This window comes from Tiliqua scincoides, chromosome 5 (genome assembly GCF_035046505.1).
Source record: "Tiliqua scincoides isolate rTilSci1 chromosome 5, rTilSci1.hap2, whole genome shotgun sequence".
In the NCBI taxonomy this organism is placed as follows: domain Eukaryota; kingdom Metazoa; phylum Chordata; class Lepidosauria; order Squamata; family Scincidae; genus Tiliqua; species Tiliqua scincoides.
The window spans coordinates 143,289,626-143,433,804 of record NC_089825.1 but is presented as its reverse complement, the minus strand read 5'-3'; the positions used below and the strand labels follow the sequence as shown (position 1 = coordinate 143,433,804).

The window sequence follows — 144,179 nt, the reverse complement described above, 5'->3', positions numbered from 1 at the left end:
AGGAGTTCTTTTGAGATCACTGGAATCTGCCACCTTGGCCTTCTGGCAATGCAGAGACTGTGATTATATAAGCAGATGCATGGCTAGGTCATTGGACACCCGGGGCCCATACATTTTTCACACACACACACACACACACACACACAGACGTATACAACAAAATTATTTTCAGTTGGAGTCATGACTTGAAATAAATAATATTCATGGTCAGAAAATAAAGGCATTGAACATTTCCCCACAAGCAAGGGGTCAAAGTCTCTGCACCTAGTACTCTGTGATATCCTGCTCCTGCACCTGGAGGTTCAATGTAGCCAGAATGGTTAATAACCACGGATAGACCTGTAGTCCACCATTAATGTTTGGAACCCACTTTTAAAGTCATCTAAGGCAGTCAACAACAACACACAAAGTCCCCAATGCCCCACATTAACTAGCAACCCCTTCCTCCTAGTCAACAAGCTGCAGGAATTCCGTGTGACCTTGCATGCCAGCAAAACCCATGAGAACATTTCTTTATCTGTGATTATTATAAACTTTGCATAGTAAAACTTTCTCAGAGCTATTCTCACCCCCTCCTCCTATTCCCAGTCCCCATTTGCACCAGAATTCACAATTCATTTAATAAGCCCCAATAGGAATCCTTCAGTCTATTGCTCCTCTACTCATCTCCGTCCTTCCAAGATAAGAAACTTTCCATCCCCAATGTTATCCCCTCCCCCACATGTCCCCCTCTTTGTCATCCTGTCCCCACAAGATTCTGCCGTCCACTAACTTAAAAGTGACAATCTAACTTCAACTCAGTCAGTGACTAACACCACCCAAAAGTCCCACTAGTGTCATGACTAGGGTTAGTGTCACCCCCATTAACTTTATTTATTTATTTTACTATACAAAATTCCAGGTCAACCAACAAATCAGTAACCAACAAAGAAAAAGTGGCAAACGTGATGACACACACAAAAGAATAGGAGTGCTAGTGTGAGTTCTCATCCATGGAAATTAGAGCTGACTCAGACTAACACTTATTGGTTCCATGATGTTTTATTACACCTCACTTGTTCTTGGAACAATTCGGGCACAATCCTAACCAACTTTCCAGCACTGACCTAACTGCAATGCAGCCCCAAGGTAAGGTAACAAACATGCCCATATGTTGAAGAGGCCCCTTTGACTGCCTCCCCACTGCAGGATGCAGTGCGCGCCACATTGGCGCAGCTAAGTCAGTGCTGGAAAGTTGGTTAGGATTGCACCCCAAGTCTCATTGGTTAGTTTTGAGTTAAAGAAATCCACTTTTTGTTTTACACAAAACAGTTGTGTTTTCCTTTTCTGGTTATTTGGCTAGAATGTTTGACAGAAAACAGACAACACGGTTTGTTTCAGTACATTTTACATTAAGTTACCTATCAAAGGATATATATCATGATGGCATGATTCAAAAACGCAAAAATATCCACAGTTTAGGCCACTCATATTATCACCGTCCCTGAGTGTGTCACATGGTACTACCTGCCTCCCTTGAGCTAAACCACTGTAGACATACTAATATTGTGACATTCAGTTCAGAGGTAATCAGCATAGTAGCAGAACTGAGGGACAGCCTGTCTCAACTGGGTTTCTCACTGTTAATAATGAGCTTAAAAACAGTTAATACATGGTTGACGTTGCGGGCAATTAACAACCCAATCCTAGCCACACTTTCCTGGAAGTAAGCCCCATTGACTCTAATGGGACTTACTGCTGAGTAAACATGCATTGGATTGGGCTGCCAGTCCTTTTCCAAATAGAAAAGACTTGGGCTTAGACAAACTAAAGTGAAAACATTGGCTCACTTCTCGCTCAGTCCAGTTGCATTGCAAGAGTGGATCCAAGTCCATCCGTGACCATACATAGTAGAGGCTTCCAGGAAACTCCTACCTGCCATGGCTGAACAGCCCAAATATCCCCTGTGCCTCCAGTTCCCTTCCATTTATGCTTGGATATTGAAGAGTACATGGAATGGAGAGCATGTGCTACGGCATGAGCGGCATTGTAGATATTGTAGCTCTCACCAGACATTTTCATTTCAAATATAGAACTAGGGAGACTGCTCAGCTTCTCCTTCCCAGTGCATTTACTTGCATTTGGTGGATATAAGTTAAATGTGGGGAATGAACACAGGAACGCAGCTGACCAGAAATCATACAAGTAAGAAAACACAGACCGATACGGATTTATGGCCTTAAGGAAGTTTTCATATCTTGGCACATCCTTTGTGTGCAGTTCGAACGACAAGGTACCATTGAAGGATTTGGGTGTGAAAAAAAGTGGGTTTAATACAGTTGCAAAATCCCACTGAGATGTCATGATCCATACTTTTTCTGTTGGGTCTTGCTGACCAATTTCATAAAATATTAGAATCATTCGCAAACTTTCCATACATCGTGAATCTCCATGAACAACAGTCACGTTGCTTTTGGATGCAGAGAGAGTAGATCCTATACCAAATAGATGATCTTTAAAGGGTTTGTTATCATTCAAGTACACCTTTGCTTCCAAAATAGCCTTCGTAAAAGCCACACAAATGTTGTTCTGGAGGAACCTGGGAATGAGAGTCCTCAGAAATGTTTCTCCAGTGTCATTGTCTGAAACGAGGACACCAATCCAGTTCCATTTGAAATATCTAATCAGTCGAACAATCCCAGTGCACTGAGATCTTGCATTTGGGACCATCTGGTAGAGAGAAGGGAACTGAGTTCTGTCACTCAGTGCAGAGTCAAAGAAGTCATAATTGAGCTAAGGGGAAAGACAAGGAGCTTTTTAGGGCAGACAAACATCTGATTTTTCCTAAATAAAAAGGTCCTCTCTCAAATGCCTGGCAGGTGATATAGTAGAGTTTTTGTACTTGATCCTGTAAGAAAAATTTGGAAGTCTCTGTTTTCTGGGGTGTAGTGTTTTGGGCAGGATGACCAAGAGGCTTAGGATAATTCATTCAGGCTCCAATTCTGTCCACACTTTCCTGGGAGTAAGCTCCATTTACTATCCTGGGACTTACTTCTGAGTAGACAGGCATAGGCTTGGGCTCTCAGGACCCAATCCTGTCCAACTTTCTAGCTTTAATTCAGCTGTCAATGTGTTATGCACTGCATCCTGCAGTGTGGGGCATTCATGAAGGCCTCCTCAAGGGACGGTATTGGAGAAAATATTTTACCCACATAGATTTGCTACTAATTCAGTACAAATTATTCCCTCCTTAAAGTGGTTTTTGAAGAACTTAATCAGGTTTTGACAATTTCACACAAAACTTGATTAACATTTGATTCCAACTATGTGCTAAATGGACAGAGAAGAGTCTTCTGTCTTCACTTGTTGTAGCCCAGATTGTCTGCTCTCCTAGCAATCCTAGTGGCTGTACCTCTCTCTAGATTAGGGAACACACATACCTGTGGGATCCTGTAGATATTTAAGATGTGAGGCATCAGCTTCCAGTTTTGAGGAATGAGCCCCCCAATGATGACAATGAACTCCTTTTTCTTGCTACAGATGTAATTAAGGGGATGTCCCTGATGTGTGAAAAGGAGACGCATAGTTCCTAAACAGGATCCCCTGGCATTGTTATCATTTTCAATTGATAATATAATCAATGTCTTATTTGTCAAGAGGTTGACATCTTTCTCGATTTCGAACCTGGCAAACATCATGGCAAAGAGACGCTGAAAGTACTTTGGAATTATTCTGAAATGAGACAATCATGTAGTCTTAAGCTCTGGTTCATATTCCATATGGTGAATGGGAATGCTCCATGCTCTTTGCATGTGCTCTTTGCATGTGCTTACTTGTGCTTAAAATCAAGTTGATTGGCCCTCATGCCCCTCTGCTTTTATGAACTTTCCAGCTCCTGCTATGCCCAGTTACAGGCAAAGAATTCCCAGTAACATCTTTCAATAACCCAACAAGAAAGCGAGGTGGGAAATAATATAGCCCTATCACACTAGTTCCTTCTGAACAAAAGTCTGAAGGGATCTGGTCACCTGGCCTGCTGGATGTGTCCACTCATATTCCCATAGTTTATGGGTGGTTGAACAGGATGACAAGTTTCTTCTCCTGGAACAAGCCAATGAGGAAAGTGGAGCCTCAGTTCCCCAACTCCTGAGAAGGGAAGGCTGGCTTGAGAGGTAACGTGTTTTGTTTCTGTCACGGAACAGCCCTTTGCTCGTACCTTGATGACCTTCAAGGGTAGAAAGAGACAAACAAATCCCCTTATATTGCAGGGATTGTTTCATTCAAAACTGGTTTTGTTTTATTTTGGGGTGCTCTAAGAGAATTTCCTGCTTACAGGCAGGGGTTTGGACTAGATGATCTATTAGGTCCTTTCCAACTCTAAGATTGTATTATTCTTTACTTTGCCACCATATGCATGTCTCCTCATTGTGTTCAATGCGGCTTAATTCCAGGTCAATGTGAATAGCCACGCAGCCCTAAGGCCTAATCCTATGGCACCTTCTGTTGATGGAGCAGGTGTTCCATCACTGGAATCCCTCTCCACTACAGAAGCAGTGACAGTGCATTCAATGGAGCCACCAGCATGAATGGCTGGCAACCATGTGTGTGCACCACCAGAAACCTCAAGCTCTTCCTAGAGCATGCAGTGTGCACCTCCACCTTTTAGAGTGGCAGGAGATGGGATTGGACAGTCTGTGTCTCTAATCAAGTATCCATTTTGCCTCTATTGATTTATTTCCTTCTACATTTTAAACTCCTCCGGCTTTTAAGAAACCAGCTTTGTTGCTGACATAGATCTGAGTAGCTCCAAGCGACTGCATTCGACCCAGTCTGGGGGCTTAGCCTACTGGCACCACCACTGTCACTGAGGCTCACCCTCAACATGCCTCCCAGCCTGATCCTTCCTCAGAGCACCTACTCTGCTGACCCACCTGCTCTGGAATGGGATCTGCACTCCTTCCACGTTCAGGGGCCTCCAGCCATTTGTGCAGTCAGCACAAGGCGCGGATCACACTGGGCCAGTAGTCTTGGCAAATTAGCCTCATGATTCCTGCAACTCTTCAAACTCCTGTAGCAGATATAGATAGAGCACCTTCGGCAAGCCTGGCCAGTGACTCACTAAGCCTCTCTAGCTTCTTCGCACATTTGCAGCCAAGTTGATGACACAATTAGCACCTCCATCATGTTCTCCTTGACATGTCTGAGTCCAGGACTCTTGTCTAGGTTGGAATCATTTAAGGGGGAGGCCTGAGATCAGCCCCAAGCATTCAACAAATGATATGAACACGTGGTCAGTGTTTATGGGATTGCAGCCCTAGCAACTGTTTATGATTTTGCCGAGTTGCATGAGTGAGTAGTGAATACACTGCAGTGATTTTCAACCCCTGTGAGTGGCACATTGGTGTGCCATGCACGGTCTGCATGTGTGCCGTGGATGTTTGGGAGGGTCATTTATTAGGCCATTGGGTGATGTGAGCACTCTGACTGGCAGCTGGGTGTGCCTTGTTCAGGAACCCATGGTGAGTCTTTACAATTTTACACCCCTGTCAGTATGCCATGAGCTGAAAAAGATTGAAAATATCCGATACACTCTATTGCTTTGTATTTTGACTCCACATTTCTGCTACTGCATTATTATCCCCACAATAAATGCGATGCATTGTTACATAGTCAGCATTGTGTCCCATAGTTTTTGTGTGTCAGTCCACAAACTTGTGCCATTGACCACCATAATCAAACCTGCAGGCCTATTAGCTTTCCTCCATGTGTGGTCATGTTCCACATGTCTTTAAAAGCACACCCACTAGCAAAACCACTTTAGAGCACCGGCTGCAGCTCACATAACCAAAAGTTCTGTTCCTTCTTACAAACAAGCTTCTCTGCACAAGGATAATGATCAGGGCACATCGAAAGAGTTCTAGCCTAGTGTTAATAATAACAATAACAATAATAACAATAGCAATATTTATTTTGTGTTCATCTTGACCTTCCAGTTCTCTAGTTGCTGGGGTCTTTTTGCATATGTGAACTTGAACTTCATGCCACCACTACTGCTCCTATTGCCACCAGTCCCAAAGTATGTAATCCCGAGTAATTTTTCTACGTATATTTCCAACACTGAGTTTAAATCCAAACCACAACCCAACTTACTTTCCTTCCAGGGAAGACACATCTGGAGCTTCTTTAAAAGAGAGATCTTTCTTGTCAACAAGTATGAAAGAGGAAAAGACACCAATAGTTACATCTGGAGACCGATAGCTGATCTTCTGTGAACCCACCCCCCTGTAGTGGCAGTTGTTGCTGACAATGTAAGGCAGCTGCAGCAGTAGCAGCAGCACTGTTGACCGTCTGAACAGCAGCATATCTGAACCTCAGCCCCACAGCATTCAACCAATTTCCAGTGACTTCCACACACGGGGCAGTATGAACACAATCATCAGTCACGAGCAGAAATGACCGTGGAGGGGCTGAGCGAATCCCCACTGCCAAGTCCCTCCCTTGAAATCTTCATAGTCAAGCAGTAGATAACACAGCTGTCTACACAGAATATCCCAGAGCTACATGGCGTAGCCGGCTTTTCCAAAGCTGAAGTGCATATTTTATCCTCAGCTCCCCAGGTGGAGTCAGCTGTTGTTGTTATGAGTTTTGAAGGTGGCTTCAGATTATCCCTGGGACTTCTCTAATGGAAGGCAATGATTTAGATAATTGCCAGGCAGATGATCGCATTAAGAAACTTTTTCAGATGCCTGTAAGGCTGAAGGAGCTGTGCACATGTGTGTGTGAGTTTGTGTCAACAGCCCAACACATGTAGGACCCAGTGTTTGCTGATGGGTGCATGGATGGTGATCAACAGGTGGAGGAGTTTAACCGTCCAATCCAGAGTCCAGCACCCTGAGGAGCAGCAGCACTAAAATGGTGACCGCTGCATCGTGAGTGCACCAGGCACCTGCTGGTAGCTCCTTGAGGGAAGGGGATACTCATTCCCTTCCCCCAGGTAGGAGAGCAGGTCCCAGAATGGGGCTACTCAAGTCTGCACCGGAGAAACGGCCAGCACAGAGTTGAAATGCCCCAGGAGGCCTGACGCAGAGTTCTGGACCCAGTGGAGCAGAACTCTGCCTGTCCCATCCCACTCCCTGCTACACTTTCAGGGATTCATGAGCACCATGAGTGGCTGCCATCTGCCCCCTGCCCATTTTGTTTGTCTGTCCCTCCCACCCCATTGCCTTTTGCACTCCGCTTCTTTTCTGGCTGTTCACTGGTAATTCAGCAATGGGCTTGGGACTAGCTGGTTGCTCTGCGAGGGCCTGGTCATAATTCTTAATCACCATCTAAATTGGCTTGTGATGGTGGTTATTTTGCCTACCCCAGACTGACTGTGGAGTGGGTTTTGGGTCTTGATATAGGTATTTAACGTCCTGGTCACTGGTGTTAGAAGTGCAGGGTGGGCAGGCAGAAGACATTCTGGGTGTCCAGTCTAAGTCAGCAAGGATGAGGGGTGAACCAGAACTGCTCCCATGATGCCTGACTGGCTCGAGGAGGCCGGCTGGCAAGCCCCTTGCCCAAACTGGTGGGCCTTGCAGGGGTGACCTGCAAGGCATAGCAGTTCTGCTGACTTACCCTCTTCGGGCAACATTGAGAGGCGGGCTTCATAACATTTGAGTTACGCCTGGAGTTGGGTGGATGCACTATGAGACCAGGGAACCAAGACGGCTAGGGCCATTTCCCCCGTTTAGGGACGGGTTTTTTGCCCTGTTGCAATATTTTGTATTCAATAAAGTGGCCCATTTTAATTCCATACCTGATTTCGGCTGTCTTTATTTGGGGAATGCGTGGTAATGTGAAATTAGATTCAGCCTGAAATGTCACATAGCACAATCCACCATTTAGCACAGCCAGGCCACTGCCACAAGTAGTAAGTGACCACAGCTACATGGTAGTGGCCTCCTGAACAGCCCTGGCACCAATACATTGGTACTGGGAGTGGGCTGGGGTGGGCAGAACAGAGTGTGGGAGGAACAAGGTGGAGACAGAGTCCGGGGGGTTTGTTTTTTGAGACCAGGAAAGGGGCAGTGTTGATTACAATAGCACCACTGATATCCTATCCCCCTTTCTGGCCTCAATCCACTTTTCCAGGTCCACTCAGGCTTGAGCAAGCAAAATTGATGGAACAGGTCAGAGGAGACCCATAATGTTAGCAGAGGCTTACCAGGCAAGGGAACAAATGGTCCCTTACGTAGAGGAGATCTCCAGGATTATCCCTCCCCTCCACCAGATGCAATAGGTGCTTTGGTGGTGCAGCTGGAGTAGTGGGGTGGGAATGTAGATAGGATTGGACTGTAAGTTATTTCACAATGAAATGAGACACAAAAGCTTCACCTTTCTTCAAATCAATCCAACATAGTCAAATTTCCTGACAAATTCAAACTCAGCAGTTTCTCAATTTTTTCTTTGTAATTCCTTTGTTGGAAAATAGTAGCTCTCAGGTCCACGGCTGAGGTCAGTGGAAGTGATGACACTGGACCTGTGCTGAATTATTTTCAACTTACCACAGTAGAGTAGAAATGAGCAAGTTCAATTGGATATTTTTTAATGAAAGTCATTTTGATTGTGCAGTTATTCACCTTTTTGATGCAGTCTGGCACTACATACCCACTGGCTGCTGCTTTTTTCTGCCGAGTGAATTAGGGATACAACACACCTAGTGCAGTCCGTGTAAACTGCCCTAGCAGCCTTGGCCAAAACCAGACAACACAACCAACAAAGCCATTTATTTTTTTTCACACTCAAACTCCTTAAGTGGTATTTATTCCAATTTTGCCATTATCCAGGCCCCTGCTGAACTCCAAGTTCCTTGCATGAGGTCTCTCTATATTTCACATTGGCTTTCATGGAGTGGTAGAAAATGCTACAGAAAACATGACTGTGTCTGTCAGCCTCTGGCCCTGTTAGCAAACGCTGTACTGCTTATTATCCTGATAGCTCCAGGAAAGAGGATAGTGAGCTACGATATTTTATTGTCTCTTGCAGACAGCTGTATTGTCTTGGAACTTAGTTTCCTTCATGGGCGTTTAAATGTGCAGCTTTTTAGGTTGAGAAGATGCTGATGAACTCCCATGATGATACCAGCACTGGCAACGCTTCAAGCCCAAATGTGTTTTTTGAGAACAGGAAAGGCAGTACTGATGACAGTAGCCCCATTTTATCCTATCCCCCTTTCTGGCCTCAATCCACTTTTTCAGGTCCACTTACACTTGAGTGAGCAAACTTGATAGGTCAGAGTAGACCCATAATGTTTGCAAAGACTTACCCCCATGCAAGAAAACGAATGTTCCCTTTCCTAGAGGAGTCCTCCAGGATTATTGACCTCCAGGATTATTTACCCCCCCCCCCACAGGATGTAGTAGGTACTTTGATGGTGCAGCTGCATCAGTGGAATGGGAACATAGATAGAATGGGACTGTAAGTTATTTCACAATGAAATGAGACAGAAAAGCTTCACCTTTCTTCAAACCAAATCCACTGTGGTCAAAATTCCTGACAAATTCTAATTCAGCAGTTTCTCAATTTTTTCTTTTTAATTCCTTAGTTGGAAAACAGTGACTCTCAGGGCCACAGTCGAGGTCTGGGGAAGGGATGACACTGGACCTGTGCTGAATTATTTTCAACTTACCACTGTAGAGTAGAAATTAGCAATTCCAATAAGTGGTGTTGCTAGGGGGTGCAGGTGGTGCGGGTCGCACCGGGTGATGTGCATGGGGGGGTGATACACTAAAATTGCGGTGGTTAGGAGTAACCCCAACATATTATATACCATTGGATGTGGAATTTTGAGCAGAATGCAATGCAATAAACCAGAGTGAAATATCTCCTTTCTATCAAAAGTTATGACCAATAAACCAGATAACAAAAAATGCATGGATCTCTATGGAAAGTGAGTTGCATCGCATGTTTACTCGTGAGTATGCAAACCTGTCTTAGTCCGTTGGAAAGGGCAGGCTGAGAGGAATCCAAGGACACCAGAACAGTCCTGATTCAATGAATGCAGCCCCCAAAAATACCTGAAAAGGACGTCCTTCCCTCCAAGCAGATGAATGTATTGAGCCCTATGGAAAGCAAAACTAAGCCTCACTGTCGCGTTTACTCACAAGTAAGCAAACATGCCTTGGCTGGTATGGAAGATCGGGTGAAGGAGAGTGCAAGGCTACCAGAATGGTCCTGAGCCTATGCACCAGGAGCTAAACAAGTGCTCCAGAAGGCAGCTTCCCCTCTCCACTGAAAAGGATCCAAAAAACCAGAGGCTTCAGCTGATGAGGCTGGCTCTTGCTTATTTAATCATTTGTTTTACTTTAATTATTTGTAGTTATTTATTTTAATTTGCCTGATGATGTCACTTCCACCATGACATCACTTCTGCTGGGTCTTGGGACAGATTGTCATTCTAACAAGTGGGTCCCTGTGCTAAACATTTGAGAACTGCTGTAATAAGGTATTAGTAAATTGACACCCGGGGGTGTGGGGGTGTGACACCACTAGTGACTAAAATCGCAGTTTGGAGGAATAATACCATCATAGTATATCAATCAATGTGTAATTTCTTGCAGAATGCGTTCTATCTTTGTTCTATCTAAAGGTACAGCCAAAAAACCAGAAGTGATGGTACATCACCACGCCCACCACTGGGGATGTTGCCCCGCCCACTGCATGGGGGGATGACACACTGCCATCCCGCACCAGGTAACACAAACCTTAGTGATGCCACTGATTCCAATTGGATTTTTTTTAGAATGAAAGCCATTTTGATTGTGTAGATATTCATCTTTTTGATGCTGTCTGGCACTACAGTACCCATTGGCTGCTGCTTTTTTCTGCTGAGTGAATTAGGGATACAAAGCACCCAGTGCAGCCCATGTAAACTGCCCTGGCAGCCTTGGCCAAAACCAGACAACACAACCAACACATTCATTTAATTTTTTCCACACTCAAACTCCTTAAGTGGCATTTAATCCAATTTTGCCATTATCCAGGCCCCTGCTGAATCCCACATTCCTTGCCTAAGGTCTCTCCATATTCCACATTGACTTTCATGGAGTGGTAGAAAATAGAGAAAACATGACTATCTGTCAGCCTCTGGCCCTGTTAGCAAATACTGTGCTGCTTATTATCGACTCCTGGTAGATCCAGGATATAGTGAACTATGATACATGATTGCCTCGTACAGGCAGCTGTATCATCTTGAAACTCAGTTTTCTCCTGGGCAGTTTCCTTCACAGGTGTTTAAATGTTTTTTAGCTTTTTAGGTTGTGAAGATGTTGATGGGTTCCCATGAAGACACCAGCATTGGTAACCCTTCATGCCCAAATGGCAATGATGGCCATGACAGAGAAACCAAGGCCAATGAAGAAGCGAGAGACCCATGGAACTTGACTTGCCAGAGTGTTTTGGATTGGAGAGACCCATGGAACTTGACTTGCCAGACAGTCAGTGTTTTGGGACGACAATCAATTTTTAAAACCAGGAACCAGAGGACATGGAGCAAAGTTCAACAGCACCAGAATGGGTGACATGTTGGAATTGTGCTTTAGAACTGAAAGATGAGACAATTGTTGATCCCCTTAGTGTGGCTCCCCAAGAATTAGAGACGGGTGCAGGACCCTTTTGGCCAAAACCAATGGTAAATATACACGCTTTACAATAAGTGCTTATGACATAGAAGGGTGGTGGGAAGTGTGCTTATAACCGGGGGGGGGGGGGTCTGTGAATATTTGTGCTTATGGTTTAACTATACATTTTTATAACCAGAGGTTGGAGGAAATGGAGCACAGGATGACAGCGCCAGAATGGGTGACATACTGGAGTCGTACTTTAGAACTGGAAGGAGAAGAAGAAGCAAGCATCCTCCCACTTGTTGGGGACCACACAGCGGCTGGAAGCCGAGAATTAGAGGGGGATGCAGGGCCCGGTCGCCTCATTTCACCAGTAAATATATGGAGGTGGAAGTTTGGGGCAATGTATTGGGGCCTGCTATTCCATCGTGTATACTGTGTGTTGAGAACATTTTTCTTTGTCTAGACAGATGAGCTGGTTAGAAGTGTTCAAAATCTGTCTATTGGGGAGCTTCTAGGACAACCCTGCAAAGGCCTGTTCCTTGAATGACTTGTTGTGGCAAAAGGAGAAGAATCACCTGTAAATAAAATTGTTTTACAACAGACACTTGTGTCCATATGTGTGCTAGTCAACAACATGGCAGATCAAATTTTAAAGAACATATATTATTCACCAGGGTCAGTCAGGAGCTACGGAGGGGTGAACCTACTCTACCAGGAGGATAAAAAGCAAAGTAAATCACTGACCAGAAAACAAGTTAGCACATGGCTTTCAGAACACGATGCTTACACACTGCACAAATAGGCATGAGTCCATTTTAAAAGAAACAAAACTATTGTCTCGGGAGTGGATGCTCAATGGCAGGCAGATTTAGTGGACATGCAGCAGTTTTCTAAGTACAACAATGGTCACAAGTATATCTTAACGGTGGTGGACATACTGTCTAAATATGCATGGGCTAGGAGCCTAGAAGATAAAACAGGATGGCAGGTTTCTGGGGCTTTTCAACATATCTTCAAACAGGGAAGAATACCTCGCAAGTTACAGACTGATTCTGGTAAAGAGTTCCTGAACAAGCCTGTAAGGGAGTTACTAAAAAAGCACAACATTCACCACTTTGTTACCAACAATGAAGTCAAAGCCGCAGTTGTGGAGCGTTTTAACAGGACTCTGAAAACAAGAATGTGGAGATTTTTTACAGCTAAGAACACATTCAGGTATATTGAAGTGCTGCCACAGCTTATAAGGAGCTATAACCATTCTTTCCACAGAACAATCAAGACACGACCCGTGGATGTTAACAAATCCAACACACTATCTGTCTGGAGAACAGTTTATGGAGACAGGTTACACAGAAAAAAAGCTGCTCCCTTGTTCAGAAAAGGAGATCACGTACGAGTCTCCAAGCTCAAGGGGGTTTTCGAAAAAGGTTATGAACAGAGTTTTACCACAAAGGTTTTCACAAAGGTTGACCAAGCCCACCACAAAGCAAAAAGGCCTGTATTCAGGTTAAAAGATTATGCAGGGGACCCAATTGTTGGGACATTCTACCCTGAAGAATTACAAAAGGTGAAGAACAAGGACCAGGTTTACAGGATTGAAAAAGTTCTAGCTACGAAGGGGCGGGGTAACAAAAAGCAACACTTGGTGAAATGGTTAGGCTGGCCTGTCAAATTCAACAATTCGGTTGCGGGTGCAGATCTGCGTGAACCTGCATAGGTGAGAAAATGGGGGGAAATGGATTTTATATCACTCTACCTAGCAATGCATGCTCTAAGGTATTTCCTCAGAACACCAGTGCATCTTTCACCACACAGCTGGCACAACCCCTGGAACTGCCGGGGGACTGGGAAGTTGGATTAGCAGAGATACAGTACCCGCACAGCTGGAATACAAACACAGGATGCAACATTTGAAATTTCTAATGGGGTGAGGAAGTGGGTGTTTTTTCTACCAAGGGGCTATTACGCATCCATACCTAAGCTGCTGGATCACATGAACAACACCATGTGGGCCCACGAGGCCCCCCAGGAATGGTTCCGCACTATGACACCATGGCTAGGAAGGTCAGGAAGGTCAGTAAACCCCCTTTACTTACACATTTCTAGAAAATGGTGAGCTGGCCTATATATTAGGGCTGTTCCCTGGCAACCCCGTCAAGAGAGTACATTTCACTGCAGATATAACAGCAGGGTTTACCACTTTGTACATCTACTCAGATATTGTAGCACATCAGATCGTGGGAAACTATTATATTTGGCCCATAGTTGCCTGGCAATAGCTGGCAAGCATTTGGCACCCTATATAGGAGTTCCTTTGTAGGTTCAATATTACTTTATTGGCCCATGATTTCACTGCAGTAGCCAGCAAGCACTCAGCAAAGTATAAGGGACTACATTAACAAGTGAAATAAGCTTTTACTGGCCCATATTTGCCTGGCAGGGGCCAGCGAGCATTCAGAACCCTCTCTGGGGCTACATTTGCAGGTGCATTTATTTGCCCGTGTTTGTCTGGCAGTAGCTGCTGGGCATTCAGCACCCTGTACGGGTCTACATTTGTAAATGAAGAAGGCCTTTATTGGTCCATGGTTGCATGGCAGTAGCCAGCAAGCTTTCAGCACCCTATTTGCAAGTGAAGTAGGCTTTACTGCCCATAGTTGCCTGGCAATAGCCAGCAAGTATTCAGCACCCTATATGGGACTACATTTGTTAGTGAAGTAGGCATTTACTAGCATATAGTTGCCCAGCGGTAGCTGGCGAGCATTCAGCACCCTATATGGGGCTATGTTTGCAAGTGAAAATGGTATTTATTGGCCAATGTTTGCCAGGCAGTGGCTGGTGGGCATTCAGTACCCTATATGTAGCAAAATTTGCAAGTAAAATAGGTCTTCATTGGTCCGTGTTTGCCTGGCAGTAACCAGAGAGTTTCATTCCCCTATATGGGGCTACACTTACAAGTGATGTCCTTCAGTTGCCAATGGTTGCCAGGAAGTAGCTGGCGGGCATTTAGCACTCTTTATAGGAGTAGGTTTTTGTGAGTGAAAGAGGACTTCATTGGCCCCTGGTTACCTGGCAGTGGCTGGCAAGCATTCAGCACACTGTATGGGCTACATTTGCAAGTGAAGTAGGCCCTCATTGCCCAGTGTTTGCCTTGCAGTGACTGGTTGGTATTCAGCACCCTACATGGGTGGGCTGCATTCATTCAGAATTGGGGCAGCATCTGTTGCAGCAGTATTAGCCTTTTACCAGTGCATCGGCCAGTGGAGGTTGGTCGCTTATAAGTTCTACCCAAGTAAGTACTAGGCCAATAGGCTATGTGCCGGCCTGGCCTGCAGATGAACAGTACCTGGTGTGATAGGTACCACTAAGTGAGTGTTTGGGTGCCCGGTGTGATGGGCGTCCCATGTGGGGGCCGTGGCTGCGGCCTGATCAGGGACGGGTGTGATAGTTCCTAGTTCTTTTGCCCAGTGTGATGGACACTTAAGGTGTACTGTTACAGGTCTTAGGTTACAGATTCAGGTTACTTACACTCCTTTCTGTATTTTCAAGTCATTGCTGAGTGTTCCCCACCTGTATCCGCATCATTCTTATGTTCTTCTGTTCTTCTGTTCTTATTGGACACTCCATTGTGCTTTGGGTGAGGAAGAGGGCATTGGCCTTGGAATTTGGCACCCAGCTCGACTTGGGCGACATGGCGGAGATGTAGTGGGCTTCCAAGAGATGTATGCTCTGGGGCCAGCTATTCCCTTTGCTGTGTGAACTTTCTGGATTCCAGGACACCTGCTCAGGTACTGTTAATACACTTTAGTGAGAATGACCTGCACCAGAGGACCTCGTTGTCCTTCAGGCTACTGGTCTGTAGGGATCTTGCTCTGACTCATAGCTGGCTATCAGGAATTGTCATAATTTGGTCAGACATGTTCCCCAGAAGGGTCTGGCTTGGGGCTATCTTGTACCCTCTTGTAGTTGACATCTCCAGGCACAAGATCTATGCATACCTAAGGTGGATAATGTCTAGACAGGGTGGAACCTCGTCTTCCACCCTGAGATCATGTTCTCACAGAGTACATCTATCTATGACTGGGGCCGATATTTTTCTGTTTCATCTGCAGCAGGGTCTGCGGAACCTGTAGGGTTTTTACTTGGGGTGGTGGGGCTTAAGCGCTAGGTTACCCCCCCCCCCCGTGTGGCAGGTGGCGTGCTGGCTGGGTAGCCAGGAGCGGGGACTGGCATACATGCTGAGGTTAGTAACGCCAAGGGGTAAGCCAGAACTGCTCTGACAACATTTGCCTGGGTTGATGAGGCTGGCTGGTGAGCCCCTTGGCTGGTTCGAGCAAAAGCTTACACAAGGTTTTCCAGTGTGGGTTTGTGCTGGCCGGCTGCCTTGACCCTTTGGGGTTGGCTGCGATAGGATAACTCAGTCCTAGATTGAGTGACACCTTGGGCCAGGATGTGACGCCCTACTGGGGTCAGGGGGAGGTAGATGGCCAGTGCCATTTTCCCCAAGCTATTAGATGCCAGCATGCTGGGGGACTTCAAATAAATTTCTCCCTGCTGCAGGTTTGTTGTTTATTAATAAAAATTTACATCATTCCAAGCCTGTGTCTCATGTGCTTCTTTCAGGTGTGCCAGTGTAAAACACTGATCAGACTGGTGACTGCTTAAGACATACTAGATTATTTTCCAACTGTGATGAAGACACAACTTGTCCGTAGGATTACATAGAGACGGAGAGGGGGGAGGTGTGTGATGAACTGGGAACATTAGTTAGTGCTGTAGATGTTTGTGTCTTACTAGCTGCTCTCTGGTATTTAGGTTAGGTCTCACAACATTAATATAACACTTGGGGAGAAAAATGCATCCTAGTAGCCCAGCACTGGAAGCCAAGATGGAGAAGATCTCCACTGCCGCCATATATTTCCCCCTGGTGCTCAGATATGCTGGGCCAAAGGACACCCAAACACTGCAAAAGACCAACATGCTGAAGGTGATCAACTTGGCCAGATTTCACTGGCATAGATCAGAATAGCCCCGTAAAGGGTGGCTGGTGTGTGACATGGGGTAAGGGGATAGATATTTGTTTTCTCCAAGTTGCACCACAGCCACCTCCTCACCCGCACTGGATACAGCCCATGCCAGTTGGCCTGCCTGCTCCAGCACAGGTGAGGACTGGGCTGCCTGGGCTTTGTGATATGGTTCTCAGGAAAGGATTACCAATGATCTAATTCAGTTATCTGCAAATGCAAGTCTCAGAACCTCAATTATTCCCCCCCCCCCAAAAAAAAAAGCAGTTTATACAGGTGAGATTTAGGAGCAGAGCAACAAGAAGGGGTTGGGGGTGTTTGCTAAAACCTTTTCTGTGCACATTGCTGCCAGTGGTTTTTCTGTTTTTCATGGCTCATTTATAACAGAGATGGAGATATGCAAGAGGAAAACACCTGCTTTGCAAGAGCCTTCCAACCCCAGTGGAATCCTCCCTTTAAACTGACGGCCCAATCCTAAGCGTGCAGAGCACCAGTGCAGCAGCTGGTGCTGGGTGTTGCAAACCTAGTGCCACAAACGTTCTCTTACACTGAGGAGACCTCCAGCCTGCTCAAACCCAGCACTGGGTACAGTGTGGGCTGCGTGTCCTGAAGCTATGGATGATCGCACGTACCTGTGGAATCTTGTAGATACTTAAGATGTGAGGTCTCTTCCCACTAAATTGATGGCCCAATCCTAAGTGTGCAGAGCACCAGTGCAGCAGCAAATATTTTTCTGGAGGAGCCTCGGTCTCAGTGTTCGGTGAAAATGTTCTCCATTGTCGTCATCTGGTATGAAAAGGCCAATCCAATTCCATCCAAAATGATTAAGCAATTGAACAATTCCAGCATACTGAAGGCTTTTGTTTGGAATCTTCCAGGTGAAAAGGGGGAACTGAATTTTATCATTCAACATGGGGTCAAAAGCGCCATAGCTCAGCTCAGGAAGACAAATTTTTTTAAAGTAAGAAATGTATTCCTTCATTATTAAACAGTGTTTTTCTTCTTACATTCAGAGAAAACACTACTCCAACAGATGTACCCTTCAAAAACTTGCTATTGGAGCAGAGAGCACTGATACACACATAAAATTATACCATGGAGTGAATGCTAAGCAACTATGAGAGGAATTGCGTTGACTCTTGTCTGACTCATGGCTTAAAGTACAGTAATGAGGTGAAGCAAACCCTACTAGAATTATAAGGCCATGGCCCTGTCATTCCAAGAAGCCCAAGGAATTAATGACAGCAGCTTCTGCTGAGTAGTCCTGTCAACTTCCACACTTGGAGGGGGTACAGGTAGGGTACTGGAAGCAGATCTCCACTTCTCTCATTGAAGGTGCACACCTGTGAAGAAACATGCCTATGAAGACACATACCTGTGGGATGTTGTAGGCATTCAAGATGTTGGCCATCTGCATGGAGTTTTGAGAAGTGAGCCCACCAATCGCAGCCATTAAGTTCTTCCCCCTGACACAGTTGTAATTGGAAAGTTTCACTTTGCTGAAGAGGAGTTCCAGAGTGTTCCAAGTGGTTCTTCTTGAATTAAAAGAATCGTTCAACATCTGGTGTCCTAGCGTGGCATTAGGCATCGGCTTGGCATTCTTGTTGATCTCATTGATGGCAAAGAGAAATGCAAGGGCATGCTGGTAGTATTTAGGTATGAACCTGCAATGTGGGGTTTCTCAAATGTAGTCTTACTCCATGTATTAGATGAACAAGTTCACTTTCTCTACATACCCTGATCTCATTGAGGTGCTCTTTGCCGGAGATTGCTGGCTATTTCAGAATCCCATGTTCTGAAATTCTGCTGTCCAGCTTGCTACCCACACAGAGTGCTGGAGTGTGTTCCGGGACATTAACACTCTCCACAAAACACTGAGAGTCTCAAGACTTGTTTTCAAAAGATGGGGAAAGGTTTCATTTTTCCACCAAGTTGTGGTTTACTTTATGAATTGCCTGCACAACCTCCAATAAATCACAGAAGACAAGGCACTTATAGGATGGTAGAGCCAGAGTTTATTAAATAATGCATATATCAGTTTCAAGCATGGCCTGCAGTGGACATTACTTCCTATCACATATAAATTCCCACTTAGTCCTCCAGTGCTATGCTGGAGGAGAGAGCCAGCTGCTGTCTTTTCTCCCCTTTTAAGCTATCCCGTCCTGACTCCATGCTTAACTTCATCAAATGCCAATAATGCTTTCTCAATAACATCAGAAAAGGGGGTTGAGGAAGCTCAGAGGTAAGTCCCATTATAGTCAACAAGGCTTTCTCTTGGGTAAGTGTCAACAGGATTGCAGCCTCTATCTCATAACACACACACACACACACACACACACACACACACACACACACACACCACTTGAAGACCAACAAATCTGTTGAAGTGCAAACATTTCTGTGTCGCTGTATTTTGAAGCTACCAGCTGCCTGTCTTTATTTCAGGAGACCCTTTGCAACCTCCCCACCCTGGAGCATCTGCTGCCCGGCTAGGCCCATGAAAGTCCCCCTGCCATTACCACCCAAAGGCACTCTCCGGGATCAGCAGTGGGCTTTTTCGAGGCACCCAGGCCTTTAGTACCTACCCAGCTATACTGATTCAAGACACACATGCCAGGCTCATTGCAATTTACTTACACTGAAATTGTCTTTTAATGGAAATTCTCTTCTAAATCACATTTAATGGAAAGAAAGATGAACTTTATATCAGGATCATGATTCTTCCAGTGTCATTTTAGCAGTGTGAAAGAGCTGCCTGTGCATCACAAAAACCCTGCGTGAAACCGAATGAAAGGAGATGCCACTGAAGGCAATGGGAGCTGTTTGGCCCTGTCACACCCAGAAGGCTCACTTCCATTGGCTGAAATGGCTGTCCATTGACCTGGCTGAAGAGCACTGTAGCAAAGCAGGGCTAAAGGCTCTCTCTCTCTCTCTCTCTCTCTCTCTCTCTCTCTCTCTCTCTCTCTCTCTCTCTCTCTCTCTCTCTGTGTGTGTGTGTGTGTGTGTGTGTGTGTGTGTGTGTGTGTGTGTGTTTGCTTGTGTGTGCATACACATTCTTTTTCATCAAGTTAAGAGCAGGGCTCTGCTGGAACAATAATTGGGCAAAAAAATGACATATGAGGAACCTTTTCTAATGTACTAAATGCATGCATGTTCCAAAGTGTTTTACGAACATCAAAGTAGTTGGACTTCACAATTTTTTTAAAAGACAAACCATAAAAGTGAGGGGGGAAATAATGAGACAAGAAAGAAGAAAGAGAAGTTCAGTCAGGTAGCAAAATCCTTTTTCCTTACTAGCTGTTGCCTGCTATTCAGTTCAGGCCTCAGTACAATAATGTAGACTTTAGGGATGAAGATGCAACCCAGCAATCCAGCACTGGAGGCCAAGATGGAGAAGATCTCCACGGCCACCATATATTTCCCCTTGGTGCTCAAGGAGGCCGGGATAAATGATACCCAGACACTGCAGAACACCAGCATGCTGAAGGTGATCAACTTGGCTTCATTGAAAGTATCTGGCAGTTTTCTGGCAAAGAAAGCCACGGCAAAGCTGATGATGGCCAGAAAGCCCATGTAGCCAAGCACAGTGTAGAACATGGTGGGTGAACCTTCGTTGCATTGCACTATGATCTGAGTGGATTGAGAATGCATGTCTGATTCTGGGAAGGGGGGAGACGTGGTCAGCCACACTGCACAGATGGCACTCTGAGTCAGAGAAGAGAGTATGATGACCGACACTGCCAGCCTTTTCCCGACCCATTTCCTCATCCTGTTTCCAGGCTTGGTGGCCATGAAGGCCACCACCACAGTGAGGGTTTTGGCCAACACACAGGAAACAGCAGTGGAGAAGATGATGCCAAACACGGTTTGGCGGAGAAGGCAGTTCACCCTCCCAGGCTGGCCAATGAACAGAAAGGAGCAGAGAAAGCAAAGCAGCAGAGAGCAGAGGAGGGCACAGGTGATGCTCCAGTTGTTGGCCTTGACTATGGGAGTATCGTGGTGTTGAATGAAGACCCACATCACTATTCCAGTGATTGCAGAAAAGAAGAGAGCCAAGGAAATCAGTGTAATTCCCAAGGGCTCTTGACACGACAAGTAAGTTATTCTTTTAGGGATGCACTGATCCTGCTTCCTGTTTGGGTGGTGATCTTCTGGGCACTTGTGGCATTCTTCTGCATCTGGAAATAACAAGCAAATTCATACAAATATAGTACAGGAGAACGTGCACACAGTTTGTGATTTTGTTTAGTTATAGTTCCACATACCGTTATTTAAATATTGTCATATTCTGCTCTATGGATTATGGCAGGCCTTTCATTGCCAGGATTGGGCTGTCACGTGGAGCCTCTTACGACGGTGGAAGGCACATCCACTTTTGGAAAATGGCGGCCAACAGAGCAGGCAGCACTCCATTGGTGGCCATTTTTATGAGCGCTGCGTCATGAGGCAGCAGTGCTGCAGCTCAGCCAAACAGACCCTGCAGAACCTGCAGAAGGTAGCAGTGGGGGGAGGTGATGGATAGGAGGGTGGGTGGGGAGAGGTGGTTAGTGGCAAAACTGGGTGAAGAGGGGGAGGAACAGGGGCGTGGAGGCAGCAGCAATTAATGTCCCTTTGTACTCTTTTACTTACCTGTCTGGATCGAGATGCTATCTTCAGAGCACTGAGCGCAGTCATAGCAACACACCTGGGCACCCTGACGAACAATCCTGCTGTGTCCAGGAGGACAACTGTCAACACATGTGGACTGTGGAAGCATCTATCAACAAGTAGAAAAGCATCACATTGAGAACCTGAAACCAGCCATTTCTTTCTGTGTTCTGTCATGTTGAGTTCAACCTATTTACCCACTGAGGTTCTAGGAGGGATTGAAAGAGTCTCTGTGACACTCAAAATACCATGGTGCAACAGGGCCTGAGACAACAACAGCACCGAGAATGAAGGGTTCTGGGTCAGAGCACACCCTTCCTCTGATCTTTCTCTGCTGTGGATTCTACTATTCAGGAAGATAATAGAAATCCTCACTTGGCTGTACTTGTGATTCCACACTATGGCACTTCTGTTGATGGTGAACTCTTTTCCTGCAGGAGCCCAGGGGTCCATCCGTCCAACACGGATTCTATGAAAGGACTTATTGGGATATGTGACTGTGTTCATGATGTCATATGGAGCTGCCAAATCCATGTTTTCATCAAAGAATATTTCTTCCCCGACACTATTGTTGAAGTGAACATTTTTCAGAAAGGAGTGAAGCTAGTTTGGAAGTGAGAAAAATGTGAATGAGCTGCTTTCAGTGGTCAAAATATAGTGCAATTTTCCAGAAACTCTTTGATTTGTTACATTCACACATAAGGTAATGGCCCAATCCCCCAGGGCCACAGTATCAGTCTCAGGTGTGCGGCCCTGGCAGCAGCCATCACAAAAGTACCAAAAGTGATTGAATGTTTATTGTTATTAGACTGCAATCTGAGGCACATTTGCCTGGAAGTAACCCCATCTGAACGCAGTCTAACTTTCCTGTAAGTGTAGACATGCCTAAGAATGCCCTGAAAATCAGTGATTGAACTGTGGGGGAAATGCACCACATCCTGGATGACATTCATAAGCACACTCCCTAACTCCGACCAAATTTGTCCAAATTATGGCCCACCCTGTAGTCTTCTTAGAAATGACTCATTAGAGAAGACTAATTAAGGCCCAAATCCTAACCAACTGTCCAGCACTGACATGGCTGTGCCAGTGGAGCATATGCTGCAGTTGGGGGCAGTCATGGAGGCGTCCTCAAGGTAAGGGAATGTTTGTTCCCTTATCTCGGAGCTGCATCGCCCTTATCTCGGTCCTGGAAAGTTGGTTAGGTCTGCGCCCGAAAGGGGACTGCACAAAACCCAAGATGATTTTGCCAGTCCTGGTTAAATGACTGAGAAAACACTTCCATTTTTGCCATATGTGAAACCAGCAGGAAAGAGAGAGGGTGCCGGTAATATCTGCAGTAGGGCAAGGTACTCTTGCCAATTACAGGTTGAGCCTCATTATTTGCGTGGGTTCTGTTCCAAGCACTCACATAGAAGGTAAAAAACGCACTATAGCAAATCAATACAAAAAACCAAGTTTCTTTGCTCTGGCGATTTAAAAACAACCTTGCTGACCTTTGTGATGTAAGATAAGAATCATTAAGAAGACAATCCATCAATCAGTCGTCCTGCAAGGGCTTCCAAAGGTGCTTCACTCAGTCGCTCCCTTCACCAATGCAAAGTGATTACCTTTCTTTCACATGCTCAGGGGGAAGGGATGGGTCCCCTGGAGAGAGAAGGATTGATGGATTGTCAGCCAGCTGCCCTCTCTCTCTCTCTCTCTCTCTCTCATTAAGGAGGCTATTGTTAAAGGACTTGTCAGTTTTTTAAACTGAATTTAAAGGGATGCGTTTTTCCCCTTCTTCAGGGATCAGCACATTCCTTCTCATCTGCAGTGGCCATTTGTGCTGAGTCAAATCCGTGTATAAAAAGTCCATGAATAACAAGGCTGGACCTGTATGACGTTTTTTATTAAACTGAATTAATAGGAGAATCCACTCTACCTGCCACGGCTGAACATCCCTGAAGTCCCATGAACCTCCATCTCCCATCAATTTCTGTTTTGACCTCAATGAATCTATGGCATGGAGTGCATGTACCAGAGCATAAACAGAATTGTAGATGCCATAACTATGACCAGGCATTCCTGTTTCAAATATGGATTTGGGGAGGCTGCTCATCTTTTCCCTCCCCGTGCAGGGTTTTCCTGCTGGTTTATATTGAGCAACTAAAGGCAATGAACAGTAAAACATATCGGACCAGAAAAGCTGGAACACAAATTGATGAAATTCTTTAAGATATAATGTCTCAAGAAAATCTGCATATCCTGCCATTTCATTTGTGTGGAGTGCAAAGGACAAAGTGCCATTGAAAGATTGTGGTGTGAATAGATCCAGATGGAATACAGAAGAGAAATCCCAGTGAGCTGTTACGATCCAAACCCTCTCTATTGGTTTCATTTCATCACGTTCACTTTTGGACAGAATCTTGCGTAAACCCTCCATGGAACGAAACCCCCCATGAACGAGAATCACGTTGCTTTTGGCTGAGGAGATGGTAGAACGTGTTCGTTCCAGTTGATCATGAATCTGCTTTTCCATTTCTCCCCAGAAGGACTTGAGTGTTGGAACAACTTCCCTAAAAGCAATGCAAATGTGGCTCTGGAGGAGCCTGGGCTTGAGGATCCGCCCAAAGGTCTCTCCGTTGTCGTCATCTGAGACAATGAGGCCAACCCAGGTCCATCCGAAATGCTGAAGCAGCTGCACAATCCCATCGTACTGAGCCTTTTCATTTGGGATCATCCGGTATAAGGAGGGGAACTGGGTTTTGTCACTTAATGCGGGATCAAAGGAGCCGTAGCTGAGCTAAAGGGAATGCCAGGGATATTTTCAGAGCTAAGAACCATTCATAATCTGCAAATGTCAATCGATGCCCCAAAATGTGTGACACAATAGAAGTTTGATTTCAATTTGTGTTTCATTCCCCAGCAAATATTGTGGAGACTTCTGATGCTGCAGTCTGGGCAGGATTACTGGAGTACTAATTATACCTTATGCACAATGCCACATGTCAGAGTCCAATTAAAATTTTTAAAGGGTTCAGGATTTGGCATAGAAAATGGGCAGGTTGTGCTATCCTTCCCTGCCCATTGCTTCTTTACTACCAATTCCTCCAATTTTCCCCTTCCCCTCAGTGTACAAAATGAAGGCCTGCACATGTTATGAACATTACCAGTTGACACATTGCTGGTAGTAGAAGAGCTTAGCTTCTGGTTTTCTAACTAGAAAGCAACCTAACTCTAATACCCAGTATGCACACATTCTCATGCAAAGTGTAATTAGAACCTGATTGAAACATGAATGACCAATGCTAAGCAAAAGAGCGAAACAGAGTCCTTTGGCCCATCAATTTGGGTGAGACATATGTAGAAATACAGCATGTTTGCCTCCCCTAACTTTTCCATTGCTTGAAAATATACACAGAGATGAAGGCACATACCTGTGGTATCCTGTAGAGATTGACAATGTGGGGCATCTGCCTGGCGTTATAAGTGGTGAGTCCTCCAATGATAGCCCTTAGCTTGACTTTCATTCCACAATTGTAATTGAGGGGATTCTGAAATTCTGAGAAAAGAACTTCCATGGTGCCAGCACAGGATCCTTTTGCATTGTAAGCATTTAGGGAGATTGTGTAACTCAGTGAGTTGTTGGGTAAAAGGTTGGAATTTGTGTTGATCTCACTTATGGCAAACCAAAAAACAGAGACATGGTGGAAGTTCTGAGGCACTAAGCTATAAAGAAGTATGCTCGTTGAATATTAGACCTTGTACGTGTAGACAAGCATAGTATCTCCGAACTAAGGTATAGCTACTAGGCACTGAGGTTTGTAGTACTTAATATCTCATAGTAGGTCTTTTATATTTTGATCCTTTAGAACAGGGATGGCCAACCCGCAGCATACCCCATGCCATATTTTATGTAGAGAATCTTCATTGTGCAACTCCACCTTAATGTCACTTTTAGCGATTACCATGACAGATAAGTAGAGCTATTAGAGCCTCCAAATTTAAGGGCAGTATATCTCCCAGTGCCAGAAGGTACAAAGCCAGAAGGCTGGGAGTGCTGTCTGGTGCTTTCTAAAGTCATCTGACTGAGACCAGAAAGGTGGCCTGCATCAACCCTGAGTCCAGCCCAGTAGGACTTGTTCCAAGGTGCATGTAATGTATGTTCATTGCCCTTCTGCACAGCGGAGCCTCCCTCTGCCTGCCCATCTTCTCATTCTCAAAGATGATCTTAGCCAGGATCTCTTTGCAGTTGGTTTTTCTGAAGATGTGATATATGCCAAACTGGGCTTTGCTGATCTTGTTGGTCATCTCTGGTTGGCACCACCACCTTCTCGTTGGCACCACCCCATTCCGTCCCTGCCACCTTCTACAGCCACCCCTTGCCTTTTCAGTGCTCTACCAATACCCGCCTTCTCAGGTAAGAAAGTAACCCACCAGTTGGCGGAATGCAACTCACTGGCATCCGACCTATTGGTTTTCTGTCCTGTCCTTCATTCTTTTCCTCCCCTTCTCCCATTTTCCAACTAGAGCAAACCAAGAGGAGTAGGCGTGGCTGCCCTGAATGGACCCATTACGGTGTTAGAAACTTGGGGGCATGCTGTGTAAGGAGTTGCAAAGGAAGCAAGCAAACCATCAACTGCTGCAATGCTTTCTTTGTTATGATTTACATGTTTTTCAGAAATGCATGGCGACTTTGTGAGTGCCACTTGGAAATTGTCCACGTGCCACTAGCGGCACATGTGGCACAGGTCAGCCACTCCTGCTTTAGAACATTGGTACATCATTGGAAAGGAAAGAAGGATGAGGTGGAGGCTAAGAGGCAAGAATGGGACAGGCACCATTGGGGAAGCAAAGGAAAAGAAGGAGGGGGATGAGAAGAAGGGCAGAGGAAGAGAAGGTGGGGCAGTGGTAGCAGGAAGGAGAAACAGATGAACACTACAAGGCAATGGGCGTGGCCTGATGTAGAGAGGAGGGCAGGCACCCGAGAGCAGGGGTGTCAAACTCGTTTCATACAGAGGGCCGAAGTTAGCATTCAGGGCTCTAGCTGAGGGCCGGAAGTGATGTCATTAAGCAGAAAGTGACATCATTAATCAACTAATGGTCAGAAATCAGATCCTGTTCTCATATAAAAACTCATTAACTGCAAATGACAGAAGAGAAAGTACGCAAATCTTGATGATATCTCAAGATTTGGGAGAGCCCAATTTTCATGTGGGCTGCCTTTTCAGTGATAACACCTCAGAAGCTGAGAGCCTGAGGTCCAGATAAAAAGCTTCCGGGGGCCACATCCGGCCCCTGGGCCTTATGTTTGACACCCCTGCCCTAGAGACTGGGGGAGCTTTGTAAGGGGAAGAGGGCTGTTACCAAGGAGTGGCCACCAAGGTCCCGAGTTCTGCAAAGGATGGCACTGGAGAAATGGGAGCCCTAATGCAGAAGACTCCAGACTGGGAAGGAGTGGAGGCCAGGAGGAGGGAAGAAAAGAGGGAAGAAGCAAAGTCTGAAACAGAGCAAAAACGAGAGCAGAGAACCCCTGGCTCCAGCATTTCCAGAAACTACATATCTAGCCATCACTGCATGATATTGAAAGTCAATACACATTTTTAAACTTCTTCACCTCAAATGCTCCGCATCTGATTCCTCTGAAATTTGACCAGTGTACGATACACAATAAGGCTGCAATCCTATACACACTTTCCTAGGAGTAAACCCAGTTGAGCACAATGGAACTTACTTCTAAGCAGACATGCATAAGATTGTGCTGTCAGTATATTCCCTGAGCCTTGGTTGATACAGTTCAGACAATATTTTTTCATAATACAATTAATGGAGTGTTTATAATGGGGAATGCAGTTGGATTCATCGGCATTAAATGGCCCCATTATAACGAGATCAAAGATAATGACGACTTTCCCCCTTCTAGTCACAGAAATATTGAGAATGTCCATTTTCACACACTGAGGAACTACGTACTTACATGCCACTTTGTGACAAAAGTGGGCGTGTACTAAAGTGGAACTCATCCCAAAAGTTAAGGTAAATAGAGACAAATTCAGCAATCAGTATTTCATCTGGAGAAACCTTAATCGGAGTTGGAGACCTTGGCCTCCAGCCACATTGGTAGTCCTGGTGCTTGCAGAAAACATGAGGCAGCAAAAGGAGCAGCAGCAATGCCATCTGTCCGCAGTTCTTGTCCACAGCTAAACCGGTCGATGTTTGTTGTGTGACACACACCAACTGCGCAATCACCACAGGAATCAGTCTTGAAAGAGGCTCCTAAAACCAAGACACTGCTGCACCCAATTCCCCACCTGGAGTCTCAAACATTCAGTTGATCCTTCCTTGCCTGCCTCCAATTTACCTTGAAGAAGCTGGTAGCTGACAGGTTGCTTTGGAACCAGCCTTCATAGATGGAGTGCCTCATCAGCTCCTGGGATGAATTCATCTGTTTCTGTTTTGAATTCTGCTTGTGGTCTCTGGTTAGCCATGGGACTTTTGGAGCTAGATAAGTATAATTATCTGAATTACAGGGTTGAGAATTGCCATTTCCAACTTGCTCAGTTGTCTTCAAAACTCAAGAAGTTATGTCTCTTGGCTATACAGCCAGCGGCCAGACACACTGCATGATGGGTATTGAGTAGAAGTTTCTGAATTGATTTAGACTAGCATGAGAACAGTGGAAATAAGAGGAAGGAGTGACCACAGGTGACCAGCTTGGCTTTCCATCTGTGGCTTTTAGCCAGCAGTAGTGGACCTACCATTCACTGAAAAGGGCTAATGGCCAGATGCAAAGCTCTGCATGCCTCCAGGACCACGCAGAAGCCTTACTGAGACTCCAGACGTGGTCGAACATGCAGGGAAACCTCAGATGCCCTCCTTGGTTAGTTCTGGAGTTGTGCGAGGCTCTGTAGCGATCCCATGAGTGGGGTGTGTGTGTGGATTCGAGCACAGGGCGGTGGCAGCATCTTGCGGGGGAGCCATCACAGACCTTGACCCTGAGCGTGGGGCTGGGGAAGTCCACCACTGTTAGCCAGCCAACCAAAAAGTCACCCCAGATAACAGGATAAGTGAAATATGGTATTGAGATTGTACTTATTTCTTTTCATATTTTGCATTTAGCTTTTTGCCTAGCATAGAAAATGCTAACAACCTGATCCTATGTGTGAGACAAGCTGGTATAAAGGGAGCCCTGCCAGCACTCTGCTGGCAGAATACAGTTTCTGCTGACAGACGTAGACCTAGTGCCATCCAAAATGCTGCACCACCGCGTATCAAACACAGACGAGATGCTAGTGCAATCCCAGCAGCATGGGGGTATTCCATGGGTTTGTCACGGAGTACGGCAGTGCCAAATCCGATCCCTGCCCCGCTTCCTGGGTCTTTCTGGGGCCTTTCTTGGGTCGATGGGTGCCTTCCTCTCATAGGGCTCTCTATGGGCCCTAGGAGGGAGGGTTTGTCCCTGGGGTGGTGCAGTCCCTGGCCCACTTTGCACTCACCTTCACTAGCTAATGTACTGGGCTGTGATGAGCAGTGCCCCAGGAACTGCTGGGCTGGCTTTGCATCGGTGTGTGGGATGTCCATGGCCCTTGTCTTGAATATGTGCAGTTCAGGCCTAGTTGCATTGCAAAGCCTGAACCAAAGTAACCCAGTAACATAGAAGTGGCTTCATGTTGGCAACCTTCAGTCTCGAAAGACTCTGGTATCGCGCTCTGAAAGGTGGTTCTGGAACAGCGTCTAGTGTGGCTGAAAAGGCTGATTCGGGAGTGACAGTCCCTTCCACACCGGGAGTAAGTGCAGTCTGTCCCTGGTCTGTCTCCCTGGCTATAGGCTTGTATCCAAGCTGCAAGGAATTTACAACTCAATGAAAGGTGATAATGTAGCACCTCAGCAGACCGAGAGGCACCCATGAATCCCCAGTGGGGAGGGGGAGAACTAAGAGGGCTAGCATCCAGCCCCACTTCAAGAAGATTCTGTCCCCAAGAGTTCTGATTGGTCAGTTCAAAAAAGTACAGAGTCACCTCATCCTGTAGCATGAGAAGTATAAGAACAAAGCCCAGAGGGGTGTGTTGTCTCTTATTCTTTGGTCTTTGTCTCTTGGTGGGAAAGGTGGTGGGTGCTCATCCTGCCCCGCCAGGGCCATGTGGCCTCATAGGTAACTGGGGCTGAAGATCTACAACAGAAGCTGACCCAGGTGAGAGTTAGGGAATAATAGAGATAGCCAGTTAGCTTTATTATTTTAATGCTGAGATATTTCCTAGAAGTTTCATGCCTCTAGTATTTGCTGCCTTTTGGAACTTTATGTAACCTTATGTACTTCATAAAGTAAAAATCCTTTTACTAAGTTGTTCATTGTCTGTTGGGGACGAAGGTTCAGAATCCTGCCTAGCCATTCAGCAAGCTACCAAATACTCATCGAGGACTAGTAACTTGAGGTCTGAGGCTTTAAATTAAAGAAAGTACTCAGTGCCTGCAAGGGATAGAATTAAGCCTAGAGGGTCTCAGTGTCCCTGGACAGAGACACTGGCACATACAGGGTGGTGGCAGTTCTACCGAACAGGGGTCCTTGAGGCTCTAGGGTTCAAGAACCAAGAACTCTGAGCACCCAAAACCCTGAGAGTGTACGACAAGTATACGACAGCCCTGAGCCCCCTTCCCCATCAGCCAGGGCTGCTGTGTTCTTCTGCAGGCCATACTGTGGAACATGGCACAAACACCTTGGCGACCTTGGTCCTCATCAGAAGCCCCCTGGATAGTTGCAGGCACCAGAAGAACATCTTCAGCATCCCAAACACACATCACAGTCATGGATGGTATGCCATGTTGAACCTGGCCATAGGCCTTGGGGGCTCCATCACATAAGGCATCATGGACTAAGGCCATGGGGGTAACCTTGGTTAAGATGGAGGCAGCTGGCTATCACCATGTGACTGCATGGCCCTCCAACCCCAAGTCCCAACACCTACCTAGGAGCCAGCCATTCCTCTCTGGCCATGATGCCAAGGTGGCCTTGATGGCAGAGGTGTTGAAAACCTGGGCACCATGGATGCTGCCAAGGAACTTGGCAGTGATGCGGGTGAAGAGTCCCCAGGCATCACAGGTTGCCTAGACATTCAGGGTGTGCTGCTGATGTCTGTTGTAGTTCATCCTGGGCACATCAGGTGGAGTGGATATACCCACATGTGTCACATCAACAATGGAGATGAATTTGAGAAACAACATAACACCATAGTATTCTTACGGAGGTGATGCAGCTATGCTGCAGCAGTGAGGAAGGTGTCATAGACGGACAGGTGCAGGAACGTGGCATTGAGGAACATATCAACTGGTAGATAATTAAGCAGTTCCTATGTTGACATGTGATGACCCCTGGAAGCTTTCAGTCCCCAGGTAGTGGAGAGTCATCAGGAATTTCTGGAGGAAGGGGATGCTCTTCCGGGTTGGGACTGGATCCTGGGGCTGAAGAGCTGGCTCCAGCTGGCACGCCTGGATGCAGGACACATCTGTAAGAAGGGCCTGATGGATGAGAGGCAGGGTCCTCTAGGGGCGGTACCATGTATGCCAGGGGTGCTCAAACTTTCAACTTTAGGGATGCTGGACCTTTAACAAGTGTATCGAAGAGAGAATTGCAACAGGTGCAACTTGTCATCCCACAGATGACAAGCTACACCTGCTGAAATTCTCTCTTCTATACACTTGTTAGGTCCAGCATCCCTAAAGTTGAAAGTTTGAGCACCCCTGATGTATGCCATTCCTCTTGCTCGACGAGGTAGTGTGCAGGAGTGGCACATGCAGGGGGTCCTGACAATTGCTGGGAGGGAGGAGTGCCACTGCAAAGAGCTTCCCCAATGGAAAAATGAGTGCCGTGGGATATGACCTGTGTTTTTTGTCCTGCTGGTGTGCATCAGGGTGCTGCCATGGCCTGCTGCTCCCAGCACCCCAGATGTGCTTGCCACATCTGGAAGTTCATAACATTGCCACAGCTTTTGTGACATGGTTAAGAGGACATAACAGCACTAGAGTGTGAGATCTGCTGCTGTGGGCTCTCTATGGAATTGGGTTGCCCGACTGCTTTTTTCCATGAGTCTGTGAGCCCACCAATTTTCTCTCCCGAGGAACTTCCATGGAACAATGAGGCACTACAAACCTTTTTGTTGCCTGTGAATTATTTATTTTAAACTTTTGTATCCTGCCTTTCCTATGCTGAAACAAATGCGGAAGGTGGCTTTTGAGTGCCAGAGTGCAACTTTTGAGTGGCAACTTCAGCTCAGCCCTCAATTTAACTTCCCATCAAACAGAAGGAAAAAGTTTCATTTGCTTTAGTTAATAGAGTAATGTTTATAGAGAGACGGCTTCATTCAACATCACCATTGATTATCTTTTGACTATGAGGTGCTTCACAAGCATAAAGATGGACCAGATTTTGCCTATAGCCTTAAACAAGATAATACACAATACGGAAAGTGCAACAGTGATAAGAGGAAAGGAAGAATTTAGGTAAGGAACAAAATTACCTTTTCCTTACTAGCTGTTCTTTGGTGTTCAACTCAGGCCTCAGTACAATAATGTAGACTTTAGGGATGAAGATGCAACCCAGCAATCCAGCACTGGAGGCCAAGATGGAGAAGATCTCCACGGCCACCATGTATTTCCCCTTGGTGCTCAAGTAGGCCGGGATAAATGATACCCAGACACTGCAAAACACCAGCATACTGAAGGTGATCAGCTTGGCTTCATTGAAAGTATCTGGCAGTTTTCTGGCAAAGAAAGCCACGGCAAAGCTGATGATGGCCAGAAAGCCCATGTAGCCAAGCACAGTGTAGAACATGGTGGGTGCACCTTCGTTGCATTGCACTATGATCTGAGTGGGCTGAGAATGCATGTCTGATTCTGGGAAGGGGGGAGACGTGGTCAGCCACACTGCACAGATGGCACTCTGAGTAAGAGTAGAGAGTATGATGACCGACACTGCCAGTCTTTTCCCTACCCATTTCCTCATCCTGTTTCCAGGCTTGGTGGCCATGAAGGCCACCACCACAGTGAGGGTTTTGGCCAACACACAGGAAACAGCAATGGAGAAGATGATGCCAAACAGGGTTTGACGGAGAAGGCAGGTCACCCTCCCAGGCTTGCCAATGAACAGAAAGGAGCAGAGGAAGCAAAGCAGCAGAGAGCAGAGGAGGGCACAGGTGATGCTCCAGTTGTTGGCCTTGACTATGGGAGTATCATGGTGTTGAATGAAGACCCACATCACTATTCCAGTGATTGCAGAAAAGAAGAGAGCCAAGGAAATCAGTGTAATTCCCAAGGGCTCTTGACAGGACAAGTAAGTTATTCTTTTAGGGATGCACTGATCCTGCTTCCTGTTTGGGTGGTGATCTTCTGGGCACTTGTGGCATTCTTCTGCATCTGGAAATAACAAGCAAATTCATGCAAATATAGTACAGGAGAACTTGCACACAGTTTGTGATTTTATTGAGTGTGCAATCCTAACCCCTTATGCCAGTGCTTTCCAGCACTGGCATAGTGGTGCCAATGTGCTGCATCCTGCAGTTGGGTGTCACTCATGGAGACCTCCTCAAAGGAAGGGAATGTTTGTTCCTTTATCTCGGAGCTGCATTGCCCTTATGTCAGTGCTGGAAAGTATTGGTATGTAATACTGGTATGTAAGTATTGTCATATTCTCTCTATGGATTATGGCAAACCTTTCATCACCAGGATTGGGCTGTCGCATGGAGCTACTTATGACAGCAGAAGACATCCTCTGTCGTAAGGTGGCTGCCAGCAGAGTATGCAGCACTCCATTGGTGGCCATGTTGTGAGTGCTGCTTCAAGAGGCAGCAGTGCTGCAGCTCAGCCAAACAGACCCTGCAGAACCAAGTAAGGTCGCAGTGGGGGGAGGTGATGAATAGGAGCGGGGGGAGTGGGGGTGGGGAGGGGTGGCTACTGGCAAAACCGGGTGAGGAGGGGGAGGATCCGGGGCATGGAGGCAGCAGGAGTTGATGTTCCTTTGTACTCTTTTACTTACCTGTCTGGACCGAGATGCCATCTTCAGAGCACTGAGCGCAGTCACAGCAACACACCTGAGCACCCTGACGAACAATCCTGCTGTGTCCAGGAAGGCAACTCTCCACACATGTGGAGTGTGGAAGCATCTGTCAGTAAGTAGAAGGGATGGGGTTGAGAGAGGAGATCATCTGTTTCTTTTCCTCAGCTCCACAAAGTGAGGTTCCCATCCATTTTACACAAGAACACACTAATGACTAATCCATAGTGAATATCTGTGGAGCAATCAGTGTTCACAGCAATGTTCTCTGTGATTTACTAGCCTTTTGATTTGTCTTTCTACATTTTACATTTTGTTTTGTCTTTTACTCTCTGCTCTGTTTTCCATTTGCAGTTCAGCCTCACCAGCCATATGAACTTAAACCATCTGCTAGACCAGTGATTTTTCAACCAGTGTGACATGGCACATTAGCGTGTCATGAATGGTCCATAGGTATGCCGCAGGAATTTGGGAGAGGGTCACTTATTTGTGGGGCCATTGGGGATGTGAGCCCCCCATCGGTCACATGAGGTGCCTTGTCAACTCTCAAAAAACTGATAGTATGCCTTGACAACTTCACTGCATTGTCAGTGTGCCATAAGGTGAAAAGGGTTGAAAATCGTTTTGCTAGATACATGGTCCCTCTAGACCAGGGGTGCCCAAACCCCAGCCCAGGGGCCACTTGCGACCCTTGGGGACTCCCAATTTGGCCCCCAGGGAGCCCCCAGTTTCCAATGAGCCTCTGGCCGTCCAGAGACTTGCTGGAGTCTGCATTGGCCTGATGCAACTGCTCTTAGCATGAGGGCAACTGTTCAACCTCTCGGCATAGAGTCATCCCTGAAAAGTTGAAATCAGAGAAGGGAACGGGAAGGGAGAAAAGGCAAGAGCCTTCCTCTGTTCTTTTTGAACTGGGGATTGTATACTTTAGAAACATGCTAGTGTTTCCCACCTGCTTAAACTGGTGATTCCACACTATGGCACTTTGGTTGATAGTGAACTCTTTTCCTTCAGAAGCCCAGGGATCCATCTTTCCCATACAGATTCTATGAAAGGACTTATTGGGATAAGTGACTGTGTTCATGATATCAAATGGAGCGGCAAAATCCATATTTTCATCAAAAAATATTTCATCCCCAGCACTATTGTTGAAGTGAATGTTTTTTCAGAAAGGAGTGAAACTGTCTTGGAGGAGAGGAAGAAAGAAAAGAACTTGAGTCAATGATCAAGAACAAGCTTGAATGCAATTTCTTTGACGTTTGACTTTTTCTAGGAAATATCTTACTAGCTAACACTTAAAGCCTCTTTCTTACACAGGAAGCAGTGCATATCCCATAGGCACAGCAGCACCGACACTGGAAAATTGGATAGGATTCATCCCTTATTCGCTGCACTCATCAAGGGATGGCACCCGCTGGGCACTCCTTCAGTCCAAGGTGAACAGGGTGACAGGGATGCAGGGAGAGGAGCCCCATTTGAACAATGTTCTTTCCTATATGCCTCTCACGTCTTCAAATATGCTTTTGGGTTGCAGGTGAAGCTGTTTCTAATCTCCCAGGCTCTTCATGTCTGGTGGGCTCTAATATTTACCATATTTCCTGTGCTGTTTTAGGGCCGAATCCTATCCCATTTTCCAGGGCTGGTGCTGTTGTGTCAGTGGGGTGTGTGCTGCATCCTGTGGTGGAGGGATAATCACTGGGCTCTTCTCAAGGTTTGGGAACATGTGTTCCCTTATGACGGGGCTGCATTGTGGCTACACCGGAACTGGAAAGTTAGATAGGATTGGGCCCTTAGTTTTCTATGCTGAATGTTGAATATATTTAGTGATTGAACTAAGGGGGAAATGCAGGATACTCTTGATGAAACCCACAGGTCCACTCCCCCAACACTCTCCAAATTACAGCTCAACATGCAGTCTTCATAAAACAGTAATAAATGGTGCCAGCACAAAACCTAAGGTGAACGAGCCCCACCTGCCCCTTGAATAAAGCACTTTGGACCCAGTCCTATCCTTTCTCCCCATCCTCCTTTCATCTCATTCCTCCCCTTCCATGCCCCATTTCGCTTCCTCCCTGCCCCTGCTGCTGGCAGGTTTGTCAACAGATGGGGAGCACTGCTCCCTCTTGTGGCAGCACTCCCAAAATGTCTGCCGACAGGGCACTCCTTGCACCAACAGCAGCCATTTTATAGAATCATAGAGTTGGAAGGGGCCTAAAGGGTCAACTAGTCCAATCCTGACAGTGGAACTGTTTCTTTTCCTACTGACCAGCACCTATAGCCACCCCCCCCCCCTTTTTTGTAACCTTGACTGTACTGGGGCCTGAAGATATTTCACAACATAGGTAGATTAGAGGTCAGAATGTGGTTGCCAACAGGAACCATTCACTGGTCAGATCAGCAGTGAATCAAGAAGAATTTGTTTGCTGCCCCCAAAAAGGTGTGGTAGTTCTGCAGGTCTCAGTAACATTCCGAAGATCCCATGTGCCTCCATCCCCCATCAGCTTCTGTTTGGACTTTGATGACTCCATGGCATGGAGACCATGCGCTTTAGCATAAACAGCATTGTAGATACCATAGCTCTGCCCAGACATTTTCATTTCAAAGATGGACTTGGGCAGGCTGCTCAATTTCTCCTCCCCAGTGCAATCTTCTGCTCCTGGTATATGTAGACCAATTGAAGGTACAGAACAGTGAAATACAGTAGGCCAGAAGAGTTTGAAGTGATAAAGATTAAAATTGTTAAGATTTATTTTCTCAAGGATCCCCTGATATCCTGCCACGTCATTTCTGTGCAGTGAAAAGTACAAAGTGCCATTGAAGGACTGTGGTGTGAATAGATCCAGATGGAATATGGAAGAGAAATCCCAGTGAGCTGTTATGATCCAAACCCTCTCTATTGGTTTCATTTCATCATGTTCACTTTTTGACAGAATCTTGCGCAAACCCTCCATAGAGCGTAAACCCCCATGAACAAGAATCACGTTGCATTTGGCTGAGGAGATGGTAGAACGTGTTCGTTCCAGTTGGTCATGAATCTGCTTCTCCATTTCTCCCCAGAAGGACTTGAGCGTTGGAACAACTTCCCTAAATGCGATGCAAATGTGGCTCTGGAGAAGCCTGGGCTTGAGGATCCACAAAAAGTTCTCTCCGCTTTTGTCATCTGAGACAATGAGGCCAACCTAGGTCTATCCGAAATGCTGAAGCAGCTGCACAATCCCATCGTACTGAGCCTTTTCATTTGGGATCATCCGGTATAAGGAGGGGAACTGAGTTTTGTCACTTAAGGCTGGATCAAAGGAGCCGTAGCTGAGCTGAAGGGAACGCCAGGGATATTTTCAGAGCACAGTAGAATCTTTCACAATCTGCAAATGTCAATCGATGCCCCAAAATGTATGACACAATAGAAGTTTGATTTCAGTTTGTGTTCATTGTCCAGCAAATATTGTGGAGACTTCTGATGCTGCAGTCTGCGCAGGACTACTGGAGTCCTAATTATAGTTTATGCATAATTTCGCATGTCAGAGTCTAATTAATATTTTTAAAACGTTTAGGAATAGGGATTTGGAGCAGAGAATTGAGTGATATGTGCTGAGCTCTTTCTCTACTTACAGTTTCTCTACTAAAAATTCACTTGTATTTTTCCCCCCTCAGGATTCCAAAGAAAGGCCAACACATGTTAGGGGTTTCCCAGGGAGAACTGGGGCTGGAGTCCAGCAGGAGCCAGGAAGGAGGGGAGAGGAGAGAAGCTATGGGTGAGAGACAAAGAAGAAGACGGGTTCCTGGAATTTGGGCTGCAGCTGAAGGCAGGATCTTTTTATAGTTGCCTGTAGCCTGAACCAAAGGAGGCCTGGAGGATCTGAGACCTCTTGCCATCACTCCTGCTTCAAGGCACACTACTGGCTTGGGTCATGCTCTCTTGGGAGGCACCCAGCACCACATGCATGTGCAAATGGGGCTCAAAATAAAAAGAAATACAAGTGCTTCTCAAGCAACAGAGCAAAGGAGATTAGATTCTGCTTGGTAAAAAAAAAAGAAGAAGTCACCAGGGCTCTAATACACATTATACACAGAAATTCAGGTACTGCATTATTTACTACCTGATGATGAATACCTGAATATCTAACATGTTGTGGGCTAAACAAAGCAGAGCCATTTTAAGTCATAAATCTTGATGGGAAACATGCTTCGGACTAAAGAGAGGTTTTCCACCCCCAAGGCTGTAATCCTATAAACATTGTCCTGTGAGTAAATCCCATTGAATTCAATGAGACTTACTTCTGAGTAGACATGCATAGGATTGTGTTGTGAGGCTTCCACCTGTTGCACCAATACTTATGGGTAAAGACACATACCTGAGGTATCTTGTAGAGATTTAAGATCTGAGGCATCTGTCTGGAATTGTAAGTGGTGAGCCCTCCAACGATGGCCCTTAGCTTGTCTTTCTTCTCACAGTTGTAATTGAGAGGACTCTGAAGTCTTGAGAAAAGAACTTCCATCGTGCCAGCGCAGGATCCTTTTGCATTGAAAACAGTTAGACAGAAGGCGTAACTCAGTGAGCTGTTGGGTAAGAGGTGAGGATTCCTGTTGATCTCACTCATGGCAAACCAAAAGGCAAGGACATGGTGGTAGTTGTTAGGCACTATGCTGCAAAGGAGATTTCAGGGAGTGTTAGGGTTCTGACATGCACAACTTCCGAATTTCTGTACAACCAGTGTCGTTTCTCATGGTGAGAAGTTATTTCTGATATACTAGTCAGTGGGGTGGTGCAGTGCAAATGTCTTCATATGCCTTATGCAAGTTAGAGCATTTGTACTTGTGTTTCCCATTTTTTGTTTACTCAAGACCTTTAACAACCATATTAAACTTACAAACATTTTGAGGCTGTGATGCTTTGGATCCATTGGTTTGAACTGGATATACTCTGTCTTGATCCCATATAAATGACATGGGTTTTTAAAATGACTATTTTAATTATATGTATTAACTAATTAATGAATAAAAAGAAACACACAATGTCTGAATACTTTGGAATGCATGCAGAATTGAAAACTGCTCCAGTCAAACCAGGATGTCTGGTCACCTTAATTAACGTTCACTTCCACCAATTCAACAGTTATCCATACGATTGGTGTATCCGCAGGGGCTGCAAAGTACTAAGTTGCCTCTGTTTTGCTCTCGTGACCCAGAATGGCTCTGACTGGGAGTGGGTCTGCTTGCATGTCGCAGTGAGGCTCCCTGCAAAATTAGTGCTTTGCTCTCCCTCCAGCTATGCCAGTGATGCACACTACAAGTTCAAACTGGAATTTTAAGTAGATAAACATTTCATGAAAGATATCTTTGGTGAAGATAAAAGGACAAATCCCCCCCCCCAGTCACCGCTGCCAGAAGTGATGGTTCAGTTCAGTCCCCACCCCCCAATAGCATGGACAAAACAGATTCTGCTCTTAAGAAGTCAGACTCCTGAGTCTTTAGGGGCAATGGTCTAAAAACTCCAGAACATCAGAATCAAAAAGTTTATCATCAGGTTAAGGAGAAAAAAGGGGAAGAAAAGGATGAAGCTGATTCATCATAGTAAAATCCACAGGAAGACAGAAAGAACCACATTGTCCTGTACATTTAATAATCTGGCAAGCTAATGGAATGTAGAATGGCTATGAGGAGGTGACTTCCATTTCCAAGGAGGTGGAGCAGAATTCATGCCTCCAGATCACCAGCTCTGATGCTCTGATGATCACGTTGACTAAGAGATTACTTCCCAAGGAGCTTGAGGCAAATGGGTCAAGCCCATTGGTGTCCCACACATCCAGGCTTACCACTTTTGACAGCAGCCAACTGAGTCTTACTCAGAGAGTAAAGAAAGAGGAGAAAAGAGGTGCGAACCAGAGAAAGCTGCTTCTCTCCTGCCAGACAGGAGTCAGATGCACATAGGCAGCAATCTTATATACAACCTTTCCTGGGAGTCAGCTTCATTGGACCCTCCTTCTGAATAAACATGCATACATTTGTATGGTTAGGTAGATTCCTGGACAAGTATTCATAGGATCAGGACCATTTGATCCAAAAAGAATGATTTTGTGATCTTCCCTTGTTGAAAAGTGATATATAAATATTAATCACCGTAATCACTTGTTGGCACAAGTCCATGGACAGCCAAGGGGCAGAGAGAGAATAAAAATGGGGATCCAGCATGTCACCGAATCTACCCTACTCCCCGGCACAGTTGCTCCCCAGCATTCCCTGTTATTCCTCCTCCCCACCCAAGACGCACCCCCACCGCCAACCGGAAGTCATGTCATGGCTGGAAGTGACATCATCAAGCAAAATAAAATAAATAATTATAAAAAATTGAATTAAAGAAAAACAAATAATTAAATAATGGGAAGCCAGCCCTGTTTCAGCAAGTGAATTTTCTCTGTAGCCTGCCTGCAATAATACCCCCCCACACACACACACAAATATCAGTGAGATTTTCAGCCCTCCCCAGTGCCCAGTTCAGTGTAAGTTCTTCTGTTGCAAGCATATCACTATCAGGACCCACCTGGCTTTGCAAATATAAAACAAATAGAAATTGACCTTAGCCTCGGTTTTATTCTTGGGAGGGGGGTGCTGCCTTCTGGAGCATTTTTTGAGCTCCAATTTCATCAGATTGGGGCATTGCTGCTAGCCTTGCATTTCCCTGTGCCTGACTTGACCAGCAGCCAAGGTACGTTTGCTTACTCACAAGTAAACACGACCGTGTGGCCTATTTGCACTTTCCATAGGTCTCAATACATTGGTCTGCTTGGAGGGAGGGACTTCCTTCTTGGGTGTTTTATGGGAGTTGCCTTCATTGGCGGATTCCTCTCAGCCTGCCCATTCCAATGGACTAAGGCAAGTTTGCCTCTTTGCAAGTAAACGTGCAATATGGCTCAGTTTCGCTTTCCATAGGGCTCCATGCATTTTTTGTTTTCCATGTTTTGGGGCACAAAGTTTGATGAAAAGGAGATAACTTACTCCGGTTTTTTCCATTGCATTCTGCTGGAAATTCCACATCCAACGGTATATAGCATGATGGGGTTATTCAAAACATCCGCAATGTTAGCGATGTTGGTTCATTTGTGGTCTCACCCCACACCAAGGGAGGTACCTGGGGTGGACCGCCCCCTGCCCCTTACAAGACCCTTACATCACTGGTTGGATACTTTGGATACCACTCCCCAAGCTGTTAAGGACTTTAAAGATGAAACCTAGTACTTTAAAGGGCACCCAGAAGCAAACTCATTACAAATGGAGCCCCTCTTATTGCTCTCACAGATGCGTTTTGTTTCTCAGTATTTTTCAAGGGGTTCTGTGAGACACAAGCGCATGAAAGAAGAAGCTTCCGCTTAGTCCATGTACTTGTCAGAAAGAAAGATCAGGAGCTTCCAGCATAATTCACACATCATGCTCCTCACTTGATTCCTCTGCAGAATAGAATGGCAGACTTGTAGACAAGTGTCTGGACTCCCTCTGTAAGAGTTGTCTCTGCTTCAAGATGAGCCGTCTGTCTGGGGTGCTCTGTCTCTGAGAGCCCATTCACAGATGGAAGTTCATCATGTGATGCCCATCAAGAGACGAAAACAAGAATCTTCCTATTCTGGCCAGGATGGCAACTCTCAACACAAGTGGATTGAGGAAGCAACTAAGAAAAAGCAGGAGGAAAAGAAATGATGTTGTCTATCCAATGGTTACTTTTCTTCATTGTTAGGAGACAGTCAGAGAGAGAGAGAGAGAGAGAGAGAGAGAGAGAGAGAGAGAGATGTGCCCATGACATTTTACAGGATGACAGGTCTCTGCCCTGAGTCGCTTGCAATCTAGAATAGAGATGTGCAGTGCTTTTGGCATGAACAGTAAAACATAATGGGCAGTTCTGATTTCATTCTGTTGGGACTTTGGTTAGACGGAGCATGTTGACTCTGAACCTGCCTGGACAGATCCATTTGGACATTCAGGACTTCTCAGGTCTCCTTTGTTCCCTCAGCATCACTAGGGAGTCCCCATCATAAATCTCAAATTAACACCTGTCCCCACATTAAAGGCCCCAAGTTTTTGAAGACATGGACGTTTCCTGGAACTTGCATTCTGTATCCCTCCTGTGAACTTCCTGGATTGAGCAATTGCTGTGCCTGCACCCTCTTTTTGTCTCAAATCTCTTAAAGGGCAGTACTAGATATTTACATTTAACACTGCTGTGCCTGGGTGCTCTTCTTTCTCCTCCCTCTTTAGCTAGTTCAAGACCAAAGACAGATAGGAGGCAGGAAGGGTTGAAAAGGGGAAGATAGGATCTGATGCATGCAGTTGCCATGAGATCCATCCCACTTGCACTCTCCAGACCCCATGTTTCCTGCACCCTACCCAGTTCACCCCCTCCCTGCCACCACTGCTGCCTTATGTGCTCTGCCAACTGTGGTGGAGTCCGTCAACAGACAGGCAGCACTAATGCTTCTTGGAAATTCAGCTGGCTGGCGCTCTTTACAATACCGGAACAGAGTTTTGCTAACACAAAATGACCACTGACAGTGCGCAGAGCCATTTGGGAGCAAAATGGCCACCCGAGGAGTGCTCTGCGCACTGTCAGCAGACATTCTGTGACAGCAGAACTCTGTTCTGATATCGCAAAGTGCTCCAGCCAGTAGCCTAGCCTGGCATCGGATTGGGCTATGCAAATAGGGTGACCTGCTGGAAAGCTTTTCTTTGCTACATGTGCCACTCTTAAGCATGGATCAGTAGGAACAGGACAGACCATGGTCTTCTCTCAAACAAGAGCTCATGATACCATCTGTCAGTGTGGCAAGTTTCAAAGCCATGTCTTAATTTCAAGTCTTCTGAGCATTCACATTGTTCCTCCAAGTAAGGATCCCCACCTGGTGAAACTTGGGATGCCACACAATGGCATTTTCATTCAAGGTGAACTCTTTTCCTGCAGGAGCCTGGGGGTCCATCCTTCCAACATGGACTTTGCAGTAAGATTTATTGTGGAAGGTGATGGTGTTGATGAGATCATATCTGGCTGGAAACTTTCCATCTTCACCCAAAACTATTTCTTCCCCAGCACTATTGTTGAAGCGGACCTTTCTCAGAAAGGAGTGAAGCTGGTTGGGAGGAAGGGAAATAAGTGAAAAGGGGCAAGTGGTGGAGGATAAAGGGCTCATGCAGTTATGTGTAATCTGCAGGCATCTTCTTGATTCTTTACCCCTCTGTGCAACGACACACCGATGCTTCTGACTGCTAAGTATCCTTATTGCTCAGTGTTACCATCCCCAGGACAAAATAAACTTTCAGCCAGGGCTAGCCCAAGACCTCCTGCCTTTGGAGGTGGCCTGCCAGCCTCTGCTTCTCCTATGCTCCCATGTTCTAGCCCTCTTCTCCACATTCCCTCCTTCTCTCTGTCTCCCATCCTCTTTTCCAGTCCAGGGAGTGGAAAGAGAAAAAGCGGCAGTGGAGTCAGGCTGGTGCATGAAGATAAGTACTCCTCACCAATCTGCTGTCTGAAGCTTTAAGCTGGCCTCACTGATAGACCAGCCCTGGTTTACCTAACTTTCTTAGGCAGGTGTAGAATAAATGAAGGCAAACAGGAGAAAGGATCAATACTGATTGTCAGGTGCAGGGAAGGGCACCAGGTTGTGCCTGTTGTCTTGTGTGTTCCCTGAAGCATTTGGTGGGCCTCTCTGAGATACGGAAGCTGAACTAGATGGGTCTTTGACCTGATCAAGCAGGGCTCTTCTTATGTTCTTACCCACTAAAGGTCTGCCTTCTGTTAACTGCAGACCTAGAGCTCATATCCTGTACGATGAACGAACAAGAAGGTGTTCCTTCCAGATACAGCAGCACTAAAATACTACCCTGCATTGATCTCTTCAGGACCCTGCATTGATTTTGGTTTGGCAGGTAAATAGCCGACAGGAGGAGTTTTGCTGCAGGAGGTCTGGTCTAGAGGGTAGAGCCTCCATTTGCCTGAAGATTAACATCCACAAGGTCGCCAGTTCGAGGCCACCGGCACCGTGCGACCTTGAAGCAGCTGGCAAGCTGCAGCTGAGCTGTTCCATCTGCTCGGAGCGTGGGAGGATGGAGGCCAGAATGTTAACCAGATCGGAGCGTAACATCTTGAATGTGGTGGTTCTTGAAAGAGAGAACCTTCTTTCAATTTGTAAAAATCCCTGCGTGGATTTAATAAGCCTGCCTGTGTAAACCGCCTTGAATAAAGTCTTGAATAAAGACCAAGAAAGGCGGTATATAAATACTGTATATTATTATTATATTATATTATTTTCTAAACATGCTCAGAAGATGACATTTGTCTCACTCCATTAATGTGTCTTTATGACCTGGAAGGACAAGAGAGTGCCAGCCTACTCGCCATGGGTGAACATGGTGCAGATTCCATGCGCCTGTGTCACTTGTTGCTTTCTTACTGGACTTTGATAGCATGGAGCACATGTGCCACAGCATAAGCAGCATTGTAGATACTGTAGCTAAAACCAGGCATTCCCACTTCAAACACAGCTGAAGGGAGGCTGCTCAGCTTCTCCCGTCCAGTACAATCTCCTTGGCCTTTCAAAGAGATCTTTCAAAGTTACACTGGAATGCAAAGGCCCGGAGAAGATGGATGAAGGGGAGCCAAGACCCCTTGGAGCCCTTGGACCCCTTGGAGCCAAGGGGAGCCAAGAGCCAAGAAGGGGAGCCAAGACTTGGCAATTCAGACCTTAAGGTTCACCAGCCAGCATCCCCAAGACAGCACCTGGAGATGGGTATTTGCTTCCCCTGAGGCCCTTACATACCATAGATGCGCACGAGATCCCTATTCCTAGCCCCAAACCTGTACTGTTCCTGCCAGAAGTGGCCAACTGGCTAAACCAGGGATGATAACATAAGGCCCACAGGTCAGATAGGGCTCGCAGAAGCTCTTTATCTGGCCCATGTGATAATTGGGCTGTTCTCGTACCACCCTTTCAGCAATGAATTCTTTGGCTGTCATCACACTACAAGACTTTTAATCAAGTATTCTCCGGGGGTATCATTTCAAACAATAAAAGAACTTACTAATTATGAAAAGCAGTAATTGGAGGTTCATTAAACGGTAGTTCCTTTGAATGCACAACAACGAAAGAAAGAAATTCATCAATGATGAGATCTTGCGTTGGACTAAGTACTGCGCTTTCCGTTTCTGGCAGGACACCCCACCTGGGGTTACAATTATTGCCAGAAACATGATACAGGTGCAGCAGCAAAGACAGCACTCTGAGTCCGGTGTGCTCCCTGGGGCATTTGGTGGGCCGCTGTGAGATACAGGAAGCTGGACTAGATGGGCCTATGGCCTGATCCAGTGGGGCTGTTCTTATGTTCTTATGAGTCCAACAACATTTTGTCCCCTGTCTAGGATGAACTCCTTCATTGTCCCATAAATACCCAGCTGCTTGATGGCCACATCCATTGGTTCAATTAGCCAAGCATCATCAGTCGCTTTCAAAGCACTCTCACATCTGCCGAAGTGAAAAAACTGGGCTGCAAGGAACTAGTCCTTTTGCAAGGAGCCTTTGCAGATGTTGCTGAGCATGTCATCAGCTCCTCAGAGGTGCAGTGGCTTTTGTTCTTCAAGTGGGAATGAGTCTTTCTTTAGCTGTTGGACTATTCACTTCCTGATTACAGTAGTTATGATCATTACTGCATAGATCATTATCGTCCTTCCTAGTAGCCTTCTCAGATCTTTGCAAAGTGTAAGAAACACGTCTGCTTGATCCACAGCCATTAACTGTTCCGCACTGAGGCAGTGAATGACTGAAATGAATGGCGGGGTTTGGGGATAACTGGAAAAAGCGAAAATCATGGGGCCAACTGAGATAGTCATAATGGAGTGAGAAGATGTAAAAGTCACTCAGAATTCAGAGAGAGTCAGCCCAACCCTACCTACTCCCCCCCCAACACACACGCAGATGGAGGGACACCAATAGAGCATGAGCCGCATTCCATGGTGGTGGCAGAGTTCCAGCTGTAGTGAAAGACAGTGGCTGAGTGGCAAATTCCATGTAACCTGTGCCAAGGTTATGCAAGGAGTGAGCACCTGGACTCCCCATGTATGTGCCCCCCCAATTGGGTGGACAAAGTGGGAACAGATGACTTTTTGGATGTGGAGGTGATGCAAGGCTGTCATCAGACAGCCATTGTCACAAGGAGGCAGCCTGCTCAGCTGTGTCAGTGTTGTTACGGATACTAGCAGAGTACCTGCACCCGCAAAAATAAGGCAACTCTTTAATGACATCTCTGATTCTTCCATATCTAACAGTTGGACCAATTTACAGTCTAAGTGGAATCTATGAATGCTTCACAACAAATTATCTTCACAACTGTTGTTTGGAGAACTAAAGAAAATAATCCCTTTTGCTGCTATTGTGAGAGAAATGGGTCAGTGCTAATAAGCAAGTCGGAAAAGTCAGTTCATCCTTGTTTATTCCTTGTACGGTTGAAACCGCCTAAATGTTTTACAACCATAACAAGAGACACAAGCTTGTCCACAGCCTTAGGTTAACATTGGGATAAAAGAAAAGGCACCATATTGAATGGGAGGAGAGAGAGGCTTAAAAAGATTGGAGGTGATCAATCAAGTGCTAAAATTCTTTTTCTGCACTAGCTGTTCCCTGGTGTTCAGCTCAGGCTTCACCACAATAATGTAGAGTTTGGGGAGAAAGATAAAACTCAACAATCCAGCACTAGAGGTCAAGATGGAGAAGATCTCCACGGCCACCATGTATTTCCCCTTGGTGCTTAGGTAGGTTGGGACAAAGGACACCCAGACACTGCAAAAGACCAACATGCTGAAGGTGATCAGCTTGGCTTCATTAAAAGTATCAGGCAATGTCCTGGCTAAGAAAGCCACATTAAAACGATGATGGCCAGGAACCCCATGTAGCTCAAGACAATATAGAACATGTTATTAGAGCCTTCATTGCATTGCATGAGGATTTGGCCCATCTGAGAATGCATGTCAGACTCTGGAAAGGGGGGAGAGGTGGCCAGCCACACTGCACAGAGGCCAGTTTGCGTAAGAGAACAGAGAAGGACAATGGACACCGCCAGTCTCTTCCCCACCCATTTCCTTATGTGGTTTCCTGGCTTTGTAGCCACAAAAGCCAGAACCACAGTGATGGTTTTGGCCAACACTGAGGAAACGGCCCCAGTGAAAGCGATGGCAAACCAGATTTGCCGGAGAATGCAGGACACTTTCCCAGGACAGCCGATGAACACAAAGGAACATAGAAAGCAAAGCAGCAAAGCAAAGAGCAGGGTGCAAGTAATGCTCCAGTTGTTGGCTTTGACTATTGGAGTCATCCGGTGCTGAATGAAGCTCCCCATCACCACGAGCATGACCAAAGAAAGGAACAGAGCAGAAGAAGACAAGATGTTTCCCAAGGGCTCTTCATAGGACAAAAACGTTATGATTTTGGGAACACATTGATCCTGGTTGCTGTCTGGATACTGGTCTTCTGGACACTTGTCACAATGAACTGCATCTGAACAACATGTCAAAATGTGCATGGGTCATCTTACCTGCTTAGCCCAGTGGCATCAGTGCCTTAGTCTTATGGTAGGTTGACCCTGAATGGTATGAAACATGCCATTGGACCAATACAAGTTGAATCACACACATGGCCTGTGGTCAATATCACTAGTAGTCCAATAGCATGAGGTGTGGTGGCTGAGTGGTTAAAAACACTAGACTTTTGGCTGGAAGGTCGGCAGCCCAGGAGTTCAAGACCCTGGTGCTGAAGTACAGGGTGACCTCCTGTTACTTGCCTCAGCTCCTGCCAACCTAGCAGTTCAAAAGCATCTAAATGCAAGTAGATAAGCAGGTACCACTTCAGTGGGAAGATAACAGAGTTCCGTGTGCTTCGGCGTTTAGTCACGCTGGCCGCATCACCACAGAAGATGTCTTCGGACAACGCCGGCTCCCTCGGCTTTGAGATGGAGATGAGCACCACGACTGTGCAGGGGAAACCTTTACCTTACCTTTTTATTCCGATAACAGATTAACGTTCAGGGCTTGATTTTGTTTAGCTGAGTTTGGCATTATAATGATACAGCATGAACAGAGAATCATGATCAGACTTCATAAGTTGTAGTATACCATAGAAACAATAAACAAAGCATTAATTAAAAATCATATTCATCATATCCCCATGCTCTCTCCAAATGTGAGATCTCTTCTTTTCATTTTGCAGTAAATAAATAAATAAATAATATAGAATTTACCAGTGGAATAGGAGCTGTCATGTCCCAGTTCAGCTAATTAATTCAGCATCATACATTTCTATGGACATAGCATTCCTCTGAAAATAATGCAACATATACCTAGTAAAACTGACCACAAGGACCAGCTTTAGAAAGCTTGCAAACCTGAGAGGCAGTGTAGTGTAGTGGGTAGAACAAGGCCCTGGAAGATCGAGATTAAATTCACCATTTGATCAAAACATTCCATAAGTGATCTTAGCCCAGGAACTCTGAGCCTAACGTAAAGTGCTTTTCGGCGCAATCCTATCCTCTTTTTCTGCCGGCACAACACATATTCCAGCAGAGGAAAGAGAGGGTAGAATTGGCCCATCATTCACCCATTTGTGTGATCACTGTGATTGCAGGCATTTATGCCTATATGAACCAGTCCTTTCCGCAGATCACTTATACAAACATCGAAATGTCCTCCCCATTTAGCTTTGAATGTGTTTACTTACCCATCTGGCTTGAAATCCTCCCTTCACAGCACTGAGCACAGTCATAGCAACAAACTGGCTTCCCCTGACGAACCGCTCTGCTCTGGCCAGGACGACAACTCTCAACACATGTGGATTGGGGCAGCACCTAAAAGCAACAGAAGAGGTTTTCTGGGGAGAATTGTCATATTGCTTCATGATACTTATACCATCAGCCACCCCAATGCAGTTACAGATATATGCACTCCTGTAGTGGGAATGCATAGTCCCTCTACTCACTTCCCAATGAATTGGAATTAGACCTCCTGAAGCACTCTGGGGAGAGCTGCAAGGTGACAGTAGACTGTTTCCCTGCACTCTTCTGCTTTTAAAAGTAGCATGTTTGAGAGCAGTGTCTGAATATGTCACATTCATAGAGCAGATTTTAAGCACTTCATATGGTTTCTGAGGTTTAAACTACACAATGCATTAAATGAGTAGATTGTCCCTTTTCAGATCATTGGTGTCTGTAACCAGGAGGTGTCAGATTGGGGGCAATCTGCATCAGGAGGGTGATGTAAAGAAAAGGGACTTTTTTACTTTTCCCCCAGTGCAGCCCCAATTCCGACCCATCTGCCCCCTTGGCTCCTATGTGAAAAATATCCAAAAAGCACACAAGGGCCAAATTATGCATTTAAAGACATGTGCAGTTGATTATGAAAAATCATTCCAATAGCTCTCTAAGTATATTATGTGCACTAGGCAAAACAAACAAACAAAAAAAAAAAGATCAGAGGAAAACAGTTTAAACACTGCAGACTATTCATCACCTGCAATTCCATTCACTAAATGTGTACCCCAGAGTGAGCCTGACATTGGAGACTGAAGCTGCTGTTCTCTCTGTCGGTCTACTTCTCACAATACCAATAGTTTTTAAAGACAGTATTTTTATACTTTTTTATAGTATATAAAAATTATATCTTATATATATAATCATATATAAAGGATTATATTTTATTTATATAAGGATTTGGAAGGTAATTTTGAGTATGTGCAATTTTAGCTTTACATGCCGACTCTGGAATGTAACCCTTGAATAACATGCAGGTTAACTGTATATCATATTGCAAATGCCACCATCAACTAGCTCCACCAGCTTTATAACAGCAGCCAAGAGTATCTCAACAGTTACCCAACAACCTGGATTACAACTTGCAACTGTAAAACCTACAGTTTGGTTCTTTTCTACAGTAATAGTTCATTACCTACAGTAATGGTTCTTTCTACCTGATTAAACCTGTGATTCCACACAATGGCACTTTCATTAATGGCAAACTCTTTTCCTCCAGGAGCCTGGTGGAACATCTTTCCAACTTTGACTTTATGGAAGGATTTATTGGTAAATGCAACCAAATTGATGATATCATATCCAGCTTCCAACTCCCCATTCTCATCAAAGAATATTTGCTCTCCTGCACTATTGTTGAAGTGGACATTTTTCAGAAAGCAGTGAAGCTAGATTGGAGGAGAAACCAATGAATAAACTGGGACAAGTGTTAAAATTCACCATTTTTTTAGTTATTATGCTAAATTATAATCTTAACATTAGAAGGCAACATTATTTTAATCTCCTCTTCAGAAATCATAAAACACAATTGTTCACCAGGACATCTTCCCCCCCCCCCCCCCAAATTTCACATTAGCGGTGTTTCAGACAACCTATTCTTGAATCCAATAACAAGATCCTTGAGTTCATCCCGGGAAGGCGTAATGTCTGTACATACTTCTTGATCTTTATAGTACAGATGGAGAAATTATTCCCACCTGCCATGGCTGAATTTTCTGAAAGTTCCAAAGGCCTCCATAGCCCCTTGCTTCCTGCTTGGATTTAGAGGAATACATCACATGGAGAGCATGTGCTACAGCATACACGGCATTGTAGATACCATAGCTCTGGCCAGACATTTTCATTTCAAAGCGGGATCCCAGGGCATTTCTCAGCTTCTCCTTCCTAGTGCAGATTTTCCTGCCTGGTGTGTACCAGTTATACGAACACTGAAATGCGACAGACCAAAACTCATGTATGGAATAAAGTCTAAAATGAAAAGGGTTTAACGTATCAAGGAAACGTTCATATCCTGCTACATCATTTGTGTGTGGTGTGTAGAACAAGGTGCCATTGAAAGATTTGGGGGTGAATAAGCCCCAATTGAACAGCGTTTCAAAATCCCACTGAGTTGTTACTATCCAAACTGTCCGGATTGTGTGGTTTAAAAAATGTTCATTTATAAATAGAGCCCTTCGTAAACAGTCCACAGACCGTGAAAGCGCATGAACGAGAATCACGTTAATTTGGGTAAATAAGAGAGTAGAACTAATTCTTTCTATATTTTCATATAAGTGCTTTACTTCCATCCAGTATGACTTCAGGGTTGGAATAATTTCCTTAAAAGCAAGACAGATATTGCTCTGGAGGAGCTGAGGAATGAGAGTCCTCAATAACCTTTCCCCATTGTCATCTTCAGAAACAAGGAGGCCAACCCAGGTCCATCCAAAGTGCTTGAGCAGTACAACAATCCCAGCATACTGATCATTTTCATTGGGGACCATCCGATAAAGAGATGGAAATCGAGTTTTATTGCTCAGAGCAGGATCAAGCGAGCCATAAATCATCTAAGAAGGAAAAGAATGGTTTCTTTGACATGACACATTGACCATTAATCCTGAATATAAATGACAAAGGACAAACAAGGGAGAAGTTTGGTCTCATGGGATTTGATCTTCTTGTACATATTAGGCTAAAAATCCAAGGATTCTGCACCCTGGACATGATACTACACGATACTAAAGAACACTGCTCCTTCCTCATCTTGGAACATCCATAGGAATGGAGATAAAGATACATTCAAAGTGGCTGGTCACATTGCACCTAGTCAGTGACAGACTAGTAAGGCCTCGCAATCCAATATGCACTTAGGTGGGAGCCAGTCCCTCTGAACCGAATGGGGTTTATTTCTGAGAACACACGCATAGGATTGTACTGTCCGATGCTCCATCTTAAAGGCACAGCAGGTCAGACAGGGTTGAGGGTGGGTGCAAATATAATATGGAATAATCACATATTTCTCTCTACTGTTCAAGTTCAGAAAGAGAGAACGCCTCAAATACGAGATAAAGGCAAAAATTTTATTGAATATTGATGTGTTTCAGTCACATAGAGATGCCAGCAAAAAACTTCCCCTAATGCAGAATCCAAAAAGGGCAGGTCTTTTTTCATCTTCCTTTTCTTCTCCACTTGCTTTGGTTTCTTCTCTCTTTCTTCTGCCAAGGCCCAGAAGATGTCTCTTTTCACCCCAACTATCAAGGAATAAAGAGATCAGAGGCACCTTTGGTTCCCCAAAGCAACTCAGTGGAGTGTTGCAGTAATCGCTCTGGTACTTATAAGGATGGCCTTGCAGTGTTGTAAAATCAGGGCAATAAATCCTTCTGCCTGGAAACTCCCTTGGGGCTTAGGGCAAAAGGCACTCTACAGTTGGTGCAAAAGCCTGAATTTTGGATCCCTGGTTTCTTAGAGCTTCTTCACTCCAAAGCCCCCTCCCCCCATACTTTTCCAAATAAAGAGTTTAACACTTGGCTAATTTGTATATGATGTGAGCAGAGAACAGGTTAATTACTCACCTCTGCCATTATCCCATTCTGATCCCCCTTTCTTAAAGTGCTTTTAGAGAGAAGGCATCAACATTGGAAAGTGTGTGTTGGAATAGATGGTGCAGTTAGCTTTGAACCAAGAGATGAGGAATATTTCATTTCTTTGGAGTTGCACCTCTCCATCTTGAAAATTACACATACCTGTGGCATCTTATAGATATGTAGGATATGGGGCATCTGCTTGGTGTTTTGGGGGGTGAGCCCAACAATGATGGCCACCAGCTTCCTGTTCCCACCACAGTGGTAGTTCAGGGGGTTCCCCTGTCCTGTAAAAAGGAAGGACATTGTTCCAAAGCTGGTTCCTAAGGCATTGTAAGCATTTTCATAGATCTTGTATCCCAACGTGCTGTTGGGTAAGAGGATGGCATCCTTGTTGATCTCACTCACAGCAAATGCCAAGGTCAGGACATGGTGGTAGTACTTGGGAATGATGCTGCAATGAGATTGACATGTAGTGTGAGGTCCCAATGCACATTGCTGGATTCATGTACCCACCATGGCCTTTCTGACTCTTAGAAGCTGTTACTGAAGGGACGTGAAGTGGGTGGGGAGGCAGGTGAGGCAGAGCCTCCCTACCAGAGTTCTTCAAAAAGCGTTGATGCCATAAGAGCTACCCAAACACCCACAACCCATGTACAGAGTGCATGGGTTCTGGGTCCTTGGGCATCTCACATGGCGGCGGAGCTTCTCAAAGAACTCCAGTGGGGAGGCTCTGTCTCATCTGCCTCCCCACCACTACACACCCCTGTGTCACCAGCATGCTAGTCACTGTGTAGATGCAGCACTAGGGCAAAACCTTCATAAATACACTGTCATTGTGAAAAGATGGCTACTATATTACTTTGGTCTGCTGCTGTTTCCCCACATCTTTTCCATTTCCTAAATCAGATTTTGAACCTTTTGAGGGATGCAGTTGATCAGTACATTTGTTGGTCACTGCTGTAATCTGCCCAGAGTCCAAACAAATCAGTAAATTGTACAATTAAGGAACAGGTGATTAAATCAATAAACATACACACACTCAAGATGCCAACCTATGGGGTGGGTGGTTGTTAGTGGTTTTTTTTTCTGATAGCAGCCTGACAGATCCTCACTGCCTTCCTGCCTCTTAGACCAGATGTAGTTCTCAGTACAGAAATAATTCTGTGCCTGGCTGTGCCACTTCATATGCTCCTCTGTACAAAAATAAAATCCACGCAGGCAGAAAGCTAGTATATGAAGGACAAGGGTTCTAGACTGGTGTTCTCCTTGAAATTCTAGTTTTCTTTCTACGAGTTTCCTTGAAATTCTCCTTAAAATTCTAGTTGTCTTTCTTTCGTATTATTATCTCTCATACTTTATCATTGTCTAAAATATATTTAGAGTTCCCCCCCTCCCTTCTACACCTTTTCTTTACTACAGAAATCAATGGGGAAAGAAAATGATCAGAAACGTCCCTGTCAGGAGAAGAGTATTTAACCTCAGTGATGATCAGGTCTAATAGGACGTCCATACAGATTTCATTATGTGGTGTGACTCTCTTGAATATCTCAGGAATATATCATGCAGTCCCAACCTCCAGTCTGCACTGGAACTGACCAGACACAGGTTCACTACCACATTGGAAACTGTGCCTTGGTTTTAACGAAGTGCAGATTATCAGTTCAACTCAATAATTGGGGATGTTTCTGCCTCTCACTCAAAGCAAGAGAAAAACTGTGGGAATCCAGCATGAAGCAGATACTACAGGGTTGTGTTTAAACACGAGTAGCCAGACTCAAATCTATTATTAGTTACAAAGCTCTCCCCATCACATCTGAGAAACCACAGGAACTCCAGGCTACTTATCAGGGCAACTATGAGAATTAAAATGAACACACACAGCTGCATGGATGGGGCTGAGAAAAGGAGGCCACCATCCAAACTGCACTCAAAGGCATTCCTGGTGACATGGATGCTCACAGCGCTATGACCACACAACCATTCATGGGAAGCAGGAGAACCAGACTGCCAATGTGGCCCTTGGTACATCTTTCAAGCAGAAGAGAGCTACTTACTAAGCCTCCAGTGGAGACACATCCAGAGTTTTGCTGAAATAAACCTCCTTCAGTTCAGCAACACGGAGGGGGACAAATTCGCCAATGACAAGATCATCGGAAGAAGAATCTCGGAGGCTGCGTTGAATGTTGGGCAGCAGACCCCACCTGGATTTAGAGTTCTTGCTGACAACATGGGGCAGAAGCAAAAGCAGCAGCAGCAGCAACGAGAACAGCCTGAACAGGAGCATATCTTGGACTCAGTCTCAATTGCACTCAAAGACTCTCAAGGCGACACGGACACTTGCAGTGCTGGGGCCACACAACCATCGGCCTTTGCAAACAAGGAAACAAAACTATGGAAACAACATTGACAGCCAAAGGGGTGAGGGAAACAGGGCCTTCACACCATGTCTGACTCTCAAAGATCCACTGAGGAAGGTTATCTTCAGTTAGGGCACAATCCTAACCAGCTCTACTCAGAAGTAAGTTCTATTTTGTTCAATGGGCCATATTCTCAGGAAAGTGTGGTCAGGATTGCAGCCTTAGTCTCCTAAATCTACCTGATGCACATTGTTTTGAAGAGAGGCTTTATAAAGGGATTGAAGCAGATCACCAGCTCCCAAGGAGAATTCAAGGTTTTAGTTACAAGATTCTTCAGTGGCTGCTGTCTGCCCCTGGTGCTTTCAGGAGCTGAAGGCAGGGATTATTATGATTATAGGACAGGTCATTGCAGACCAGAACTTTTTTGACTATCTGCAGGGGTAAAGAAAACATGTTTGTCTGATTTGTAGCCAATGGTTGTGTGTCTGTTCCCGCATGGGGAATTCAGTGGATTCAGAATAACCAGAGTATTGAAGATAACTTTGGGGGGGGGGGGGAGTGTTGACAGACATGTCATACTGGTGTAGAAAGTGGGTGGAAAGGAGCCATCCATGACTCATTGAGATTTTGAGGCTGTTGGTCAACTAAAACATCACATTTCAGCCTGGGAAGGAATGAACCACTTCACCACTGGGTGAAGTGAATGAACCACTGGGAAGGAATGAATCACATGGAGCTCAATGTCACAGAAAATGCATCCAGTTTCCTATGAGCCAAATTCTAGACCTGTTCTTCCCCTAGAATCCTGTGAGAACTTTTGTGGAGTGAGCTCATCAAGACACCTTCGTTTGGAACCTGAGGGCCCGTGATGGCTCATCCCTGGTCCTCAATGGGTGCCATTTAGCTATCCACTGCCATAAGTGAAATTGTGATGGCACAAATGTTGCACATCAGAACATCCCAAGGAGAATTCAAGGGTTTTAGTTACAAGATCCTTAAGTGGCTGCTGTCTGCCCCTCATGCTTTCATGAGCTGAAGGCAGGGATTATTCGAATTATAGGACAGGTCATTGCAGACCAGAACTTTTTTGACTATCTGCAGGTGTAAAGAGAACATGTTTGTCTGATTCGCAGCCAATGGTTGTGTGTCTGTTCGCCCCCCCATGGGGAATTCAGTGCATTCAGAATAACCTGAGTATTGAAGTGAAGCAAATGTATAGGAAAAATACTGAACCTCACTCTTTGCTGACGTGGCAGTCCGGCAAGCACACTTACTCCCCCCCCCCCCCCCGCTTGATGCACACTTTGAGCACTTCCTGATCATGAGCAAACAGCGTGACGTTCAGTAAAAAATCCTGATTCTGCACAATGGAAAAGCAAGCTTGCAATGTTTACACAACTGACCTTTGTACTGGGCAAAAGTGGAGGTCAATAAAAGAAGGAGGACAGGCTCAGAAAGGCAGCTTTGCTTCCTTCCTGAACCCTGTAAATGTGACTCGTGTCTTCATTGCTTCATCTGGTGCCCAAACAGGGACGCGGGACATCCCAAACCAGCTTACCATGCCTGGCAAGGATTTCAGATGCGTCCTTGCATCCTCGGGTCCCGGTAAATATGGGGGCATCCCTGTTGGCGGCTCAAGTCCAGCATCGCAATGATTTGCAATTCCTCCTTCATAAGGCTCAGCATCCTGTTCCCTCCCGGGAGGTTACAGCATTAGTTCATACCATTGGGGAGCAGTGCCCCTGGTATCCCGAGGGAGGCACTTTTAGGATAAAAGACTAGGACCGAATTGGACAGACATTACATGCAGAACCATGAGCCCCCATTCAGGTCCTTCATGCATGGCATCTCTGTCTTGATGGCATTAGACGCTGTGCTCTGCAGCCAGAGTTACAGGAACAAGAGGAAAAAATAAGCAATCCCCCTCCTAAAGAAAATCTCCCCCCACCAGCTTATGTTCCTGCCCCCTCTGCCCCAGCTCCTCTAGAAAAGAAAGAACAGCCAGAAACTACCCCTCACAGGCAGGCTTCAGTCATGGAAGCCATGGCCAGAGAAGCCCTGAAAGCAGGGGAAGGACAGTTTAGCGCCACAGACATGCAAATGCAATTAGGAAACCAGTATTTGAATGAGACAGCTAATTGTGCCCTATGGGCATTGCACAAGGTTCCGGCAAGCCCTGCAAGTCTTTTGCAACAGTCCGGCAGGGAGCTGCAGAACCATACGTGGATTTTGTAAATCACCTCCAGGAGGCAATTACTAAGCAAGTAGAAAATCCCGAGGCAGCTGAAGAATTGCTGTTAAAACTAGCAATAGATAATGCAAATGAAGATTGCAGGAAAGCACTCCAACCCTTGACTGCAGTAAGAGGCTTAGTGCTGGCTGATATGTTAAAAACTTGTCAGAATGTAGGTGCTCAAAGTCATAAGGCCACCCTCCTCGCTGCTGCTTTACAACAAAATTCTAAAGCCGGAAAGCAGTGCTTTAAATATAGAAAAAAACCGGTCATTTTCAAAGAGAGTTGCATTCCTTTGTAGCATGCTAGTCCAATAAACAAACAAGTGGGCTCTTCTCTCCCCACCCCACCCCCCTTCATCTTTCTAAATTTCCTTTGACCAGACGCTGTCTGGCTAGGTGGGGGTTGTCAACAAAAGCCCAGAGTCAGCTAGCCTCCAAACCTCTGCCCACAGAGCTGAATTAGCTGCTGTTATTATGGCTTTCAAGTTCATGAGTGATCAGCCTTTTAATTTAATAGTGGACACCCAGTATGTCTACAATCTTTTAGAACTTCTACCCCTAGCATGCATTACATCCCAGCTTGATCACAATTTATTAAGCCTGTTTCTCGCTTTGCAGAATTTGCTTCAAAACCGAACTCATCCTTATTTTGCTGCCCACATTCATAGTCATAGCCAGCTTCCGGGGTTCTTATCTGAAGGAAATGACAGAGCTGATCAGACACTTAGGAGCCTCCCTATTTCATCAGTGAATGCTTTATTCTCTGATCCCATAGCTAGTTACGCCTTCTCCCATCAATCTGCAAAAAATTATTATTATTATTATTATTATTATTATTATTATTATTATTATTATTATTTACAGTATTTATATACCGCTTTTCAACTAAAAGTTCACAAAGCGGTTTACAAAGAAAAATCAAATAACTAGTGAATGTTAGTGAAACAATACTTAATTCCCTTATCACAAGCACAAACAATTGTCCATGCTTGTCCTCATTGCTCTCGAGCCCCCTGTTTGTTCCTGCATGCAGCAAATCCCCGTGGGACCCATGCAAACCAATTATGGCAAATGGATGTTACTCATGTTCCTGAATTCAAACCCTATTTACGTATGTATTGATACTTATTCCTTTAAAAAGGAAACCACCAAACATGTGATTGCCCACCTTTTACATGCAGTTGCAGTAATGGGGAAACCAGCTACACTAAAAACAGACAACGCTCCAGCTTATACTTCAAAGGAGCTTCTTTCCTTTTGCAAAACCTGGAATATTATTCTTAAACACGGCATCCCTTATAACTCTACAGGACAAGCTATTGTAGAGCGCACCCACTGATCTATTAAAGCCCTCTTATTTAAACATTTAAAAACAGGGGATATGAGACATCATTTATTTGGGCCAATACATATTCAGGAAACACTCTATTATATACTTTAAATTTTTTAACATTAAATGCAGAAGGGTTTACTCCTCATGAAAGAAATGAAGGAGTCATGAAACCATTACCCTGACACATGGTTTATTATAGACAACTGCCAGACCCAGAATGGAAAGGCCCAGCCCCATTGGTAACTTGGGGGCGAGGCTATGCTGCTGTGCTTACTCCCACAGGAACGCTTTGGGTACCAGTGCGGTGTGTGCGGCCAGCTAAGGATGTCGTGGCATCAGGGCCTGGAGAATCCGATCCCCAACTTCCAGATGACGCTGGGACTACAGGAGCAACCAAGGAACAGATGGTCAACCAAAAGACCTCGACAGGAGGCTCATCCCATAACCTGGGGAGATCTGAAGGTGCCGACATCGAAGGCCCAAAGGCAGCTGATGACATCCGGTGAACCAGAAACCCCTGAAAAACTGCTTCTAGCCATGATGGCTGAGGTTACAAAAAACTCAATGGTGTTAATGATGTGTTTTCTACTATTGATAGTGATCCCGCTGGGGGCTGGTCAACACGTGTTTAAAATATAATTTATGGGAGTGCCTCACTCAGATTGTTAACACTTCACATTTCTGTCTGTCCACTGAATTCACTGCGGGGGATCTATTGGGGACATGCCTGATTCCTGGGTGCCATCAACCAGGCGATATAAATAATGATGCCTGGCTATTACAAAATCTTACTAATACCAATTTAACAAGCCAGGGGTATGAAGGATACCTCCAATGGGGAGAATCAATTAAGGAATTGCCTCTGGAAGCATTGTCCTTAAATACACCATATGTGGTTGCTTTCAATGCTACCTGTGGCCAGTTTGTTAACTGTTCTAAACTCTGCTATCAACCCCCAGGCCCACAACTCAATTGCTCCAACTTTCAGAATGTCTCCTTCGAGTACAAACATACCATGTTGCCCAAGGGATGGTTTTTTACATGTGGAAGCAGAACCTTTAACTTTATTCCAGCCAACCTAACCAATGGCGCAGAGTGCTGCCTTAGTCGTTTTGTAATAATGTTTCCTCCTAAGCCAATTGCTCGAGCCAAACGTGCTCTAACGCTCCACAATGATTGTGATTCAAACATAAAATTGTTAAGTAAAGCCGAGTATATTTCATTGGCAACCTCCCGAATAGGAATCCCAGCACTAGCGGTGGGCAACGCTAGACAATTAAGAAAATTAGCTTATTATGCTGTAAAGGCCATTAATGCCACCTCTCAAGCGATAGCTTTATTAAATACAGAACAACATGAATTACATGAGGCAATTCTGGACAATCAAGCAGCCATTGATTTCTTGTTATTTAAACATCATCGTGGATGTTCAACATTTAAAAATATGTGTTGCTTTAATCTAACTGATAACAGCCGCAGTATAGAGGAACAACTTGAAGAGCTAAAAAATCTTACTGCACAAATACAACAAGATGTAGGCTTTAGCACAGGGGTGCTCACACTTTTTTGGCTCGAGAGCTACTTTGAAACCCAGCAAGGCACGGAGATGTACCAGAGTTTTTTTTACAATGTTCGCGCCATCATAACATATAACATTTAAGTGTACAATGTATGTTGGTGTACCTTGAGCCCCACTGAGTATAACAGGACTTACTCCTGAGTAGACATGCCTAGGATTAGGCTGTGAGGCTGCAATCCTAGCCACACTTACCTGGGAGTAAGCCCCATTGAGTACAATGGGCCTTACTCCTGGTGTTTCCTCCCAGAGGCACCTGAAGGGGGGGTCGGCACTCCGCGATCTACTCATTTTGCCTCGCGATCTACCGGTAGTTCGCAATCCACCTATTGAGCACCCCTGCTTTAGCAGGTTTTGGGGTTGGCTTACAGAATGGCTACCAAACTTTGCATGGCTTAGACAGACCTTTGGGTATGGGATCTTTGGAATAGCTATTCTAATCATGCTGTTGCTTTATTCAATGTATCCCCTAATTGTGTCAAACAATGCGCTTGCTGACCCCACAACACCGGCCTGGGACTCTTTTACTTAGCCGATAAGGCTTAGACTTGCTCCACAAGTGCCTACAAGGGTATTGCCATCCCCATAAAAAATAAAACAAAAAAGGGGAGATGAAGCAAATGTATATGAAAAATACTGAACCTCATTCTTTGCTGACGTGGCAGTCCGGCAAGCACATTTGCCCCCCCCCCCCCGCAGGAAGCACACTTTGAGCACGTCCTGATCATGAGCAAACAGTGTGACATTCGGTAAACAATCCTGCTTCAGCACAATGGAAAAGCAAGCTTGCAATGTTTACATAACTGACCTTTGTACTGCGCAAAAGGAGAGGTTAATAAAAGAAGGAGGGCAGGCTCAGAAAAGTGGCTTTGCTTCCTTCCTGAAACCTGGAAATGTGACTCCGAGTCTTCATTGAAGATAATTTTTTTTTTCTTGGGAGGGGGGGTTGTTTAAAGACATGTTATACTGGTGTAGAAAGCGGGTGGAAAGGACCCATCCATGACTCATTGAGATTTTAAGGCTCTTGGTCAACTAAAACATCACATTTCAGACTGGGAAGGAATGAAACAATGTCACATGGATCTTAATGTCACAGGAAATACATAAAGTTTCCTATGACCCAAATTCTAGACCTGTTCTTCCCCTAGAATTCTGTGAGAACTTTTGTGGAGTGAGCTCATCAAGACACCTTCGTTTGTGACCTGAGGGCCCGTGATTGCTCATCCCTGGTCCTAAATGGGTGCCATTTAGCTATCCACTGCCATAAGTGAAATTGTGATGACACAAATGTTGCACCACCTCAGCGTCCTGCATTACTGGATAGAAATCTCTTTCTCTATTGTCAGGTCAGATGTAAGTGTCAGGTACGTGACAGAAGCATATCTAAGTCTCATCTCCCAAAGGGATCAACAGAACACATTTTACTGCATCTGGGAGGAAAATGAGTCAATTCACCCTCATTTATTATCTAATCTCACTGGTTTCAATCTGCTAATTGCAATACAAATATAATAGAAGTTTATATTGTACAAAATTACAAGGCATAAACTTGAATGGAAGGAGAAGTATGAAAAGAAAATTGAAGGCCAGTCAGATACCCAATTTATTTTCCTTACAATCTGCTCCCTGTTGTTCAGCTAAGATTTCACCACAATAATGTAGAATTTGGAGAGAAAGATGAAATGCAACAATCCAGCACAAGAGCCCAAGATGGAGACCTCAACGGCAACCTCGTATTTCCCATTGGTGCTGGAGAACATGAAGGCTGAGCCTTCGTTGCACTGCACTATGATCTGACCTATCAGGAAGTGGTACAAGCAAGAATCAATTAATCAATTAATTTAAAGATGCAGTTCACCATCCTCATAACCATTTATTATTTTTCGATCAAACAGCTTAGGATAACTAAAGCAGATGACACCACCTTGGAGGAGATGGGAGGAACGAGAAATTAGATTGACCCTGAAATGTCAGATTGGTGAAAGTTGAAATGAATCTCAGGATTATGTCCAAGAGGAACAGTTGGGAATAGAGAAGGCAGTCACATGAGTTTCTATAAAACAATTGACATATCTCAAGGGGTTCATGCACAATGCTATGGATGAAGGTACTCAATCAATTCAGTCAGGTAACAAAATTCTTCTTCCTTACTAAGTTCTCCTTTGTGTTCAGCTGGGGCCTCAACACAATAATGAAGAATTTGGGGAGAAAGATGAAACCCAACAATCCAGCACTAGAGACCAAGATGGAGAAGACCTCCACGGCCACCATGTATTTCCCCTTGGTGCTCAGGTAGGCTGGCACAAAGGACACCCAAACACTGCAAAAGACTAACATGCTGAAGGTGATCAGCTTGGCCTCATTGAAAGTATCAGGCAGCCTTCTGGCCAAAAAAGCCACCACAAAACTGACAAGGGCCAGAAATCCCAAGTAGCCCAGAACAATGGAGAACATGAAGGCTGAGCCTTCGTTGCACTGCACTATGATCTGACCTATCAGGGAGTGCGCGTCAAGCTCTGGGAAGGGGGGAGACACTGCAAGCCATGCTGCACAGAGGCCAGTTTGGATTAGGCAACACACCACGATGACGGACATGGCCAATCTCTTCCCTAACCATTTTCTCATCCTGTTCGCTGGTCTGGTGGCTATGAAGGCCAGGACCACAGTGAGCGTTTTGGCCAACACTGAAGAAACAGCCCCAGTGAAGGTGATGGCAAACAAGATCTGCCGGAGAATGCAGGATTCCTTTCTGGGCTGCCCAATGAACAGAAATGTGCAGAGGAAGCAACACAGCAGAGAGAACAGCAGGGCACAGGTGATGTTCCAGTTGTTGGCTTTGACAATGGGGGTGTTCCTGTGCCGAATGAAGCTCCACACGAGCACAAGTGTGATGGTGGAGAGCAGCAGAGCAGAAGAAGCCAGAACGATTCCCAAGGGCTCTTCATAGGACAAAAAAGTGATGGCTTTGGGAATACAGTGATCCTGGTTCCCGCTTGGATGCTGGTCCTCTGGGCAGTCACTGCAGTGATCTGCATCTAAAAGAAACATGCAGGGATTCAACAGTTCAAAGTGTGCCTGTGTCACCTGATCCTGTCTGGCAACAGTGCAGTCAATCATAGTATGAAGTGTGCTAATTAATACATACAAAAGAAATCACTCACACCCATGTTTCTTTGTACCCATCCATGTATGTAACACATCCAGGTAGCCTTTGAATGTCAACCCTCAGTAAAACTGGCATCAGGCTTTACCCAAATGTCAGCTGTGCTGTGCCTAGGAAGTGTGTGCTGTCATGGGGGGCAAACAGCCAGCCAGCAACGTTGCATATAGGCTGCCCAGTCACCTGTAGGTCTCCTCCTCCATTTTGCTGATGCACTTCCGAGGAGAGTCAGGGAGTGTTCCGAGGCAAGGTTCAAGGATTAGAGCCTGGTGCCTGTTGCTTCCACCAGGAAACACCTCCTCTCTTCTCTGGCCTGATCTCTCCTCAGCCACAACATGCCCCACTTCTGACTTACTGGCACCTGAAGCAATGTGATTCCGGATCTGCAGCTGCTTTGAAGCAGATGCTTGGTTTGGCCCAGTGGTGGCACCAGCTTCACTCCATCACTGGGCCTTTTACAACAGTAGACACCTGCCCCACTGTCATAACAGTCCCATAGGACTGGGCCATACGTTCTGCTGAACTGTTGCTTTACTGACTGCATCAGTATGATGAATTGAGGATTGAGCCCTAAGTGTCCAATCCTAAAGGTTCATAGCACGGGTGCTGAGCTCCAGTGCTGGCACTGGGTGCTGTAAATATGTCATAAAGCACATTTACGGCACCCTTGGAGTAAGTAGTTCTGGATGAAGAATGCCAGGTGACCTTGGAGATAAGTGGGACCACCAGGAAGTGGTATGGCCTTTCGGTTTTGCGATTCCATTCTGAGCGGGGGAATTGGGGAAGAGATGGGGTGGGAGGGGAGTGGGAGTAGCAGAGGCCTCCTCCACCAGATTCTATCCTCTGTGTACGACCTAATAGCTTGACATGAAGGTTCTCACAGCTATGCCTGCAAAATAGCTGGTGCAAAAATGAGAAACAAAAATTGAGACATTCCTCAGGGGAAGGGGACAAAAGTTCCTTGACGCCACAGTCCCTATGAGTGCTGGGAAAGAAAAGATTGGGCTGGAAGACCTTTGAGCAGCTCATTTCCACAAACTTCTGGAACACCGATTGGATGGAGCATCACCTTCTTCACTTACCCAGCTGGCTGGAAATCCTCTCTTCAGAGCACTGAGCACAATCATAGCAACAGATCTGCTCCCCCTGGCATACCACCTTTGTCTGTCCAGGATGGCAGCTCTCAGTACATGTCGATCGGGGCGGCATCTTCAAAAAAACCCCAAAGGAGAAAGGGTAAGCATGGAAATCAACTGTTTTATCATTGCTGTGATGTTTGGTTTGGTTTGTTCTGCACGAGAATACAGTTATGACACACATCTCATGAGCTCCTCTGAGATACCTCTTATAGGTATCGATTTACTTCTATAAACGGGTGCGCTGCTTAACAACGGTTCACTCAATGACTGATCGCATATATGACGGTGGTCAAAGCACAAAGAAGGTGCTCTTAAGGAGGCAATCACATCTCCCGTAGCCTGCAGCACAGTGTCTGTCTACACAACAGAGAGGCTCTTAATGCAAAGAAGAGGCCATCTGTCTCCAGTAGCCTGCGCAGCCAGCTAGTGTCTGGTAGGGGGTGTCTGTTTACACAACAAAAACAATAGATTGGACTGAATGTTCACTGAATGACCTAATCGCATAACAGGGATCAGGGGACGTGGCCCTGTTATTAAGTGGTGCACACCTGTATTTATATAAGGCCTTTCTCATCAGATATTACTCAAGACAGTTTACATAGGTGGGCTGTCCTAGTTAGTTCCAATGAGGGTCCTTACAATATTGTTCTATATATAGAATCCTTCAGTCTCCTTCAGTCTTTTCCTTTAGTTGCTTTACATACCACCTCTTCTCATCACCATAATCAATTCGGCCTGAAAATTCATAGGAAGAGATGGACAAACAAGGGCACAAAAGAGCATGGATAACATAAGCCTACACATATGAGAGTTTGGCATATATTATCCATGTTATTCATCCTAGTCTACAAGCACAAACATTATAACAAGTCAGCCACATTTGTAGGTGTTACTCTTGCACCGCTGTTATGATAATCACAGAAGGCTGACAGATCCAGAGTAAATCCCAGTGAATACCATAGGGCTTGCTTCAGAGTAAGTGCATCATGTACAGGAATATGCATTCCCAGGCACCTGCTAAAGAGTACGTCTGAGTTCTTCTACAACTATGGAACTAAAGCTCAGAAAATGCATTCAGATCCTTCCCACCTGATCAAACTTCTGTTTCCACACAATGGCGCTTCCATTAACGGCAAACTCTTCTCCTTCAGGAGCCCAGGGGTCCACCTTTCCTATCCTGACTCTACGGAAAGAGTGATTGAGGAACGTGACTATGTTGACGATATCAAAATCTGTTGCCAGTTCCCCATTTTCAAAGAATATTTCTTCGCCTGCGTTATTGTTGAAGCGAACGTTTCTAAGAAAGTGGTGAAGCTGATTGGAGGACAAGAAAAATAAAACACTGGGGTCAATTGTGGAGCAGGACTTCTTTTGAGATCACTGGAATCTGCCACCTTGGCCTTCTGGCAATGCAGAGACTGTGATTATACTTGCAGATGCATGGCTAGGTCATTGGACATCCGGGGCCCATATATTTTTGACACCGCCCCCTGTATACGACAAAATTATTTTCAGTAGGAGTCATGACATGAAATGAATAATTATCAAGGCCAGAAAATAAAGGCATTGAACATTTCCCCACAAGCAGGGGGTGAAAGTCTCTGCACCTAGTACTCTGTGATATCCTGCCCCTGCACCTGGACGTTCAATGTAGCCAGAATGGTTAATAACCACGGATAGACCTGTAGTCCACCATTAATATTTGGAACCCACTTTTAAAGTCATCTAAGGCAGTCACCAACAACACACAAAGTCCCCAATGCCCCACATTAACTTGCAACCCCTCCTCCTAGTTAGAAAGCTGCAGGAATTCCATGTGACCTGAAAGACCTTGCATGCAAGCAAAACCCACGAGAATATTTTTTATTTGTGATTATTATAAACTTCTCATAGTAAAACTTTCTCAGAGTTCTTCTCACCCCCTCCTCCTATTCCCATTCCCAATTTCCACCAGAATTCACAATTCAGTTAATAACCCCCAATAGGAATCTTTCAGTCTATTGCTCCTCTACTCATCTCCGTCCTTCCAAGATAAGAAACTTTCCATCCCTAATGTTATCCCCTCCCCCACATGTCCTCCTCCTTGTGATCCTGTCCCCATCAGCTTCTGGGGTCCACTTTAAGAGTGACTAACTTAAAAGTGACTAACTAACTTCAACTCAGCCAGTGACTGACACCACCCAAACATCCCACTGGTGACATGACTAGGGTTAGTGTCAGCCCCATTAACTTTATTTATTTATTTATTTTACTATACAACATTCCAAGTCACCCAACAAATCAGTCACCAACAAAGAACAAGTGGCAAACTTGACAAACACAAAAGAATAGGAGTGCTAGTGTGAGTTCTGATCCATGGAAATTGGAGCTGATTCAGACTAACACTTATGGGTTCCATGCTGTTTTATCACACCTCATTTGCTCTTGGAACAATTAGGGCACAATCCTACCCAACTTTCCAGCACTGACCTAGCTGCAATGCAGTCCCAAGGTAAGGTAACAAACATGCCCATATGTTGAAGAGCCCCTTTGACTGTCTCCCCACTGCAGGATGCAGTGCGCGCCACATTGGCACAGCTAAGTCAGTGCTGGAAAGTTGGTTTGGATTGCACCCCAAGTTGCATTGGTTAGTTTTCAGTTAAAGAAATCCCCTTTTTGTTATATAAGGCAGTTGTGTTTTCCTTTCCTTGTTATTTGCCTTGAATGTTTGACAGAAAACAGATAACATGGTTTTTTTCATTACAGTTTGCATTAAGTTACCTATCGAAGGATATATATCATGATGGCATGATTCAAAAACACAAAAGTTTAGGCCACTCATAGTATCACCATCCCTGAGTGTGTCACATGGTACTTCCTGCTTCCCACGAGCTAAACCACTGTAGACATACTAACATTGTGACATTGTGTTCAGAGGCAATCAACATAGTAGCAGAACTGAGGGACAGCCTGCCTCAACTGGGTTCCTCACTGTTAAGAATGAGCTTAAAAACTGTTAATACTTGGCTGACGCTGCAGGTAATTAACAACCCAATCCTATTCACACTTTCCTGGAAGTAAGCCCCATTGACTCTAATGGGACTTACTGCAGAGTAGACATGCAGAGGATTGGGCTGCCAGTCCCTTTCCAAATAGAAAGGACTTGGTCTTAGACAAACTAAAGTGAAAATATTGTCTCACTTCTCGCTCAGTCCAGCTGCATTGCAAGAGGGGATTCAAGTCCATCCGTGACCGTACACAGTAGAGGCTTCCAGGAAACTCCTACCTGCCATGGCTGAGCAGCCCAAACATCCCCTGTGCCTCCAGTTCCCTTCCATTTATGCTTGGATATTGAAGAGTACATGGAATGGAGAGCATGTGCTACGGCATGAGCGGCATTGTAGATATTGTAGCTCTCACCGGACATTTTCATTTCAAATATAGAACTAGGGAGACTGCTCAGCTTCTCCTTCCCAGTGCAGTTCCCGGTGTTTGGTACATACAAGTTAAATATGGGGTATGTACACAGAAATAAAGTTGACCAGAAATGATACGAGTAAGAAAACACAGACCGATACGGATTTATTGTCTTAAGGAAGTTTTCATATCTTGGCACATCCTTTGAGTGGAGTGTGAATGACAAGGTACCATTGAAGGATTTGGGTGTGAAAAAACGCGTGTCTATTACGGTTGCAAAATCCCACTGAGATGTCATGATCCAAACATTCTCTGTTGGGTCTTGCTGTGCATTTTCATAAAATAATAGAAGCATTCGCAAACTTTCCATACATCGTAAATCTCCATGAACAACAGTCACGTTGCTTTTGGATGCAGAGAGAGTAGATCCAATCCCAAATAGATGTTTATAAAAGGATGTGCTTTCATCCATGTATGTCTTTGCTTCTGGGATAGCCTTCGTAAAAGCCACACAAATGTTGTTCTGGAGGAACCTGGGAATGAGAGTCCTCAGAAATGTTTCTCCAGTGTCATTGTCTGAAACGAGGAGGCCAATCCAGTTCCATTTGAAATGTCTAATCAGTCGAACAATCCCAGTGTACTGAGATCTTGCATTTGGGACCATCTGGTAGAGAGAAGGGAACTGAGTTCTGTCACTCAGTGCATAATTGAAGAAGTCATAATTGAGCTAAGGGGAAAGACAATGAGCTTTTTAGGGCAGACAAACGTCTGATTATTGCTAAATAAAAAGGTCCTCTCTCAAATGCCTGGCAGGTTATATAGTAGAGTTTTTTGTACTTGATCCTGTAAGAAAAATTTGGAAGTCTCCATTTTCTGGGGTGTAGTGTTTTGGGCAGGATGACCAAGATAATTCATTCAGGCTCCAGTTCTGTCCACACTTTCCTGGGAGTAAGCTCCATTTACTATCATGGGACTTACTTCTGAGTAGACAGGCATAGGATTGGGCTCTCAGGACCCAATCCTGTCCAACTTTTCAGGTTTAATGCAGCTGTCATTGTGTTATGCACTGCATCCTGCAGTGTGGGGCATTCATGGAGGCCTCCTCAAGGGAAGGTACTGGAGAAAATATTTTGCCCACATAGATTTGCTGCTAATTCAGTACAAATTATTTGCTCCTTAATGTGGTTTTTTAAGAACTTAATCAGGTTTTGACATTTTCACACATCACTTGATTAACATTTGATTCCAACTCTGTGCTAAATGGACAGAGAAGAGTCTTTTGTCTTCACTTGTTGTAGCCCTGATTGTCTGCTCTCCTAGCAATCCTAGTGGCTGTACCTCTCTCTAGATTAGGGAACACACATACCTGTGGGATCCTGTAGATATTTAAGATGTGAGGCATCAGCTTCGAGTTCTGAGGAACGAGCCCTCCAATGATGACAATGAGCTTCTTTTCCTTGCTACAGATGTAATTAAGGGGATGTCCCCGTTTTGTGAAAAGGAGTTGCATAGTTCCAGAACAGGAACCCTTTGCATTGTAAAAGTTGTCAATCACTACATAATCCAGTGTCTTGTTGGGGAAGAGGTTGGCGGTTTTCTCGATTTCGTTCATGGCAAACATCATGACAAAGAGATGCTGGAAGTACTTCGGAATTAACCTGCAATGAAATGGGCTCTGGTTCATGCACAGTATGGCAAATGGAATGCTTCATGCTCTTTGCATAGCCCTTGCCTATACTTAAAATGAAGGTGACCTCGTTTGATTCCACATTCAGCTCTGCTATTATGAATTCTCTAGTCTTCACTATTCCCAGTTACAGGCAAGGAAGCCCTGGTAATGTCTCATGATGGCCCAAGAAGAAAAAGGGGTGAGAAATATAATCATCTGGGCTAATTCCCTTCTGAACAAAAGGACAGAAAGGTTCTGGTCACCCAGCCAGCTGGTTGCTTCCATTCATCTGCCCATAGTTTATGGGTGGTTGAACAGGTTGGGTGACAAGTTTCTTCTCCTGGAACAAGCCAATGAGGCAAGTGTAGCCTCGGTTCCCCATCTCCTGAGAAGGGAAGGCTAGCTTGGGCTGTTGTATGTTTTGCTTCTGCCATGGAGGTGTACTTTGCTCATGCCTCGATACCCCACCAGGGTAGAAAGAGAAAAAAGATCCCCTTAGAGTGTTGGGATTATTTCATTAAAAGCTGGTTTTATTTTCTTTGCCACCATCTGCTTTTCTATTCAGAAATCAATCCCAATGTGTTCAATGGAACTTACTTCAAGGTAGAGGTGTTTAACATTGCAGCCTTAGGGCCCAATCCTATGGGCACCTTCTGTTGATAGACCTAGTCTTCCATCACCGGAATCCATCTCCATCAGCACTTCAGAAGCAGTGACACTGCATGCAATGGGGCCACCTGTGTGAATGGCTGGTGACGATATGTCCGCACCACCAGAAGCCTTGAGCTCTCCCTCATAGCATGCAGTGAGCGCCTCCATTTTTTAGAGTGGCTGGGGATGGGACTGGACAATAAGTCTCTCTAATCAAGTATCCAATTTCACCTTATCTATTTTCTTCTACATTTTAATAAACTCTTCTGGTTTTTAAGAAACCATCAACCTGTCTAGTTAAGAGCTCATTGTTGCATCCTCACACTCTGGAAGATGGCTTTTGGCCAAATGCTCCAAGGGGTTTGGCCTTTGGTATCATGCAGGGAAGGTAAAGGAAACCCACAGCTGGCACAAGCTGCAACCAGCCTCCATGCTGAGGTTGATGGGTTTCTGCTGGATGGGAGGGAAGGCATGAAAGGAACCTTTTACAAAACTGCCTCCCAGATTTTATGCTAAGGCAGAGCGACAACAGCTAGGAAAAGGTTTAGAACTTCCTTGATGAATGTTAGACAACTAGGGGAAGCTCAGTTTTGTGTGTGAGGATTTTGTTTTCCAAAGGGAAGCTGAACTCCTGATTTTTCACCTTTTGCACCCACCTTTAAATCAGGAGATAACTTAGTGCCTGATTCTATCCAAGGTCAGCCCAGAACAGGCAGTGGTGTTGACACAGCCTCCACTGTATGCTACGGGCTGACCAGGGACCAGGAAATGGCGGAGAAGTAAGTTAAGAACTTTTAATCGTAGCTACTCTGCTGCACCATGGTCCCCAGGTGGCCTACTTAGATCTACGCCAGCTTTTTTGCTGACATAAATCAGAGTAGGTCCAGGGGGATACGTTCAATTCATTCCGGTGGGGGCGATTCTGCTCATGCGCCAACGAGGCTAGACACCTTTCACGCAGCCCTCCAGGATACATTTAATTAAAACTTATTTACAGCTAAGACAACTTGAAGATAAGCTTGAAAGGAATGAATTTAGGGAGGATAAGGCTTGAAGGAGCAGCTGTTAAGATTTGGTGAGTGTTCTAAGATATTTAAAGCTTCTTTCTCAAGAATACAAAATAAGGAAGCAAATAACCAAGCAAAATGGCGACAAAGTGTGAGATGAAAGAATTGACTGAACTGATAACTAATATGGAAAAAAAATATTAGGCAAGACCTCAAGGAGTTACAAAACAAATTTGAACAATTATCAGACGACTTAAAAATAGCTAGGACAGCTGCAGCTAATGCTGTAAAAAAAGTGAAAATAATGAGAAAGAAATACAAGTACTAAAAAAAAGAGTTGCTTTATTATCAGACCGTCAACGACAAAGAAATTTGAGGCTATCAGGAGTAACGGAGGATATTATGGCTAAAGATCTTGAAAATACTTTAATTGAATTTTTTAGAAAATTAGGAATAACTATAAAAGAAGAAGATCTTGAACGAGCTCATCGGAGCTTGAAACCAAAACCAACTGCTGGAAATAGTCCAAGAGATATTACAATGGCTTTTTCAAGGGAAAAAATACAGAGCTATGTTTGGAGAAGACTCAGGAAGGACAAAGATTTACAACTTCAGGGTCAGAGAGTAACTATTCGTCTTGACTTATCACCAGAAACTCTTCAAGAAAGAAGGCTTATGAGACCATTTGCTCAGAAATTATATGAGAATGGTATTCTGTTTTCCAGCTGTTATTTTGATTTTTAAAGATGGCAAACTCTTGAAAGCTAGGAATCCATCTGAAGCTGAGAAGTTACTTCATAGACTTAAAATAGATAATACTCTTCAAGCCGAAGAAGAGGAAGAAGGAGAAGAGGAAATGGACTGAGGATTATTATATAAATTTGAATAAGCAATAAGAAAGAAACTATCTTCTGAAGTATAATGTTTTAAAATAATTTTTTCTTATGTCTGTGTTGGTTGAAAGAATTGAAATATAGAGGGGGTGAGAAGGGGGAAAGCAGAATCTCTTTTCAAGGAACAAAAAGAGGGGGGATTTTGAATCCCTACCCAACTCCTCAAAAAGGGTTTTTTCGGGCTATGGGGGGAAGAACGACCAGCAAAAAATAGTAAATGATAGACCAGAAAGCACACCAGGGGGTTGGTTACAAACAAAAAATGGGGAGGGTGATTAAATTACTCTCCTTAAATGTAAATGGTTTGGCCTCAGACCTTAAACGGTATAGAATAAATAAGATGACAAAGGATTTGGGGATTGATATCTTGTGTATTCAGGAAACTCATAAAAGTAAGAGGGATTTAAGACCATTGGTGAATAATCCAGTCTGGAGTTTGCAAATAGAATCAAGGGGAACAAAGAGAGCAAGGGGTGTGGCCATCCTTATACATTCTAGAATGAATATAACTATGTTGGAGATATCTAAAGATAGAGAGGGAAGATTTATTTTTTTGAAATTTAGTATGAATGGTAAGAAGTATACCTTAGCAAATATTTATGCACCTAATAAAGGTCAAACTTCTTTTTTGAATCAAGTTTTCCAAAGATTACAATCATTTTATGAAGGTGATTTGATGGTTGTAGGTGATTTTAATAAAAAACATTATGAAGAATAGGAAGCTGAAGTTAGATAAATGGAGATTGAAGGAGGTATTTAGTCTCTTGCAGGAAGAAAAGCAGCCCACTTTTTTCGAAAAGGTATAAAAAATTTTCTTGTATTGATTATATTTTAGTAAAAGAAACTAATGATATGGAAGTTAATAGAGTGGAAACAGGGCCTATATGGATTTCTGATCATGCACCAATTATTATAGAGTTTGGTTTGGAGGAAGAGCAAAACGCTAGATGCTGGAGGTTTAACCATAAAATATTTTTGGAACAGAAGGACAGGGCGGATTTAATAACAGGGGTACAGCATTATTTTAAGGAAAATAAAGGGTCTGCAGAGGAAGATATTGTATGGGATGCTGCAAAAACAGTAGTTAGGGGAATATGTATTACTAAAGAAACATATTTTAGGAAGAAAATGAATATTAAAAGAGAACAAAAATTAAAGGAGATAACAGAATTACAGAACAGATTACAAAGGAAGATGGGGAGGCAAACTCAAGATAAGCTGAATAAGTTGAAAGATGAATTGCAAGAATTAGACAAATTTGCCCTATGGAAAAAGGATCTACTAGTGAAGAATGAGTATCAGAGAATAAATATAAGCTCTATGGAAAAAGGATCTACTAGTGAAGAATGAGTATCAGAGAATAAATATAAGCTCGATGAAGACTTTGGCAAATTATCTGAAGAAAAGAAAGGAAAGACAAAAGATAATGTGCATGAGAAATGAAATGGGAAAGAAGGTTTATAAGGATAGTCAGGTAAGAGAGATTTTTGAAAAATTTTATAGCAATTTATTTAAAGTGGAGGAAGGGAAACCATTTGATGAAGTTATAGTCAATAAAATTAAGGAAGAGGATTTGTTAGTATTAAATGATGATATTACACAACAAGAAATTTTGAGTGTTATACAGATGTTAAAAAATAGGAAGTCACCAGGTTTAGATGGATTGACAGCAGAATTTTATAAAATGGTTGGAAATTTAATAGCTCTGGAACTACAGAGTTTGTTTAATAAGATATTGAGGGGAGGGAAAGCACCAGATTCTTGGAGAAATACTGAAATTATGATAATTTTGAGACAAATGAGGAACCAGGTGGATCCTAATTCTTATAGACCTATTAGCCTAGCAAATCAGGACTATAAAATTTTTGCAAAAATCTTAGCAAATAGACTGGAGAGACTGCTCCCAAGGTTAATAGGAGAGGATCAATATGGTTTTGTAAAGGGAAGATACATTGGACACCCTATAAGGAATGTTACTAATACTTTATATCATGGAAGTATTGATGGAAGGTTTGCCTTCTTGAAATTAGATGTATATTAGGCATTTAATATATGTTAAATTAAATTAACATATATTTCATGATATGTTAGATCATGGGTATTTATTTCAAGTACTAAGTAAAGTTGGTTTTGAAGGGGTTTTTTTTGAATGCTTTAAAAGAAATCTATAAGGAAGGCAAAGCCATGATTAAAGTTAACGATGGTCATACTAAGGAAATACAAATTCAGAGAGGAGTAAGACAGGGATACCCTTTATCCCCAATGTTGTTTGTTTTAGCGATGGAGCCCTTAGCTGATAGAATCAGGAATAGTATTAGAATACAAGGATATAGGGTAGGGAAGGAGGAAATTAAATTAAATTTATATGCAGATGATATACTTTTGGTTCTTGGGAATCCTCTGGAAGCGTTGAGAGAATTAATGATAATTTTAGAGGATTTTAAATCATACTCTGGTTTAGGGGTAAATATTGAGAAATCAGAAATAATGTTTAGGAGGATAGAGTTAAAGGAACAAGAAGAAATAGCAAAGTTGACAGGTATGAAATTAGGAGTTAAGAGAATTAAATATTTAAGAATAATGATAACAAAGAACCCCAAAAACTTGGTGGATGCAAATTATAAAACAACATGGAGGAAGGTACAAAAGAAATTAAATCAATGGAATAATAGATATTTAAGCATTTTGGGGAAGATAAGGGCAATTAAAATGTTCATTTTATCTAAGATGCTATATCTATTTCAGGTGCTTCCAGAGTGGATTCCCAGGAACCAATTACTTATATGGGATCAAGAAATAAAAAATTGGGTGTTTGGGAAGAAGAAAGCTAGAATTTCAAGGAAAGTTGTATATTCACCACAGGAAGATTTAGGATGGGGATTGCCACACTATGAAGCTTTTCAAATTAAGATGTTGATGGAAATAGATGTGAAAAATTTGGATAAATAGGTGAGATGGGAAGATACAATAAATAGAGGAGGAGGTAATTTTGGAATATTTACACAGAAAGTGAAAAAGGAAATTAAAATTACAATAGGACCAAGAAAGTTAGCATCAAAAGTTTGGGGGAAAATGCAACCCAATTGGATGCCAAAATTTTCTAAATGGACCCCACTTGAATTTTTAAGTGAGGAATTTAAAAAGGTTGAAAAAACTTTTTGGGAGAAGTTAAAGGAAAAGGGTTATTTTAGAGTGAAGGATTTATACAATCCTCAGGGGATATTGACTCCTATACAAGAATTATTGGAAAAAGTGGGAGGAAAATACTGGTTAAGGATCTTGGCTTTATATAATATTTTAAAACAAAGATACTCCCGAGTTTTGAATGAAGAGGATACTCAATTTGAAAAAATATATAGTCTTAAAGAGGATAATAAAAAGGGTATGGCAAAACAGTTATACAATTTCATGAATAAAGATAGAGACTATATGATTAGGTTAATACAAATTAAATGGGAAAGAGAGGTGGGAATGTCAGTACAGGAGATAGACAGAATAATGAAAGGAATATTGGAGAATAGAATGGAAAAATTTAGAGAATTGGAGATGAAATTAATATTGAAGTGGTATAGGACACCTGCCCAGCTGGCTTATATGATTAAGGGAAGGAATTCAAATTGTTGGCACTGTAGGAGGGTAAAGGGTTATTATGCCCATCTTTGGTAGGAATGTTCTAAGGTAATTGATTTTTGGCAATTGATATTTGAAAAGGTGGAGGAATTATGTAACCTTAAGCTGGAGCTCTCTGGGAAAATGTTATTTATGGGAGTTTTGGGAAATAATAAAGTGAAAAAACATAATCAGGATTTATTCAAAGCTATGATTCTAGCTATCCATGCAGTTACAGCATATGGGTGGAAAGATGCACCAAAATGGACTGTGGAAAAATGGAATTGGTATTTATATGAATGGATACAATCAGACATAGTATCAATACTGAAACAGGATAAGACATGGGAAGATAAGAAAACCAAGCTAAAAAAGAAATGGTTGAGATATATAAGATGGGTAAGGGAAGGGGGGGCAATACTGTTATAAAGGATAAAATCCAAAAGGTGTGCTTATGGCTGCAGATATAAATACTTAATGTTAATGGTCGTTCATGGGAAGAGGGGAAAAAAGGGAGGGAAAGATTGTTGATCTATGATTATGTAAATATAACTGGAATGTATACTTTAAAAAATTAAACATCAATAAAATAAAAAAATAAAAATAAACCATTCAGGGGGCATAGCATATTGGTGCTGGTGGCCTGTGCACTGCTGCAGCCAAGCCTTGGGCTAAAGGCTCTTGTCACTTGTATGAGCGACTGGTGAATGCACTCTTTTGCTTTTTATTTTGACCCCGCATTTCTATTATTATGATATTATCCCCACAATAAAGGTGATCTATTGTTACACCATCACCATCATGCCCCATTGTTCTTGTCTGCCATTCCACAAAGTTGTGCCTTTGGCCCCCACACTCGAACCTGCAGGCATATTAGCTTTCCTCCATGTGTGTTCATGTTACATGTTTTTAAAAGCACACCCACTAGCAAAACCACTCTAGAGCACCGGCTGCAGCTCGCATAGGCAAATGTTATGTTCCTTCCTGGAAAGCAAAGTCTCTGCACAAGGATAATTAGCATGGCACATCAAACGAGTTCTAGCCTAGTGTTCGTCTTGACATTCCACTTCTCTAGGTGTAGGGGTCTTTTTGCTCATGTGAACCTGAACCCACTCCGTGCCACTGCTACTGCTTCCACTATTGCCACCAGTCCCAAAACCCAAGGAATTTTTCTATATTTACAAAACTAATTTTAATCAGAATTACTCGACATCAAAACCACAACACAACTTACTTTGTTTTTACGGTAAACGCATCTGGAGTTTCTTTAAAAGAGAGATCTACCTGGTCAAGAATTGCAAGAGAGGCAAAGACAGCAATAAAAACATCGGGAGATTGATAGGCGCTCTTCTGCCAACCCCACCTGGAATGGCAGTTGTTGCTGACCCCATGAGGCAGCAGCTGCAGCAGCAGCAGCAATGTTGACCATCTGAGCAAGAGCATATATGAACCTCAGTCCCGCAGCTTTCAATCAACTTTCCTATGAATATGAACCGAACCATCAATCACGTGTAGAAACGACCCAAGAGGAGCTCAGCAAACCACCACTGCAAAGCTTCTCCCATGAAGTCTTCACAGTCGAGCAATAGATAATCTGCTGTTTACAGAGAATACTTCAGAGCTGCAGGGCATAGCTGGCTCTTCAAAAACTGAAGTGCAGATGGAGCACATTTTATCCTCAGCTCCTGAGGTGGAGTCAGTTGTTTTTGTTATGAATTTTGAAGGTGGTTTCAGATTATCCCTGGGACTTCTCTAACAGAAGGCAATGATTTAGATAACTACCATGCAGGTGATCACATTGATCCCTCATACAGTGAATGATTATTGTTTCATGAGATCAAATGCATGAAATTTGTCTGAAATAATGGTCTAATCCTATGGGCCAGTTGCTCTGCCTGAATTTGCATTCCAGGTGTATACTAAGCTTTTTACAGCAGTCACAAAGCACGATCCACCATTCAGCACAGCCAGGCCACTGCCACTAGTAGGAAGTGACCACAGCTACATGCTAGTGGCCTCCTGAACAGCCCTGGCACCAATACAGTGGCACTAGGGGTGAGCTGGGGTGAGCAGAACAGAGAGTGGAAGGTACAAGGTGGAGACAGAGTCAGGGAGGTATGTGTTTTTTGAGAACAGGGAATGGGCAGTACTGATGACAATAGCTCCATTTTATCCTATCCCCCTTTCTGGCCTCAATCCACTTTTGCAGGTCCACTTACACTTGAGTGAGCACACTTGATAGGTCAGAGTAGATCCATCATGGCAGCAAAGGCTTACCCCAGGCAAGGGAACAAATGTTCCCTTACCTAGAGGAGACCTCCAGAAATATCCCCCCCCACACACACACAGGATATAGTAGGTGCTTTGATGGTGCAGCTGCATCAGTGGATTGGGAATGTAGATAGAATGGGAGTGTAAGTTATTTCACAATGAAATGAGACACAAAAGCTTCACCTTTCTTCAAACCAAATCCACTGTAGTCAAAATTCCTGACAAATTCTAATTCAGCAGTTTTTCAATTTTTTTCTTTTTAGAATAGAATAGAATAGAATAGAATATTTATTTGTCATTGTACCCGTATACACAATTACAACGAAATTAGGTGCTTTTGCAGGTAAAACAAGACAAGACCCACACAAAACAACAATATAACAAAGTCAGACAGACTACCTATATTCAATCACCACATTGCTAAAACTCTGTTCAACATAGCACTGTACCCCTGCATTTAATCTAGACACTGCACTGGGATAAAAACTGTTCTTTAATCTTCTCGTTCTTGTTCTTATCACCCTATATCTTCTTCCTGAAGGCAATAGTTCAAAAAACTGATAACCAGGATGCGAGGGATCTCTCAGAATTTTTTGGGTTTTCGACATGCACTTTGTGCTATAAAGCTCCTCCAAAAAAGGGACGGAACAGCCAACAATCCTCTGAGCGGTGTTGATAACCCTCTGGAGCGCTTTTCTCTCCGCCACTGTACAACTCGCAAACCAAACACAGAGACAATAAGAAAGAGTGCTTTCTATGTGGCTGCGATAAAAAATTACCAACAGTATCTCAGACAATCTTTGTCTGCTGAGGAGTCTCAAAAAGTACAACCGTTGTTGGGCCTTCTTGACCAGAGCCATGATGTTTACACTCCATGTCAAATCCTTCTTCATGATGATCCCCAGAAACTTACTCTCGTTCACCTGCTCTACACAAATGCCCTCAATACACAAGGGCCGAATATCAGATTTTCTTTTCCGATAGTCCACAATAAACGCCTTTGTCTTATTGATGTTAAAAATAAGGTTATTGTTTTTACACCATAAAGACAGCCGTTGTACCTCTTCACGATATGCAGACTCATCGTCTTCAGAGATGAGCCCCACTATTGTGGTGTCATCCGCAAATTTAATGATTTTGTTGCTGGAATAAATACTGGTGCAATTTGAAGTGTAGATGTTAAAAAGTAGTGGACTCAACACACAGCCCTGTGGAGTTCCCATATTGAGAGTTTTAATTCCTTTGTTGGAAAACAGTGACTCTCAGGGCCACAGTCGAGGTCCGTGGAAGTGATGACACTGGACCTGCGCTGAATTCTTTTCAACTTACCACTGTAGAGTAGAAATTAGCAATTCCAATAAGTGGCATCGTTAGGGGTGTGGGGGGTGCGGGTCGCACCAGGTGATGTGCATGGGGGGGTGACGTGCACTGGGGGTGACATGCTAAAATTGCAGTGGTTAGGAGTAACCCCAACATATTTTATACTGTTGAATGTGGAATTTCGAGCAGAATGCAATGCAAAAAACCAGAGTGAAATATCTCCTTTCTATCAAAAGTTATGGCCAAGAAAAGATGACAAAAAATGCATGGCTCTCTATGGAAAGTGAGCTGTATCACACATTTACTCGTGAGTAGGCAAACTTGTCTTAGTCTGTTGGAAAGGGCAGGCTGAGAGGAATCCAAGGACACCAGAATGGTCCAGATTCAATGAATGCAGCCCCCAAAAACACCTGAGAAGGAAGACCCTCCCTCCAAGCAGATGAATGCATTGAGCCCTATGGAAAGCAAAACTAAGCCTCACTGTTGCGTTTACTCATGAGTAAGCAAACATGCCTTGGCTGGTGTGGAAGATCAGGTGAAGGAGAGTGCAAGCCTCCCAGAATGGTCCTGAGCCTATGCACCTGGAGCTAAACAAGTGCTCCAAAAGGCAGCTTCCCCCCCCCCCCACTAATAAGGATCCAAAAAAACAGAGGCTTCAGCTGATGAGGCTGGCTCTTGCTTATTTAATCATTTGTTTTACTTTAATTATTTATACTTATTTATTTTAATTTGCCTGATGATGTCACTTCCACCATGACATCACCTCTGCTCGGTCTTGGGACAGATTGTCATTCTAAAAAGTGGGTCCCGGTGCTAAAAGTTTGAGAACTGCTGCAATAAGGTGTTAGTAAATTGACACCCGGGTGTGTGTGTGTGTGTGTGTGTGTGTGTGTGTGTGTGTGTGTGTGTGTGTGACACCACTAGTGACTAAAATCGCACTTTGGAGGGATAATACCATCATATATCAATCAATGCGCAATTTCATGCAGAATGTGTTCTATCTTTGTTCTATCAAAAGGTACAGCCAAAAAAACAGGAGTGATGGTTCATCACCACACCCATCACCTGGGGTGTTGCCCTGCCCACTGCATGGGGGGATGACGTGCTGACATCCTGCACCAGGTAACGCGAACCTTAGTGACACCACTGATTCCAATGGATTTTTTTTTAAATGAAATGAAAGCCATTTTGATTGTGCAGTTATTCACCTTTTTGATGCAGTCTGGCACTACAGTACCCATTGGTTGCTGCTTTTTTCTGCTGAGTGAATTAGGTATACAAAGCTCCCAGTGTAAACTGCCCTGGCAGCCTTGGCCAAAACCAGACAACACAACCAACAATTTTTTTTTTCCCCACACTCAAACTCCTTAAGTGGCATTTATTCCAATTTTACCATTATCCAGGCCTCTGCTGAATCCCAAGTTCATTGCCTAAGGTCTCTCCGTATTCCACATTGACTTTCATGGAGCGGTAGAAAAATGAGAAAACATGACTGTATCTGTCAGCCTTTGGCCCCATTAGCAAATACTGTGCTGCTTATTATTGACTCCTGGTAGATCCAGGATAGAGGATAGTGAGCTATGATACATTATTGCCTCGTACAGGCAGCTGTATCGTCTTGAAACTTAGTTTTCTCCTGGGCAGTTTCCTTCACAGGTGTTTAAATGTTTAACAGTTTTTTAGGTTAAGAAGATGTTGATGGGTTCCCATGATGACACCAGCATTGGCAGCCCTTCATGCCCAAATGGCAATGACGGCCATGACAGAGAAACCAAGGCCAATGAAGAACTTTGCAAGGAGGCTTTCATGTGAGCGCAGCTCATAGGGTAGTATCTCCAGGAAGGTGACATAGAGGAAGGTGCCTGCTGCCACTCCCTCCAGCACAGCCTGAGCCAGGCTGCTCCCATTACCATTGGAAAGCGACACCCCAATGCCCACCCCAATGCCAGCAGGAGACATCAGAGCAAACACCACCAAATATAGGAGACTCCAGCGGGCATCAGTGCCACTCTGCACCAACTTCATGGCCAAGCTGAAGACCACAATGGCCTTGTGGATTAGCACTGCTAAGCAAAGCTGAATGGCAGCCACTTCCTCCTTCTGCACTCCAATGGCCAAGCCCTCAAAGACGGAATGGAAGGAGAGCGAAATAAAGAGCACAAACGCCCGGAAAGAGCTGTGGGATTCTGGTCCACTCTTGTGATCGTCGTGACTTTCATGGTCGCCATGGGAATGCACAGCCCTGGGGCAGCACTGAAGCATGATGCTTGCAATAAAGAACATGAGGAAAAAGCCCAGTGAGATGATTAGTTCACCAAATGGGTATCCCTGTTGAGTGGAAAAGAGAGAAAGAAATGACTATCCAATTCCATTTCCCTCTGCTACTCGCCCAGGGCCTGAAATGCTTTCACATATATATTCATGATTCTCTTTTCTTTTCTACTTTTTATTCTTGCTTGTTCTCTCCCCTGCTTCACTGAATTTTATTTTTAATTTTAGAATGGCAGGACAGAATAGATCAAGCACATGCCTGCCCTGTCTCATCCACTGGTTTTCTCCTAGAAATAAATGAACTAAACAACTAGCTTTGCACATCCAGTGAGGCTGTGAATGGGTGTTTAGGAAATGGTAGCTCTCCAAACCACATGGCAAATCAGCCTTGAAAACTACCCATCTTTTTTTTTTTTTTTTGATACAACTGTGTACGTATGTCTTTCAAACCTCAGTGGGTAGGGTCTGATAAGTGAACCCCCATTCACTTACCAGAAGCATGAATTAAAACTAGCAGTTAAGGAACTGGTCACTGTTCTGCATTGCTAAAAAACCCCAATAGGTTGTAAAATTAAGATTACACCAGTAGGTGGCGACCAAGGGTCGTTAGATGCATGGACAAGAATGCAGCAATCCTTACCATGTCTACTGCAGCCTATTATATTCAGGGTTAATTCTTACAGATATATCCTCCATGGATGGACGGACGGACATGCATTTCAACCTTCACATGGAAGAGTACATGAATGATTGAAATCGATCTCTCTCACACACTCACACTCACACTCCATTTGACAACAATTACACAGGCCTACAAAATTGAGGGTCAGAAGAGATCTTCCCAAACTTTATGGTGTTTTGATATGAATTTGGGGTGCTGATTCCAATAATGGCATCCATTTTGCCCTATCACATCTAGTTTTAGAGCTATAGTATAGTGTATAGTTCAAGCAGCTTCCTCACGAGGAACCATTCACTAAAGAGGCTATGCTGTGTCTCCAAAACTAGATGTGATAAGGCAAAATGGATGCCATTTTTGGAATCAGCACCCCAAATGTATCCAGGAATTGGTGTAATGTTTAAGGAAGCAAAATGTGTGTTGGCCTGTGTTATTGGCATAGTGGAGGTGACTGCATTCCCACCACTGTGTATATATTTCCTCCATGTACAACCATGCACATTACCTGCTAATTGGGTAAGAGGCACTTTTTCACATGGGTGCTCCTTTTTTAGCAGGGGGAGAGTAACTGGCCCATCTCACCCCAGCAGTGTCTGTTCTGGTGGCTGTCTGCTGGTATTCTTTTGCATCTTTTTAGATTGTGAGCCCTTTTGGGACAGGGAGCCATTTAGTTATTTGGTTTTTCTCTGTAAACCGCTTTGTCATCTTTTAGTTGAAAAGCAGTATATAAATACTGTTAATTAATAAAAAATACTGTTAATTAATTAATAATTAATTAATTGCTCATGTCTCCCTTTTGCAGAATGAGTATGCTATTCGGGTGTATCCCTGCAAGAAGACAGTCAGTTGCAAAGTAGTTCCTTTCCCCCAGTGTGCAAAATCCCCAATCCATCAATCACAGTAGCTGCATCCCAACCTCCTCTCAATAACCCCCAAGATGCACGAAAAGGTGTGCTCAAGAGATGGAGCACTTATGTCAGAGTCGTCATCTTCAGAGGTACTGTTATACTTCTGTGAAAAGTTCCCCTGAGTGTGAACACAAGGGCAGAATTAGATGCATTTCGAGAATAGGAGTGGCACAAAGACATCAGACTGTATTCAAGGAATACAAATCCTGGCCAAGCACCATCACTGAGACAAGTTATTCATGGCCAACTTCAGTCCCATTCATTTCAGTGGGATGAAGTCACAAGTAGCATTCCTTGGATACAACCCCCTTGAGTTTAGGCAAGCTAAATCACATTTGACACCAGTTTAAACCTGCTTGGCACATCTTCAGAAGTAAAAGTACATCACTCAGACGCCTGCACCAGCTGAATGCATTTCTTCCCATGCCCTAAAGTCAGAAACACCTGCAGATGAGAACTTAGTATCATTTCCTCATTCCTCATACATTGTTATCTTAAAAGAGGAAGAAGAAGAGGTGCATGTCTAGAACAGCCACCCCAAGAAACAGTTTATGCAATCTGAAAACTCCTACTATGTTGTTAGGATTGATTGACCCCCAATCTGTTACCAAAAGGGCTGTTTTGTTTAGGGGAATTATTACACTGCCCTTATTGGAACCTTAGGGTTGTAGGCTGGATAACAAGAGGGCGTAATGCAGAGAAATTCCCTTTTGTTTAAAGAGGAGACTGAGAGAAAGATAACTTTTAATAAAAGACTATAGTTTTATTACAGAAGCACAAAGGTAAACATAATGCACATGGAAAAATGATATTTCTTGGTCCTAGTACTTGAATCTAGTGTACCTAGTTTTTATGGTGGTTGCATGGAAAGAGTATTTGGTGCATCTGAGGAAATTAGAAAAGGGAAAGTTTGTAGGGAAGGATTTTAGGGGTCCCTGGTCAGTTGCTAACTAAAGATGGGGAGAGAAGGGGAGAAAAAGGGGTGGAAAGAAGGGAAAGAGTTTCAGGCGCAAGATAGTTACTTGTCCTGTAGAGCAGTTGGGGGGGGGAGAGCCCTGTGTAGAGGACCCTCCGACACAACACAGATGTGTTGTTCCTTGGAGGGAGAGCCAGAGAGAGAGCATGTGGCAGGAAGCCCTCTCTTAAAAAGGGGTTTGCAAACAGAGCTGAGCTGGATTGTAGCTTGCTTACTACCACCCAGCAGGGTGCTTGGAGTGTGAAAAAATTGAAAGGATTATCAGCAAAATTCAATGGGGTCTGATGGCTGGCTTCCTAGATGGGGGAACTTAAACAATACAATGAGTCAGCAACACACAGAAGGCAGTTCAGGTTTGCATACAATACTTAAGCAGTGATTGGGTTAAAACAATACAATGAATACAGTAATGTAGGAGAATGGGTTAAAACGATACAATGAATAGGAGACAAACAATGATTTAAGATTTCAGACTTCTTCCTATAATGTGTGATCATAGGGAGGTGGATTTAAGATGCCAGACTTCCTCCTATAATGTGTAACCACAGGGAGGCAGAGGTTGTGTAAGCTTGTGACTTGACCTGATTGTGGCCTGTGTGCTGAGGTTTAACCTGCATGATATTTTAGTCCATAGTACATAACCAGATAAAGAGAAAATCACAACTAAAAGGCAAAAGGGGATTTTCAGATAACAAATCCATTATTTTACTGGGTTTTAAATAGTTAAAAATGCTTTTTAAAAGGTAAAGAAATTTGACTTTTTTTTCTTGCAAAGATTAACTAGGCTGTCCTTCTGAATGAGTGTTGCTGTAGTTTCTGCCCAGCGCACAGGTGTACACATTTGATCCCTGTTGCGTATATGCAACGTTGGGCAGAAGTGGCTTAATGGAATTAAAAGCTTGGGAGGAGGGTGAAGAAGGGAAATAGTACATGCCCCCAAAATTTTTGGAATGAGTGCACTACTAATCAAAGATACATAAACAAGCAGATGGGATTTACTCGCTGAACCTCAGCTACACCCAGTTGTAAAATGGAACTTTGATTTTTTTTTTTTTTTCATAATTTGCTGTTCCTCAAAACTTATCCATAATTGGGCATGTACTAATTAGCATCTTCTTTCATACCCTTGAATATTCCTCAGCTGTAAAATATATGTTTAAATGTTTCCTTCAACTCAGTCATTGTTCAGGGGGGGGGGCATTTTAGTTTTGGATTAAATCCCAATCTGTAATAATTTACAGCCTAATCCTAACCAACTTTCCAGCACCTATGCAGCGGTGACAAGGTGGTGCGTGCTCCATTCTCTGATGAGGGGGGGGGGAGTCATGGAGACCTCCTCAAGGTAAGGGAATGTTTGTTTCCTTACCACAGGGCAGCATGACCACTGCTTTGGTGCTGAAAAGTTGAATAGGCTAGTCATCAGTGTATGTCTCTGCATGAAACCTCTGGGAGAGGTCATCTGGGGTGGGCTGCAGTAGAGGATTACTTACATACACACACCCAAACACTATTTTACACTGTGATCCGATTGGTGGACCACATGGGATTCTAATAAAAAATGCACAAAATAAATCCCCTCAAGAGGAACTGGTCCGTTCATTAGGATAACTGAGGCAGTTGCAGATTAGCAGAGGGGCACCCAACCCACTCACTCATCTCTACAACTCCTTCTCCGTTCCCTGGATAGGAAAAGGAAGAGAGGAAGAGGAAGTGTGGGGGAGAGGAAAAGTGGCAGGCTACGGTGTCTCCCTTTTCCAATGAAAGGAATGGGAAGAGGAACTAGAACAGATCTAGTCAAGGAGGGGACACAGCATTTGTTTCAAACCTCCCTTTTCTGGGCAAGATGATGGAGCAGGCGTTAGTGTTAGCTCCAGAGGGCCACGGACAAAACAGATTATCTGGATCTCTTTCTGTTTGACTTCAGAATGGAGATGGCCTGAGTCACCCTGGTGAGTGACCTGATCCAGGGACTGGACGGGGGGGGGATGGGGGGAGTGTATCCCTGTTGGTTGGTCAGATTAGGGCTGAGAGGCACGGTTTTGCAAAGGTTCCACTCTTTCCTGCTGACGGGTCCCATTGGGTGGTGCTGGAGAAGGCCTGTTTGACACCCTGGCTGTGGTCATGCAGGGTGCTGCAGGGGTTTATTTGGTTCCTTTTCCTGTTTAACATCTGCATGAAACCTCTGGGAGAGGACATCTGGGGTTTGGAATGGGATGCCAGCAGTATGCAGATGATACCCAGCTCACTTTTTTCCACCAAATACTGGGGGGGGGGGGGTGCTAGAGCATTGTCTAGGTTGTATTAATAAGCTGACATTAAATCCAGAAAGAAAACAGGGGTCCTCTTGGACTAGAAATCCACAATACAAGCAGTAAACAATTGCTTTGTTTCTGAATGGGATAACGTTCCCTGTACAGGAGCTGGGGCAGTTTGAGGGTCCTCCTGGCTCCACAGCTGCTCCTGGATGGTAGCTGTGGCTGGGGGGGGGGGGGTTGCCCAGCTTTGGCTGGTGCTCCATCTGCAGCTATACCCAAATGGATTGGACCTCAGCACAGTGGTCCACACCTTGGTGACATCCCATTTAGATTACTGCTCCATGCTCAACATGGATATGGTCTGGAAACTTCAGTTAGCCCAGGACCTGGTGGCCCATGTGGCTTCTGTGGCTCAGCAATAATTCTGTCAAACCACAGCTCTGGTGACCACCATTCCACTTCCAGGCCCAATTCAAGGTGTGGGTTTTCATCTTGACATCTCAGGACCAAGATACTGGAGGGACCTCCTTCTCCCATGCATTCTGGTCTGCTCCCCGAGATCAGAGGGGGCCTCTAACATGTACCAACCGCAACAAAGTGAGTGGCGTAGTTAGGAGAAGGGTCTTCTCAGCTGTAGCACCAGAGTTAGTGAACTCCCTCCCTTATCAATTGTGAACTGCCCCCTCCTCTTGAACAGAGCTCCTGGCATTTATGCAGTGTAGAGCTGTGGTGGGGATTTGGGGGGGGGGGAGGTACTGTGTTTTCTTAATGTTTTATGTCTGCTTTTGTTACCATCTTTGCTTGCTGCCCTTTATTGCTTATCATCATTTTTTGCTGCCTTTATGCTGTGCTGCTGCATTTCTGTGTTCCCATATTTTATGTTTTGATCTACTCTTGACACTTTTATGACTTTTGTGCTGTGGCCTCTGGCTTTTGGCCATTTTCTTGCTGCACTGATTTTTTATCTATTGTTTTATAATGAAAACATTGTTCACTGCTGTGTGAGCTACTCTGGGCACCCACAGAGGTGGCGGTGGTGGAAAAGGCAGGGTGAAAATGTCTTCATAAAATGAGGCCCACCACCTTGGATGTCACAAGGTTTCGCTCCAGCCCTATTCACCAGCTTGGAGTCCCCCCAGTTCTTGTCTATATATAAGTGGTAAAGAAAGAGCAATATTCCCATACTGTAGACTGGGAGTGATGCAGACACTCCCCCTCCCTGCCCCAGTCTCTGACAGACTTGAGAACTGCAGCCTCCAACACTTCACAGATGGAACTAGGAGCCTGCTGGCACACTGACTGAACACTCCTGATGACATTTCCAAATCACTGCTAAGCATCCACTGCTTGTGCCTAGACATTGCCAAAGAGGCCCCCTTCCAGCTGCTGTGTACTGTTCTGTTTAAAAGCAAGGAGGACACTTGCCTTTTCAGGTCCAAAGGATACTAGAAACCAACACCCAGAATTGTCCTACAAGGTCAGTGGTCCAAAGTGAGCCTTGTTGGCTACAACATTTTGATGTGGCAGCCTGCAATTCTGTGTCGTATTATAGTTCACACACACACACACACACACACTTTCATGACTCCATAAAAGTTCAAATGCATTTATCCACTGAAGGCTGGCACATCCATTACGCAGATCGAAACAGGCACTAAGGGGCAAGGCACTAAGGGGCACCTTGTCCCTGATGACCCACTCGCTGTCCCTGATCCTCCTCCTCCACCCACTCACTGAATTAAAAGAGGGAGACCCTCTACCCACTACACTCTTCTCCACTCATCATTTTCCAATCCAGGAAATTAGAAGACCAAAGACTGGAGCATCACTGGTTAAGGGGGGATATAACATTTGGCACATCATCTCATATGCTAAAAGGTCTTGGGCCAGACTTGTACTTTGCATTGAGATTTAGTTTCTAGGAGTTGGAAGGGGGAGCAATGGACACCTGAAGGACCGTCACTCTAGAAATTCCTACTGATATTTTTAAAAGGTGTCCAAAGGCTCTTAAAGGTGCCCTGCTTTCATCTCCCTCCCCTTCTCGTCATTTTATATTTTGTAAAATAGGATGTGCGTTAATTATTCTATTAATAGAATAAATATTGTTGACAGTTAGCAGGAACCGAGATTTAAGATATACCCTCGCACAGTGGTTCTCAAACATTTTAGCCCAGGACCCACTTTTTATAATGACAGTCTATCTGGGACCCACTGGAAGTGATGTCATTAAGCTGGAAGTGACATCATCAAGCAGGAAAATTTTTGTAACAATCCTAGGCTGCAACCCTATCCACACTTACCCAGGAGTAAGCCCCATTTACTATCATTGTTAAAAGCATATACATTGCAGCCAGTTAAAAGTACAGATCTCCCCAAATGCAGTCACACACCATGTTGGCATCAAGTCTAATATACTGGAATGTCTAAAATACTGGAATGAATGGTGACCCACCTGAAATTTGCTCATGACCCACCTAGTGGGTCCCAGTCCAGTTTGAGAAACAGTGCCCTTGCAAATGAGAACCATTGGCATGAGTGAACACCTGAGTTTTTGACAAAGAAAATATTTGAACTGAAACTTCCAGGGACACAGGTAAGACTGCTCCAATAGTCATGAGATCAAATAGTCAACAAGTCATCTAAGAAGGAAAAGAATGGTTTCTTTGACATGACACATTTACCATTAATCCTGAATATAAATGACAAATGACTAACAAGGGAGAAGTTTGGTCTCATGGTATTTGATCTTCTTGTATATATTAGGCTAAAAATCCAAGGATTCTGCACCCTGCAATACTACACGATACTAAAGAACACTGCTCCTTCCTCATCTTGGAACATCCATAGGAATGGAGATAAAGATACATTCAAAGTGGCTGGTCACATTGCACCTAGTCAGTGACAGACTAGTAAGGCCTGGCAATTCAATATGCACTTAGGTGGGAGCCAGTCCCTCTGAACCGAATGGGGTTTATTTCTGAGAACACACGCATAGGATTGCACTGTTCGATGCTCCATCTTAAAGGCACAGCAGGTCAGACAGGGTTGAGGGTGGGTGGGAATATAATATGGAATAATCACATATTTCTCTCTACTGTTCAAGTTCAGAAAGAGAGAACGCCTCAAATACGTGCTGAAGGCAAAAGATTCATTGCATATTGATGTGTTTCAATCACATTGAGATGCCAGCAAAAAACCTTCCCCTAATGCAGAATCCAAAAAGGGCAGGTCTTTTTTCATCTTCCTTTTCTTCCCCACTTGCTTTGGTTTCTTCTCTCTTTCTTCTGCCAAGGCCCAGAAGATGTCTCTTTTCACCCCAACTATCAAGGAATAAAGAGACCAGAGGCACCTTTGGTTCCCCAAAGCAACTCAGTGGAGTGTTGCAGTAACAGCTCTGGTACTTATAAGGATGGCCTTGCAGTGTTGTAAAATCAGGGCAATAAATCCTTCTGCCTGGGAACTCCCTTGGTGCTTAGGGCAAAAGGCACTCTAAAGCTGGTGCAAAAGCCTGAATTTTGGATCCCTGGTTTCTTAGAGCTTCTTCACCCCAAAGCCCCCTCCCCCCATACTTTTCCAATTAAAGAGTTTAACACTCGGCTAATTTGTATATGATGTGAGCAGAGAAGAGGTTAATTCCTCACCTCTGCCATTATCCCATTCTGATCCCCCTTTCTTAAAGTGCTTTTAGAGAGAAGGCATCAACATTGGAAAGTGTGTGTTGGAATAGATAGTGCAGTTAGCTTTGAACCAAGAGATGAGGAATATCTCATTTCTTTGGAGTTGCACCTCTCCATCTAGACAATTACACATACCTGTTGCATCTTATAGATAAGTAGGATATGGGGCATCTGCTTGGTGTTTTGGGGGGTGAGCCCAACAATGATGGCCACCAGCTTCCTGTTCCCCCCACAATGGTAGTTCAGGGGGTTCCCCTGTCCTGTTAAAAGGAGGGACATTGTTCCAAAGCTGGTTCCTAAGGCATTGTAAGCATTTTCATAGATCTTGCATCCCAACGTGCTATTGGGTAAGAGGCTGGCATCCTTGTTGATCTCACTCACAGCAAATGCCAAGGCCAGGACATGGTGGTAGTACTTGGGAATGATGCTGCAATGAGATTGACATGTAGTGTGAGGTCCCAATGCACATTGCTGGATTAATGTACTGACCATGACCTTTCTGACTCTTAGAAGCTCTTACCAAAGGGACATGAAGTGGGTGGGGAGGCAGGTGAGGCAGAGCCTCCCTAACGGAGTTCTTCAAAAAGTGTTGATGCCATAAGAGGCACCCGAACACCCACAACCCATGTACAGAGTGCGTCGGTTGTGGGTACTTGGCACCTCACATGGCGGCGGAGCTTCTCAAAGAACTCCAGTGGGGAGGTTCTGTCTCATCTGCCTCCCCACCACTGCACACCCCTGTGTCACTGGCATGCTAGTCACTGTGTAGATGCAGCACTAGCGCAAAACCTTCATAAATACCCTGTCATTGTGAAAAGATGGTTTCTATATTACTTTGGTCTGCCGCTGTTTCCCCACATCTTTTCCATTTCCTAAATCAGATTTTGAACCTTTTGAGGGATGCAGTTGATCAGGTACATTTGTTGGTCACTGCTGTAATCTGCCCAGAGTCCAAACAAATCAGTAAATTTTACAATTAAGGAACAGGTGATTAAATCAATAAACACACACAATCAAGATGCCAACCTATGTGGTGTGTTGTTGGTTGTTGGTGGTTTTTGTTCTGACAGCAGTCTGACAGATCCTCACTGCCTTCCTGCCTCTTAGACCAGATGTAGTTCTCAGTACAGAAATAATTCTGTGCCTGGCTGTGCCACTTCATATGCTCCTCTGTACAAAAATAAAATCCACGCATGCAGAAAGCTAGTATATGAAGGACAAGGGTTCTAGACTGGTGTTCTCCTTGAAATTCTAGTTTTCTTTCTACGAGTTTCCTTGAAATTCTCCTTGAAATTCTAGTTTTCTTTCTATTATTATCTCTCATACTTTATCATTATCTAAATTATTTTTAGAATTCCCCCCCCCCCTCCCTTCTACACCTTTTCTTTACTACAGAAATCAATGGGGAAAGAAAATGATCAGAAACGTCCCTGTCAGGAGAAGAGTATTTAACCTCAGTGATGATCAGGTCTAATAGGACGTCAATACGGATTTCAATATGTGGTGTGACTCTCTTGAACATCTCAGGAATATATCATGCAGTCCCAACCTCCAGTCTGCACTGGAACTGACCAGACACAGTTTCACTACCACATTGGAAACTGTGCCTTGATTTTAATGAAGTGCAGATTATCAGTTCAACTCAATAATTGGGGATGTTTCTGCCTCTCACTCAAAGGAGAAAAACTGTGGGAATCCAGCATGAAGCAGATACTACAGGGTTGTGTTTGGATACCAGTAGTCCAGACTCAAATCTATGATTAGTTACAAAACTCTCCCCATCACCTCAGAGAAATCACAGGGACTCCAGGCTACTTATCAGGGCAACTATGAGAATTAAAATGAACACACACAGCTGCATGGATGGGGCTGAGAAAAGGAGGCCACCATCCAAACTGCACTCAAAGGCATTCCTGGTGACATGGATGCTCACAGCGCTATGACCACACAACCGTTCATGGGAAGCAGGAGAACCAGACTGCCAATGTGGCCCTTGGTACATCTTTCAAGCAGAGGAGAGCTACTTACTAAGCCTCCAGTGAAGACACATCCGGAGTTTTGCTGAAATAAACCTCCTTCAGTTCAGCAACATGGAGGGGGACAAATTCGCCAATGACAAGATCATTGGAAGAAGAATCTCGGAGGCTGCATTGAATGTCGGGCAGCAGACCCCAACTGGATTTAGAGTTCTTGCTGACAACATGAGGCAGAAGCAAAAGCAGCAGCAGCAGCAACGAGAACAGCCTGAAGAGGAGCATGCCTTGGTCTCAGTCTCAATTGCGCTCAAAGACTCTCAAGGTGACAGGGACACTTGCAGTGCTGGGGCCACACAACCATCGGCCTTTGCAAACAAAAACACAAAACTACGGAATCAACATTGACAGCCAAAGGGGTGAGGGAAACAGGGCCTTCACACCATGTCTGACTCTCAAAGATCCACTGAGGAAGGTTATCTTCAGTTAGGGCACAATCCTAACCAGGTCTACTCAGAAGTAAGTTCTATTTTGTTCAATGGGGCATACTCTCAGGAAAGTGTTGTCAGGATTGCAGCCTTAGTCTCCTAAAACTACCTGATGCACACTGTTTTGAAGAGAGGCTTTATAAAGGGATTGAAGCAGATCACCAGCTCCCAAGGAGAATTCAAGGGTTTTAGTTACGAGATCCTTAAGTGGCTGCTGTCTGCCCTTGGTGCTTTCAGGAGCTGAAGGCAGGGATTATTATAATTACAGGACAGGTCATTGCTGACCATAACTTCTTTGACTATCTGCAAGGGTAAAGAAAACACGTTTGTCTGATTCCTAGCCAATGGTTGTGTGTCTGTTCCCCCCCCCCATGGGGAATTCAGTGGATTCAGAATAAGCTGAGTATTGAAGATAACTTTGGGGGGGGGGGAGTGTTGATAGATATGTCATACTGGTGTAGAAAGCAGGTGGAAAGGAGCTATCCATGACTCATTGAGATTTTGAGGCTCTTGGTCAACTAAAACATCACATTTCAGCCTGGGAAGGAATGAACCATTGTCACATGGAGCTCAGTGTCACAGAAAATACATCCAGTTTCCTATGAGCCAAATTCTAGTTCTGTTCTTCCCCTAGAATCCTGTGAGAATTTTTGTGGAGTGAGCTCATCAAGACACCTTCGTTAGTGACCTGAGGGCCCATGATCGCTCATCCCTGGTCCTCAATGGGTGCCATTTAGCTATCCACTTCCATAAGTGAAATTGTGATAGCACAAATGTTGCACCACCTCAGCGTCCTGCATTACTGGTCAGAAATCTCTTTCTCTATTGTCAGGTCAGGTGCTTGACAGTGTCAGTGTCAGGTGCTTGACGGAAGCATATCTAAGTCTCATCTCCCGAAGGGATCAACAGAGAACACATTTTACTGCATCTGGGAGGAAAATGAGTGAATTCACCCTCATTTATTATATATTCTCACTGGTTTCAAACTGCTAAATGCAATACAAATATAATACAAGTTTATATTGCAAAAAACTGCAAGGCACAAACTTGAATGGGAGGAGAAGTATGAAAAGAAAACAGAAGGCCAGTCAGGTACCAAATTTATTTTTCCTTACAATCTGCTGCCTGGTGTTCAGCTCAGATTTCAACACAATAATGCAGAATTTGGGGAGAAAGATGAAACCCAACAATCCAGAACAAAAGACCAAGATGGAGACCTCCACGGCAACCATGTATTTCTCCTTAGTGCTGGAGAGCATGAAGGCTATCAATCAATCAATCAATCAATATAAAGATGCAGTTCACCATCCTCATAACCATTTATTATTTCTCGAGCAAACAGCTTAGGCTAACTAAAGTAGATGATTGCACTTTGGAGGAGAAGGGAGGAACGAGAAATTAGATGGACCCTGAAATGTCAGATTGGTGAAAGTTGAAATGAATCTCAGGATTATGTCCAAGAGGAGCAGTTGGGAATAGAGAAAGAAGTCACATGAGTTTCTATAAAACAATGGACATATCTCAAGGGGTTCATGCACAATGCTACGGACAAAGGTACTCAAGCAATTCAGTCAGGAAACAAAATTCTTCTTCCTTACTAAGTTCTCCTTGGTGTTTAGCTGGGGCCTCAACACAATAATGTAGAATTTGGGGAGAAAGATGAAACCCAACAATCCAGCACTAGAGACCAAGATGGAGAAGACCTCCACGGCCACCATGTATTTCCCCTTGGTGCTCAGGTAGGCTGGCACAAAGGACACCCAAACACTGCAAAAGACTAACATGCTGAAGGTGATCAGCTTGGCCTCATTGAAAGTATCAGGCAGTCTTCTGGCCAAAAAAGCCACCACAAAACTGACAAGGGCCAGAAATCCCAAGTAGCCCAGAACAATGGAGAACATGAAGGCTGAGCCTTCGTTGCACTGCACTATGATCTGACCTGTCAGGGAGTGCGCGTCAAGCTCTGGGAAGGGGGGAGACACTGCCAGCCAGGCTGCACAGAGGCCAGTTTGAATCAGACAACACGCCACGATGACGGAAATGGCCAATCTCTTCCCTAACCATTTTCTCATCCTGTTGGCTGGTCTAGTGGCCATGAAGGCCAGGACCACAGTGAGGGTTTTGGCCAACACTGAAGAAACAGCCCCAGTGAAGGTGACAGCAAACAAGGTCTGCCGGAGAATGCAGGATACCTTTCTGGGCTGGCCAAAGAACACAAATGTGCAGAGGAAGCAACACAGCAGGGAGAACAGCAGGGCACAGGTGATGTTCCAGTTGTTGGCTTTGACAATGGGGGTGTTCCTGTGCTGAATGAAGCTCCACACGAGCACAAGTGTGATGGTGGAGAGCAGCAGAGCAGAAGAAGCCAGAACGATTCCCAAGGGCTCTTCATAGGACAAAAAGGTTATGACTTTGGGGATACAGTGATCCTGGTTCCTGCTTGGATGCTGGTCCTCTGGGCAGTCACTGCAGTGATCTGCATCTAAAAGAAACATGCAGGGATTCAACAGTTCAAAGTGTACTTGCGTCACCTGAGCCTGTCTGGCAACAGTGCAGTCAATCATAGGATGAAGTGTGCTAATTAATACATACAAAAAAATCACTCACTCCAATGTCTCTTTGCATCCATCCATGTATGTAACACATCCAGGTACCCTTTGAATGTCAACCCTCAGTAAAACTGGCATCAGGCTTTACCCAAATGTCAGCTGTGCTGTCCCTAGGAAGTGTGTGCTGTCATGGGGGGCAAACAGCCGGCCAGCAGAGCTGCGTATAGGCTGCCCAGTCACCTGTAGGTCTCCTCCTCCATTTTGCTGATGCGCTTCCGAGGAGAGTCAGGGAGTGTTCCGAGGCAAGGTTCAAGGATTAGAGCCTCGTGCATGTTGCTGCCACCAGGATCCACCTCCTCTCTCCCCTGGCCTGATCTCTCCTCATCCACAACATGCCTCACTTCTGACTTACCGGCATCTCCAGCAATGTGGTTCCGGATCTGCAGCTGCTTTGAAGAAGATGCTTGATTTGGCCCAGTGGTGACACCAACTTCACACCATCACTGGGCCTTTGACAACAGGAGATACCTGCCCCACTGTCATAACAGTCCCATAGGACTGGGCCATATGTTCTGCTGAACTGTTGCTTTACTGACTGCATCAGTATTATGAATTGAGGATTGGGCCCTAAGTGACCAATGCTAAAGGTTCATAGCACTGGTGCTGAGCTCCAGTGCTGGCTCTGGGTGTTGTAAACATTTCATAAAGCACATTTACGGCACCCTTGGAGAAGGTAGTGCCGGATGAAGAATGCCATGTGACTGCGTGGAGATAAGTGGGACCACCAGGCAGTGGTATGGCCTTTCAGTTTTGGGATGGCATTCTGAGCGGGGGAATGGTGGAATGGGGGAAGAGATGGGGTGGAAGGGGTGTGGGAGTGGCAGAGGCCTCCTCTGCAAGATCCTATCCTCTGTGTCCAACCTAAAAGCTTGACTTGAAGGTTCTCACAGCTGTGCCAGCAAAATAGCTGGTGCAAACATGAGAATCCCCATCGCGGGAACTGAGACATTCCTCGGGGGAAGGGGACAAAAGTTCCTGGATGCCACAGTTCCTCTGAGTGCTGGGAAAGAAAAGATTAAGCTGGAAGACCTTTCAGCTGCTCATTTCCACAAACTTCCGGAACACCGATTGGATGGAGCATCACCTTCTTCACTTACCCAGCTGGCTGGAAATCCTCCCTTCAGAGCACTGAGCACAGTCATAGCAACAGATCTGCTCCCCCTGGCGTACCACCTTTGTCTGTCCAGGATGGCAGCTCTCAGTACATGTCGATCGGGGCGGCATCTTCAATAAACCCCAAAGGAGAAAGGGTTAGCATGGAAATCAACTGTTTTCTCTTTGCTGTGATGTTTGTTTTTGTTTGTTGTCCACGAGAATACAGTTATGACACACAGCTCATGAGCTCCTCTGACCTCTTGTAGGTATCAATTTACTTCAATACAGGCGTGCGTCGCTTAACAACACTTCACTTCATGACTGATCGCATATATGACGATGGTCAAAGCACAATGAAGGTGCTCGTAAGGGGGCAATCGCATCTCCCATAGCCTGCAGCAGAGTGTCTGTCTACAAAACAGAGAGGCTCTTAATGCAAAGAAGAGGCCATCTGTCTCCAGTAGCCTGTGCAGCCAGCTAATGTCTGGCAGGGGGTGTCTGTTTCCACAACAAAGGCAATAGATTGGACTGAATGTTCACTGAATGACCTAATCGCATAACAGGGATCAGGGAACATATCCCTGTCATTAAGTGTCGCACACCTGTATTTCTATAACGCCTTTCTCATCAGCTATTACTCAAGACGGTTTACATAGGTGGGCTGTCCTAGTTAGTTCCAATGAGGATCTTTACAATATTGTTCTATATATAGAATCCTTCAGTCTCCAGATGTTTTCCTTGAGTTCCTTTACATACCACCTCTTCTCAACACCATAATCAATTCAGCCTGAAAATTCATAGGAAGAGATGGACAAACAAGGGGACAAAAGAGCATGGATAACATATGAGAGTTTATCCATGTTTTTCATCCTAGTCTACAAGCACAAATATCATATCAAGTCAGCCACATTTGTAGGTGTTACTCTTGCATCACTGTTATGATTATCACAGAAGGTTGGCAGATCCAGAGTAAATCCCAGTGAATGCCATAGGGCTTGCTTCAGAGTAAGTGCATCATGTACAGGAATATGCATTCCCAGGCATCTGCTGAAGAGTACTTCTGGGTTCTTCTACAGCTATGGAATTATAGCTCAGAAAATGCATTCAGATCCTTCCCACCTGATCAAACTTGTGATTCCACACAATGGTGCTTCCAGTAACAGCAAACTCTTCTCCTTCAGGAGCCCAGGGGTCCATCTTTCCTACCCTGACTCTACGGAAAGAGTGATTGAGGAACGTGACTGTGTTGACGATATCAAAACCTGTTGCCAGTTCCCCATTTTCAAAGAATATTTCTTCACCTGCGTTATTGTTGAAGCGAACGTTTCTCAGAAAGTGGTGAAGCTGATTGGAGGACAAGAAAAACAAAACACTGGGTTCAATTGTGGAGCAGGAGTTCTTTTGATATCACTAGAATCAGCCACCTTGGCCTTCTGGCAATGCAGAGACTGTGATTATACATGCAGATGCATGGCTAGGTCATTGGACATCCGGGGCCCATACATTTTTGACACTGCCCCCTCTATACGACAAAATTATTTTCAGTAGGAGTCATGACATGAAATGAATAATCATCAAGGGCAGAAAATAAAGGCATTGAACATTTCCCCATAAGCAGGGGGTGAAAGTCTCTTCACCTAGTACTCTGTGATATCCTGCCCCTGCACCTGGGGTTTCAATGTAGCCTGAATGATTAATAACCACGGATAGACCCTAAGTCCACCATTAATGTTTGGAACCCACTTTTAAAGTCATCTAAGGCAGTCACCAACAACAAAGTTCCCAATGCCCTACATTAACTTGCAACCCCTCCTCCTAGTCAACAAGCTGCAGGAATTCTGTGTGACCTGAAAGACCTTGCATGCAAGCAAAACCCACGAGATCACTTTTTTATCTATGATTAATATAAACTTTACATAGTAAAACTTTCTCAGAGTTATTCTCACCACCTCCTCTTATTCCCAGTCCCCATTTCCACCAGAATTCACAATTCATTTAAGAACCCCCAATAGGAATCTTTCAGTCTATTGCTCCTTTACTCATCTCTGTCCTTCCAAGATAAGAAACTTTCCATCCCCAATGGTATCCCCTCCCCCACATGCCCCACTCTTTGTGATCCTGTCCCCACCAGCTTCTGGGGTCCACTTTAAGAGTGACTAACTTAAAAGTGACAAACTAACTTCAACTCAGCCAGTGACTAACACAACCCAAACGTCCCACTAGTGACATGACTAGAGTTAGTGTCACCCCCATTAATTTTATTTATTTATTTATTTTACTATACAACATTCCAGGTCACCCAACAAATCAGTAAACAAAAAAGAACAAGTGGCAAACTTGATGACACACACAAAAGAATAGGAGTGCTAGTGTGAGTTCTGATCCATGGAAATTAGAGCTGACTGAGACTAACACTTATTGGTTCAATGATGTTTTATCACACCTCATTTCCTCTTGGAACAATTAGCAGCATTGCAAGAGTGGATCCAAGTCCATCCATGACCATACACAGTAGAGGCTTACAGGAAAATCCTACCTGCCATGGCTGAACAGCCCATGTGCCTCCAGTTCCCTTTGATCTCTGCTTGAATATTGAAGAGTACATGGAATGGAGAGCATGTGCTACGGCATGAGCAGCATTGTAGATATTGTAGCTCTCACCGGACATTTTCATTTCAAATATGGAACTAGGGAGACTTCTCAGCTTCTCCTCCCCAGTGCAGATCCTTGTGTTTGGTACATACAAGTTAAATGTGGGGAATGAGCACCGAAATACAGCTGACCAGAAATTATACGAGAAAGCAAACACAGACCGATACGGATTTATTGCTTTAAGGAAGTTTTCATATCTTGGCACATCCTTTGTGTGCAGTGCAAACGACAAGGTACCATTGAAGGATTTGGGTGTGAAGAAAAGCGGGTTTAATACAGTTGCAAAATCCCACTGAGTTGTCATGATCCAAACATTCTCTGTTGGTTCTTGCTTTCCAGTTTCATAGAATACTAGAAGCAATCGCAAACTTTCCATACATCGTGAATCTCCATGAACAACAGTCACGTTGCTTTTGGATGCAGAGAGAGTAGATCCAATCCCAAATAGATGTTTATAAAAGGATGTGCTTTCATCCATGTATGTCTTTGCTTCTGGGATAGCCTTCGTAAAAGCCACACAAATGTTGTTCTGGAGGAACCTGGGAATGAAAGTCCTCAGAAATGTTTCTCCAGTGTCATTGTCTGAAACGAGGAGGCCAATCCAGTTCCATTTGAAATGTCTAATCAGTCGAACAATCCCAGTGTACTGAGATCTTGCATTTGGGACCATCTGGTAGAGAGAAGGGAACTGAGTTCTGTCACTCAGTGCAGAGTCAAAGAAGTCATAATTGAGCTAAGGGGAAAGACAAGGAGCTTTTTAGGGCAGACAAACATCTGATGATTGCTAAATAAAAAGGTCCTCTCTCAAATGCCTGGCAGGTTATATAGTAGAGTTTTTTGTACTTGATCCTGTAAGAAAAAATTGGAAGTCTCTGTTTTCTGGGGTGTAGTGTTTTGGGCAGGATGACCAAGAGGCTTATGATAATTCATGCAAGCTCCAATTCTGTCCACATTTTCCTGGGAGTAAGCTCCATTTACTATCCTGGGACTTACTTCTGAGTAGACAGGCATAGGCTTGGGTTCTCAGGACCCAATCCTGTCCAACATTCCAGCTTTAATTCAGCTGTCATTGTGCTATGCAGTGCATCCTGCAGTGTGGGTCATTCATGGAGGCCTCCTCGAGGGAAGGTACTGGAGAAAATATTTTGCCCACATAGATTTGCTGCTAATTCATTACAAATTATTCCCTCCTTAAAGTGTTTTTTTAAGAACTTAATCAGGTTTTGACATTTTCACACAAAACTTGATTAACATTCGATTCCAACTATGTGCTAAATGGACAGAGAAGAGTCTTCTGTCTTCACTTGTTGTAGCCCTGATTGTCTGCTCTCCTAGCAATCCTAGTGGCTGTACCTCTCTCTAGATTAGGGAACACACATACCTGTGGGATCCTGTAGATATTTAAGATGTGGGGCATCAACTTTGAGTTCTGAGGAATGAGCCCCCCAATGACGACAATGAGCTCCTTTTCCTTGCTGCAGACGTAATTAAGGGGATGCCCCTGACCTGTGAAAAGGAGACGCATAGTTCCAGAACAGGACCCCCTGGCATTATTAGCATTTTCAATCCATAAAAAATTCAATGTCTTGTTTCTCAAGAGGTTGACATCTTTCTCGATTTCGAATGAGGCAAACGTCATGGCAAAGAGACGATGGAAGTACTTTGGAATTATTCTGAAATGAGACAATCAAGTAGTCTTAACTCTGGTTCATATTCAATATGGTGAATGGGAATGCTTCATGCTCTTTGCTCCCAGATAACACTGTGCCAGTAGTCTTGGCAAATTAGCCCCATGATTCCTGCAAGTCTTCAAACTCCTGTAGCAGATGCAGATAGATCACCTTTGGCAAGCCTGGCCAGTGACACACTAAGCCCCCTCTAGCTTCTTGTCACATCTGCAGACAAGTTGATGACACAATTAGCACCTCCATTATGTTCTCCTTGACATGTCTGAGTCCAGGACTCTTATCTAGGTTGGAATCATTTAAGGGGGAGGCAGTCCCAAGCAATCAACATATGATATGAACATGTGGTAAGTGTTTATAGGATTGCGGCCCTAGCAACTGCTTATGACTATGCCAAATTGTATGAGTGAGTAGTGAATACACTGCAGCGATTTTCAACCCGTGAGAGTGGCACATTGGTGTGCCACGCATGGTCTGCATGTGTGCCGTGGACATTTGAGGAGTGTCATTTATTAGGTCATTGGGTGATGTGGGCACTCTGACTGGCAGCTGGGTGTGCCTTGTCCAAGAACCCATGGTGAGTCTTTACAATTTTACACCCCTGACACTGTGCCATGAGCTGAAAAAGGTTGAAAATATCCAATACACTGTATTGCTTTTTATGTTGACTGCACATTTTTGTTATTGCATTATTTTCCCCACAATAAAAGTGATGTATTGTTACACAGTCAGCATTCTGTCCCATTTTTCTTGTGTGTCATTCCACAAAGTTGTGCCACTGACCACCACACTCAAACCTGCAGACATATTAGCTTTCCTCCATGTGTGTTCCTGTTCCACGTGTCTTTAAAGGCACACCCACTAGCAAAACCACTTTAGAGCTCCGGCTGCAGCTCACATAACCAAATGTTCTGTTCCTTCCTGCAAAAAAAACTTCTCTGCACAAGGATAATGAGCAGGGCACATCGAAAGAGTTCTAGCCTAGTGTTAATATCAACAATAACAACAATAACAATAACAATATTTATTTGGTGTTCATCTTGACCTTCCATTTCTCTAGTTGCGGGGGTCTTTTTGCATATGTGAACTTGAACTTCATGCCACCACTACTGCCCCTATTGCCACCAGTCCCAAAGTATGTAATCCCGAGTAATTTTTCTATATTTCCAACACTGAATTTAAATCCAAACCGCAACCCAACTTACTTTCCTTCCAGGGAAGACACATCTGGAGTTTCTGTAAAAGAGAGATCTTTCTGCTCAACAATTACGAGAGGAGAAAAGACACCAATAGTTACGTCCAGAGACCGATAACTGCTCTTCTGCCAACCCCCCCTGGAGCAGCAGTTGTTGATGACACCATAAGGCAGCTGCAGCAGTAGCAGCAGCACTCTTGTCCGTCTGAACAACAGCATGTCTGAACCTCAGCGCCACAGCATTCAACCAATTTCTGATGACTTCCATACATGAGGCACTATGAACACAATCATCACATCACATTTTATCCTCAGCTCCCGAGTAGAGTCAGCTGTTTTTGTTATGAATTTTGAAGGTGGCCTCAGATTATCCCTGGGACTTTTCTAACAGAAAGCAATGATTTAGATAATTACCAGGAAGATGATTGCATTGAGAAACCTTTTCAAATGTCTGCAAGGCATTTGGTGCTGCAGCACTCTGTAAATGCACAGGTGCTCAGGGGCTACCCGAGACACTACACATGCAGAGACACTTTTAAGAGCTTGAAGGGTTCCAGAAACCAAAATGTTTGTGAACTGCTGCTCTCACATAACCCTGTGAATGACTACTCAGAAATAAGTCCCACTGAATTCAATGGAACATATTGATATCCTATAAACACTTCCCTGGGAGCACATCACATTGAGCTTAATGGTACTTTTGCATATACACGCATGGGATTGTGCTGTTGTTTCAATAATTATTAGTTTGCCCACTTGCAGCTAAGGCAGAGAGTGAATGTCTTACGTAAATGGAGAATCTCACCAGGCAAATCCAGATTCTTAGCTCATTCAGTTCACCACAATGCTATAATAAAGCTCTCATGATAGGACCAGCACAGTATCACTTTGACTATTTCTCCCATCTTGGCCATCAGCCTGTTGCTTCAAGGCATGATGATCTCTGAGTGTTGCATGTTCATCAGGACAAGCAGGAAATCACAATAAAAAAATAAATTTACCTAAAGATCCAGTTCACCATCAACATAATCATTTATCATTTTTTGAGCAGTTAGAATTTGCAAATGGCTTAAGATAACAAAAGCAGATGACTGCACTTTGGAGGAGAAGGGAGGAATGAGAAATTAGATTGACCATAAAATCTCAAACTGGTGAAATTTGAAATGAATCTCAGAATTACATCCAAGGAGGAACAGCTAGGAATATTGAAAGAAGTCACATGAATTGGGCAGGAGGTCTGGTCTAGAGGGTAGAGCCTCCATTTGCCTGAAGATTAACATCCACAAGGTCGCCAGTTCGAGGCCACCGGCACCGTGCGACCTTGAAGCAGCTGGCAAGCTGCAGCTGAGCTGTTCCATCTGCTCGGAGCATGGGAGGATGGAGGCCAGAATGTTAAACCAGATCGGAGTGTAACACCTTGAATGTAGTGGTTCTTGAAAGAAAGAACCTTCTTTCAATTTGTAAAAATCCCTGCATGGATTTAATAAGCCTGCCTATGTAAACCGCCTTGAATAAAGTCTTGAATACCAAGAAAGGTGGTATATAAATACTGTATATTATTATTATTATTATTTCTGTTTTTGAAAATGGACATATCACAAGGGTTTCTGCACAATACTATGGACAAAGGTACTCAAGCTCATCTGTCAGGTAACAACATTCTTTTTCCTTAGTAAATATGTAATAATAATAATATGTAATATGTTAGTAATATGTTTCCTTCCCATCCATGGGAAGGCAGGGATGACCATAAGCATCCATAGTTCATTAGTGGTTCCTAACTTTTGCCCAAAGCTAAGGGAACCACCAAGTGCGTGCAGGGGCAGTAAGGGGTTGACGAGATGGCAAGCAATGGTGGGTGATGGCATTTCTGGGTTTGCGTCACCTCTGCGCACACCAAGTCAAAAAGGGTGTTTTGGGACTTACTGCCAGTGGCGTGGTGATCCTGGGTTTTGCGATGTCTGCAGCCGCCATCATAGATGGCTGAGTTCCAAAAACAGTTTTTTACTTAGTTAGTGCGGCTGCAGGGTGAACTTGGAAGTGCTGTCACCACCGACGTACCACTCCCATTAAGAGGGAAAATGATGGTTCCCACTGCCCTAGGAGGTTGTGATACCAAGGTTGAGAACCAATGGAGTAGAGGCTTAAAGGAAAATCCTGCCTGCCATGGCTGAATATCCCAAAGGTTCCATGTGCCACCATTTCCCTTTAATCTATGCTTGGATATTGATGAAAACATGGAATGCAGAGCATGTGCTACAGCATGAGCAGCATTGTAAATATTGTAGCACTCACCAGACATTTTCATTTCAAATATAGAACTAGGGAGACTACTCACTTCTCCTCTCCAGTGCAGTTCCTTGTGTTTGGTAGATACCAGTTAAACGTGGGGAATGAACACATAAATGCAACTGACCAGAAATTATGTAAGAAAGAAAGCATGGGCCGATGTAGATTTATTGCCTAAAGGAAATCTTCCTATCCTGGCACATGGTTTGCGTGGAGTATGAATGACAAGGTACCATTGAAAGATTTGGGTGTGAATAAAAGTGAGTTTAACACTGTTGCAAAATCCCACTGAGATGTCATGATCCAAACCTTCTCTGTTGGGTCTTGCTTTGCATTATGGTTAGAATCTTGAAGCATTCACAAACCCTCCATAGATTGTGAATCTCCACGAACAACAATTACGTTGGTTTGGACGCAGATCGAGTATATCTTATTCCTTCCAGGCGGTCAAAAAAGAGTTGGTTGTTTTTCACCAACGTCTTTGGTCCTGAAAGAACTTCTGTAAAAGCCACACAAATGTTGTTTTGGAGGAGCCTGGGAATGAGAGTCCTCAGAAATGTTTCTCCAGTGTCATTGTCTGAGATGATGAGGCCAATCCAGTTCCATTTGAAATGTCTAATCAGTCGAACAATCCCCGTGTACTGAGATCTTGCATTTGGGACCATCTGGTAGAGAGAAGGGAACTGAGTTCTGTCACTCAGTGCAGAGTCAAAGAAGCCATAATTGAGCTAAGGAGAAAGGCAGTAAGCATATAAGAACTGACAAACATCTCCCATTATTCCTCAATATAAAGGTCTTCTGTCAATACCTGGCTGGTTATATAATAGAGCTTTCTGTACTTGATCCTGTAAGAAAAATTTGAAAGTCTCATTTTTCTGGGGTATAGTGTTTTGGGCAGAAAGACCAAGAGACTTAGAATAACTCATTCAGGGCTCAACTTGGATATCCAATTTTCCAGCACTGATGCAGCTGTGCATGTCGTTTGGGGAGCATCACAGAGAACATAAGAACAGCCCCGCTGGCTCAGGCCCCAGGCCCATCTAGTCCAGCTTCCTGTATCTCACAGTGGCCCACCAAATGCCTCAGAACTCCTTAGGGTAATTTAATGGAGGAAATATTTCACCCACATAGATAATTTCAGTTCAAATTATCCTTCCTTAAAGTGATTTTTTAAAAAACCGAACTAGCGATTGAAGCAAATCAACCTTGAAGTGATTCCAAGCTTTGTGGTTGGCAGAGCAGAGTGCCCAGAGCAGAGTCTTCTGTCCCCACTCAATGCGGCCCAGATGGTCTGCTCTCCTAGCATCCCTAGTGGCTTTACCTCCCCCTAGATCAGTGATTTTCAACCTTTTTCAGCTCATGGCACACTGGCAAGGCACTAAAATGGTCAAGGCAGGCCATTAGCTTTTTGACAACTGACAAGGCACACTGTGCTGTCAATAGAGGCTCGTATCCCCTAATGCTCCTATTCATAAATGACCCTCTCCCAAATTCCCGCAGCACACCTGGGGCCATGGCACAGTGGTTAAAAATGGCTGCTCTAGATCATGGGACACACATACCTGTGGGATCCTGAAGATATTTAAGATGTGGGGCATCTGCTTTGAGTTTTGAGGAATGAGACCTCCAATGATGGCAATGAGCTTCTTTTCCTTGCTACAGATGTAATTAAGGGGATGTCCCCATTTTGTGAAAAGGAGTTGCATAGTTCCAGAACAGGATCCCCTTGCATTGTAAAAGTTGTCAATGAATACAAAATCCAGTGTCTTGTTGGGGAAGAGGTTGGTGATTTTCTTGATTTCGATCCTGGAAAACATCATGGCAAAGAAATGCTGGAAGTATTTCCAAATTATGCTGCAATGAAATGATCATGTCGTCTTAGGATCTGGTTCATGCACAGTATGGTGAATGGAAGGCTTCATGCTCTTAGCATAGCCCTTGCCTATGCTTAAAATGAAGGTGACCTGGTTTGTTCCACATGCAGCTCTGCTATTATAAACTCTCTAATCTTCACTCTCCCCAGTTACAGGAGCAACTGTTAGCCTGCACATGCCTGATCTCGTCTGATTTCAGAAGCTAAGCAGAGTCAGGCCTGGTTAGTACTTGGATGGGAGACCGCCTGGGAATACCAGGTGCTGTAGGCTTATACCATAGTCTTTCGAGACTGAAGGTTGCCAACCATTAAGGTCCCCAACGTTTTTAGTTACAGGCAAGGAAGCCCTGGTAACGTCTCATGATGGCCCAAGAAGAAAAAGGGGTGAGAAATATAATCATTTGGGCTAATTCCCTTCTGAACAAAAGGACAGAAAGGTTCTGGTCACCCTGCCTGCTGGCTGTTTCCATTCATTTGCCCATAGTGTGTGGGTGGTTGAACAGGTGCTTCTGCCACGGAGGAGTACTTTGCTCATGCCTCGATACTCCACCAGGGTAGAAAGAGAAAAAAGATCCCCTTAGAGTGTTGGGATTATTCATTACAAGCAGGTTTTATTTTCTTTGCCACTGTCTGCTTTTCTGTTCAGAAATCAATCCCAATGTGTTCAATGGAACTTACTTCAAGGTAAAGGTGTTTAACATTGCAGCCTTAGGGCCCAATCCTATGGGAACCTTCTGTTGATAGAACTAGTCTTCCATCACCAGAATCCATCTCCATCAGCACTTCAGAAGCAGTGACACTGCATGCAATCAGGCCACCTGTGTGAATGGCTGGTGACCATATGTCCTCACCACCAGAAGCCTTGAGCTCTCCGTCATAGCACGCAGTGAGCACCTCCATTTTTTAGCGTAGCAGGGGATGGGATTGGACAGTAAGTCTCTCTAATCAAGTATCCAATTTCATCTGTTCTTATCTATTTTCTTCTACATTTTAATAAACTCTTCTGGTTTTTAAGAAACCATCAACTTGTCTAGATGAGAGCTCATGGTTTCATCCTCACACTCTGGAGGACGGCTTTGGCCAAATGCTCCAAGGGGTTTGGCCTGTGGTATCATGCAGGGAAGGTCAGGGAAACCCACAGTTGGCAGAAGCTGCAACGCAACCAGCCTCCATGCTGAGGTTGATGGGTTTCTGCTGGATGGGAGGTAAGGAATGAAAGGAAGCTTTTACAAAACTGCCTCCCAGATTTTATGCTGAGGCAGAGCAACAACAGCTAGGAAAAGGCTGAGGGCTACTCAAGGGCTTCCATGATGAATGTTAGACAACTAGGGGAAGCTCAATTTCATGTGTGAGGATTTTGTTTTCCGAAGGGAAACCGGATTCATGATTTTTCACCTTTTGCATCCACCTTTAAATCAGGAGATAACTTAGTGCTTGAGTCTATCCAAGGTCAGCCCAGAACGGGCAGTGGTGTTGACACAGCTTCCGCTGTACACTATGGGCTGACCAGGGATCAGGAAATGGCGGAGAAGTAAGTTAAGAACATTTAAAGGTACCTACTCTGCAGCACCATGGTCCCCAGGTGGCCTACTTAGATCTATGCCAGCTTCTTCTGCTTACATAAATCTGAGTAGGTCCTATTCAATCCATTCTGGGGACATAGCATATTGGTACTGGTGGCCTGTGCACTGCTGCAGCCAAGCCTTGGGCTAAAGGCTCTTGTCACTTGTATGAGTGACTAGTGAATGCACTCTTGCAGCTCACATAACCAAATGTTGTATTTCTTCCTAGAAAACAAAGTCTCTGTACAAGGATAATTAGCATGGCACATCAAACGAGTTCTAGCCTAGTGTTCATCTTGACATTCCACTTCTCTAGGTGCAGGGGTCTTTTGACTCATGTGAACCTGAACTCACTCCATGCCACCACTACTGCTCCCACTACTGCCACCAGTCCCAAATCCCAAGGAGTTTTTCTATATTTACAAAACTGATTTTAATCAGAATTACTTGACATCAAAAACGCAACCCAACACTTTCCTTCCAGGGAAGGCACATCTGGAGTTTCTTTAAAAGAGAGACCTTTATGGTCAACAATTGCAAGAGAGGCAAAGACAGCAATAGTAACATCTGGAGACTGATGGGTGTTCTTCTGCCAACCCCACCTGGAGTGGCAGTTGTTGCTGACCCCATGAGGCAGCTGCAGCAGAAGCAGCATCAATGTTGATGATATGAACAAGAGCATATATGAACCTCAGTCTTTCCTATGAATACAAACACAACCATCAATCACGTGGACAAATGACCCCAGAGGAGCTCAGCAAACCACCACTGCAAAGTTTCTCCCTTGAAGTCTTCACAGTCGAGCAATAGATAATCTGCTGTTTACAGAGAATACCTCAAGAGCTGCAGGGCATAGCTGGCTCTTCCAAAACTGAAGCGCAGATGGAGCACATTTTGTCCTCAGCTCCTGAGGTGGAGTCAGTTGTTTTTGTTATGAATTTTGAAGGTGGCTTCAGATTATCCCTGGGACTTCTCTAACAAAAGGCAATGATTTAGATAACTACCATGCAGATATCACATTGAGAAACTTTTTCAAATGTCTGCAAGACTGAAGAAGCTGAGTGTGTGTGTGTGTGTGTGTGTGTGTGTGTGTGTGTGTGTGTGTGAGAGAGAGAGAGAGAGAGAGAGAGAACAGCCCTACATATTGAGGACTTAGTGTTTATTGTTGGCTGGGTGTCTGGTGATCCACAGGTCAAGGAGATTAAGGTTACTCCTTATTCACACCAAGATCACTTCCAGGAGGATGAGGCTGATTTCAGATCCCTCATGCAGTGAATGATTCTTCTTCCATGAGATCAAATGCATGAAATTTGGCTGAACTAATGGTCCAATCCTATGGGCCAGTTGCTCTGCCTGAATTTGCATTCTAGGTGTATACCATGCTTTTTACAGCAGACACAAAGCACGATCCACCATTCAGCACAGCCAGGCCACTGCCACAAGTAGTAAGTGACCACAGCTACATGCTAGTGGCCTCCCGAATAGCCCTGGCACCAGTACAGTGGCACTGGGGGTGGGCTGGGGTGAGAGTGGGAGGAACAACATGGAGACAGAGTCGGGGGGGTTGTTTTTTGAGACCAGGAAAGGGGCAGTGTGGATTACAATAGCACCACTGAAATCCTATCCCCCTTTCTGGCTTCAGTCCACTTTTCCAGGTCCACTCAGACTTGAGCAAGCAAAATTGATGGAACAAGTCAGAGTAGACCCATAATGATAGCAGAGGCTTACCAGGCAAGGGAACAAATGTTCCCTTACACAGAGGAGACCTCCAGGATTATCCCTCCCCTCCCCCCCAGGATGCAATAGGTGCTTTGGTGGTGCAGCTGGAGTGGTGGGGTGGGAATGTAGATAGGATTGGACTGTAAGTTATTTCACAATGAAATGAGACACAAAAGCTTCACCTTTCTTCAAACTAATCCAACGCAGTCAAATTGCCTGACAAATTCAAACTCAGCAGTTTCTCAATTTTTTTTTATTTGTAATTCCTTTGTTGGAAAATAGTGGCTCTCAGGTCCACAGTTGAGGTCAGTGGAAGTGATGACACTGGACCTGTGCTGAATTATTTTCAACTTACTACAGTAGAGTAGAAATGAGCAAGTTCAATTGGATATTCTTTTAATGAAAGTCATTTTGATTGTGCAGTTATTCACCTTTTTGATGCAGTCTGGCACTACAGTACCCACTGGCTGCTGCTTTTTTCTGCTGAGTGAATTAGGGATACAACACACCCAGTGCAGCCCAAGTAAATTGCCCTGGCAGCTTTGGCCAAAGCCAGACAACACAACCAACAAATTCATTCATTTTTTTTTCCACACTCAAACTCCTTAAGTGACATTTATTCCCATTTTGCCATTATCCAGGCCCCTGCTGATCTCCAAGTTCCTTGCATGAGGTCTCTCCATATTTCACACTGGCTTTCATGGAGTGGTAGAAAATGCTATAGAAAACATGACTGTGTCTGTCAGCCTCTGGCCCTGTTAGCAAACGCTGTTCTGCTTATTATCCTGATAGCTCCAGGAAAGAGGGTAGTGAGCCAGGCTGCTCCCATTACCATTGGAAAGCGACACCCCATTGCCCACCCCAATGCCAGCAGGAGACATCAGAGCAAACACCACCAAATACAGGAGTCTCCAGCGGGCATCAGTGCCACTCTGCACCAACTTCATGGCCAAGCTGAAGACCACAATGGCCTTGTGGATTAGCACTGCTAAGCAAAGCTGAATGGCAGCCACTTCCTCCTTCTGCACTCCAATGGCCAAGCCCTCAAAGATGGAATGGAAGGAGAGCGAAAGAAAGAGCACAAATGCCCGGAAAGAGCTGTGGGATTCTGGTCCACTCTTGTGATCGGCGTGACTTTCATGGTCACCATGGGAATGCACAGCCCTGGGGCAGCACTGAAGCACGATGCTTTCAATAAAGAACACCAGGAAAAAGCCCAGTGAGATGATTAGTTCACCAAATGGGTATCCCTGTTGTGTGGAAAAGAGAGAAAGAAATTACTATCCAATTCCATTTCCCTCTGCTACTAGCCCAGGGCCTCAAATGCTTTCACATACATATTCATGATTCTCTTTTCTACTTTTTATTCTTGCTTGTTCTTTCCCCTGCTTCACTGCATTTTATTTTTAATTTTAGAATGGCAGGATAGGTTTTCTCCTAGAAATAAATGAACTAAACAACTAGCTTTGCACATCTAATAAGGCTGTGGATGGGTGTTTATGGAGTGGTAGCTCTTCAAACCACATGGCAAATAAGCCTTGGAAACTACCCATACAACTGTGTACGTGTGTCTTTCAAATCTCAGAGGGGTAGGGTCTGGTAAGTGAACCCCATTCACTTACCAGAAGCATGAGTTAAAGCTAGCAGTTGTGTTAAGACTTAAGCAACTGGTCACTGTTCTGCATTGCTAAAAAAACCCCAATAGGTTGTAAAATTAAGATTACACCAGTAGGTGGCGACCAAGGGTTGTTAGATGCATGGACAAGAACGCAGCAATCCTTACCATGTCTACTGCAGCCTATTATATTCAGGGCTAATTCTTACAGATTGGCATATTGGTGTTATTGGCATATTGGAAGTGACTGCATTCCCACTGCTGTATATATATTTCCTCCATGTACAACCATGCACATCTCTTGCTCATGTCTCCCTTTTGCAGAATGAGTATGCTATTCGGGTGTATCCCTGCAAGAAGACAGTCAGTTGCAAAGTAGCTCCAGTTCAGGGCATCTATCAAAAGGGACTGCAGAAGTGCTACATGATCAATAATTCTTTTTCAAATAAGTTGTCTGCCTCCCAAGTTGCCCATTTTCAGATTAGTTTTTGCTTTGGCGTCAATATTTTCATGCAAAAACTTAAGACAAATATTTGAGTGGGGCATGGTACAGTCACAGGGAGAAAGAGCACACATGAGCAAGGGAGCGTGAAATTGCAGTCCTCAAATATCCCACCATTTCCAGCGCAAGCTTAACACAGTAACTGAATTTTAGTCTACCTCAATCCTCTCCTTTTTTTCCTCCTCTTTCTTTTCCAAAAGAGTGAATTGGCCTTTCCTGGGTAGAATCCAGGAACAAAATTTGTTCTATTCCTTTTCCCCAGTGTGCAAAATCCCCAATCCATCTATCACAGTAGCTGCATCCCAACCTCCTCTCAATAACCCCCAAGATGCATGAAAAGGTGTGCTCAAGAGATGGAGCACTTACGTCAGAGTCGTCATCTTCACAGGTACTGTTATGCTTCTGTGAAAAGTTCCCCTGAGTGTAAACACAAGGGCAGAATTAGACGCATTTCGAGAATAGGAGTGGCACAAAGACATTAGACTGTATTCAAAGGAATACGAATCCTGGCCAAGCACCATCACTGAGACATTCACAGCCAACTTCAGTCCCATTCATTTCAGTGGGATAAAGTCACAAGTAGCATTCCTTGGATACAACTCCCTTGAGTTTAGGCAAGCTAAATTACATTTGACACCAGTTTTTCAAGTGGGTGCTCCTCTTTTTAGCAGGGGGAGAGTAACTGGCCCACCTCACCCCAGCAGTGTCTTTTCTAGGGGCTGTCTGCTGGTGTTCTTTTGCATCTTTTTAGATTGTGAGCCCTTTTGGGACAGGGAGCCATTAGTTATTTGATTTAGCTCTGTAAACCGCTTTGTGAACTTTTAGTTGAAAAGCGGTATATAAATCATCATCATCATCATCATCATCATCATCATCATCATCATCATCATCATCATCATAACTCATCTTTTTGAAGAGCGAACCTTTCTGCCATTCCCAGTTCAAGCTTAATTTTAACATTAATGGTGGGTTTCCCTGCCCCCTAACCACTTCCCAGTTGATTGAAACAGCACTTATAATTATTGAGACAATTCAGGGGAAAGCAGAAACAGATCTGCAGAATGCCAACAAAACACCCCAACACAATTTGGATCTAGAAGGCTCTTATTGTTGGCAACTCACTGGCTGCTGTAGCTTTTTAATTTCTTCTTGGATGTCCCCCAATGCGTCAGCCACCATGTGCATAATGCAGTCACCAAGGAACACCCCAGCTGCAAAGCAACCTTTAAAACCAAGAATGTGCCGGTTCTTTCCTATGAAGGGAATATGGGGGAGGGAGAGAGGATGAGAAAACAAACAGAACATGAGACAACAGTCCATCTCCTATGGGCAAATGAGCAAACCATCCCATGACCCTCAACCTCGAGAGATGAGCTGGGCATCTGAGACAGCCCCCTTGGTTTCAGCACCATGGACAGAGCTTTCGTGCAGACCACTGCAGCGCAATTGTTTTCAGTCTAGGGAGGTCACACACTCATGTTCCTGAAACACGGGGTGTGAAAGGTGACCTATGCCGGGATCAGTCTGTCCTGCAAACATTACTCTGATATAGCAAATGCACAAGTTGTACAAATTCAGAGTTCTGACATGTTTTGCAGCTATCCCAGAACAGAATTTGCTGCACTCCTAAATTCAGTGTGCTTAACACAAAAATCTGGATATGCAGTAAAGCTGGTTTTGACCAATGAAAGTACATCACTCAGACCCCTGCACCAGCTGAATGCATTTCTTCCCATGCCCTAAAGTTAGAAACAACTGCAGATGAGAACTTAGTATCATTTCCTCATTCCTCATACATTGTTATCTTAAAAGAGGAAGAAGAAGAGGTGCATGTCTAGAACAGCTACCCCAAGAAACGGTTTATGCAATTTGAAAACTCCTACTATGTTGTTAGAATTGATTGAACCCAACCCATTATTTTAGTGGGTTTTAAATAGTTAAAAATGCTTTTTAAAAGGTAAAAAAAAATTGATTTTTTTTCCTGCAAAGATTAACTAGGCTGTCCCTCTGAATGAGTGTTGCTGTTGCGTTCTAGTTTCTGCCCAGCGCAGAGGTATACACATTTGTTCCCTGTTGCATATATGCAACGTTGGGCAGAAGTGGCTTAATGGAATTAAAAGCTTGGGAGGGGGGTGAAGAAGGGAAATAGTACCTGCCCCCAAAATTTTTGGAATGAGTGCACTACAGATCAAAGATGCATAAACAGGCAGATGGGATTTAGTCGCTGAACCTCAGCTATACCCAGTTGTAAAATGGAAAAATGGAACTTTGAATTTTTTTTTTCATAATTTACTGTTCCTCAAAACGTATTCATAATTGGGCATGTACTAATTAGCTTCTTCTTTCATACCCTTGAATATTCCTCAGCGGTAAAATATGTGTTTAAATGGTTTCCTTCAACTCAGTTATTGTTCACTGGGGGGGGGGGGGGAATTTTAGTTTTGGATTAAATCCCCAATCTTTAATAATTTTACAAGTATAGATCTACATACGGCAGCCTGACCCTAACCAACTTTCCAGCACCTATGCAGCGGTGACAAGGTGGTGCATTCTCCATTCTCCCGGGGGGGGGGCAGTCATGGAGACCTCCTCAAGGTAAGGGAATGTTTGTTTCCTTACCACAGGACTGCATGGCTGTTGCTTTGGTGCTGGAAAGTTGGATAGGGTCGGGCTGCCGTATGTAGATCTATACTTGTAAAATGCTCGTCATGAGTGTACGGCTCGTGGGCTGCAGTAGGGGATTGCTTACACACACACACACCCAAACACTATGTTACACTGTGATCTGATTGGTGGACCTCATGTGGTTCTAATAAAAAAATGCACGAAATAAATCCCCTCAAGAGGAGATGGCACATTCATTAGGATAACCGAGGCAGTTGCATCCAGTAGCAGATTGGCAGAGGGGCACCCAACTTCATCCACCCACTCATCTCCACTATTCCTTCTCCATTCCCAGGACAGGAAAAGGAAGAGGAAGTGTGGAGGAGAGGAAAAGTGGCTACAGTGTTCCAGGCTACAGTGTTCCACTTTTCCAATGTAAGGTAAAAATGCATTCCTAAAATGAGGCCCACCACCTTGTGTGTTAGAAGGTTTTGCGCCAGCCCTATTCACAAGCTGTGAGTCCCCCCAGCTCTTGTCTATATCTAAGTGGTAAAGAAAAAGCAATATTCCCATACTGCAGACTGGGAATGATGCAGACACTCCCCCTCCCCACCCCAGTCTCTGACAGAGACTTGAGAACTGCAGCCTCCAACACTCCACAGATGGAACGAGGAGCCTGCTGGCACACTGACTGAACACTCCTGATGACATTTCCAAATCACTGCTAAGCATCTACTGCTTGTGCCTAGACATTGCCAAAGAGGCCCCCTTCCAGCTGCTGTGTACTGTCTTTATTCTGCAACAGCCTGTTCTGTTTAAAAGCAAGGAGGACACTTGCCTTTTCAGGTCCAAGGGATACTAGAAACCAACACACAGAATTGTCCTACAAGGTCAGTGGTCCAAAGTGAGCCTTGTTGGCTGCAGCATTTTGATGTGGCAGCCTGCAATTCAGTGTTGTATTATAGTTCACACGCACAATTCCATGACTCCATAAAAGTTCAAATGCATTTATTCACTGAAGGCTGGCACATCCATTACGCAGATCGAAACAGGCACTAAGGGGCAAAGGCGCTCACCTTTTACCCAGCACCCCCCAATAAAGACACAGGCAAGGGCATATGGTACAAAGGGTCACTTTATTAACTATTTAAATACACTTCAGATTGCAACAGGGCCTAACAAATAAGTCATGCGGATTCTACATGGGGGAAACGGAGCTGTCCGTCTACTTCCCCCTATAGTGATTTGGGCGACCACACCAGACTCTGGGCAGCATCAGTACAAGCCTGCCACCCCCTTCATTGTCACCCCAAAGGGCCACCTGAGCGAACCCGCAGTGCGCCTTTACCACCAGGCCAAGGTTCATCCAGCCTGCGTCACCCAGCTGGGAATGCCAGCATGACCAAGTGTGGAGTCCTCCCGGCCCTTGCCACCCTGCGGTGTACACCGAGATGACCTTACCTACCCAAAACCCGCACGACACCTGCCCCCCGGGGGGTCAGCCTAGCGCTTGGCCCCACCGCCCCACATGGAAAGAAATTTCCTGTTGCAAATCACGAAGAAAAACATCATTGCCAAACACTGAAAGGTGTACTCCATCACTTCTGAACAATTGGGGCACATCATAGCTGATGTCTGGGTGAGAAATGACACCGCCTCCGTGACAGAGCACCGCCCGCCTCACATAAGAATTTACCTTCTTCCTAGCCAGTTCGATCTTTTTAACATTAGAGGCATAATGCCAAACCCTGCGAGGCAAGAGGTCAGACCATAAGATGACTGTCCCGCGAAAACGCTGACTAATGTGGAGAATATCGCTGCAGGCCTGAAGCCTCAAGGACAGAGTCGTCCTCTGGCCCAGGTCATTCTCCCCCAAATGAATAACGATGATGTGAGGCGGGGCATGGGCATGCACAAACTCATAAAAAGCGGGAAGAAGCTGATCCCACAGCATTCCCTGCCGTGCAACCCAATGCACAGTAGGCAATGAACCAAGCTGCAGCTGCGTGCCAAAGCTACTCGAGGCCGCCCTCTTCCTTGCCCAGAAAACGATGGAGTGGCCGCAGATAAGGACCCGAACTGCTCCTGCCCTGCAGACTGTGGACAGGAAAAAACAGGAATCACAATTCCAGAAACATGCATCACTTAACTATATAGCACCTGTCAAAGCCAGTGTAAGAGAGCGCCCAACCGCTGTCATGGGATAAACCCAGAAATATAGCATGCAACACAGGAACATGTGGCAGTGCCACTATAAACACCTGGCAATGCCAGAACAAAGAGCACCCAACCGCTGTCATGGGCCGCGCCTGGAAATTTGTTGTGGTATCTGCATCACCCCACGCCCCTACCACCAGGGCGAGGGGGAAATAGCAGAGCCAATCCCGCTCAGCGCTCGTCAGGCTCTCTGACCTAATATTTAAATGCCCAGGAGCGCCAACGGCCAATCCTCTGAATGTCCCGGGCTGGGAGGCTGATATCAGCTGCAGCTGATGCAGCCCCAATCCTGAAAGAGTGCAGGCCGTAATCTTCCGCCCGAAACCCAATGTCCGCCACTGCCCTGCGAAAAAGGACACTAAACTGAAAAAACATAACAGGTGAGGCATTAACATGGCAGAACAAGGCACCCCGAACTGCAGGACGTGCAGCCAAATAAGACCGAAGAGTCCTTACTGGGCACAAGGCTAGATTCTGCGCCAGGCCCAGTCGCACTTTAAAACCCACCACCCGCTGGTCGGTTTTCGAACGACAGAGGGTGATAATGACCACATCAGCCTTAATATGTACATCCTTCAGCTGTAAGGCCCTTCCAGACCCGTCACCCGCTGAGGCATATAAAACCTCACGGGGGCGGAAGGCAGCAAAAAACATAATGATGCTGATGGTTCTAAACAATAAGGACTCATAAGGAGTTGAGCACAGCACCTCAAAACGATTAATCAACCTGACTAAAATCCCAGGGGTGATGGGCTTATGCCAATCAGGCGGAGGGGGACAGATCCACTTCAAACGCTCAACCAACTTGCATACCCTAAAGTCGGCAGTAGCATCAGCGAAACCTGAGGCCTTGGCACAAAATGCCAATGCCGCCAAGTACACCGATAAAGACATACAAGCTACATTAATGCTATGCAGGTATAACAGGAACCGCATCAGGTGTTCCGGAGGAATAGGCCAGACTTGGGGTAAGGCCAGGGCTGCCCAAAAGGCCTCAAATTCCCTTGCCTTACTTTGATAGCTGTGACGGGTAGAAGGCGCGAGCGCAGACCAAATTACATGTTGTGCTCTGCACAGCCAAGGGTCCAAAGCCAAAGGGGCATCAGGTTGGGCTCCTGCAGCGCCCCTGGTGCCAGCTGATGGAAACGCTCCACCTGAAAACGAGATAGGGCGTCGGCTATGCCATTGTCAAGACCCGGGACACGCTTAGCCAAAAACAAGATGTTATTTTTAAGGCAGTGCAAAACAATCACCCTCACCAGCCTCATTACCCGTGGGGACCAGGACGTCTGCTGGTTAACGACAAACACCACAGCTCGGTTTTCGCACCAGAAACGCACGGTGGAGTTGGCAAATTCCTCTGCCCATAAATGAACTGCCACCACAAGGGGGAACATCTCCAAAAAGGTCATGTCCGCTGTAACCCCCTCTGAAACCCATGCATCCGGCCAAGGGCAGTACACCATCTCCCTCTAAAATAAACTCCAAACCCAAAACCACCAGCAGCATCAGAGTAAACCTGCAGCTCGGCCTCAAGTAAACACTCCTGCAGCCAAAAGGATACACCATTATAAAATTCCAAAAACTGTAACTAGGTTGCCAAATCTGCCTTCATGTCCTGGGAGATCCGCAGGCAGTGGTGAGGCTTCTTGATACTCGACATGCAATCACACAGCCTCCTCAAAAAGGCTCGACCAGCGGCAACTACCCTGCAGGCGAAATTCAAATGCCCTGCCAGAACCTGCAAATGCCTCAAGGACAATTTCCGAGCCTGGAGGCCAGCACGAATTAACTGCTGCATCCTAACCAACTTATCACCAGGCAGCCTACTGCACTGCTGTACCGTGTCCAATTCAATACCCAAATACATAAGGGTAGTCAGTCTTTTCATGGGCAAGGGGAACCCCCAACTCCTTGCACACAGCCACAAGGTATGTAGCAGGTGCAGGCACTGATCAGATTCACCTGCGCCCACGAAAAGAAAATCATCAAGATAATGGACCACTGAGGAGAGTCGTGCTCTGCTCACCACTACCCACTCCAAAAAGGAGCTAAATTTCTCAAAAAGGGCACAGGAGATTGCGCATCCCATTGGCAGCGCTTTATCCAGGTATAGGGAACCATTAAATTGAAAACCAAGAAAACAAAAATCATCGGGGTGGACAGGCAGGAGTCTGAATGCATACTCAGTATCCGCCTTGGCCATGAGGGTGCCACGGCCACAGCCACGTACCACCCCGATAGCTTGGTCCAAAGAAGTGTATCGTACTGAACAAAGGTGCGAAGGGATCCTATCATTAACTGAGTCCCCGTAAGGATAGGACAGATGGTGAATGAGACAGAAGGTCCCAGGGACCTTCTTGGGAACTACACCTAAAGGGGACACCTGAACCTTGGGAAACAGAGGAGACTTAAAGGGGCCTGCCAAACGGCCGGCTCCCAATTCCTTATCTATCTTAGCTTGAACTATCCCCTCTATACCCTTGACCGATGGGAGATTCCTGGTACAGGTAGATCTGGAGGGAGGGGGCGCAGAAATCCGAAATCCTTTATCAAAACCTTCCAATAACATTTGAGCATCCTGAAACTTTGGATACCCCTTCAAAAAATGAAGCCAACGCCTCTACTCTAATCAGGGTGGGCCCCCCTTCCAGCTTGAGGGGGCTGACCGCCCTCTCTCTTAGCCTGCCCAGCTTGGGGCCTGGGACCCCTCCTAAAACCTGCCAGCTTGGGGCACACGGACACTGAGTGCTGACCATTGCACTGCCCACAGACATGTGCAAAAGTGCAACCTGTCTTACCGCACCGCCCCGTGGAGTTAAACTCGTAGCAGGAGCGGGGGGGGGGGTTTGAACCCAACACACTCCTGACATCCCTGCCACTGGCCCGGTGGTGCTCCGAGCAATCAAATGCCCGCTATCATATCGGTCACCCAAATTGGACCGGGCCGGCAGGACAATCTGGACCCACAATTCCCACTGTGGAACCCGCCAGTCAAGGGCGGAGTCGTGTGAAGCACGTAAACAAAAATGTTCATCATATGCAAGTCAGGCTGTGCGCGCATATTCGCAGAAAGCCCTGTGGATAATATCCAGGTACTTAGAAAGCGCAGTTGCCCGTGCTGGCTGCATCTGAATAACTACTGCAGCATAAATAATGCATCCATTTAACCAGTTATTCCAATTCTTATCAATTTTCTGCCTTCGTGCCACTTGGGGATCAGGCGCTGGGTCACCACCCAGGGCTGGCTCAGGTTCCTTATGTAATAAACTAAAAACATCAACAAACTCGCCCCTCCAAATTTTCTCTTTAACCACCAAGGCGAGGTGACCACCCAAAGGCAGGGCCACATCCCCATAAGCTACTTGTGGACGCTCACCTGACCCTTCCATGGCTCCCTGAGAAAAAACCCCATATGGGACATTGGCATAAGGAGCGAAACTATAAGGGACACCGGAGACCAGGGAAACCCCCGTAAACGCCAGAGCGGCAGCTACGGTCTGTCCCGCCTGGGATGCCGGTGCCCCTGGGGAGATCCCAGGTTGCTGCCATATTCCTGGTGAATATGGAAAAGGGGGGGGGGGCTTGTGGCACCTGAGAATAACCCCAAGCTGGCCAATACGGCAACAGAGCCGAAGGTGCCAACACTGAGGATTTCACACCTTCATGCTCATCCCATACACCAGCCCAGGCTGAGCTATCCATCTGCCCGCTCTCACCCATTGGAGGCATGTGTATAAGAAAATAAGAAAATAAGAAAATAAGAACAGCCCCACTGGATCAGGCCACAGGCCCATCTAGTCCAGCTTCCTGTATCTCACAGCGGCCCAGCAAATGCCCCAGGGAGCACACCAGATAACAAGAGACCTCATCCTGGTGCCCTCCCCTGCATCTGGCATTCTGACATAATCCCATCCAGGGTACTGCCTGGCAAGATGCTCCTTGCGAATGCTGCTGTTCCTCAGGGTCTGATGCCTGCACCTGAACAACTGGAGGTCCAGGTGGAGCCTGCCGCTCAACGAGTTTCTCCAAAGCGGTTAACCTGGAAGAAAGGATTTCCATGAGCTTCACACCACACCATTTTCTGGTAGACCTCCGACTGGGGGGGAGCACCTGATGTGCTACCACCATCTCCCAAACCAGCATCATGCATTGCTTTCTCCTTCTCAAGCGCCTCCACCCGTGCAACCAGGACCCGCAGCTCAGTTGTATCATTCTCCTCATCCGAGGAAGAAGCTGGTGCGGGATTGGGGGGGACGCTTTGGGGCCTTCCCCCCGGATTTCTTGTTTCTCTTAGGCATAGCAGCGATTGAACAACTGTGGGGGGGAAGCAGTGTTAACTACCCTTACAATACTTACCACTAAACTACTATAATGTTCCCACTCCCTTGATCTTATTTTTATTTAATTTTTAATTTCAATTTTTTTATTAATTTATATTTTAAATACAACTTCCTTAAATATGAATTTTTTTAATCTCACCTTTTTATTTATTTATCGAATTAACTTCTTGTTTTCTCCCCCCCTTCCCTTTTTTAAAAAAAATTATTATGCAAAGGACACAGCAAAACTACTACCAACTTTGAGGTCTCCCATCCAATTCAAGACCACAGCCAACCCTGCTTAGCTTCAACCACTGTTGAGTGTAAACACCACTCAGCCACCAGGCCTCACAGGCAAGGGAAGGAAGCAAACTAAAGAAAAAACGCACGTCCCCACTATGTGCTGGGAGGAGGAATGCCCAGCACCGACCCAAAAGCCCTAAACACAAGCAGGAGGGCGTGCAGGGAAGAAACCTCCTAGTGCTTCTGCCGTCAGGCTCAACAAGCAGCCAGCAGGAGCCCAGGCAGGGCAACTCCAAGGGCAGCAGGCACCAGCCGCAGCCAGGCATGTGCCCAAACGCACCCCCACGGAGCACCTGCAAACCAAGCAGGCGAACCCGCTCCACACAGGCTCCATCAACCGGCAGGGCGGAGGGCAGGCTCAAGCACGGACCTGCCAAAGCAGAGCTGCCAGGCGCCCAAGCGCTGGGCGCCCAAACTGCCCTGGGGAGGTGCGGGGGAGGATGGGCACTCAGCGAGGGGGGTGCGGGGAAGATTGGGCACTCAGCGGCTCCCGCTGCGCACAGCTAGCAGCCTCGAGCAGGAAGACGAAGAGTAGCCAAGCACACCCAAAATCGGGAATTCAAGTAGCCAAGCTCAGCCCCCGGTCAGAAAATCCTGAGTAGCCAAGCACCCAGCCCCAAAGCACACTGAGCCCACCAGAGGCGTGGGCACACCAGCCGCTCACACGTGGCCAAAGAGGGGCGCAGCTGGACCGCTGCCCCTGCAAGGCAGCCCCCCACAACCCAGCCAAGAAGCCCAACCCAGGCACCACCGCCAACAGCTGCTCGCCACCCAAAGCTAAGCCAAGAGGGCAGGAGGGCAGGCGGGCGCCCGCAGCCAAGTCTGCTGGGCTCAGGGCCCCAGCAAAGTGGCCTGAGTCGGGGAGCAGTGCGCAGGAAGTCCTGCGCGGGCTTCTCTGAGCAGCCTGCACGTGGCCCCAGACCAATTAGCCCCCAGCCAATCGGCTGCGAGGCTGGCTCCTCCTGTGCCCCATGTTGGGGCAGGGTAAACGCCAGTGGCGCGCTAATACACGTGCCACCGGAATTCCCTGATGACCCACTCACTTTCCCTGATCCTCCTCCTCCACCCACTCACTGAATTAAAAGAGGGAGACACTCTAGCCCACTACGCTCTTCTCCACACTCCCTTTTCCAATCCAGAAAATTAGAAGAGCAAAGACTGGAGCATCACTGGTTAAGGGGGGGGGGGTGGATATAGCATTTGGCACATCATCTCATATGCTAAAAGGTCTTGAGCCAGACTTGCACCTTGCATTGAGATTTAGTTTCTAGGAGTTGGAAGGGGGAGCAATGGACACCTGAAGGACCATTCTAGAAATTCACTCTAGAAATTCCTACTGGCATTTTTAAAAGGTGTCCAAAGGCTCATAAAGCTGCCCTGCTTTCATCTCCCTCCCCTTCTCTTCATTTTATATTTTGTAAAATAGGATGTGCATTGATGGTCCTATTAATAGAATAAACATTCTTGACAGCAGCAGGAACCAAGATTTAAGATATACCCTCGCACAGTGGGTCTCAAACTTTTTAGCCCAGGACCCACTTTTTATAAGGACAATCCATCTGGGACCCACTGGAAGTGATGTCATTAAGCTGGAAGTGACATCATCAAGCAGGAAAATTTTTGTAAGAATCCTAGGCTGCAACAGTATCCATACTTACCCAGGAGTAAGCCCCATTTACTATCATTGTTAAAAGCATATAGATTGCAGCCAGTTAAAAGTACAGATCTCCCCAAATGCAGACACATACCATGTTGGCATCAAGTCTAATATACTGGAATGTCTAAAATACTGGAATGAATGGTGACCCACTTGAAATTTGCTCATGACCCACCTAGTGGGTCCCAGTCCAGTTGAGAAACAGTGCCCTTGCAAATGAGAACCATTGGCATGAATGGACACCTGAGTTTTTGACAGAGGCAATATTTGAACTTAAACTTCCTGGGACACAGGGAAGACTGCTCCAATAGTCATGAGATCAAATAGTCAACAAAGGGGAAAAAAACAACAGTCAATGCCTCTCTCTTGCCACCATCTTACTTCTTGCCATGCTGCTGTGGAACCATTTGATCTGTGATGGGATGAGACCACAAATGAGCATAATCACCAGTAGACCCACCAAGCAGCCACCAGGGGTTGAGTGGTTTAAAAAACATTCATTTATGAATAGAGCCCTTCGTAAACAGTCCACAGACCTTGAAAGCGCTTGATCAAGAATCACATTCATTGGGGTCAATAAGAGAGTAGAACTAATTCTTTCTATATTTTCATATAACTGCTTTACTTCCATCCAGTATGACTTTAGGGTTGGAATAATTTCCTTAAAATCAAAACAGATATAGTCCTCAATAACCTTTCCCCACTGTCATCTTTAGAAACAATGAGGCCAATCCAGGTCCATCCAAAATGATTGAGTGATGCATCAATCCCAGCATACTGTTCATTTTCATGGGGGACCATTCAATACAGAGATGGAAATTGGGTTTTGTCGCTCAGCGCAGGAACAAGAAAGCCATAAATCATCTAAGAAGGAAAAGAATGGTTTCTTTGATATGACAAAGTTACAATTAATCCTGAATATAAATGACAAATGACAAACAAGGGAGAAGTTTGGTCTCATGGTATTTGATCTTCTTATATATATTAGGCTAAAAAGCCATGGATTCTGCACACTGGACACGATACTACACGATACTAAAGAACACTGCTCCTTCCTCGTCTTGGAACATGGGTCCCTTATATTACGATAATCCATAGGAATGGAGATAAAGATACATTCAAAGTGGCTGGTCACATAGCACTTAGTCAGTGACAGGCTAGTATGGCTTGGCAATCCAATATGCACTTACGTGGGAGCCAGTTCCTGTGAACCAAATGGGGTTAACTTCTGAGAATACTTGCATAGGATTGCACTGGCCAATGCTCCATCTTAAAGGCACAGCAGGTTAGATTGGGTTAAGGGTGGGTGGGATGATAATATGGAATAATCACATATTTCTCTTTACTGTTCAAGTTCAGGAAGAGAGAATGCTTCAGTATGTGACACCAAGTAAATTAGCCAAAATGTATGAAAGTATGTCCAATAGTTGTTGGAAATGTAAGAAACAAGAGGGAACCTTTTACCACATGTGGAGGACACATTCAAAAGTAAAAAAATATTGGTTACAAATTCATGCACAGATACAGCTGATCTTAAAAACAAATATACAGTTGAAGCCAGAAGCATTTTTATTAGGTATGACAGATGAATATGTGGAAAGAAAAAATGAAATTTTATTTTTGTATATGATAAGCACTGCCAGAATACTTTATGCTCAAAATTGGAAGACTATAAACATACCCTCGATAGAAAAATGGTGGACATGAACTTTGCAGAGATGGACAAACTCACAACTTTACTTAAGGAGAACTCAATAAAAAACTTCTTGAAAAATTGGAAACCAATTATTGACTTTTTGAAACAGAGAGAAGACAATGATTTAATGTATTATGGATTTGAAGATTGGTTTTGAAGGATTATATAGTGGTATAGAATACCATTTGTTAATGTTTGGACTTTATGTATCTAAAATATAACTAGTAGGAAACGTTTGGCCTCATTCTTGCTACGCCATTAGAATATTGTTTATGTATTTGATTATGTATTTTATGTTTATTATAGTTAAATAAATAAATAAATAAATAAATAAATAAATAAATAAATAAAAGGAAGCGAGAATGCTTCAAATACATGCTAAAGGCAAAAAGTTTATTGAATATTGATGTGTTTCAGTCACATGGAGATGCCAGCAAAAAACCTTCCCCCTAATGCAGAATCCCAAAAGGGCAGGTCTTTTTTCATCTTCCTTTTCTTCTCCACTTGTTTTGGTTTCTTCTCTCTTTCTTCTGCCAAGACCCAGAAGATGTCTCTTTTCACCCCAACTATCAAGAACCAAGAGATCAGAGTCACTTTTGGTTCACCAAAGCAACTCAGCGGAGTGTTGCAGTAATAGCTCTGGTACTTATAAGGATGGCCTTGCAGTGTTGTAAAATCAGGGCAATAAATCCTTCTACCTGGGAACTCCTTTGGTGCTTACAGCAAAAGGCACTCTACAGTTGGTGCAAAAGTCTGAATTTTGAGATCTCTGGTTTCTTGCAGCTTCTTCACCCCAAAGCCCCCTCCCCCCATACTTTTGCAAATAAAGAGTTTAACACTCAGCTAATTTGTATATGATGTGAGCAGAGAACAGGTTAATTCCTCACCTCTGCCATTATCCCATTCTGATCCCCCTTTCTTAAAGTGCTTTTAGAAAGAAGGCATCAACATTGGAATGTGTGTGTTGGAATAGATAGTGCAGTTAGCTTTGAACCAAGAGATGAGGAATATCTCATTTCTTTGGAGTTGCACCTCTCCATCTAGACAATTACACATACCTGTGGCATCTTATAGATAAGTAGGATATGGGGCATCTGCTTGGTGTTTTGGGGGGTGAGCCCCCCAATGATGACCCCTAGCTCCCTGGGAGGTTCTTCCCCACTAGCTTCCTAGAGGCCACTAGCTTCCATTGGGGGTGAGCCCTCCAATGATGGCCACCAGCTTCCTGTTCCCCCCACAGTGGTAGTTCAGGGGGTTCCCCTGTCCTGTAAAAAGGAGGGACTTTGTTCCAAAGCTGGTTCCTAAGGCATTGTAAGCATTTTCATAGATCTTGTATCCCAACGTGCTGTTGGGTGAGATGCTGGCATCCTTGTTGATCTCACTCACAGCAAATGCCAAGGCCAGGACATGGTGGTAGTACTTGGGAATTATGCTGCAATGAGATTGACATGTAGTGTGAGGTCCCAATGCACATTGCTGGATTAATGTACCCACCATGGCCTTTCTGACTCTTAGAAGCTGTTACCGAAGGGACATGAAGTGGGTGGGGAGGCAGGTGAGGCAGAGCCTCCCTACCGGAGTTCTTCAAAAAGCATTGATGCCATAAGAGGCACCCAAACACCCACAACCCATGTACAGAGTGTGTCAGTTGTGGGTACTTGGCACCTCACATGGCGGCGGAGCTTCTCAAAGAACTCCAGTGGGGAGGCTCTGTCTCATCTGCCTCCACACCACTGCACACCCCTGTGTCACTGGCATGCTAGTCACTGTGTAGATGCAGCACTAGGGCAAAACCTTCATAAATACTCTGTCATTGTGAAAAGATGGTTGCTATATTACTTTGGTCTGCCGCTGTTTCCCCACATCTTTTCCATTTCCTAAATCAGATTTTGAACCTTTTGAGGGATGCAGTTGATCAGGTATATTTGTTGGTCACTGCTGTAATCTGCCCAGAGTCCAAACGAATCAGTAAATTTTGCAATTAAGGAACAGGTGATTAAATCAATAAACATACACACACTCAAGATGCCAACCTATGGGGTGGGTTGTTTTTGTTCTGACAGCAGCCTGACAGATCCTCACTGCCTTCCTGCCTCTTAGACCAGATGTAGTTCTCAGTACAGAAATAATTCTGTGCCTGGCTGTGCCACTTCATATGCTCCTCTGTACAAAAATAAAATCCATGCATGCAGAAAGCTAGTATATGAAGGACAAGGGTTCTAGACTGGTGTCCTCCTTGAAATTCTAGTTTTCTTTCTATTATTATCTATCATACTTTATCATTATCTAAAATATTTTTAGAGTTTCCCCCCTCCCTTCTACACCTTTTCTTTACTACAGAAATCAATGGGGAAAGAAAATGATCTGGAAAAATCCCTGTCAGGTATTTAACCTCAGTGATTATCAGGTCTAATAGGACGTCCATACGGATTTCAATATGTGGTGTGACTCTCTTGAACATCTCAGGAATCTATCATGCAGTCCCAGCCTCCAGTCTGCACTGGAACCACCAGACACAGGTTCACTACCACTTTGGAAACTGTGCCTTGGTTTTAACGAAAAGCAGATTATCAGTTCAACTCAATAATTGGGGATGTACTCTGCCGGTCACTCAAAGGAGAAAAATTGTGGGAATCCAGCATTAAGCAGAAACTACAGGGTGGTGTTTGGATACCAGTAGCCCAGATTCAAATCTATTTTTAGTTGCAAAGCTCTCCCCATCACCTCAGAGAAAACACAGTGTCTCAAGGCTACTTATCAGGGCAACTAGGAGAATTAAAATGAACTCACACAGCTGCATGGATGGGGCTGAGAAAAGGAGGCCACCATCCAAACTGCGCTCAAAGGCATTCCTGGTAACATGGATGCTCACAGTGCTATGACCACACAACCATACATGGGAAGCAGGAGAACCAGACTGCCAATGTAGCCCTTGGTATATCTTTCAAGCAGAGGAGAGCTACTTACTAAGCCTCCAGTGAAGACACATCCGGAGTTTTGCTGAAAGAAACCTCCTTCAGTTCAGCAACACGCAGGGGGACAAATTCGCCAATGACAAGATCATCGGAAGAAGAATCTTGGAGGCTGCGTTTACTGTCGGGCAGCAGACCCCAACTGGATTTAGAGTTCTTGCTGACAACATGAGGCAGAAGCAAAAGCAGCAGCAGCAGGAGCAAAGAGAACAGCCTGAACAGGAGCATATCTTGGTCTCAGTCTCAATTGTGCTCAAAGACTCTGAAGGCGACACGGATACTTGCAGTGCTGGGGCCACACAACCATCGGCTTTTGCAGACAAAGAAGCAAAACTATGGAACCAACCTTGACAGCCAAAGGGGTGAGGGAAACAGGGCCTTTACACCATGTCTGACTCTCAAACATCCACTGAGGAAGGTTATCTTCAGTTAGGGCACAAGCCTAACGAGGTCTACTCAGAAGTAATTTCTATTATGTTTAATGGGGCTTTCTCCTAAGAAAGTGTGGTCAGGATTGCAGCCTTAGCCTCCTAAATCTACATGATGCACATTGTTTTGAAGAGAGGCTTTATAAAAGGATTGAAGCAGATCACCAGCTCCCAAGGAGAATTCAAGGGTTTTAGTTACAAGATTCTTCAGTGGCTGCTGTCTGCCCCTGGTGCTTTCAGGAGCTGAAGGCAGGGATTATTATGATTACAGGACAGAACTTTTTTGACTATCTGGAGGTGTAAAGAAAACTTGTTTGTCTGATTCGTAGCCAATGGTAGTGTGTCTGTTCCACCACCCCCCCATGGGGAATTCAGTGGATTCAGAAAAACCAGAGTATTGAAGATAAGTTGGGGGGGGGGAGTGTTGACAGACATCTCATACTGGTGTAGAAAGCAGGTGGAAAGGAGCCATCCATGACTCATTGAGATTTTGAGGCTGTTGGTCAACTAAAACATCACATTTCAGACTGGGAAGGAATGAACCATTGTCACATGGAGCTCAATGTCACAGGAAATACATCCTGTTTCCTATGACCCAAATTCTAGACCTGTTCTTCCCCTAGAATCCTGTGAGAACTTAACATAAAAACATAAGAACAGCCCCACTGGATCAGGCCATAGGCCCATCTAGTCAAGCTTCCTGTATCTCACAGCGGCCCACCAAATGCCCCAGGGAGCACACCAGATAACAAGAGACCTCATCCTGGTGCCCTCCCTTGCATCTGGCATTCTGACATAGCCCATTTCTAAAATCAGGAGGTTGCGCATACACATCATGGCTTGTATCCCGTAATGGATTTTTCCTCCAGAAACTTGTCCAATCCCCTTTTAAAGGCGTCCAGGCCAGCTGCCATCACCACATCCTGGGGCAAAGAGTTCCACAGGCCAACCACACGCTGAGTAAAGAAATATTTTCTTTTGTCTGTTCTAACTTTTATGGAGTGAGCTCATCAAGACACCTTCGTTTGTGACCTGAGGGCCCGTGATGGCTCATCCCTGGTCCTAAATGGGTGCCATTTAGCTATCCACTGCCATAAGTGAAATTGTGATGGCACAAATGTTGCACATCAGAACATCCCAAGGAGAATTCAAGGGTTTTAGTTACAAGATCCTTAAGTGGCTGCTGTCTGCCCCTCATGCTTTCATGAGCTGAAGGCAGGGATTATTCGAATTTTAGGACATGTCATTGCAGACCAGAACTTTTTTGACTATCTGCTGGTGTAAAGAAAACATGTTTGTCTGATTCGCAGCCAATGGTTGTGTGTCTGTTTCCCTCCCCAAAATGGGGAATTCAGTGGATTCAGAATAACCTGAGTATTGAAATGAAGCAAATGTATAGGAAAAATACTGAACCTCACTTTTTGCTGACGTGGCAGTCCGGCAAGCACACTTACCCCCCACTTGAAGCACACTTTGAGCACGTCCTGATCATGAGCAAACAGTGTGACTTTCGGTAAACAATCCTGATTCAGCACAATGGAAAAGCAAGCTTGCAATGTTTATGCAACTGACCTTTGTACTTGGCAAAAGGGGAGGTCAATAAAAGAAGGAGGGCAGGCTAAGAAAAGCAGCTTCGCTTCCTTCCTGAACCCTGGAAATGTGACTCCGAGTCTTCATTGCTTCATCTGGCACCCGAACAGGGACCGGGACATCCCAAACCAGCTTACCATGCCTGGCAAGAAATTCAGACGCGTCCTCGCATCCTCGGATGCCGGTAAGTATGGGGGCATCCCTGTTGGCAGCTCAAGTCCAGCATCGCAATGATTTGCAATTCCTCCATCACAAGGCTCAGCATTCTGTTCCCTCCCGGGAGGTTACATCATTAGTTCATACCATTGGAGAGCAGTGCCGCTGGAATCCCGAGGGAGGCACTTTTAGGATAAAAGACTAGGACCGAATTGGACGGACGTTACATGCAGAACCGCGAGCCCCCGTTCAGGTCCTTCATGCATGGCATCTCTGTCTTGATGGCATTAGACGCTGTGCTCTGCAGCCAGAGTTACAGGAACAAGAGGAAAAAATAAGCAATCCCCCTCCTAAAGAAAATCTCCCCCCACCAGTTTATGTTCCTCCCCCTCTGCCCCAGCTCCTCTAGAAAAGAAAGAACAGTCAGAAACTAGCCCTCACAAGCAGGCTTCAGTCATGGAAGCCATGGCCAGAGAAGCCCTGAAAGCAGGGGTGGACAGTTTAGCACCACAGATGTGCAAGTACAATTAGGAAACCAGTATTTGAATGAGACCGCCAATTGTGCCCTATGGGCATCGCACAAAGTTCTGGCAAGCCCTGCAAGTCTTTTGCAACAGTCCGGCAGGGAGCTGCAGAACCATATGTGGATTTTGTAAATCACCTCCAGGAGGCAATTACTGAACAAGTAGAAAATCCCGAGGCAGCTGAAGAATTGCTGTTAAAACTAGCAATAGATAATGCAAATGAAGATTGCAGGAAAGCACTCCAACCCTTGACTGCAGTAAGAGGCATAGCGCTGGCTGATATGAATAAAACTTGTCAGAATGTAGGTACTCAAAGTCATAAGGCCACCCTCCACGCTGCTGCTTTATAACAAAATTCTAAAGCCAGAAAGCAGTGCTTTAAATATAGAAAAAAACGGTCATTTTCCAAGAGAGTTGCATTCCTTTGTAGCATGCTAGTCCAATAAACAAACAAGTGAGCTCTTCTCTCCCCCACCCCACCCCTTCATCTTTCTAAATTTCCTTTGACCAGAAGCTGTCTGGCTAGGTGGGGGTTGTCAACAAAAGCCCAGAGTCAGCTAGCCTCCAAACCTCTGCCTACAGAGCTGAATTAGCTGCTGAACAACCTAGATGCCAAGTCAAGTCTGTCTGAGGACACTACCCCTGGAAAAGGGACACGACATCCTCTTATAAGAAACCAGAGGGATCCAGATACTCAAAACCTCTCAACATCAACTTCATCAGATTGACTTTCACCTACCCGCTCCCAGAGCATCCCACAGGGCCAGCTGAAAATCCTTTCTTGGAATATCACTGGTTGGTTTGCAAAGACTCGTGGAAAAGAGCTAGATACTGTTTTAAGAGACCGAGGCATTATTTTACTGCAGGAAACTTGGGCAATTAGACCTATTGAGTTTGATGGGTTTGTTTCTATATCTTTACCCACACAGAAGAATGCAGTAAAAGGTCACCCAGTTGGAGGCCTTGCCATATTAGCGAAACCTGCTTTCAAACATGAATTGCCCTTTATGGCTGATAGTGTTTGCAAAATACAAGCAATCAAGGTGAAGCTAATGCCCCATAGCATAATGATAATTAATATATATATGCCTCCTTTAAAAGATAAATCTGCAACTGAAAAGCAATGGGCATATCTTAGTGGTATAATAAATAACCTGACTGGTAAATTTCCCTCTTATAAGATTCTAATCGCAGAAGATTTCAATTCCAGGGTGGGGCATAATTCTGACATCTTTCATCAACTTTGGGACTTACCTGCTTACACGATATTGCCAGAGACCTGTCTATTCAAAAGGCAATCGAAAGATAGAACAATTAATGCTGCGGGGGTGCTTCTAGCCAAATTTTGTTTTACTTATGTCCTTACTTGGCTAAATGGCTTAGACGCATTGGGGGATAATGGAGAATTCACTTACATCTCATCTAGAGGTGCAAGTGTTATTGATTAAATCTTGGTTCCTCCTCAACTCCTTCCCCAGAGAGCAAACTTTTGTGTTGGATACCCTCAGTCTAGTGACCATCTTCCTCTGTTGTGTGACCTAGACTATCTCCCAAATCATTATCATAACACTAACATCCAGGAGGAAGAAGGTTACCTAAACATAACAAAAAGAATTAAATGGGACCCAGACTCTAAGGACTCATTTTGTGCATTAATACAAGCAAAGGAAATCCCTCAGTTGTCCACTCTGGATCAACCAGGGATTGTCCACTTTTCCGAGGACTTAATTTCTACTCTCTTGAAAGTATTAGGCAAGATCCCCTCATCCCGAAGAGTTGAGGGTGGGCGAGATGACTTTAAGATTGATCAGATCTGCTTATCTCTGAAAACTGCCGTTCACAGCACTTACAAAAAATTTAGAGACACTAACAGTAAAACACTTTTACGCCAATATTTGAAGCTGACTGTCCACCTGAAGGAAGCTGTCAGAGTTTTGATCCATCGTATTGCAGAAGCAAGATAGTCACTGCTAATCAACGCTGTTAGATCAAAAAATGCTAAGAGTTTTTGGCAAATTATATCAGGCTGTTTCGCAGCAAAGTCCCGCAGATTGCCAAGAGATGTGCTAACGACTATGGACACCAGCTCTGCTCCCAGGTACAGATAGCAGCTGACACGGGCAATATCAAGGGGATGTATGATGGTATCAAGCAGGCCCTAGGTCCAACACAGAAGAAAATTGCCCCTCTGAAGTCTGCAACAGGCGAGGTCATCCAGGATCGGGTGCAGCAGATGGAACGCTGGGTGCAGCACTACTCTGAGCTATATTCCAGAGAAAATGTAGTCACCGAAGAAGCGCTGAACAACATTGAGTGCCTGCCTGTGCTGGAGGAGCTTGACAGTGAACCAACCCTAGAAGAACTTCACATGGCCCTGGATTCCCTTGCCTTTGGCAAGGCACCTGGAAAAGACAGCATCCCTGCTGAAGTCCTAAAGTGCTGCAAAGAGATCATCGTCACTGAGCTGCATGAAATCCTCTGTCTCTGCTGGAGAGAAGGTGGAGTACCTCAAGACATGAGGGATGCAAACATCATCACGCTGTACAAGAACAAAGGTGACAGGGGTGACTGCAACAACTACCGTGGCATCTCTCTCCTTAGCGTTGTAGGAAAGTTGTTTGCCCGAGTTGCACTAAAGAGGCTCCAGGTACTTGCAGAGAGCATTTATCCAGAATCACAGTGTGGATTCCGAGCCAACAGGTCCACCACTGATATGGTATTCTCCCTTAGACAACTGCAGGAGAAATGCAGGGAACAACGACAGCCACTCTTTATAGCCTTCATAGATCTCATGAAGGCTTTCGACCTGGTCAGCAGGGATGGCCTCTTCAGGATTCTCCCCAAGATTGGATGTCCACCCAGGCTCCTCAGCATCATCAGATCTTTCCACAAGGACATGAAGGGCACTGTTGTCTTCGATGGCTCCACATCAGACCCCTTTGACATCCAAAGCAGCGTGAAGCAGGGCTGTGTTCTTGCACCAACCTTGTTTGGGATCTTCGTCACTGTCCTGCTGAAGCAGGCCTTTGGAACTACAACAGAAGGCATCTATCTCCGGACCAGATCAGATGGAAAGCTCTTCAACCTCTCCAGACTGAGAGCAAAGTCCAAAGTCCAGCTGAAATGTCTGCGTGACTTCCTCTTTGCCAACGATGCAGCTATCACTACCCACTCTGCCAAAGATCTCCAGCAGCTCATGGATCACTTTAGCAAGGCCTGCCAAGATTTTGGACTGACAATCAGCCTGAAGAAAACACAGGTCATGGTTCAGGATGTGGACCCACCTCCCTGCATTACCATCTCTGCGCATGAACTGGAGGTTGTCCATGACTTTGTGTACCTTGGCTCAACGATCTCTGACACTCTTTCTCTCGATACCGAGCTAAACAAACACATCGGTAAAGCAGCTACCACGTTTTCCAGACTCACAAAGAGAGTCTGGTCCAACAAGAAGCTGACGGAACATACCAAGATCCAGGTCTACAGAGCTTGCATCCTGAGTACACTTCTGTACTGCAGCGAGTCATGGACTCTTCACTCACAACAGGAGAGGAAACTGAATGATTTCCACATGCGCTGCCTCCGACGTATTCTCGGCATCACCTGGCAGGACAAAGCTCCAAACAACACAGTCCTGGAACATGCTGGAATCCCTAGCATGTATGCACTACTGAAACAGAGACGCCTGCGTTGGCTCGGTCATGTCGTGAGAATGGATGATGGCCGGATCCCAAAGGATATCCTCTATGGAGAACTCGTGCAAGGAAAGCGCCCTACAGGTAGACCACAGCTGCGATACAAGGACATCTGCAAGAGGGATCTGAAGGCCTTAGGAGTGGACCTCAACAAGTGGGAAACCCTGGCCTCTGAGCGGCCTGCTTGGAGGCAGGCTGTGCAACATGGCCTTTCCCAGTTTGAAGAGACACTTGGCCAATAGTCTGAGGCTAAGAGGCAAAGAAGGAAGGCCCTTCGCCAGGGAGACAGGCCAGGGACAGACTGCACTTGCTCCCAGTGTGGAAGGGATTGTCACTCCCGAATCGGCCTTTTCAGCCACACTAGACGCTGTTCCAGAACCACCTGTCAGAGCGCGATACCATAGTCTTTCGAGACTGAAGGTTGCCAACTAACTAATGTTTATACTCTCCCTATGATTTCTTTACAGAGTCTTCAACTATCAAAAGTTTATGCCTAATAAAGGTTTTGTTCACTATTGACTGACAGTTATTATGGCTTTCAAGTTCATGAGTGATCAGCCTTTTAATTTAATAGTGGACACCCAGTATGTCTATAATCTTTTAGAACATCTACCCCTAGTGTGCATTCCATCCCAGCTTGATCACAATTTATTAAGCCTATTTCTCACTTTGCAGAATTTGCTTCAAAAGCAAACCCAACCTTATTTTGCTGCCCACATTCATAGTCATAGCCAGCCTCCGGGCTTCTTAACTGAAGGAAATGACAGAGCTGATCAGGCTCTTAGGAGCCTCCCTATTTCATCAGTGAATGCTTTATTCTCTGATCCCATAGCTAGTCACACCTTCTCCCATCAATCTGCAAAAATGTTAGTGAAACAATTCTTAATTCCCTTATCACAAGCACAAACAATTGTCCATGCTTGTCCTCATTGCTCTCAAGCCCTCTCTTTGTTCCTGCATGCAGTAAATCCCCGCGGGACCCATACAAACCAGTTATGGCAAATGGACTTTACTCATGTTCCTGAATTCAAACCCTATTTACGTGTGTATTGATACCTATTCTGGCTATGTTCGGGCTTCTCCCTTTAAAAAGGAAACCACCAAACATGTGATTGCCCACCTTTTACACGCAATTGCAGTAATGGGGAAACCACCTATGCTAAAAACAGACAACGCTCCAGCTTATACTTCAAAGGAGCTTCTTTCCTTTTGCAAAACCTGGAATATTATTCTTAAACACGGCATCCCTTATAACTCTACAGGACAAGCTATTGTAGAGCGCACCCACTGATCTATTAAAGCCCTCTTATTTAAACATTTAAAAACAGGGGATATGAGACATCATTTATTTGGGCCAATACATATTCAGGAAACACTCTATTATATACTTTAAATTTTTTAACATTAAATGCTGAAGGATTTACTCCTCACGAAAGAAATGAAGGAGTCATGAAACCATTACCCCGACCCATGGTTTATTATAGACAACTGCCAGACCCAGAATGGAAAGGCCCAGCCCTATTGGTAACTTGGGGGTGAGGCTATGCTGCTGTGCTTACTCCCACAGGAACGCTTTGGGTAACAGCGCGGTGTGTGCAGCCAGCTAAGGATGTCGTGGCATCAGGGCCTGGAGAATCCGATTCCCAATTTCCAGATGACGCTGGGACTACAGGATCAACCAAGGAACTGATGGCCAACCAAAAGACCCCGACAGGAGGCTCATCGCATAACCTGGGGAGATCTGAAGGTGCTGACATCGAAGGCCCAAAGGCAGCTGATGACATCCAGTGAACAGAAACCCCTGAAAAACTGCTTCTAGCCATGATGGCTGAGGTTACAAAAAACTCGATGGTGTTAATGATGTGTTTTCTACTATTCTTAGTGATCCCGCTAGGGGCTGGTCAACAAGTGTATAAAATATAATTTATGGGAGTGCCTCACTCAGATTGTTCACACTTCTGTCTGTCCACTGAATTCACTGCAGGGGATTTATTGGGGACATGCCTGATTCCCGTGTGCCATCAACCAGGCAATATAAATAATGATGCCTGGCTATTACAAAATCTTACTAATACCAATTTAACAAGCCAGGGGTATGAAGGATACCTGCAATGGGGAGAACCAGTTAAGGAATTGTCTCTGGATGCATTGCCCTTACATACACCATATGTGGCTGCTTTCAGTGCTACCTGTGACCGGTTTGTTAACTGTTCTAAACTCTGCTATCAACCCCCAGGCCCACAACTCAATTGCTCCAACTTTCAGAATGTCTCCTTTGTGTACAAACATACCATGTTGCCCAAGGGATGGTTTTTTACATGTGGAAGCAGAACCTTTAACTTTATTCCAGCCAACCCAACCAATGGCGCAGAATGCTGCCTTAGTCATTTTGTAATAATGTTTCCTCCTAAGCCAATTGCTCGAGCCAAACGCGCTCTAACACTCCACAATGATTGTGATTCAAACGTAAAATTGTTAAGTAAAGCCGAGTATATTTCATTGGCAACCTCCCTAATAGGAATCCCAGCACTAGCGGTGGGCAACGCTAGACAATTAAGCAAATTAGCTTGTTATGCTGTAAAGGCCATTAATGCCACCTCTCAAGCGATAGCTTTATTAAATACGGAACAACATGAATTAGTTAGGCAATTCTGGACAATCGAGCAGCCATTGATTTCTTGTTATTTAAACATCATCATGGATGTTCAACATTTAAAAATATGTGTTGCTTTAATCTAACTGTTAACAGCCGCAGTATAGATGAACGACTTGAAGAGCTAAAAAATCTTACTGCACAAATACAACAAGATGTAGTCTTTAGCAGGTTTTGGGATTGGCTTACAGGATGGCTACCAAATTTGCATGACTTAGACAGATGTTTGGGTATGGGATCTTTGGAATAGCTATTCTAATCATAAGCTGCTGCTTTATTCAATGTGTTCCCTAATTGTGTCAAACAATGCGCCTGCTGACCCCACAACACCGGTCTGTGACTCTTTTACTTAGCCGACAAGGCTTAGACTTCCTCCACAAGTGCCTACAAGGGCATTGCCCTCCCCATGAAAAATAGAACAAAAAAGGGGAGATGAAGAAAATGTATAGGAAAAATACTGAACTTCACTCTTTGCTGACGTGGCAGTCCGGCAAGCACATTTGCCCCCTCCCCCCCGCTTGAAGCACACTTTGAGCACGTCCTGATCATGAGCAAACAGTGTGACATTCGTTAAACAATCCAGATTCAGGACAATGGAAAAGCAAGCTTGCAGTGTTTACATAACTGACCTTTGTACTGGGCAAAAGGAGAGGTTAATAAAAGAAGGAGGGCAGGCTCGGAAAAGTGGCTTTGCTTCCTTCCTGAAACCTGGAAATGTGACTCCGAGTCTTCATTGAAGATAACTTTTCTTGGGGGGGTGGGGGGTGTTGACAGACATGTTATACTTGTGTAGAAAGTGGGTGGAAAGGAGCCATCCATGACTCATTGAGATTTTGAGGCTGTTGGTCAAATAAAACATCACATTTCAGACTGGGAAGGAATGAACCAATGTCTCATGGAGCTTAATGTCACAGGAAATACATAAATTTTCCTATGACCCAAATTCTAGACCTGTTCTTCCCCTAGAATCCTGTGAGAACTTTTGTGGAGTGAGCTCATTAAGACACCTTCGTTTGTGACATGAGGGCCCGTGATCGCTCATCCCTGGTCCTAAATGGGTGCCATTTAGCTACCCACTGCCATAAGTGAAATTGTGATGGCACAAATGTTGCAATACCTCAGCCTCCTGCATTACTGGATAGAAATCTCTTTCTCTATTGTCAGGTCAGATGTCAGTGTCACGTGCATGACAGAAGCATATCTAAGTCTCATCTCCCAAAGGGATCATCAGAGAACACATTTTACTGCATCTGGGAGGAAAATGAGTGAATTCACCCTCATTTATTATCTATTCTCACTGGTGTCAATCTGCTAAATGCAATACAAATATTATACAAGTTTATATTGCACAAAATTGCAAGGCACAAACTGGAATGGGAGGAGAAGTATGAAAAGAAAAGAGAAGGCCAGTCAGGTACCCAATTTATTTTTCCTTACAATCTGCTCCCTGGTGTTCAGCTCAGATTTCACCACAATAATGTAGAATTTGGGAAGAAAGATGAAACCCAACAATGCAGCACAAGAGACCAAGATGGAGACCTCCACAGCAACCATGTATGTCCCCTTGGTGCTGGAGAGCATGAAGGCTGTCAATCAATCAATATAAAGATGCAGTTCACCATCTTCATAAGCATTTATTATTTTTCAAGCAAACATAGGATAACTAAAGCAGATGACACCACCTTGGAGGAGAAGGGAAGAACGAGAAATTAGATTGACCCTGAAATGTCAGATTGGTGGAAGTTGAAATGAATCTCAGGATTATGTCCAAGAGGAACAGTTGGGAATAGAGAAGGAAGTCACATGAGTTTCTATAAAACAATGGACATACCTGAAGGCGCTCTTGCACAATGCTACGTACGAAGGTACTCAAGCAATTCAGTCAGGTAACAACATTCTTTTTCCTTACTAAGTTCTCCTTGGTGTTCAGCTGTGGCCTCAACACAATAATGAAGAATTTGGGGAGAAAGATGAAACCCAACAATCCAGCACTAGAGACCAAGATGGAGAAGACCTCCACGGCCACCATGTATTTCCCCTTGGTGCTCAGGTAGGCTGGCACAAAGGACACCCAAACACTGCAAAAGACTAACATGCTGAAGGTGATCAGCTTGGCCTCATTGAAAGTATCAGGCAGTCTTCTTGCCAAAAAAGCCACCACAAAACTGACAAGGGCCAGAAATCCTATGTAGCCAAGAACAATGGAGAACATGAAGGTTGAGCCTTCGTTGCACTGCACTATGATCTGACCTATCAGGGAGTGCGCGTCAAGCTCTGGGAAGGGGGGAGACACTGCCAGCCACGCTGCACAGAGGCCAGTTTGAATTAGACAACACACCACAATGACAGACATGGCCAATCTCTTCCCTAACCATTTTCTCATCCTGTTGGCTGGTCTGGTGGCCATGAAGGCCAGGACCACAGTGAGGGTTTTGGCCAACACTGAAGAAACTGCCCCAGTGAAAGTGATGGCAAACAAGGTCTGCCGGAGAATGCAGGATGCCTTTCTGGGCTGGCCAATGAACAGAAATGTGCAGAGGAAGCAACACAGCAGGGAGAACAGCAGGGCACAGGTGATGTTCCAGTTGTTGGCTTTGACAATGGGGGTGTTCCTGTGCCGAATGAAGCTCCACACGAGCACAAGTGTGATGGTGGAGAGCAGCAGAGCAGAAGAAGCCAGAACGATTCCCAAGGGCTCTTCATAGGACAAAAATGTGATGGCTTTGGGGATACAGTGATCCTGGTTCCTGCTTGGATGCTGGTCCTCTGGGCAGACACTGCAATGATCTGCATCTAAGAGCAATATGCAGGGATTCAACAGTTCCAATTGTACCTGCGTCACGTAGCCTGTCTGGCAACAGTGCAGTACAATCATAGGATGAAATATGCTAATTAATACATACAAAAGAAATCACTCACTCAAATGTTTCCTTGCATCCATCCATGATTGGAACATATCCAGGTATCCTTCGAATGTCAACCCTCAGTAAATCTGGCATCATGCTTTACCCAAAGGTCAGCTGTGCTGTGCCCAGGAAGTCTGTGCTGTCATGGGGGGCAAACAGCCAGATAGCAGAGTTGCGTATAGGCTGCCAAGTCACCTGTAGGTCTCCTCCTCCATTTTGCTGATGCACTTCCTGGGAGAATCAGGGAGTATTCCGAGGCAAGGTTCAAGGATTAGATCCTGGTGCATGTTGCTGCCACCAGGATCCACCTCCTCTCTCCCCTGACCTGATCTCTCCTCATCCACAACATGCCCCACTTCTGACTTACCGGCATCTGCAGCAATGTGGTTCCGGATCTGCAGCTGCTTTGAAGCAGAGGCTTGGTTTGGCCCAGTGGTGGCACCAGCTTCATGCCATCACTGGGCCTTTGACAACAGTAGACACCTGCCCCACTGTCATAACAGTCCCATAGGACTGGGCCATACGTTCTGCTGAATTGCTGCTTTAATGACTGCATCAGTTTGATGAATTTAGGATTGGGCCCTAAAGGTCCAATCCTAAAGGTTCATAACACCAGTGCTGAGCTCCAGTGCTCAACTGGAGTGTTGAGGGTTACAGTGTTAGTGTTGCAGTGAAGTGTTGAGTGTTACAAGGTTTAGTAAACTTGTTGTAAAGCACATTTACGGAACCCTTGGTGTAGGTAGTGCTCCAAGACTGAAGAATGTCATGTGACTGCGTGGAGATAAGTGGGACCACCAGGCAGTGGAATGGCCTTTCAGTTTTGGGATGATGTTCTGAGCGTAGGAAGGGGGAAGGGGGGAAGAGATGGGGTGGGAGAGGGGTGGGAGCGGCGGAGGGCTCCCCCGCCATATCCCATCCTCTGTGTCCGGTCTAATACCTTGACATGAAGGTTCTCACAACTGTGCCAGCAAAATAGCTGGTGCAAACATGAGAAGAACCATAGCAGGACATGAAACATTCCTCGGGGGAAGGGGACAAAAGTTCATTGGTGCCACAGTTCCTATGAGTGCTGGGAAAGAAAAGATTGAGCTGGAAGAACTTTGAGCAGCTCATTTCCAAAAACTTCTGGAACACCGATTGGATGGAGCATCACCTTCTTCACTTACCCAGCTGGCTGGAAATCCTCCCTTCAGAGCACTGAGCACAGTCATAGCAACAGATCTGCTCCCCCTGGCGTACCACCTTTGTCTGTCCAGGATGGCAGCTCTCAGTACATGTCGATCGGGGCGGCATCTTCAATAAACCCCAAAGGAGAAAGGGTTAGCATGGAAATCAACTGTTTTCTCTTTGCTGTGATATTTGGTTTTGTTTGTTCTGCACAAGAATCCAGTTATGACACACAGCTCATGAGCTCCTCTGACCTCTTATAGGTATCAATTTACTTCTATTCTGGCGTGCGCCGCTTAACAATGGTTCACTTCATGACTGATCACATATATGACGGTGGTAAAAGCACAATGAAGCTGCTCTTAAGGAGGCAATTACATCTCCCGTAGCCTGCAGCAGAGTGTCTGTCTACACAACAGAGAGGCTCTTACTGCAAAGAAGAGGCCATCTGTCTCCAGTAGCCTGTGCAACCAGCTAGTAGCTGGCAGGGGGTATCTGTTTACACAACAAAGGCAATAGATTGGACTGAATGTTCACTGAATGCCCTAATCACATAACAGAGATCAGGGAACGTGTCCCTGTCATTAAGTGGCACACAACTGTGTTTATATAAGGCCTTTCTCATCAGATATTACTCTAGATGGTTTACACAGGTGGGCTGTCCTACTTAGTTCCAATGAGGGTCTTTACAATATTGTTCTATATATAGAGCCCTTCAGTCTCCAGATGTTTTCCTTTAGTTCATTTATGTACCACCTCTTCTCATCACCATAATCAATTCAGCCTAAAAATTCATAGGAAGAGATGGACAAACAAGGGGACAAAAAGCATGGATAACATATGCCTGACGTAGGAGAGTTTTGCATATATTATCCATGGTTATTCATCCTAGTCTACAAGCACAAACATTATAACAAGTCAGCCACATTTGTCGGTGTTACTCTTGCATCAATGTTAAGATAATCACAAAAGACTGACAGATTCAGAGTAAATCCCAGTGAATGCCATAGGGCTTGTTTCAGAGTAAGTGCATCTTGTAGAGGAATATGCATTCCCAGCCATCTGCTGAAGAGTACTTCTGAGTTCTTCTACAACTATGGAACTAAAGCTCAGAAAATGCATTCAGATCCTTCCCACCTGATCAAACTTCTGTTTCCACACAATGGCGCTTCCATTAACGGCAAACTCTTCTCCTTCAGGAGCCCAGGGGTCCATCTTTCCTACCCTGACTCTACGGAAAGAGCGATTGAGGAACGTGACTGTGTTGACGATATCAAAACCTGTTGCCAGTTCCCCATTTTCAAAGAATACTTCTTCGCCTGCGTTATTGTTGAAGCGAACGTTTCTCAGAAAGTGGTGAAGCTGATTGGAGGACAAGAAAAAAAACAACACTGCAGTCAATTGTGGAGCAGGAGTTCTTTCGAACTTTAGAGATCACTGGAACCTGCCACCTTGGCCTTCTGGCAATGCAGAGACTGTGATTATACATGCAGATGCATGGGTAGGTATTTGGACCCCCGGCACCCATACATTTTTGACACGGCCCCCTGTATTGGACAAAATTATTTTCAGTAGGAGGCATAACATGAAATGAGTAATAATCAAGGCCAGAAAATAAAGGCATTGAACATTTCCCCACAAGCAGGGGGTGAAAGTCTCTGCACATAAGAACATAAGAACAGCCCCACTGGATCAGGCCATAGGCCCATCTAGTCCAGCTTCCAGTATCTCACAGCGGCCCACCAAATGCCCCAGGGAGCACACCTGATAACAAGAGACCTGCGTCCTGATGCCCTCCCTTGCATTAGCATTCTGACATAGCCCATTTATAAAATCAGGAGGTTGCACATACATATCATGGCTTGTAACCTATAATGGATTTTTCCTCCAGGAAATTGTCCAATCCCCTTTTAAAGGCATCCAGGCCAGATGCCATCACCACATCTTGCGGCAAGGAGTTCCACAGACCAACCACACGCTGAGTAAAGAAATATTTTCTTCTGTCTCTCCTAACCCTCCCAACACTAAATTTTAGTGGATGTCCCCTGGTTCTGGTATTATGTGAGAGTGTAAAGAGCCTCTCCTTATCCACTCTGTCCACCCCTTGCATAATTTTGTATGTCTCAATCATGTCCCCCCTGAGGAGTCTCTTTTCTAGGCTGAAGAGGCCCAAACGCCGTAGCCTTTCCTCATAAGGAAGGTGCCCCAGCCCAGTAATCATCTCAGTCGCTCTCTTTTGCACCTTTTCCATTATCACTATGCCCTTTTTGAGATGTGGTGGCCAGAACTGAACACAATACTCCAGGTGTGGCCTTACCATCAATTTGTACAACGGCATTATAATATTAGCCATTTTGTTGTAAATACCTTTTCTAATGATCCCAAGCATAGAATTGGCCTTCTTCACTGCCACCACACATTGGGTCAACACTTTCATCGACCTGTCCACCACCACCCCAAGATCTCTCTCCCGATCTATCACAGACAGCTCAGAATCCATTAGCCTATATGTGAAGTTTTAATTTTTTTTGCCCCAATGTGCATGACTTTTCACTTACTTACATTGAAGCACATCTGCCATTTTGCTACCCATTCTGCCAGTTTGGAGAGATCCTTCTGGAGCTCCTCACAATCATGTCGAGTCTTCAACACTCGGAAAAATTTGGTGTCGTCTGCAAACTTTGCCACCTCACTGCTCACCCCTGTTTCCAGGTCATTTATGAACAGGTTGAAAAGCCTGTTCGTTTATGTGTTTGGAGTTTCTATCTTTGGTGAAGTTACCCGGTATAGATGTCAGGCTGACCGGCCTATAGCTTCCCGGATCCCCCCACTTTCCCTTTTTAAAGATTGGTATGACATTTGCTATCCTCCAATCCTCTGGAACTGTGGCCGTTTTGAGGGACAAGTTGCACATTTTAATCAAGAGATCAGCAACTTCATTCTTTAATTCCTTAAAAACTCTAGGGTGGATGCCATCAGGGCCCGGTGACTTATTGATCTTTAATTTATCAATGAGGTCTGAAACATCTTCTCTTTCAACCTCTATCTGACTAAATTCCTCGGTCAGGAGGGGCCGTTTGGGCACCGGTATCTGCCCGAGGTCTTCTGCCGTGAAGACAGATGCAAAGAACTCATTTAATTTTTCTGCCATCTCTAAGTTTCCTTTTATCTCACCTTTCCCTCCCTCACTCTTCATAGGGCCACCTGCTTCTCTGGTGGGTTTCCTGCTTCTAACCTATTTGAAGAAGCTTTTATTATTCCCCTTAATGTTGCTGGCCATGCGTTCCTCATAGTCTTGCTTGGCCTCCCATAGAAACTTCTTACATTTTTATTGCCACAGTTTATGTTCCTTTTTATTCTCTTCATTAGGGCAAGACTTCCATTTACAGAAGGAAGCTTCCTTGCTCTTTATGGCCTCTCTAACTTGGCTGGTTAGCCATGCGGGCACCCTCCTGGACTTAGTGGAGCCCTCTTTCCTTTGCGGTATACACTTCCGCTGGGCCTGTATTACTGTTATTTTAAGCAGCCTCCATGCACTCTGGAGAGATTGGACTCTTTTTACCTTCCCTTTCAACCTCCTTCTAACCAGTCTCCTCATTTGAGGGATGTCCGCTTGTCAGAAGTCAAGGGTTTTCTGGAGAGATTTGCCCGGTATTCCTCCCCCGACGTGCATGTCGAAACGGATCACAGCGTGATCACTGTTCCCTAACAGCTCCATAAACTTGACATCTCTAACCAGGTCCTGAGTACCGCACAATATTAAATCCAGAGTCACCTGTCCTTTGGTGGGTTCCATGACTAGCTGCTCTAAGGCACAGTCATTTAGCATGTCAAGGAATCCAGTCTACTTTCTGTGACCAGAACACAAATTAAGCCAGTCTATATGAGGATAATTGAATTCCCCCATGATTACAACCCTATCCCTCCTTGTCACCACCCTGATCTGTTTCCTCTTTTCAAGGTCCCCTTCCGGCTTCTGAACTAGAGGACGATAATACGCCCCCAGAATTACAGCGCTCCTGAGGTCTGGTAATTTAACCCACAGAGATTCTATGGTGGAGTTGGACCCGCCTTCAGTCTCTTCTTTACTGGATTATTTCCCTTCCCACGTCATTGGAGCCTAAAAAGCCTAAATTTGGCCTCCAGGATCTCCCAGCTACAATTGCCCATGTCGTTGGAGCCGACATACATCACAACCGCAACCTCCTTCCCAGCACTGTCTACCAGCCTGTCTAGACAAGAAGTGATGTCTGCAACCTTCGCACCAGGCAGGCAAGTCACCATGCAGTCCTCACATCCAGATACGGGCCCATCCCCAGGAGAAGGGGTCCCCCCGAGGGGATTGTTTCCCTCCTCTCCAGGATGACATCCTCAAACCCCCACCTGGGCAGCTGAGTAGCTGCACGCATGAGGTTGGATCGAATCCTGATCGTCCCTGGAAGTCTCCCCACAGTCCTTCTCTGCCTGCCTCTGCTTCTCCAGGTCGGCCACCAAGGCTTCAAGGGAGCGAATGCATTCCTTGAGTCCCCGGAGCTCCTTGCACCGAGGACACACCCATGACTTATAACCCAGAGGCATATAGTCATATATGTGGCACTCGATGCAAAAAACTGGATAGCCCCCACCCTGCTGCTGGCTATCTGACTGCATAGTTTTTTTGTTGGTTTAGGGATACTTAAAAATCCTTCACTGGTTTGCTGCCCCCTTCTCAAGGAAAGAGAAGGACAGTGTCTGGGGCCCTGGCCTCCTCGATCTGCTGCTGAACTCGCACTGAGGCTAAACATGCGGTGCCTTACCTGGCACTTTGTTCCCGAGGCACTTGGTGTCCCAAAGGGCAAGCGCGCTTGTGCACCTAGTACTCTGTGATATCCTGCCCCTGCACCTGGAGGTTCAATGTAGCCAGAATGGTTAATAACCACGGATAGACCTGTAGTCCACCATTAATGTTTGGAACCCACTTTTAAAGTCATCTAAGGCAGGCACCAACAA

At 44.9% G+C, this 144,179-nt stretch overlaps 6 protein-coding genes and 1 pseudogene across 6 annotated transcripts in view; all 7 read right to left on the bottom strand.

Annotated features, from left to right (window-relative positions):
* LOC136654044 (vomeronasal type-2 receptor 116-like) overlaps positions 1-15,275 on the bottom strand; it is a 19,748-nt gene extending 4,473 nt beyond the window's left edge. Inside the window, exons 1-2 of the mRNA XM_066630904.1 lie at positions 15,153-15,275; positions 12,708-12,753 (exon numbers count right to left, since the gene is read on the bottom strand). Of these exons, the coding sequence (XP_066487001.1) occupies positions 12,708-12,753; positions 15,153-15,275 (169 nt within the window). The remainder of the gene's footprint in view (positions 1-12,707; positions 12,754-15,152) is intronic.
* Positions 15,276-19,888: 4,613 nt separating this feature from the next.
* On the bottom strand, positions 19,889-24,816 carry LOC136654043 (vomeronasal type-2 receptor 26-like; the record flags this gene model as incomplete). The annotated part of the gene is made up of 3 exons (XM_066630903.1): positions 24,673-24,816; positions 23,616-24,038; positions 19,889-20,773 (listed from the first exon to the last, which is right to left on the bottom strand). Coding segments are annotated over exons 1-3 (1,452 nt in total), but the record flags the coding sequence as incomplete, so codon positions are not given.
* A 21,072-nt stretch (positions 24,817-45,888) lies between these two features.
* Positions 45,889-53,945, bottom strand: LOC136654042 (vomeronasal type-2 receptor 26-like; annotated as a pseudogene).
* A 7,341-nt stretch (positions 53,946-61,286) lies between these two features.
* Positions 61,287-68,908, bottom strand: LOC136654041 (vomeronasal type-2 receptor 26-like). Its single transcript, XM_066630901.1, has 5 exons — positions 68,790-68,908; positions 68,224-68,515; positions 64,551-64,775; positions 63,405-63,531; positions 61,287-62,197 (listed from the first exon to the last, which is right to left on the bottom strand). The coding sequence occupies exons 1-5, from the start codon at positions 68,906-68,908 to the stop codon at positions 61,287-61,289; spliced, it is 1,674 nt and encodes a 557-aa protein (XP_066486998.1).
* An 11,103-nt stretch (positions 68,909-80,011) lies between these two features.
* Positions 80,012-121,971, bottom strand: LOC136654040 (zinc transporter ZIP2-like). Its single transcript, XM_066630900.1, has 4 exons — positions 121,785-121,971; positions 111,423-111,553; positions 110,667-110,717; positions 80,012-80,605 (listed from the first exon to the last, which is right to left on the bottom strand). Exons 1-4 carry the CDS (start codon positions 121,969-121,971, stop codon positions 80,012-80,014), a joined length of 963 nt encoding a protein of 320 aa, XP_066486997.1.
* LOC136651207 (vomeronasal type-2 receptor 26-like) lies at positions 93,094-109,814 on the bottom strand (the record flags this gene model as incomplete). Its single annotated transcript, XM_066627396.1, has 5 exons — positions 109,806-109,814; positions 109,016-109,433; positions 96,328-96,509; positions 95,211-95,337; positions 93,094-93,986 (listed from the first exon to the last, which is right to left on the bottom strand). Coding segments are annotated over exons 1-5 (1,629 nt in total), but the record flags the coding sequence as incomplete, so codon positions are not given.
* Positions 121,972-136,999: 15,028 nt separating the features above from the next.
* Positions 137,000-143,768, bottom strand: LOC136654039 (vomeronasal type-2 receptor 26-like). The gene is made up of 3 exons (XM_066630899.1): positions 143,574-143,768; positions 139,190-139,316; positions 137,000-137,910 (listed from the first exon to the last, which is right to left on the bottom strand). Exons 1-3 carry the CDS (start codon positions 143,766-143,768, stop codon positions 137,000-137,002), a joined length of 1,233 nt encoding a protein of 410 aa, XP_066486996.1.
* Positions 143,769-144,179: the final 411 nt, after the last annotated feature.

Coding starts and splice junctions, on each gene's coding strand:
- LOC136654041 (XM_066630901.1), bottom strand. CDS start 68,908: ATGGGGAACCGAGGCTACACTTGCCTCATTGGCTTGTTCCAGGAGAAG. Junction 68,516..68,789: donor GGAAGCAACCAGCTGGCTGG/GTGACCAGAACC, acceptor ATTTCATTGCAG/GTTAATTCCGAAGTACTTCC. Junction 62,198..63,404: donor GAGGATTTCCAGCCAGCTGG/GTAAGTGAAGAA, acceptor TGTTTCTTTTAG/ATGCAGATCACTGCAGTGAC.
- LOC136654040 (XM_066630900.1), bottom strand. CDS start 121,971: ATGAATGTGATTCTTGATCAAGCGCTTTCAAGGTCTGTGGACTGTTTA. Junction 111,554..121,784: donor CCACAGCAGCATGGCAAGAA/GTAAGATGGTGG, acceptor TTCCCTTCATAG/GAAAGAACCGGCACATTCTT. Junction 110,718..111,422: donor TTAAAAAGCTACAGCAGCCA/GTGAGTTGCCAA, acceptor GTTTACACTCAG/GGGAACTTTTCACAGAAGCA.
- LOC136654039 (XM_066630899.1), bottom strand. CDS start 143,768: ATGCCTCTGGGTTATAAGTCATGGGTGTGTCCTCGGTGCAAGGAGCTC. Junction 139,317..143,573: donor GCAGCTACTCAGCTGCCCAG/GTGGGGGTTTGA, acceptor GGTTTATTGAAG/ATGCCGCCCCGATCGACATG. Junction 137,911..139,189: donor GAGGATTTCCAGCCAGCTGG/GTAAGTGAAGAA, acceptor TATTGCTCTTAG/ATGCAGATCATTGCAGTGTC.